A 144179-nucleotide genomic window follows, 5' to 3' on the forward strand; every position below is an offset into this window, starting at 1 on the left:
CAGTTGGCTTTATTGATTTGCATTTCTAATTCACCTATTGCATTGGTTTTCTTTTGAAGAGGTTTTTAACTCCCACGACAAAAAGAGTTTGATGTTGAGAGACAGGGATGCTACATGTGGCATCTAAATAGTGCATTCTTCACAAAATATTAGGAAGGCAGGTAATGAAAAATTAATGCTTTTATATCTGTGTAATTACACTGACATGTGTAGGCCTTGGAAACAACCATTAAGGAAAAGTCTTTTTCTTTACTTAAATTTGTTGCTAATAAATGTGTCTGCAAAATTGTTCATAGATTTTCATACCAAAGGGCTCAACTTTACCCCATCTGTAGTGCAGTTGTATAGTCAAGTCAAGTTGTTGCTAAGCAACAGGAGGTGATAATGAGCAGTGACACAAGCCTACCTTTTGCCACAATTTACTATTAAATGGAAAGCTGTTTTAAAATACTGCTCAAAGTTATATTTTGTTGTATAAAAAATACTGGTGTTCTGTAGATTGTAATACTGACTTTGTTACAATCACTCCTATGTTTTTTGGCAGTCTGTTTAATTTTTAGTAAAGTAGATTTCCAACAATATTTTGCATGTGTTGAGTGCCTTTATTATGACGTTGCTTTTGGTTTAAAATAAAATGCTCACTTGATTTTAAAAAACAAATTATGAGCTGTGGCTTTGGTGGCAGTGTGTGGTCAGATATAGTATGTGGTTATGCTGCTTCAGCTGTTAAAGTGAGCTAAGATTAACCAAATCTGTTCTATTTGAGTACTCCCAACGGGCTGTAAGTAGTCACTATTTAGGTAATTATTGAAGGTCAGTAGCTTTTTATATATCCTTCATGAAAAATATTTGTTTGCCTATTTGCTTTTAAGAATTAGAACACACTGACTCATTGCAGGTGGAGAGTTCTATGATGTCCAAGTGCCATTTGTAAGACCAGGTTGCCAGTACTGGCCCATTTATTGCTACATTTAACCCAACATGATTCTCCAGCTCAGAAAATTGGATCATTTGTGGAGGTGGACTGACTTATCTCTTTCCAGGCTAAAGCTTCGCTTCTAGTCTCTTAACATTTAGGTTTTTGCTTTTTAACTCACAAGTTGGTAGAACTACATTTTAGGATGTGAATTTTTAAAACACATACAAAACATTAAAGCGTGTGCAGAGTATCTTCGTTCTCTCATTGAATGTGAGTACAATGGGCAAGACCAGTAATTAATTTCCACCCCCTAATGACACTCAAGATGAGCTGTTGTGTAAAGATTGGTCCAAATTATTAGTTTGCAGAGTCATATTAGCAGACAATGATAAATTAAACACGGTTTTCTCTTTCTGGGGTCACATACAGCTCAGACTTGGTGACAAAATCATTTTGCAGAATGCACCTTCACTGAAGCTCTCACGCAAGTACGAAGCATAGATGGCTGATAGGCAGGTGGTGAAGGGCGGAAATAGCTGCCGGTGACTGGTGTTCAGCAGGGGTCGGTGTTGGGACTGCTTCTTTTCACATTACGTGTCGTTGATTCGGGTGACAGAATTGTTGACTTTGTGGCTAAGTTTGCAGACGATACACATATTGATGAAGGGGCAGGTGGTGTTGAGGAAGCAGGGAGTCTGCAGAAGGAGTTGGATGAAGAGAATGGAAAGATATGGCAAGTGGAGTATAGTGTAAGGAAGGGTATGGTTAATACACTTTGTAGAAAGAATAAAAGCACAGATATTCTAAATGGGGTGAAAATTCAGAAATCAGAGCTGCAAAGGATCTGCGGAGTAATCAAGCAGGGTTAACTTGCAGGTTGAGTCAGTGGTAAGGTAGGCAAATGCAATCTTAGCATTTATTTTGACAAGATTAGAAAATGAAAATGAGGAAGTAATGCTGAGGCTTTGGAGCATTGTAATCTGTTTTGAGCCCTTTACCTGAGAAAAGATGTGCTAGCATTGGAGAGGGTCCAAAAGCAGGTGCACTACAATGATTCTGGCTGTGAAAGGGTTATCATATGAGGAGAGTTTGATAGCTCTGGGCCTGTACTAACTGGAGTTCGAAAGAATGAGGTGAGATCTCATTAAAACCTATTGAGTATTGAAAGACCTAGATATAGTGGATGTGGAGAGGTTGTTTCCTATCACAGCCTCCAAATAGAGGGTTGTTCCTTTAGAACAGAAATGAGGCATTTCTTTAGCTAGAGGATAGTGAATCTGTAGAATTCATTGCCAGAGATGGCTGTAGAGGCCAAATCATTGGTTATATGATTTAAGGGAAGTAGATAGATTCTTCGTTTGTCATGGTGTCAAAGGTGGCTGGGAGAATGGGTTTGAGAGGGATAGTAAATCAGTCGTGATGGAATGACAGAGCAGACTGGATGGGCTGAATGGCCTAATTCTGCTAAGTCTGATGGGATATCTGCAACTGAATGCTGCTGATGTGGGGTATATTGTCAGGGACTTGTTGAATTTTGGTGCAGCCACTGCAACAGCTCTGGGGGGAAAGACCACGGACTATGGTCCTGGCTGAATGCAGAGGGGCTGTGTCCGTGTAATAATCTCATAGGTTATGCTGACTGAATGCTTGGAGATGAGACATTAGTGACACTAACACATCAGATTGCTCAGTACAGTGAATAAAGTTGATAATGTACTGATCATCTGACTGCATATTTTGGGCACATGGAATAAAACAATTCACCCTAGGCTAGATGAGAATTGCAGATCTCTCCCAAAATACACATTAGATAACCAAATAAATTCACTGGACATTTTTTCCCCATGCATCATTTCCAAGATTAGATTTTTAAGTCCCAATACAGTATATTTAATTAACTAAATTCAAAGTTCCAGACTGTCATGCTGGGACTTAAACATCTCTGGATTCTTATAACTTAACAGGGTTGCTTCATTAACAAAGTGGACAACTTGCTTTTGAATCACCATTGTCGTAGCCAATCATTGAACACAGGTTGACAATATATGTCAGAATTGAATGTAAGATCGTGGGAGGGAGGTGTAAGATTTAAAGTTATTTATTACAGTTCCATGAAAAGGTTTTGAGGCTTTATTTAAAGAATATACCATGCCTTCCAGGTTTTGACATGTACTAGGGGGGCTCCAATCATCCTTGTCCACAACACGTAGCACCTTGGTCACACATCGATGAATCTGGTAGTCAGCAGAGGGAAGAGTACTGCGTGCCAACATATGGGATGACCCGTACTGGGCTCATTTTACAGATTCAATCATAAAGAAAGTGTGCCAGTGTCTATTTTCTTAAGAACTTCCGCTTATCATTGGACCCAAACAAACTTCCATAAATAGATGAACTAGTTGGCTGGTATGGCAATTTGAAGGTCAGGAATGTACTGTAAAAGGCAGCAAAGAGCGGTGTGGTGGACTCTGCTTAATAAATCATGGGCACATCCCTCCCCACCACTGGTAACAGGCTGGAGGCACTGCCTCAGGAGGGTGGCATCTATTGTCAGTGATCTTCAGCAAATTATGACTGCCATCAGTGTAACCTGAAGTCCCCCACCACCAGTTCAAGAACAGCTAATTCCCTTCAGCTATTCAGTTCTTGAATTAACTGCCAAAAATGTAATGATTGCAGTTGAAGAACACTGTGATCATTTTGACCACTTTGCCCAAAATAGGCTTAATTTTTTGTTTTAATTATGTTCTCTTGTAAAATTTGTGTATAATTTATGTTTAGTTTATGATTTGTTTCTTCTGAATGCTGCTTACAAATGCTAAGCAACACACACAGAATGCTGGAGGAACTCAACAAGTCAGGCAGCATCTATTGGAAATGAATAAAGAGTCGCTGTTTCCAGCCGAGACCTTCCTTTGGGACAGTTTCTGACAAAAGTGAAGGTGGTGAGAATGGGAACCATTCGGGGAGGGGTGAATTTCAGTGGAACCAGATGGGAGGTGAGGGAGAAACGTGTATGATGTGTGTGGATGGACAAATTTGAGTTGTTTTATTTGGAGAGCCGCAGATTGAGGTGTAGGAGCGAGGGGATCTCAAAGGTGTTCGTAAAATTATGAGAGGCATAGATAGTGTAGGCAGCCATTATCTTTTCCCCAGTGTTAAACCGGTATATGCAGGCAGAAGATATTAGATGTCATTAACATTACTAGTTCAGCACAACATTGTGGCCCGAAGAGTTTGTTCCTGTGCTTTAATGGTCTATATCCTATGTATTCTATATACTGTATGCTAAAATATATATTCTTTGACCATATCTTCCCAGTTGTATTTTATGAGATTTGTGACAGCATGTAGCAAGAGAACCTTTTGTGCTTCATTGTTGTCTATCAGAGTTAGTACATCACATATAAAGTCTATGAACCGAGTGCCGATCATTAACAAATGCTCATTTCTTGTCTCCTAATCATTCCTTGATCTTCCTAATGCCCGTTCGCGGGGAAGGTATAGTTAGCTTGCACACAGAGGTGGACGCAATGTCATCACTGCACCAGGACCCTGTACTATTATTTCCACTGTGATGACTGGTTGTCTGTTTTAAATTAGGTTGTGCATTAGGCAGAACGGTTCTTGCAGCCCCGCATTCTAAAACCCCAAATCGTGTTCAGCTTCCAGCGGAAACTTCAGAATATCTGATCTGATGTATTTCCCCTCAGTTTCTTCTAGATTCGACTTCTGTTCTAACATTCAAGTCATTACGTGACAATTTCCAAAAGATTTCAGCTATTATTATTATCAAGAGCAAATTTGGACATGCTTTACTTATTCATAAATTATATTTAAAATACATCAAATTCTGTTTTCCACGAGGACAGTTGATTGACAGTTGATTGAAAGATCAGGTTTTTACCGTGAAGATTCTGTGTGCAATACACTTTCTCTGTGGTTATTGCATTCCGGTCTATTCTGTTGTTATTTTACCTTTACTCCCTCAGAGCACCGTGTGATTATTTGACCTGTTTGAACAGTACGCAAAACAAGATTTTCAAAGTACCTCGGTGCATGTGACAATGATAAACCAATTCTACCTCCAATTTCAAAGAAATAATTTTCTTTCATGTAATTGTGTACAGCCTTCTGCTCTGCAGTATTCTGAAGTGCTTTTATTCTTTGCGAACATTTCTGCCACTGTCTACCACAAGCAAATGGGATTTTTAGTGTATATTATTATCCTTTGAAAGGCCCTTGTAACAGGTTCCTTAAGGTTGTTATAGCCGGGGGTGGTAATGGGGACAAGCTCCCACTACCTATTGAATATTTCCAATGGCATGCACCTCAAATAGCCTCTGACAACCAAGTCCAGCTCCTGGCCTTCATGTGTGGCTTAGCTACTAATGTCGATGGAACCATTTCTACTGACAGGAGAAGGGGCAAAGGCAGGTTACTGGCGTCTTAATATCAGTTGCTTTAGTCAGGTGGGGCTCGTCAGCCGTGGCTGGCTTCTCAACAGGGAGAAGGAAAACTCTGATCGCAAACCTCCGCAGCCATGTGGCCATGCCCGCTTGTGGGGATGGCTTTGGGAGTAAACCCCAAGGGGAAAAAATCTGGAGCTGCAGTCCCTAAGGCAATCCTATGTTAAGATTTGGTGATTCCTGTGATGCTGCTGGTGCCAAGCGCCACTGGTCTCTGCCGTTCCTGGGGAGGGGCAGCTTGCTCTCCATAGTGCCCAGGCTTTCATATCCAGACAGCTTGGACACAACATCCATTGTCAAGCCTGACCTTACGGAAACCCTGTAACGTTCTTAAGACAAAGTAAATGAAATGGCACCTCTAAGTGATTGGCAGATATTGGCTTTGAAGTACTGTAGTTTTAAGGGCTTTTTATTAGTTGAAATTGCCCTACATCTTAGGTCTGCTGCCAAACGGTGTTAATTTTTTTTCTGAATGTTGATTTACATTTAAGGTGGTCTATTGAGTTTGCCTGTTATTCTGAATTGAAGTAATATCCATGAAAATTGCCGCATTTTCTGCCTGATGATGATGCTTGAGCTGCCACTAGTATTGCCCATAATCCCACATCGTCCAGTGCCTACTGTATTTGAATGGAAAATTAGCCACTCTAGATGATATTGTAATGGGATGCTAAATTTCTAATAAAACCAAATGAAGATTAGGCAGGGAGTCCCCGTGTCAGCTACAACTGCTTAAAATGAGCAGTTTTGCACTACGGTGTAAGGACTTCTGGTTAGAAACTGCCACCTTTCTGCCAAGACCTTGTTGCCAACTGGTGCTGAAGTCAGATCCCCAGGGTTCAACCAATGGGAGCATGGTCTTCAGAGCTAATAAATCCGTCCACAGTAACTGGGAGCTCTTGTGAATACAGGGCCAAATCTCCAGGTTCTCACACAATGCTGCCTCTGTACCAGGATACAGACCAGGCTTAGTCCTGGTCCTCTTCTAGATCTGGACCCAGAGGCTTTACAGTACCAGCAACCTGAGTTCAATTCCTGCCGCTGGCTGTAAGGAGTTTGTACGTTCTCCCCGTGATCATATGGGTTTACTCTGGGTGCTCCAGTTTCCTCCCACAGTCCAAAGAAGTACTGGTTTGTGGGTTAATTGATCATTGTAAGTTGTCCGATGATTAGGCTGGGGTTAAATCAGGGGTTGCTGAGTGGCCAGAAAGTCCTATTCCACGCTGTATCTCAATAAATAAACTTGATGAGAGTGTGTAATAATAAACAGCAGAGCCTTATGGAAATGAGCCCATACTCATTTCATATTGGAGTGACACAGTAGCATAGTGGTTAGCACAATGCTGTACAGCATCAGCCACCCAGGTTCAATTCCGGCACTGCCCGTAAGGAGTTTGTACGTTCTCCCCGTAACCGCGTGGGTTTCCTCCGGGTGCTCCCACAGTCCAAAGACAGAATCCGTTAGTAGGTCGATTGGTCATTGTAAATCACCCGTGATTAGGGCAGGGTTAAATCAGGGGTGGCTTGGGGCGGGCATGGTGTGGAGGGCCTGTTTCGTCCGCACTGTATCTCAGTAAATAAAGGTCTGTCATGCATGAATATATGATGAGCAAGTTGGTGCGATGTCATTGAATGAGCCACACCGAGACCAGAGCTGTTAATGTAAAAAGTCTTCATTTCCGAACAACAACAGACTCTGTAGAGACATGGGGGAAGAAAATACATAGTGGTATAACTCTCTTTGTCACAACCTAGCAGCAGGTGATTGAATGCATTAAGGTGTTGTAATTATATATCTTACTCCAATATCTCTGGGAGGAGAGAAAGACTATTACATATTAACAATGGGAGCCTACCCCAATTGACAAAAACTCCTCTGAATATTCAGATATCATTGTTTGGAAGCTGGACACACACCCAAAACAAGCCTCTTTTAAAGCATTGCTTTAATAATGGTTCTTTGCAAACAATGGCATCTATTTGACTAACACCAATAATTTAATTGAATATCACTTTTTGGAAAACTGCTTCTTGTTTCCAATAATGAGCTTACTGATGGCGGTACATCTCCCTCACCATGGTGCCAGACTTCCTGAGCTTAGAGAGATAGATAGATAGATATACTTTATTGATCCCGAGGGAAATTGGGTTTCGTTACAGCCGCACCAACCAAGAATAGAGCATAAATATAGCAATACAAAAACCATAAACAAACAACAAAATGCAAACTATGCCAGACGGAAAATGAGTCCAGGACCAGTCTATTGGTTCAGGGTGTCTGACCCTCCACGGGAGGAGCTGCAAGTTCGATGGCCACAGGCAGGAACGACCTCCCGTGCCGCCCAGTCTTGTATCTCGGTGGAATATGGCCAAAGTCCACCAGTAAAAAGTTCAATATCCGGTCTACAAACATGTTCCTCGATCGTAATATGACTCGGATTACACCATCTGTTGTTAACCAGAACAGTAAGCACTCAACTCCTTTACACTTACCACTCTCAGTGCACTTCCGGTCAGCCCGAACGGTCTGGAAGCCGTCCATGGAAAGGATTTGATCAGGTATGTCCTCGTGCAGCCCCGTTCCAGTGAAACACATCACACTGCACTCCCGAAATGTTCTCTGACGCCTGGCTAGCGCCGAGAACTCGTCCATTTTATTACCCACCGAACTCCTCTTCTCCATAAGTCTCTGTTGTCTCGACCCGGTCCTCTTTCCTCGACTTTGTGATCCCCCTCTGCATCCTCTGTGTGTTTTCCTCCAGATTTCAGCAGGGGTGTCCACCGCTCTGCTCGCTAAACCAGCCGACATTAGCGCAAGCAGCTAATCCCTGGAATAAACAATGCGACCATGCTTCTGCCCCACTAATGAGATGTGTCGGAATGTAACTATTTCAGCACTAAAAACCCAAATAAAACTCTCTCTACCAGCATGTTAGAGAGCGTGCAGCTTCAACGTGTTACCATGAAAAAAAAATACAAAAAATAACATAACGTAAATCATTGTTTGGAAGCCGGACACACACCCAAAACAGCCTCTTTTAAAGCATTGCTTTCATAATGGCTCTTTGCAAACAATGGCATCTATTTGATTAACACCAATAATTTAATTGAATATCACTTTTTGGAAAACTGCTTCTTGTTTCCAATAATGAGCTTACTGATGGCGGTCTTCTTCCTCACCATGGCACCAGACTTCCTGAGCCTGGGGGCTGTGTGTGTTTGCATACTCCGTCTATTTCCTCCAGCTGCTCTGTTTTCTTTCCATATCCCAATGGCAACATGTTAGATGAATTGGCTACTGAAAATTGTCCCTTAATATAGCTAAATGATAAAAGAATCAACAGGGGGAGCCGGTGAGCATATGAGAGAATGAATTGCAGGGAATAATTCACTAAGAAATGGGACTGATAGGACCATTCTGCTGAGAGCCGCCCTACTGTTGGTCTGGATGCTGGGGATTTGGTTCGGAGGGGCCGAGGCATGCAACAAGAACTGGCAGGAGTGGACTGCCAAGGTGAAACAGAAACCGGGACGGTGGGGAGGGTGCTCCCTGTCGATAACGGGCAAGAACTTGGTCACCAGGTGTGAGGTGCTCTCAGGGCTGCTGTACTTGGTGCAGGTGTGGCCCGTCCCCTGCCCCTACAGCTCGGAAATCACCCAAGCTGTCTTCAGATTCATCTGGGGATCCAAGATGGAGCGGGTCAGACGGACCGTCATGCACAAGTCCCTGGACAATGCGGGCAAGAACGTCCCCAGTGTCGCCCTCACCCTGATGGCCAGCTTTGTGTGTGGCTGCATCAGGCTGTGCGTGGATCCCAGATACGTGGGCACAAAGTACCACTATGTGCCCAGGTTCTACTTGTCGCCCTGGCTACGAAGGATGGGTCTGGCCCCTTTCCTGTGCAACACCCCTGTCAGCTGGTCGTTGCCTCCATACCTGTCCTTCATAGAAAAGTTCTTCCAGGCCAACGCCTTTGACCACAAGGCAATTAGACAGCGGTTGGCATGTAATGTCCTGCAGGAGAAGGATGAGATGGATTCAATGGGGTGGTTCCCTGAGCAGTATATCTGGCAGGAGGAGACAGAAGCAGCGCACCGTGTGTGCACAGCCCTCCGGTGAAAAATGATATCGTATCTGTAAAATAGGGGCCGTGGACAATCCTGATTTGATGGAGAATGGACGTGAAAGCACAGAGGAACATCTGGAAAAATTTCTGAAACGCTCGTTCGCTGCTGTCGTTACTGCGCGGTCAGGAATCTTTCGGAGGGAAGGTCTCAAAATCTCCGGCTTTGCCTACTGTTGGCGACCGAGATGGAGGTCGAATCGTTCGGATAGAGATGGCGCTCAGTACTCGGTGTCTGAGAGCTGATCAGAGCTTGAAGTTTTCGGACAACTCAGAGTTGGACAGTGGTCGGGTATGGCAGGGAGAGTTTTTCCACCTTCTCCCGTCTGCGTGAGATGTGGGACATTTGAGAGACTTTGAACTCTTTACTGTGCTCATGGACTTTTCTTCATCAAGTTATGGTATTGTTGCACTGTTGTAACTATATGTTATAATTATGTCGTTTTGTTAGTTTTTTTTCAGTCTTGGCCTGTCCTGTGTTTTGTGATATCACACCGGAGGAAATATTGTATCATTTCTTAGTGCATGCATTACTAAATGACAATAAAAGAGGACTGCGTGTCTTCATAATCTAAATTGCCTCATCGCCAGACCTCACAAACAGGCACAAAGACCTCGCCTGGCTGGCGGTGTGAGGCGCCCTCCCAGTCAGATCCCTCCTGTACGCCCAGAACGTCATCTCCACACCCCATTGCCCGCGGGAGGACTGTAATGGGGTGGAGTGAGTGACTCACCTCTTTGTACGCTGTGGGTTCGCGAAGAAGGTGTGGAGGAGGATGGAAGGGACGGTGTTAAGATTCATGCCCAGCAGCTGCATTACTGAGGACTCCGTAATCTACGGGCTGTTCCTGGGGACACACACGGAGACAAACATCCGATGTTGCTGGCAGATCATCAATTCGGTGAAAGATGCTCTTTGGTCTGCCCGAAACTTGTTGGTCTACCAGCACATGGAGATGTCTGTGACTGAATGCTGCCGACTGGCTCATTTTTGCCTGCAGGAGTACGTGTTGACGGATGCACTCAAACTTGGTGCAGTCACCGCAAAGGCCCAGTGGGGAAGGACCACAGTTTAAGGTTCGTTACCCGTGGGAGTGGGAGGGGTTGGGTGGGGAGGAGAACACCCCTCATCAGTGGTGTGGATAGATGAATCAACATGGTGCCCCAGGAGTGGCTGGAATTGTCACTTTGGAAAAGGAATTAGAGCCAACACTGTTTTTTTTATTGTTAATAATTTTATTGTAAATAAGTCTTAATTCTTGACTAAGGTTTGAGAGTCAACGAACGATCTATTGTAAACATCTTTCATTTGAATATGGACTGAGAGTCAACGCATAATTTTATTGTAAATAACTTTATTTATTGAAAAAGGACTGAGAGTCAACAAATGTTTTTTTATGTAAATAACTTTATTTTGTAATATTTCTGAATAAAGTATTTTTAGAGAAAGAAAATCAGTACAGCATGCCCACAACTTAGTAACCCACATGCCATTTGGGATGTGGGAGGACACTGGTGCACCCGGAGGAAACCTACGCAGTCACAGGGAGGACATAGAAACTCTGTACAGAAGGCAGCAAGAACTGAACCGTGATCTTCCGATCACTGGCATTATAAAGTGCAACCCTAACTGCTAAATCACCATGCTGCCCACTAAGTTAGTTAAGACTAGCCATTACAAAATGAGACTCTAAAATACTTAATTTAATAACTTAAATAGTGACAATAAATCTTTCTGTGCTGTACTGTTCTATGGTCTGTTGAAGGATGTTGGGCCTCAAATATTAACTATGTTCCTAGGCGCTGCCCGACCCGCTCAGTGTCTCCAGCAGTTTGATGCGCTAGGGGCCGCTGCGCCTGGATGTCATTCCCGCGCTCGGCTGCTGCAATGTGCCCTCCCGTGCTGCCGGCGGCGCTGCAGGGCGGCAGTCCGCCCGCCGGGTTCTGAGCGTCGTGTCTATCTGGCGCTGCAGCGCGCTGGCGGCCCCTGCTGCCCGGAGGTCCGCCGAGCGCCGAGCACCGAGCTACTGCGGCCTGAAGAAGCGTTCAGCTCGGTCCGGCTCGGCTTGGGGCGCCTCCCGCTCCTCGTCTCCAGTATGGCGATGCATAACAAGGCGCAGGCACCGCAGATCCCGGACACCCGGCGGGAGCTGGCCGAGCTGGTGAAGAGGAAGCAGGAATTGGCGGTGAGCGCGGTGCAGAGGCGTTAGATGCGAAACAAAACAAAACCCTCTCCGTTAATAAGCAGGGAGCCGGCGCGAAGCTTCGAGAAAGAGGCGGGACCTTGCGTCGTGGCGGTAGCCGGTTTAGAGGAGGGAAGGCGGGTACAGGCCGGGCCAGGCCAGACGGCGGGAGCTAGGCCTGAGAGGCGGAGCTGCCAGTACGGGAGCCCGCGGAGAGTTATCGGTGAAGCGGGGCTCCGGTTAAAGGGAAGCTTCGGGCTGTGTTGCCGGGCGAGGGGAAGTTCGCAGTCCTGACTGGCACCCTCCCTCCATCCAGCATCCGCCCCCTTTCCCTGGTTGCTTTGCCGCCTCTCGCCGGCGCTGCTCCCATCGGCACGCCCTGCAGACATGGACCGACAGTGTGCATCCAACAGAGGTAGTCACTACATCTTATTGTCTAGAATGACCACACAGCGGTCACTACATTTTAATGTCCACCAAATAGTCTCTGCATTTCATGCCCTCAATGGCCACTGCACCTAAGTATCCACAATGTTCACTCAACCATCACTACACCTTAATGTCCACCAAATTGTCACTGCATTTCATGTTCACAACGTTCACCCAATGGTCACTGCATATTATGTCCACAACCTTCACTGCACCTTGATGTCCATCCAATGGTCACTGCACCTTAACGTCCATAATGTTCACCCAGTGGCCACTGCATTTTATGTCCACAATGTTCACCCAAGCATCACTGCACCTAAATGTCCTCAACATTCACCCAAGCATCACTTCACCTTAACGTCCACAATGTTCACCCAACAGTCACTGCATTTTATGTCCACAATGTTCACCCAAGCATCAATGCACCTAAATGTCCTCAACATTCACCCAAGCATCACTACACCTTAATGTCCACAATGTTCACCCAACAGTCACCATACCTTAATGTCCACCAAATGGTCACTGCATTTCAAGTCTACAACGTTCACCCAATGGTCACTGCATATTACGTCCACAACCTTCACTGCACCTTGATGTCCATCCAATGGTCACTGCACCTTAACGTCCACAATGTTCACCCAGTGGCCACTGCATTTTATGTCCACAATGTTCACCCAAGCATCACTGCACCTAAATGTCCTCAACATTCACCCAAGCATCACTACACCTTAACGTCCACAATGTTCACCCAACAGTCACTGCATTTTACGTCCACAATGTTCACCCAAGCATCACTGCACCTAAATGTCCTCAACATTCACCCAAGCATCACTACACCTTAATGTCCACAATGTTCACCCAACAGTCACCATACCTTAATGTCCACCAAATGGTCACTGCATTTCAAGTCTACAACGTTCACCCAATGGTCACTGCACCTAAGTGTCCACAATGACCACCCAACAATCACTACACCTTAATGTCCGCAACATTCACCCAACAATCACTACACCTTAATGTCCACCAAGTGGTCATTGCATTTTATGTTCACAACGTTCACCCAATGGCCACTGCATTTTATTGCCACAATGTTCACCCAATGGTCATTGCATTTTATGTCCACAATGTTCACTGCACCTTAATGTCCATCCAGTGGTCACTGCACCTTAACGTCCAGAATGTTCACCCAATAGTCACTACACCTAAATGCCCTCAACGTTCACCCAACCATCACTACACCTTAATGTCCGCAATGTTCACCCAATAGTTACCATACCTTAGTGTCCAACAAATGGTCTCCGCATTTCGTGTCCACAACGTCCACCCAATGGTCACTTCACCTTAATGCCCACATCTGCCCAATGGTCACTGCACCTTAACGTCCACAACATCCACCCAATGGTCACTGCACCTTAACGTCCACAACGTCCACCCAATGGTCACTGCACTTTAATGTCCACAACGTCCACCCAAGACTCACTGCAGCTTAATGACCACAATGTTCACCCAATGGACACTGCACCTTAACGTCCACAATGTCCACCCTATAGTCCCTGCATGTTAATGTTCACGACGTCCACCCAGCCACACTGTACCTACAGGCTAACAGCATTCAACCAATGGCCACTGCGTCTTTGGAACATTAATATGCATCCAACAGGCACTGCATCTCTAGTCTAGTAACATTGGACCAATAGCCACTGGGTCTGTGGGTTAACAGCATGCAATTGCTCTTAGCCTGGTAGGGTTTGTTTTTGTAGGTTTTCTTGTACAGAATGAGATTAATTCAGACTCTATGCTTTGAATTGGATTTCAGGTGAATCAGAATGGAAAATTAATTATCAGTAATGCTTTGCAGTTCTTCACAACCATCAGCTTAAATTATTGAAACTGTGTTCTGCAGTTAACTGTATTCAGAATTTTCATTCCCATTATCGTAACTGTGAATCACCTAATTGCATATTTTCCTGCTTATTTTGTCACTCAGCCTGAATGAAAGTATTTCTCATATTTCCTTAAGACAGGAGGTTGCTTGGTTTTATCAAATCTCTGCTTGCTCTTGGATCAATTCTATTCCCCGTTTATTTCCTTGAAACCTATTCTTTCATACGTGGCTATTCACACCTTCCTGATTCTCCCACCTGTGTTTACGTTTACGGTAGCTTAACCTAACAGCTAGCAGCACTGGGGTGTGAGGGGAAAACTGGAACACCTGATCTGAGGTGGGGAAGTTCGCAATTGGATATAGGGCAAACGTGCAGTCTCCATCCACACAATGCAGCGCTGCAGGACAGGCTGCTGGAGCTGTGGGGAAGTGTAACCAGTTGCAGTGTCGGTGTTTCAGTCAAAACTAATGACCACTTGAAAGGCCTCGCTGGAGTGGATGTGAAGAGGATGCTTCCAATAGTGGGGAAAATCTAGAGCCAGAAGGCACAGCCTCAGAATAGGAGCGCATCCCATTAGAACAGAAATGAGAAGGAATTTCTCTGGCCAGATTGTTGTGAATCTGTGGAATTCATTGACGCCAAGTCATTGGGTATAATTAAATTGGAGGTTGATGGTTTCTTGGTTTATAAGGGCATCAAAGATTATAGGAGGAAGACAGGAGAATAAAGTTGAGGGGAAATTAAATCAAGTGGCAGAGCAGACTTGATGGGCCAAATGGTTTAATTCTGTTCATATGTTTTACGGCCATAAAGTAATCAAAAGACAAAGTTATACAATTGCAAGCAAAGGTTTGTGAACCCTTTGCAATTACCTGGTTTTCTGCATGAATTACTCATAAAATGTGGTCTGATCTTCATCTACAAACCCCATTTCCAGAAAAGTTAGGATATTTTCCAAAATGCAATAAAAACAAAAATCAGTGATATGTTACTTCACATGAAACTTTATTTAACTGACAAAAGTACAAAGAAAAGATTTTCAATAGTTTAACTGACCAACTTAATTGTATTTTGTAAACATACACAAATTTAGAATTTGATGGCTGCAACACACTCAACAAAAGTTGGGACAGAGGCATGTTTACCATTGTGTTGCATTATCTTTCCTTTTAATAACACATTTTAATCATTTTGGAACTGAGGATACTAATTGTAGTAGATTTGCAATTGGAAATTTTGTCCATTCTTGCTTGATACAAGACTTCAGCTGCTCAACAGTCCGTGGTCTCCGTTGTCTGATTCTCCTCTTCATGATGCGCCATACATTTTCAATAGGAGATAGATCTGGACTGGCAGCAGGCCAGTCAAGCACACACACTCTGTGTCTACAAAGCCACACTGTTGTAACCCGTGCAGAATGTGGTCTGGCATTGTCCTGGTGAAATAAGCATGGTCATCCCGGGAAGAGACGTCGCCTTGATGGCAACATATGTCTCTCTAAAATCCTAATATACGCCTCAGAGTCAATGGTACCTTCACATACATGCAACTCACCCATGCAGTGGGCACTGATGCACCCCCATACCATCACAGATGCTGGCTTTTGCACCTTTCGCTGATAACAATCTGGATGGTCGTTTTCATCTTTGGCACGGAGAACTCAACACCCGTTTTTTCCGAAAACTACCTGAAATGTGGACTCATCTGACCACAGCACACGGTTCCACAGTCTCTCGGTCCATCTGAAATGAGCTGGGGCCCAGAGAACTCGCCGGCATTTCTGCATAGAGTTGATGTATGGCTTCGTCCTTGCATAATACAGTTCCAAGTTGCATTTCTGGATGCAGCGACGGACTGTGTTGAGTGACAATGGTTTTCCGAAGTACTCCCGAGCCCAGGTGGCTATAATTGTCACAGTAGCATGACAGTTTCTTAGGCAGTGCCGCCTGAGGGCTCGAAGATCACGCACATTCAACAGTGGTTTCCGACCTTGCCCTTTGCGCACTGAGATGTCTCTGAATTCTCTGAATCTTTTCATAATATTATGTACTGTAGATGTTGAAAGACCTAAATTCTCTGCAATCTTGCGTTGAGAAATGTTCCTTTTGAACTGACTAACAATTCTCTCACGAATTTTGGCACAAAGGGGTGAGCCACAACCCATCCTTGCTTGCAAAGACTGAGCCTTTGATAGACGCTACTTTTATACCCAGTCATGATACTTCACCTGCTACCGATTAGTCTGCTTAATGTGGAGTCTTCCAAACCGGTGTTACTTGAATATTCTGTGCACTTTTCAATCTTATTTTAACTCTGTCCCAACTTTTGTTGAGTGTGTTGCAGCTATCAAATTCTAAATTTGCGTATATTTACAAAATACAATTAAGTTGGTCAGTAAAACTATCGAAGATCTTTTCTTTGTACTTTTGTCAGTTAAATAAAGGTTCACGTGAATTAACATATCACAGATTTTTGTTTTTATTACATTTTGGAAAATATCCCAACTTTTCTGGAAATGGGGTTTGTAAGTCACAATGATAGACCAACACTATTTGCCTAAACTAATAACACTTCTCATCAATACTGGGTACACCATTTAAACAATCACAGACTAGGTTCAAAAATGTATGTGAACCTCTGGGGTAACGCCTTCTACAGAAACTATTTGGAGTCCAGTGTTCCAATGAATGAGATAAGATTGGGGGTATGGATTGTAACGGTGCCCTACCCTATAAAAAAGAAATACAAAGTCAAGTTACTGAGAGAGCCTACTCTTCTCAAGAAAGATCTGGTTGTGTGCACCATGTTTCAATCAAAGCAACTTTCAGAGGACTTTAGAAGAAGAATTATAGAGATGCATGAAGCTGGAAAAGGCTACAAGAGCATTTCTAAAGACCCGAGTGTTTATCAGTCCACAGTGAGAGAAATTGTCTCCAAATGGAGGAAATTCAGTACTGTTGCTACTCGTCCTGTGAGTGGGCATCCTGCAAAGATCACACCTGGAGCTCAATGTGCAGTGCTGAAGGAGGTGAAAAAGAACCCAAGGGTAACAGCTAAAGACCTGCAGAAATCTGTAGAACTTGCTAAAGTCTCCATTCATGTGTCCACTAGAAGAAAAACACTGAACAAGAATGGTGTTCATGGAAAGACACCACAGAGGAAACCACTGCTCTAAAAAAAAGCATTGCTGCACCTCTCAAGTTTGCAAAAGACCTCCTGGATGTTCCCTGATGCTTCTGGGACAATGTTTGCATGGATGAACTGCAACAAATGTTCATCCCAGTTTGGCAAAAGAATAAATCAAGGAAGGTAGTGCACCCGTGGCTGACAAGAGAAATTAGGGATAGTATCAATTCCAAAGAAGAAGCATACAAATTAGCCAGAGAAAGTGGCTCACCTGAGGACTGGGAGAAATTCAGAGTTCAGCAGAGGAGGACAAAGGGCTTAATTAGGAAGGGGAAAAAAGATTATGAGAGAAAACTGGCAGGATACATAAAAACGGACTGTAAAAGCTTTTATAGATATGTAAAAAGGAAAAGACTGGTAAAGACAAATGTAGGTCCCCTGCAGACAGAAACAGGTGAATTGATTGTGGGGAGCAAGGACATGGCAGACCAATTGAATAATTACTTTGGTTCTGTCTTCACTAAGGAGGACATAAATAATCTTCCAGAAATAGTAGGGGACAGAGGATCCAGTGAGATGGAGGAACTGAGCGAAATACATGTTAGTAGGGAAGTGGTGTTAGGTAAATTGAAGGGATTGAAGGCAGATAAATCCCCAGGGCCAGATGGTCTGCATCCCAGGGTGCTTAAGGAAGTAGCCCAAGAAATAGTGGATGCATTAGTGATAATTTTTCAAAACTCGTTAGATTCTGGACTAGTTCCTGAGGATTGGAGGGTGGCTAATGTAACTCCACTTTTTAAAAAAGGAGGGAGAGAGAAACCGGGGAATTATAGACCGGTTAGCCTAACGTCGGTGGTGGGGAAACTGCTGGAGTCAGTTATCAAGGATGTGATAACAGCACATTTGGAAAGCGGTGAAATGATCGGACAAAGTCAGCATGGATTTGTGAAAGGAAAATCATGTTTGACGAATCTCACAGAATTTTTTGAGGATGTAACTAGTAGAGTGGATAGGGGAGAACCAGTGGATGTGGTATATTTGGATTTTCAGAAGGCTTTTGACAAGGTCCCACACAGGAGATTAGTGTGCAAACTTAAAGCACACGGTATTGGGGGTAAGATATTGGTGTGGGTGGAGAGTTGGTTAGCAGACGGGAAGCAAAGAGTGGGAATAAACAGGACCTTTTCAGAATGGCAGGCGGTGACTAGTGGGGTACCGCAAGGCTCAGTGCTGGGACCCCAGTTTACAATATATATTAATGACTTGGATGAGGGAATTAAATGCAGCATCTCCAAGTTTGCGGATGACACGAAGCTGGGTGGCAGTGTTAGCTGTGAGGAGGATGCAGGGTGACTTGGATAGGTTGGGTGAGTGGGCAAATTCATGGCAGATGCAATTTAATGTGGATAAATGTGAAGTTATCCACTTTGGTGGCAAAAATAGGAAAACAGATTATTATCTGAATCGTGGCCGATTAGGAAAAGGGGAGGTGCAACGAGACCTGGGTGTCATTATAAACCAGTCATTGAAAGTGGGCATGCAGGTACAGCAGGCGGTGAAAAAGGCGAATGGTATGCTGGCATTTATAGCGAGAGGATTCGAGTACAGGAGCAGGGAGGTACTACTGCAGTTGTACAAGGCCTTGGTGGGACCACACCTGGAGAATTGTGTGCAGTTTTGGTCCCCTAATCTGAGGAAAGACATCCTTGCCATAGAGGGAGTACAGAGAAGGTTCACCAGATTGATTCCTGGGATGGTAGGACTTTCATACGAAGAAAGACTGGATGAACTGGGCTTGTACTCGTTGGAATTTAGAAGATTGAGGGGGGATCTGATTGAAACGTATAAGATCCTAAAGGGGTTGGACAGGCTAGATGCAGGAAGATTGTTCCCGATGTTGGGGAAGTCCAGAACGAGGGGTCACAGTTTGAGGATAGAGGGGAAGCCTTTTAGGACCGAGATTAGGAAAAACTTCTTCACACAGAGAGTGGTGAATCTGTGGAATTCTCTGCCACAGGAAACAGTTGAGGCCAGTTCATTGGCTATATTTAAGAGGGAGTTAGATATGGCCCTTGTGGCTACGGGGGTCAGGGCGTATGGAGGGAAGGCTGGGGTGGAGTTCTGAGTTGGATGATCAGCCATGATCATAATAAATGGCGGTGCAGGCTCGAAGGGCCGAATGGCCTACACCTGCACCTATATTCTATGCTTCTATGTTCTGTGGACAGGTGAGACAAAAATTGAACTTATTGGCAGAAATGCTCACGTCTGGAGGGAAAAGGGCCCTGCACACCAACACCAAAACCTCTTCCCAACTGTGAAGCGTGGAGGAAGGAGTACCATCCTGCATTGAAGACTACTAGGGCCCCACTTATGACATCAGACACAGTATAAACACACACAGTACTCAGGTAAGTAACACCTGTAGCAAAGCTGAGACTGTTTGCTGCTGTGGTTCAAAATGCTTTCCAAGAAAAGAAAAGTTGACAACGAAGGTCGGATATTCAACAATAATTGGAAAGATCGTTTTTTCTTCTGTGAAGTCAACGGCAAACTTGAGTGTCTGATATGTTCGCAAACAAGTGGCTGTGGCAAAAGAGTACAATATCAAATGACACTATGAGACGTCACACGGAGAAAAATATGACAAGTACGCAGGACGATTCAGAACGGCAATCAGTGTTCACCAAAAGTTGACAGACTCATGATGGAGCTGTCAAGTCCAGCTATATTATTGCCAACAAAATAGCTGCTGCGTCGAAGCCATACTCAGAGGGGGAGTTCATCAAAGCATGCATGCTGACTGCGGCTGAGCTGGTGTGCCCTGAGAAGAGACAGGCTTTTGGTAATGTCAGCTTGTCAAGAAATACTGTAGCAGAGAGAGTTGGGGACCTTGCAGGAGATTTGAACGGTCAACTAAAAGATAAAGTGAAGTCATTTATTGCCTTCTCTATTGCAATTGATGAGAGCACTGACGTGATTGATGTAACTCAATTGGGAATATTTATTCGTGGTGTTGATGTATCTTTGACAGTAACCGAGGAGTTTGTGGAGATGGTGCCCATGACAAACACCACAATGGTGAATGACGTTTTCTCCAGCCTCGTTGAGGCCTAGGGTTGACTGGAGTCACGCTGTCAGCGTGGCAACAGATGGCGCACCGTCCATGGTCGGGAAAAAGGCAGGAGTTGTTGTGAAACTCAGAGAGAAAGTTCAGACAGGGAATCCAGAGCAGGAGTTTTCGTTGTATTGTACAGCAAGAGGCGTTATGTAGCAGGAGCCTGAAAATGGACAATGTCCTGGATGGAGTAATCAAAACGTTTAATTTTATTAGAGCTAAGGGACTCAATCATTGGCAATTTGACACTCTTTTGTCTGAAAGTAATATTGGACACGGCCTACCCTACCACACTGAAGTCTGCTGGTTGAGCAGTGGGGTTGTGATCAAACGTTTTTTTCAATTACGTGCGGAAATTGGACTTCATGAACGAGAAAGGGAAGCCAGTGGCAGAGTTGGATGACCCAGACTGGCCTCATGATCTTGCATTTTTGGTGGATATAACAGAGCACTTAAATGTGCTTAATGTTAACATGCAAGGCCGCAATAAACTTGTTACAGAATACTACAACGGCACTCGTGCCTTTCAAATTAAATTAGGCCTGTGGGAGATGCAACTATCCCGGAGTAACCCAGCTTATTTCCCCTCTTTACAGTCTGTGCGTGTCGCTCATGGGAATGTCGCTGTAGGCTATGGTTACCTTATAAGGTAACTGGAGAATGCACCCCAACAGGTGTATGTAACAAGCAAGTGACAACATGAACAGGTACAAGGACAAAATATCACTGCTGAAAAGTGAGTTTCAGAATCGTTTCCAAGTCTTCACTCAGCTCGAGAAGGAATTCTCACTATTTTGCTTGCCATTTGCCATCAACGCAGCATCAGATGTGCCAGATGAACTCCAAATTGAACTAATTGAAATTCAATGTAACTCAGCTTTGAAATATAAAGTTGAGACTGTGGGTCTGGATTCATTCTATCAATACCTGGGACAGGTGTCTGGAAGCAGCAAGTGAAAAATGAGTTGACACTATTCGATGCACTGCGACATGTAAGCAAAATGCATTATGAAATATTGAGTGTCATAATATTGTGATTCATTCATTTTCTGACTATTCTATTATTGTAAATGTGATCACTTCAATAAAAAATTAGGGGCTAACTGTTCATTGTCTGGGTTTGATTGCTGGAAGCAGGCTAATAAAATATAGGTGCAGTTGTGTAGCCTACACTTACAATTTGTTTTGTTAGGTCTACATTTGTGTCTGCTAATGTTGGATTTCAAATGGTTTATTAATGGAAAGGGTGTGTCTCCCAAAACAATCTTAGCCGAAATAGCATCGCTTTTTCTCTCTCTCATCACAACTTTCTTGTAGCCTATGACTGTAAGTTAATACCAATCATAAAAATAATGCTTGCTAGGCAATTTTCATAAGAAACGAAATTCGTAAAGTGGAACACTTTGTAGTTATAGCAGAGACTGAGACACATGAGAGCAGGTTGAAAAAATGAAGGCAACAAAAGCTGTTGGAGCACGCTCACGTGTGTTCACGTGTGCACAACCGATCCGGCAGCATGAAGTCGCATTTTGCCCAATCCGGCCGGTGACCTAAAATGAGGTTGACACCCCTATCCTAGATGCTACCTGGCCTGCTGACTTTCTCCAGCATTTTGTGTGTGTTGCTCAGATTTCTAGCATCTGCAGATTTTCTCTTGTTTGTGAATGGTCAGTACTCAAGTCTGTTTTATTTGTTGCCCCCTGCTAACACTTACAGCAGCAGTTTTTCCTTATTGCAGTTTCCTCAGCATTGCCATAACAGCCTGACATAAAAGACAGAGGAACAAGGATAAGTTGTTCAGTCACTGTAGAATAAATGGCCTTTCACTGAACTCCTGAGCAACCGGAATTCTGTTTCCTTTGATGTCCATGCTTACAAAATTTTTATAACTACTTTTGGCAGAATCAATTAAAAGCAGTCTGGTAAGTGATTACAGATCTCTGATATGCAGAAGGATCCAGGTGTCCTCGTACACAGTCTCAGAAGGCAAGTGTGCAGCTATTACAGATAAGCGGGAAAGGTAATGAATATTATTGTTTACCTGTAAGGGAATTGAATACAAAAGTCAGAAAGTCATGTCTCAGTTAGGGTGTTAGTGAGACCATGTTTAGAATACTATATACAGCATTGATTTCTGATGTAGGGAATGGCAGAAATACATTGTAAGTAGTTCAGGAGTTTACCAGGTTGATAAGTGAATCGGGCGGGTTGACTTGTGAGAAAATGTTGAATAAGGTGGTTTTGTAAAGAAAAGTCAGAGAGAACTGATTAACATAAGTTCCTGAGATGTTTTGAAAGGGTGAGGAGGATGTTTCTTCTCAAGCGAGAAGCTAAGACCAGAGGTGATATTAAAAAAAAATGAAGATAGAGATGGTGAATGTTTTTCCGATAGGGTCTTGAACCTCTAGCTTGTTTCAGGCAGAGGATAGATTCTTTCCAAGGATGTAATAGTTTGTGCTGGACAAATGGGAATGCAGAGTGGAGCTTGCAGACAGCCATGATATTAGTGCAGAGGAAACCTAGAGAATGTCCTGATCCTAATTCATACGTTTGCATCTCTTGAAATTTCTTTGTTGTAGTATCCATTGCCTTTTGGCAAAGACAGTTTTGCGTTTTGGGAAACCCATGTATACAATTGGAATTCCTGATTTCACCCTTAAATGGTTAATCTCCAGTTTGAAGCATGTTCAAGATTGCACCAGTTAAAATATTTTTTCTCTATATCCAATTAAATTCCATGTTTTTAAGCAATTGGAACAGGTTAGCCCTGTTTATTTGGGAATATCCATTTGGGAATGACCGCTTTGCTGAACACCTACGCTCTGTCCGCCAGAGAAAACAGGATCTCCCAGTGGCCACACATTTTAATTCCACATCCCATTCCCATTCTGACATGTCTATCCACGGCCTCCTCTACTGTAAAGATGAAGCCACACTCAGGTTGGAGGAACAACACCTTATATTCCGTCTGGGTAGCCTCCAACCTGCTGGCATGAACATCGACTTCTCTAACTTCCGCTAATGCCCCACCTCCCCCTCGTACCCCATCTGTTACTTATTTTTATACACACATTCTTTTTCTCACTCTCATTTTTCTCCCTCTGTCCCTCTGAATATACCCCTTGCCCATCCTTTGGGTCCCCCCCAACCCTTGTCTTTCTTCCCGGACCTCCTGTCCCGTGCTCGTCTCGTATCCCTTTTGCCAATCACCTGTCCAGCTCTTGGCTCCATCCCTCCCCCTCCTGTCTTCTCCTATCATTTTGGATCTCCCCCCTCCCCATCCAACTTTCAAACCCCTTACTCACTCTTCCTTCAGTTAGTCCTGACGAAAGGTCTCGGCCTGAAACATCGACTGCACCTCTTCCTAGAGATGCTGCCTGGCCTGCTGCATTCACCAGCAACTTTTATGTGTGTTGCTTGAATTTCCAGCATCTGCAGAATTCCTGTTGTTTCTAGTCTGTCCTTATTTCTTCTGGTACAGCAATGGTGTTTTGGTAAACCTGTGTTGATCAGCTGCATGACTAGTATAAAATTCCTGAATTGTGTAAAGTGTTAAATTATATTCTCCATATCCAAGTGCATACTTTTGATTACTAGAATCTAGATCTTAATTAGAAGTTTTATAGCTAAGATGTATGCCTACAATGAGACTAATTTCCATTCAGAATTTTCAATAATTGATCTTTATATTCCTTTTCTGTACCTTTGTAAAGTCATGCATTAGGTATTTGTATAAGGTTTAATCAGAAGATGTAGAGAATATGAAGCATTTAATTTTCTATCCCATTTCTGAAATTTACCCGTGCTCACTGCATTACATTGCAAAACAAGAGAATTTTTGTTCTCCCACAGTTTTAACAGTTAATTTATTCTTTTTATAGGAGACTTTGGCAAACCTTGAACGGCAGATCTATGCCTTTGAGGGAAGCTATTTGGAAGATACTCAGATGTATGGGAATATCATTCGAGGATGGGATCGTTATTTAACCAATCAGAAGTATGTTTACCAGGAAGAGCTTTTCAATAGTACTCTTAAATCATTGACAATTTTTTATTATTCTGAGGTTTCCATATATTCTGCAGTGATGAATTTTCTTGGCTTTTAAAAAAATTTAATCTGTTCCAGATGTATTATAGCTACTGTGAATTTCCCAAATTAAAAAAATGTAAAGTTTATATTGTTTGGGCCTTAAAAGAATCTTGTATCATGTCCATAGACCATATACATTCAGTGTCCACGTTATTAGATATCTCCTGTACCTAATAAAGTGGCCCCTGAATGTATGTTTGTAGTCTTCTGGGGCTGTACCCCATGTACTTTGAGATTCAACATTGTGCGATCAGAGATACTCTACTATGTACCACTGTTGTAATGCCTGGTTATTTCAGTTACTATCAGCTTGAACCAGTCTGACCATTCTCCTTTAACTTCTCTCAGTAATAAGGCACTTTTGCACATAAATCTGGATTTTTTTTTTGTTGTTTTCGCACTGTTTCTGCAAATTCTAGAGACTGTTGTGTGGGAAAAAAAAAACCCAAGAGGTCAGCAGTTTCTGAGATATTGAAAATACCCTGTCTTGTAGCAGTGGTCAAAGTCACTTGGATTACATTTCTTCCCCATTCTGATGTTTGGTCTGAACAACAACAACTGAACCTTTTGACCATGTCTGCATTAAGTTTCTGCCACATAATTGGCTGATTAGATATTTACATTAATGAGCAGATGTACCTTATAAAGTGAGTGTATGTTCCATTTTTAAGATTTGCTTATTCTGAGTGAAGACTGTAATGAGTGTACAAAGAAACTCCAAATGAATGTCTTGAATAAGACTCTACATAGTAACAAACTGGTATGAAATAGAGCCATGAGGTATCTTGGGTTCAACCCATACAGGGTAGTACTTGGATAAGTAATCTTGATCTCAGGACTATTGGACCACAGTTTAGGGAATTGTACAGCTGGACTTGTGTTCTCAATCACCCTGCTGTTGAATAGAACTAGGCTCTACTGCTATTCCCGTAATGAAAAGTTTACTAATATTTGAATGCTTGAGTTGATAGAACATGGAAGATTATGGCACAGTACCAGGCCTTCGGTGTTGTGTCAACCTTTTAACATGCTCTGAGAGAAATTTAACCCTCTGCTCCTACATAAACCTTGCATTTTTCTATTATCCATGTGCTGATTTCAGTGTTTCTTAAATGCTGTTTATGTACCTGCCTCTACAACCACCCCTGACCACTCACTCACCACTCTGTGTAAAGAACTTACCTCTGACATCCCTCCTATGTGTTCCTCCAGTCACCTTAAAATTATGCCCCTTGTATAAGCTATTTCTACCCTGAGAGAAAGTCCTTGGCTATCTACTCTATCTGTGCACCTTATATTGTACACCTCAATCAAATCACCTCTCATCCTCCTTCACTCCAGCTCACTCTATCTTCATAAGACATGTCCTCTAGTTCAGGCAGCATCCTGGTAAATCTCTGCACCCCCTCTAAAGCTTACACATCCTTCCTATAATGAGGCAACAAGATCAGAACACAGTTGTGGGAAGAATCACCATTGAAAGGTATAGGTGGATTCTAGGGCCTGAGGAATCATACCCAGATAAAATTCAGTGTGTTCAGCTGAGGAGTGCAGATTGATACAAGATGAAATAGATTCCTTTTGAGGCTTGAAGTTCTCAGAACTATAACTTAATCCAGTATGAAATTGTATTGAAGTTATGTAGCAAGTTATTAACTAATGGCAGCACCTTGCGGGAAAGCCAGTTTTAACCACACCTGCAGCATTCATTTGTGGATCAACAATCCCAATTGTTCAAATAAGTGTCAGGATACATCTCGTAGTTCAAAATTACAAAGGTCAAAAGTAAAAATGTCTACTAAAGGCAAATACATCTTTTTCTCCTTTATTCATCTCTGAGTTACTTCATCCTGTGCAGCATGTAAAGTGGATCGCTTATTTTGGGAGCATAATCAATAGTTGTGTAAACCAGCTATTTAGGTGAAGGAGGGTAACTTGTTTTCATTTTATTTTTCCCTTTCCCTGTATGCACTCTTTTTTAAAATCTTATAATCAGGGTACCTGCGTAAATAATGCGTAAACAATGTACTTAAGGTTCTGAATGGCAATTATCTTGGGTGCTTTACCTACGGAGAGCTGTTTTCTGTTTCAGAAACACCAACAGTAAGAATGATCGAAGGAACAGGAAGTTTAAAGAAGCGGAGCGTCTCTTTAGCAAGTCCTCTGTTACCTCAGTAGCAGTGCGTAAAACAGTTTTTTTTTCAAATACTAATTATAATATGCTTAAAATTTGCAGATATATTTTGTATTGTCTATTTAGTATTATTGTTCGATCCCTCTCTTGTTGTAGGCAGTCAGTGCTTTGACTGGTGTCCAGGACCAACTGGTGGAAAAACGTAAGTCTAAAACCATGCTTAATCTATTAGCAGAAATTGACCTGTAGCAGGCAATTTTTCTCAGATGTTTTGAGTAGTTGTTGGAAATGAGGCAGGGAAGGTTGGTTCAGTAGAAGAGTGATTATATTGATGTCATCAAGCTTTGAACAAGTCTTCTAAATTCATTGCAATTCTGACACCTGCTTATTTTATTAATTTCTGCTAACCTGGAGATGTTTATGGTTTTATTTGCTTTTTAATCTATCATGGCGGGGAAACGAGGACCAATGGTGTCAACACTATGATATAACTTTTCATGGTTCACCATGTATACTGTGAACGTTTTGTCTGCAGTATTTGATTGTACCATTAGAAACTGAAGAGCTCTTGCAACAATTTCTAATACTTAAAATTTGATGACATTTTCTAAGGTTGATCATTGTATTCTTTGTGCTGATGTGCTTTGAAGAATGTAGTTATCAAAGGTAGAACTAACATATGTTTTTTTAAAATCTCTTACATTTTCTGTGTGAAATATGTTAGGTGAACCAGGCAGTGGGACAGAAAGTGACAATTCACCAGACTTCCAGAACCAGGAGAATGAACCCAACCAGGAGGACACTGAGGAATTGGATGGGTCACACCTGCAGGGCGTGAAACCTCAGAAAGCAGCCTCCTCTACGTCATCCAGCAGTCACCATGGGAGTCACAAGAAAAGGAAAAATAAAAACCGTCACAGGTAATTATTTGAGGTTCATGAGATTCTCAGATGTGTGGGCTAGAGTGGATGAGTTTTGTGCAACTATTTCTGGGATTGTAGGGAACAAAATATGATGTGACATGGGATTTCCTTTGGTAATTTTTATAATAAATGAATAGCAGCTTATTGGAAATAATCAGTTTTACAAATTAAATTTAACGTATTAGATGTAATGCTTTTGTTTTAGTGTCTGTTTGTTGCAAGGACTCTTCTCACTGACCCATCAACTCTTTTGCCTTTACATTAAATGGATTAGACAGAATTAACGCTCTTACTGTTCTATGCAATAAGTTTTTGTTTTAAATCCTCTGATTTTTTTTCTATGGGTTTATAAATGTTGAATGGAAAACATTTTTGGATATATTTGTTTCTCCAGTAAATTTATCAAAATACCAGTAGTCTCTTGCCTTTTTGCTAAAAATTGTATATTTAAAAAAGGTTGAGACTCTGGTTTGGATAATTGATATGTTAACGTGTTGCTTTCTTTCCTCCTTTATGCTACCATCAAGCCCATCTGGCATGTTTGATTATGACTTTGAGTAAGTTTGCTTTCTGTCAGTATATGTGCTGTCTCTTTTCCAGTATTCCCCTTTACTGTGATGTGTAGACTGTAGACATTTATGGAAGTATCTTTGCCAGTAGTTTTAGGATTGAATACTCACTGATATATAATTGTATATAGATTACCAAACACTAAATTCTTCTTGTGTTCAGGATATATTCTGTGCATAAGGATGATGATATAATACTGAGTGAACTTTGTATTAAATCTCCTAATAAATGGTTGTCAGTCATTGAGACTTTTGAGCAAGTGTAGGAACCTCTGCTGGTGAGCAGAATGTGTGTTTGCACTCCACAGTTGTTTCATCTCACTAGTGATGCATGTATTTTAGCATTGATCAATGTATTTTTCATAATTCTGCAGCTTTGGAAAAATACCATAAATACCCTTCAGTAAGTTAAGTAAGAATATCTTTATAGAAAAAGACAGATAAGCACCTTAATGCAAGTTACAAAGCAAGCAGGACTGTGGATATTAATAATTTCCCACAAATCCTTAAGTTAGGTCTTTTTCATCTTTATTTGAACTTGAATGATACTGATTGCAAATAAAATCCTTGGGTATAAAATGGTTTATTGAAGAATTTTGTTTCTAGTGTGTGTCATTTTGATATTTAACATTGCATAGCAAGTATATAAATATTAGAACCTGTGTCTAAATATGTGAGCATGTATAAAGTTATATTTTATCGTTTTGCATTTCAAGTTGACGTTGATCAGCATGATTTTCTGTGGCTGTTTCAGTGTATTGGTTGGATGTCTTAATACTTTGCCCTGGAAAAGAGCACCTTAATAAATAGCCATTTTGAGATGAATTAAATTTTTAGTGCCTCTACAAGTTTTGCTATTTTAGACTCTTGAGTCAGATACAGCTGCTATTAATGAGATCCAAATAACCCTTATGCATCCGCAAAATGATTGAGTTTTATTCATTTTCTGGTGAATGTACAGTATGTCCACTACTCATAATTTGACCGTGAACCAGATTAGCCAAGTTGTAGTGTAAGATCCAAAATGAGTTCAAATAGGAAAATTTTAGTCTATGATTCCAACCTCCAGCAATGGCCAGATGACATTAAGTTCCCTTTCTTCCTCTCCTATGTGCTACTTTTTGAACTCTTTGGCTTTAGTCCTGTCAGTTTCGGAAAATGTAAAACATAACAATAACTTTCAGCCCTAACTATACATTTGATCTATATAATTGACAGAATTTATCATGTTCCGTTCTTTCAACATTGTGACCCAACTTTCGATTTAGAAAGGTGACAATGAAATAACTTTAAACGTTAGTTTGTGCAAGATGCTGTTTTAGTTACGGGGCTGGTAAGAGGCCAAGAAATAAACTGAAATAGAATAACCATTTAAGGAGAAACAAGTTATAAACTGAAATAAATGGTTTGATGTTCTGGTTGTTGCTGTTGATATCAATGGATGGTAAGTGTGATTTTTCAAGTAACAATGTCAAATATTCTGATTTTAATTATAGGATTGATATCAAGCTGAATAAAAAGCCAAGAAGTGTAAGTACAACTTGTATTATTTATCTTGCCAAGTTTTAGAATGTTGTGGAGTATCTCTGTGATCTAAAATGAGGGAGTGAATTGATTTCAGATGGAAGTAGCTGAAGGTGAAGTATGTTACCTAGTTTATAATCTTAACAATCGGAGATAACAATGCTTTCTCTGTACCCCAGTAGTGAATAGTGGTGGATAATTAAGTACCTCAGAAGTGGACAGATTTCAAAGGTAGCAGAACACCCCAGCTTTGTTGCAGAAGACCAGGATGGAGAAGTATGTGAAACTGCCCTTAGCAAGGAGAACTGATCAATTCACCTCTGTTGTTCCTGAATTTCCGCTGTATTTCACAGCTGGTCTTTTGCCAAATTCAGTTCAGTCCATGATATCGAAAAACAACTAAAAGCAGTGGATACCCCAGAACTAGTTACAGTTATAGCCACATTACAGCAGAACAATTATATTTATGATATGAAATGATGCCCAAGTATGTCCCGTCCAGAAAACCAGAAAATCAAATCCAGTTAATTATTGTCCCATTGGCAAAGGTATCATCAACATTGTTGTCTGCCACCATTTTCTCACTAACAGATCTAACTAACACTATCTGGTGTGCCAGCATCATTTATTCCAGGCTATGATGCAAAGGAACTTAATTCCAGAGGTAAAGTAAGATGTCCGTGGTATTTTGGCGTAATCCAATTGAGTGGCATGAAGGAGTCCAAGTAAAACTGGAGACATTTGAAACCTAGGGGAAAACTCCCTACTGTCTAGCATTGTATCTGGCACATAGGACAATAGCTCAATAGTTCTGTTTAATATCAGAGAATTGTATACAATATGCATCCTGAAATTCTTGTTCTTCGCAGACATCCATGAAAACAGAGGAGTGCCCCAAAGAATGAATGATAGTAAAAACGTTAGAATCCCGAAACCTCTCTCTCCTCCCCAACAATTGTTGTAGCAGTTGAAATAGATCATTTCATTGTTAATGTTATTTCTATCAGAAAGAGACTATTCAGTCCATGCTGGTTTTTATAGCAATGCTGGTTGTTAACTCCTCTTCTCCACCCATTTCTCTGCAATGTACTCAACACCCTATTGGCTCACCTGCCCTGACTTACTTGCACAAGGGTCTGTTAGCTAGGTGGCCAAGCAATCAGCAGGTCTTTGTTATGCAGAAGGAAACAGGAGCTCATGTAGGTATTTCATGTGGTAACAGAACAATGTGCAAACTCACCCAGAGTCAGAAATCAGGACCAAGAAATAATCATAACACCTTGTGCCAGAGAATGAGCAATATCAGCAAGGCAGAATCTATCAAACTCTTCAATGACTTACCATCATCAAATCTTCCATCATCAAGGGTTCTTAGGGTTGCCAATAACCAGAAGCTTAATTGGATGAGCTTACATAAAGTCTGACCCTGCAAGGGAAGTTCAGTGACTGGGTATTTTGCAGAGTATGGCTCCCACAAAGCACAAGCCAGGAGTATGATGGCATACTCTCCAGTTTTCTAAATGAGTGCAACAGGATGAAGAAACTGCAACCATCCAGAACAAAGCAGCGCATGATAGGCTGCCATTCCACCATCCCTGACTCTACCAAAGCAAGCTTCCATTTTACATATTGGATCTTGAACAATATACCTCAAATCTATTGTCTGATTGATTCTAGAATAAAGACATCAGCCGTAAAGGAATGTCAAAGTTTGAGTGTTATCCTCCGAACTGGGAAATATATTGCACTTTTGTCATTAGGTGTAAATACTGGAAACTCTAATCCAGTAGCACTCAAGGACCATCAATACCACATGGATAGCATTAAGAAATACTAATTATGCATTTTAGGTTAATTTTGTGAACTAAAAATACAGTGGCATGCAAAAGTTTGGGCACCCCTGGTCAAAATTTCTGTTACTGTGAATAGCTAAGTGAGTAAAAGATGACCTGATTTCCAAAAGGCATAAGGTTAAAGATGACACATTTCTTTAATGTTTTAAGGAATATTACTTTTTTATTTCCATCTTTTACAGTTTCAAAATAACAAAAAAGGAAAAGGGCACGAAGCTATGGCTTGTTGACAGTCATCGTTAGGAAAGGTCAGGTTATGCAAATTTCAAAACTTTATAAGTACTCTGACTCCTCAAACCTTGTCCCAACAATCAGCAGCCATGGGCTCCTCTAAGCAGCTGCCTAGCACTCTGAAAATTAGAATAATTGATGCCCACAAAGCAGGAGAAAGCTATAAGAAGATAGCAAAGCGTTTTCAGGTAGCCGTTTCCTCAGTTTGTAATGTAATTAAGAAATGGCAGTTAACAGGAATGGTGGGGGTCAGATTGAGGTCTGGAGGTCCAAGAAAACTTTCCAAGAGAGCTGCTCATAGGATTGCTAAAAAGGCAAATCAAAACCCCCATTTGACTGCAAAAGACCTTCAGGAAAATTTAGCAGACTCTGGAGTGGTGGTGTACTGTTCTACTGTGCAGCGACACCTGCACAAATATGACCTTCATGGAAGAGTCATCAAAAGAAAACCTTTCCTGCGTCCTCACCACAAAATTCAGCGTCAGAAGTTTGCAAAGGAACATCTAAACAAGCCTGATGCATTTTGGAAACAAGTCCTGTGGACTGATGAAGTTAAAATAGAACATTTTGGCCGCAATGAGCAAAGGTATGTTTGGAGAAAAAAGGGAGCAGAATTTCATGAAAAGAACACCTCTCCAACTGTTAAGCACGGGGGTGGATCGATCATGCTTTGGGCTTGTGTTGCAGCCAGTGGCACGGGAAACATTTCACTGGTAGAGGGAAGAATGAATTCAAATACCAGCATATTCTGGAAGCAAACATCACACCATCTGTAAAAAAGCTGAAGATGAAAAGAGGATGGCTTCTACAACAGGATAATAATCCTAAACACATCTCAAAATCCACAATGGACTACCTCAAGAGGCGCAAGCTGAAGGTTTTGCCATGGCCCTCACAGTCCCCCAACCTAAACATCATCGAGAATCTGTGGATAGACCTCAAAAGAGCAGTGCATGCAAGACAGCCCAAGAATCTCACAGAACTAGAAATCTTTTGCAAGGAAGAATGGGTGAAAATCCCCCAAACAAGAATTGAAAGACTCTTAGCTGGCTACAGAAAGTGTTTACAAACTGTGATACTTGCCAAAAGGGGTGTTACTAAGTACTGACCATGCAGGGTCAGTATGGTCAGTATTTAGTCCTAACAAGCTAATTAAGGTCTGAGACCTTGGCAAAAGTTACCTGAGAGCTCAAATCTCTTGGGGTGCCCAAACATTTGCATGGTGCTCCTTTCCTTTTTTTCATTCTAAAATTGTACAAAACAAAAATAATACTCCAATCTTGCTTAAAATGTTGAAAAGAATGTTTCATCTTTAACTATGACTTTTGGAGATCAGTTCATCTTTTACTCACTTAACTATTCACAGTAATAGAAATTTTGACCAGGGGCGCCCAAACCTTTGCATGCCACTGGTATATTTTTACACTAACAATGAAACATAAATTAAGTCAGGGTGGAAAGAATTATTTTGGAACCATTTTTTAAATAATTAGATGTGCTGTTAAATTGATCTTTCACTGATTACTGCAAGTCACTATTTAACATTCAAAGTGAATCTCCAAGCTTCAGTAGTAGTTCAATGTAAAATTGTTCTGTCTTTCACTCTTAGGTCATTTTATCTGATCTAGATAATATGCTTAGTTGTGAAAATATGTTGGGTATTTTGATTCTTGATGTAATTTTTAAAAATTTATCATTTACATAGGATTACTAAAGGACCTTTGCCAGTTGCAGATGCCAAGATCAAAGTTTAAGGAACATGGACATAAAACAAAACATTAAAATCGAGTTGCTTCAGGCATTTGCCATGATTTTAACTGATCTCTACTATATGAAGGCAGCCTTGCCTCCTCCTGGTGTTCGAGGCCACACATTGCGTCTTTATCAGCTACATCTGATTTGTGTTCATTTGGACGTCACTGTTTGATTACAGCCCATTTGTTTGTTATTTGTACAAGTAAGGCATCCATTGGGTTTTATAACCAATTTAAATTGTCATGGGGTGAGGGGAAACTGGGGAATTAATTGGTCGATTTTATGTCTGTTGTGACTCAGTTTAACTATTTGATGTTACCTGTGACATTTATGTGAGATTGTATTCTACATAAAGTGTTGTGTTTCATTTGGTAAAATTCAAATTTTAAATCTCTTATTGGAAGTTCCTGTTTCACTTTGAGTACAAATGGTGGTTTATTTTACTTTGTCCTGAAATTAATTTGAAATAATTTCTTCTGTGCTGGATTGTGCCTTTACAGATTTTGTATGCAGGCACATTGTTCTCATTTTGGGGTCAAAGCCTTGTGTAGCTGTGAGTGTGAGAAAAGCACAGAAGGCCATAATCTCCAGATATTTCTAAATGGACTCAATGGAGTTAGATTTAATAGCAACATGTGGTTTTATTTTTTTGAACCCATTATATTTTTTGTGCTTTGGATATTGTATGTATAAATATTACCTTTTTAATTTGTACAATTATGACATTTTTTGGACACATGGCTTTATTATTTTTTTTAAAGAAGGAAAATGGATTTGTGACCATTTTGTATTAAAGAAGTTAAATATAATTTGTTGTTTATTCGGTTATTGATTGGTTTTCACCCCAAAAACTGATGGGAAATACTTGACCTAGCTGATAAGTATAAACTTATGTCAAAGGATAGCCGGCCGGTGGTGGAGTGGCATCCGCATTGGAGGTCAAGGTGAGTGATCCCGGATTTGAATCTGGCTGGCTCCTTACACGCTTTCCATCTCTGTTGGGTTGAGCGTTGAGCTAGCAACTTGGCCTTGTAGAAAATAGGCAAAAATGCAAAAGAAACGGCAAGCTTGCCACCCGATGCACCACAAGGCACGGAAAGGAACAGCAGCAGTGTCAAAGGATGACACGAGCTTCAGTAGTGGGTGTGGTTTGCTTGAATAATTGGATATGTACAATAGTTCCCTGGCCACTTGAGTAAGATGACATGTCATTCTACCTCTTAAATGCCTAATCTTAGGTGATTCTTTATTACATACTGATGAGCATTGAAGTGCAGAAAATGTATTATCTGGGGATAGATTTTGGGGTCTTCTGGGGTCTTGTTATTCAGCTCAATGTAAAAGATAACATTGCATTGTTTAAAAAATTAAGCATGCAATTTCTCCCAAAGTAGTTAACACTATTTATTCTAGAATAGTTCAACCTCTTAGACTGAATAATTTTTCTCATTGCTGGTTTTGAGTTTTGCCATAAGTAGGTTGTCCATCATGTTTGGCTCTGTGGTGGTAACTGCATTCAGAGATTTAAGATAGATATAAAAGAAAAATTATATTGAAAGCATTGTTTTGGATTTGACAGTATCATCACTGTAGAATTAAGAATAGGGTTAGTGGCTTTTCTCTGTTAAAGGCTTCGTGTGAAATGAACTTTCAAAATTGCAACTACGTTACCCTACATTACACACTTAACTGAGTTTTTTGATTGTACACTAAAATATTTAAAATAGCATGGAAGTTGGAATATCTTAAACAAAGTAACCTGCAACAGCTTCAACCTCAAATGAAACATCTTCCATGGCAGTGGAAAACATATGTGAATATTCAATTTTAGTAAACCATAGTTACAGGAGTTATGTGCTTGACGAAGTCCATTTTGAAGACCTCCACACTATCTCTGATGTGGTAGCCCTGGACGCCAGCCTGTTAGGATTAATGTTCCCATCACTCCTGATCAGTAAGAAACAGAAAAGGCCATATCCTTTTTTTTTTAAAAAAAACAAGACCCTTAGAGCCAACAATTTGCCTGAGAATTTCTAAAACTTGGGTGGTAAAGAGCAGAAGTCACAAATCCTCATTGTCCACATCTTAGAAGGGAACAATAAATCATTGCTGGAGATGGAACTTCTGACTGTTGATTAAAGAGGCCCCTTTGCTGTTAAATAGAAGGGAAGTCATTGCCAGGGTCTTCCTCAACTATCTTCCAGTAGCCAAGGAGCAGCTCCTTGAATCACAGTGCAAATTCCATCCATGTAAAGAAATGGCAGATCTGCACTTCCCTGAGTTACAGATCCAGGAGAAGCGCAGGAAGCAGTAGTAATCATTGTTTATATCCCTTTTAAGCCTCATTAATGTCTTTGATTCCAATTGGAAAATATGTTGGAACACTACCTTCTAATTAGATACATTACCCACAGAAATTTGTACCTTTTCATTTTGATGGTATGCAAAATGTAATCCTAATCAACATGCCTGTGACAGCAATCAAAATGAAGACCAGCGTCAAACAAAGCAGCATTATCCACCTCCCCCCAAGTCTTACGTCAATGCTGCATCTTTCCTTTAAACATCTTGCAGGAAAAAAGCTGATCTTCAGATCTAATTGAAAAAACTCAGTTTATGGCACCACATTCCAGAGCCAAGATTACTCCAACCACAGTGTCAAGCTACAGTATTATGTGTATGTGCATTCTGTATCTGCAAATCAAAAGGTCAATCTACCAAACTGGCCCTGATCTACAATATTGCTTTCCAAACAAAAAAAAAAGTTTATGAACACGAGCAAATCTGCAGAAAAGTTCATGATCTGGATTACTTCTACACTCAGTGGCCACTTTATTCCATTCACTTGTACACCTCGTTAATGGAAATATCTAATCAGCCAATTGTGGCAGCAATTCAATTCATAAAAGCATGCAGAATATGATCTGGGATTCCCCATATGGGGTCCACGGACCCTTTGCTTAATGGTATTGGCCCATGGCATAAAGAAGTTTAGTTGTTCAAACCTTGCATCAGAGTGGGGAAGAAATGTGATTTTGACCCATGGAATGAACGTTGGTGCCAGATAGGGTGGTTTGAATATCTCAGAAACTGCTGATGTGGGACTTTAAGACACAGCGGTCTCTATAGAGTTTACAGAGAATGATGCGAAAAACAAACTATTCAGTGAGCAGCGGTTCTGTGGGTGAAAACACGTTGTTAATGGGAGAGGTCAGAGGGGAAAGGCCAGACCGGTTCAAGCTGACAGGAAGGTGACAACAGCTCAAATAACCATAGTAGTGTGCAGAAGAACATCTCTGAACACACCACACGTTGAAGTGGATGGGATGTGTTGTGTTCGTCCATCGTCGACGTTGATAAGGACCTCAACACCATTTGATGGTGTCGAGACTAGCACGTGACTTGGATTTAAGTGAGGGAGAGTTGTGCGGCGTCAGCCTCACTCTCTGTTCCCAATTTCCACCTGGATCCAGTGGCAAGACAGAGTCGAGACGGCTGGAGATGGGACTAGGTGCAATGGATGACCAGGACATCTTCTGTGTCTTGTCCTGCTCTACACGTTCCACGACGCTTGCAGAGACCGCCTTCTTGACCGTTGGACCTTCCATTGATCTCGTCCGCTCAATCCGCCAGAGTCTGTTGTTGCATACTGGGATAGACAACTCCCTATCTCACCGAGGGTTTGAGACTCATCGGCTACCCTCACCTGGTTTACCCGGCTTGTCGAAGCCGTTGCCTGGGGTGTGGCCGCTGTTGCATGTATACAGCTACGGGGAGCCACAGGTGAGAGCTGAGTGCTAGGTGGGGACCAAAGGTGGACTAACCGCCCTGAAAAGGACGTGACATGTTCCCCCACCAGAGGTGCTACCCCTCCCTGACACGCCATACACCCCAGTGGATGGGATACAGCTGCAGAAAGCCACAAACATACAGCCAGCGGCCACTTTATTAGGTACAGCACAGTACTCCAGCACAGCCTTTGAGGAAAAGGATGTTTGACAATCAAGACCTAGGTCTAAGCTAGTGGTCGGCAGGCCAACAGTAATCCATCTCCTGTATGCTTTGTATTACCTGTTACAACAATGGAAAATCCGGTTTAATGAATTTAAAGGTTAACTTTACTTATCACATGTACATCGAAAAAAATAAAATCTGTCATTTTGCTTCAACGGCCAACACAATCCAAGGACGGGGCTGTGCTCAGTCCAACAAAACATGCCCTCAACTTACTAACCCTAACCGTACATCTTTAGTATGTGGGAGGAAACCAGAGCACTAGGAAGAAATTGATGCGGTCAGAGGAAAACGTGCAAGCTCCTTACAGACGGCAGTGGGAATCAAACAGCTTTCAGTAATCGCCAGTGCTGTAAAGCAATTAGGCTAGCTGCTACACTACTGCGCCTCACTTTGATGATGTGAGCTAATGTCAGTGTAATGTCTCAGGCCAACATAGAACATAGAATAGTACAGCACAGTACAGGCCCTTTGGCCCATAATGTTGTGCTGACCCTCAAACCCTGCCTCCCATATAACCCCCCACCTTAAATTCCTCCATATACCTGTCTATTAGTCTCTTAAACCTCACTAGTATATCTGCCTCCAGCACTGACTCAGGCAGTGCATTCCACGTACCAAACACTCTGAGTAAAAAACCTTCCTCTAATATCCCCCCTTAAACTTCCCACCCCTTACCTTAAAGCCATGTCCTCTTATATTGAGCAGTGGTGCCCTGGGGAAGAGGCACTGGCTATCTACCCTATCTATTCTCCTTATTATCTTGTACACCTCTATCATGTCTCCTCTCATCCTCCTTCTCTCCAAAGAGTAAAGCCCTAGCTCACTTAATCTCTGATCATAATCCATACTCTCTAAACCAGGCAGCATCCTGGTAAATCTCCTCTGTACCCTTTCCAATGCTTCCACATCCTTCCTATCCAACCAGAAATGGACACAGTACTCCAAGTGTGGCCTAACCAGAGTTTTATAGAGCTGCATCATTACATCGCGACCCTTAAACTCTGTCCCTCAACTTATGAAAGCTAACACCCCATAAGCTTTCTTAACCACCCTATCTACCTGGGAGGCAACTTTCAGGGATCTGTGGCCATGTACCCCCAGATCCCTCTGCTCCTCCACACTACCAAGTATCCTGCCATTTACTTTGTACTCTGCCTTGGAGTTTGTCCTTCCAAAGTGTATCACCTCACACTTCTCCGGGTTGAACTCCATCTGCCACTTCTCAGCCCACTTCTGCATCCTATCAATGTCTCTCTGCAATCTTCGACAATCCTCTACACTATCTACAACACCACCAACCTTTCTGTCGTCTGCAAACTTGCCAGCCCAGCCTTCTACACCCACACCCAGGTCGTTAATAAAAACCACGAAAAGTAGAGGTCCCAGAACAGATCCTTATGACACCACCAGTTACAATCCTCCAATCTGAATGTACTCCCTCCACCACGACCGTCTGCCTCTGCAGGCAAGCCAATTCTGAATCCACCTGGCCAAACTTCCCTGGATCCCTTGCCTTCTGACTTTCTGAATAAGCCTACCATGTGGAACCCTGTCAAATGCCTTATTAAAATCCATATAGATCACATCCACTGCACTACCCTCATCTATATGCCTGGTCACCTCCTCAAAGAACTCTATCAGGCTTGTTAGACACGATCTGCCCTTCACAAAGCCATGCTGACTGTCCCTGATCAGACCATGATTCTCTAAATGCCCATAGATCCTATTTCTAAGAATCTTTTCCAACAGCTTTCCCACCACAGACGTAAGGCTCACTGGTGTATAATTATCTGGACTAACCCTACTACCATTTTTGAACAAGGGGACAACATTCGCCTCCCTCCAATCCTCCGGTACCATTCCTGTGGACAACGAGGACATAAAGATCCTAGCCAGAGGCTCAGCAATCTCTTCTCTCGCCTTGTGGAGCAGCCTGGGGAATATTCTGTCAGGCCCCGGGGACTTATCTGTCCTAATGTATTTTAACAACTCCAACACCTCCTCTCCCTTAATATCAACATGCTCCAGAACATCAGCCTCACACATATTGTCCTCACCATCATCAAGTTCCCTCTCATTGGTGAATACCAAAGAGAAGTATTCATTGAGGACCTCGCTCACTTCCACAGCCTCCAGGCACATCTTCTCACCTTTATCTCTAATCAGTCCTACCTTCACTCCTGTCTTCCTTTTTTTCTTCACATAATTGAAGAATGCCTTGGGGTTTTCCTTTACCCTACTCGCCAAGGCCTTCTCATGCCCCCTTCTTGTTCTCCTCAGCCCCTTCTTAAGCTCCTTTCTTGCTTCCCTATATTCCTCAATAGACCCATCTGATCCTCGCTTCCTAAACCTCATGTATGCTGCCTTCTTCCACCTGACTAGATTTTCCACCTCACTTGTCACCCATGGTTCCTTCACCCTACCATTCTTTATTTTCCTCACCGGGACAAATTTATCCCTAACATCCTGCAAGAGATCTCTAAACATCGACCACATGTCCATAGTACATTTCCCTACAAAAACATCTTCCCAATTCACACCCACAAGTTCTAGCCTTATAGCCTCATAATTTGCCTTTCCCCAATTAAAAATTTTCCTGTCCTCTCTGATTCTATCCTTTTCCATGATAATGCTAAAGGCCAGGGAGCAGTGGTCACTGTCCCCCAGCTGCTCACCCACTGAGAGATCTGTGACCTGACCCGGTTCATTACCTAGTACTAGATCTAGTATGGCATTCCCCCTAGTTGGCCTGTCCACATACTGTGACAGGAATCCGTCCTGGACACACTTAACAAACTCTGCCCCATCTAAACCCTTGGAACTAATCAGGTGCCAGTCAATATTAGGGAAGTTAAGGTCACCAATGATAACAACTCTGTTATTCTTGCACCTTTCCAAAATCTGTCTCCCAATCTGCTCCTCTGTATCTCTGCTGCTACCAAGAGGCCTATAGAATACCCCCAATAGAGTACCTGCTTCCTTCCTGTTCCTGACTTCCACCCATACTGACTCAGAAGAGGATCCTGCTACATTACCCACCCTTTCTGTAGCTGTAATAGTATCCTTGAACAGTAATGCCACCCCTCCTCCCCTTTTTCCGCCCTCTCTATCCCTTTTAAGGCACTGAAATCCAGGAATATTGAGAACCCATTCCTGCCCTGGTGCCAGACAAGTCTCTATAATGGCCACTACATCATAATTCCATGTATGTATCCAAGCTCTCAGTTCATCACCCTTGCTCCTGATGCTTCTTGCATTGTGGTACACACACTTCAGCCCTTCTACCTTACTGTCTTTACGCCATTTATTCTGCTTCAAAGCCTCTCTATATGTTCGATCTAGCTTTACTCCATGCACTTCTTTCACTGCTCTATCGCTCCGGGTCCCATCCCCCTCGCAAATTAGTTTAGACCCTCCCGAACCGTGCTAGCAAACCTACCTGCAAGGATATTGCTCCCTCTCGAGTTCTGGTGCAACCCATCCAATCTGTGCAGCTGTGCAGCAGTGAGGTTTTATTGCAGTCCATCAGTTCTAACAGGCAGGCAAATTTGTTTGCATACCCAACACCAAAATATCAAAACAGGCATACTAAGTCTAGTTATGTCACAGTAAGAGATTACGAGGAATATATAGAAAAGGCTTCAAGGGTGTACTCAAAGCGTCATGGAACATATAAGAGAACAGCACAGGAAAATACCCTTCAGTTTATGATGCTGTGCCAAGCTAATTAAGTGCTAAACTAATCTCTTCTGCCGACACAATGCCCCTCCATTCTCTTCATATTTGTGTATTTTAGAGCCTCTTAAATGCGTCTATCATATTTGCCCCCACTACCATTCCAGGCAGTGTATTCACATTTCGACTCTGTGAGAAAGAAACTGGTTGTCTGTGCTTCTCATAATTTTGTAAGTTCCGTTAGGTCTCCTCCACAGCTTCTGTTGCTCCAAAGAAAACGTTAAAGAAATGCCCCCTTAAAGAAAATATAACTTCCATGTCAACTTAAAAATCCCTGGGCATTGACCAATCAAAATGGAGAGGAATCATCCACAAAAACATGAGAACATCAGGAGAATGTAAAAACCCTGCTCAAGTGGCTGAAGGAACAACTACCTCACAAACTGACCATTGGCAAAAAAAAATACCAGATTAACCAAGTAAGTATCCTCCACCTTTTACAAAACAAAGAAGGGAGGGTATCTTTGACCTTTGACAAGCAGAGCCTGCAGAACTCCAAAAGGCATGTTTGACTGCTGTGAATCCGCTAAAACTTCCGTGCCAAATTGAAGGAAACACCTTATCATGCCTGCAGCAGGAGCTCTTTCTTCAAAGGGGTACAGTTCCAATGATGAGGATACAATTGGCCAAGAAGATTATACCCCATTTTCCTTTCCAGTGAATCTTCCCTCACTGGAAGGAAAGATGGTTCCACCATCTTCAAGGTGTGCAAAGTCTATTCACTGCTGCCTTTTTCATCCATTAGAATATTGGCTGCTGAATGGATATATCTATTTTAATTAGTACATATGCAATATTATTTGTAACAAGTTAACTTATCTTTGCAATTTACAACTAACAACAAAAGTAGTAAAACAGCACACGAATTTGGACTCCAAGATGAGTTTAAGGTTGAGTGTGTTTTTCTTGTACGCACGTTTCAATTAACACGTTAATTATGGGGATGTATAGCTTTAAAAGGTGGAGCTGTTTACTGTCAAATTAAAGCTCTTAAATGTATTTGAATTAGACAAAGCTACTGAACAATGAACAAAGTTACTTGAGACCTAGCAATATTTTAGAATCAGAATAAAAGGGAGTATTTAAATTTTAAAAGGATTAGACTGGTAAAATTGACAGAGTTCCAAGATTTATTTGGTCAACAAGGCAGTATTTTCATGAAACGGATTAAAATAACGTTTACATGTCAAGAACTGGATTACAATCTGTTTCCCCTTGCGTTTGTTTACACATCAGATCGGCTGTGCAGTTACTAAGAGAGACATGGCAACATTAGGTGGTATGTGTACACAGTTGGAAGTCTCATAGTGTTAACAGATTGAGAACTGGACTACTGCTGATCAGAATGATCATGTACTCCGGCAAAAAGTGAGTTTGCAGTAGCCTGCATGGGATTCTGATATGAAAGAATAAACAAGATTTGCTCACAAGTTTCCATTTTTGTTCAACTAAAATTGAAAGGTAGGAATTCTTACTTTGTTTTAGGAGATTGCACATCTTCATTCTGCCTGGATGAGGATTGAAGTTACCGGTAGAAATGTGGTATTGGTGACTTTCTTGTCTTTTGTCGTAGCTTTATATTCTATTCTCATCAGCATCTCCCTCGTAAAACACCAGCACTTTATTGTATTACAGATTGTATCAATTGATAGATGATTGATAATTGATAGATAAATGAGATAGCTCACTGCTTAGTTAAGCTCGAAAATACAATAAGTTTTTTTTGCTAGTATCCCACCTGAAAACATGAAGCAGTGGAATTAAATGCTATGATAAATAAAGTACAAATACTGTAATATCAAATATTCTGCATGTATTGCTTTAGTCAAAGTGCTTATTTTTTTCAATATAGCAGTTAAGATCTTACCATCGACATAAGTTTAGCATTAGATTAATTAACAAATGGAAATGATCAGATAAGATACTCCTTTCTTTGAGATGTAAACAATAAGTTTTTGCTAATACAGCATATCTGTAAGTGAACATGTTCAGGACATCAGAAGAAGATAAATAGGAATTCAGGGCTACATGAAGCATGTTAAATTGTGTACTGGTTTGTAATTGTCGTGTGCACCAAGATTCAGTGAAGAAGGTTTATTTGGGTGCTAAGCAAACAGATCATGCCCCACATAAGCACATCAAGATAGTGATAAAAAACTGAACGCCAAATATGATGTTGCAGCTTCAGAGAAAGTTCAATTCAGGTAAATGCATAAAGTGCAAGGGCCGTTATGAGGTAGATTGAAAAATTAAGAAATCATCTTTAGCATTTGAGAGGTTCATTCAAGAATCTGATAACAGCTGTTCTCAAGTCTGGTGATGTCTGCTTTGATCAAATAAGCTTTATTTAGAATTTTACATTTAATTTTTCCTTGTGAAGAAGTGATATGTGTAAATATAAATTTTATTCTTTTTAGTTAAATCATATTTGTCATATTTTTTGTTACCTTCTGATTGAAAATTTATTTTTAAGAGGAAATCTGAAAGTGTGATGAGGGGGGTAGGGGCTTGGGGAGTCTGGTAGGTGTGAAAAGAGGCAAATAAAACAGGAGCATTATGATGAAATCATTGTGTGGATGTTTAAAGTTGGACCTTTGCTAATATATATTCTTGTGCTAAACCTAACACTTTTCCACTTGCCTCCTACCCAATGTCTCAACAATTATTTAATTTGTCATAAAATATAAGGTGGCTATAAAATACAGATAATCCTAATTGGAGAAACCCAATTAATTTTACAAATCTTTGAAAGCAATGCAAAGCATGTTAAGAGTTAAATGTAAGAGCTGCCAGCACAGTCAAGAACAAGAGAAATTTTGTTTTCAGTTCATTGAAATATAACTAAAATGAGTTACAATAGCAGAACACCAAATTGCTGTTGATTTAACTCGTCCAAGTCAACAGAGAGTGGAAAATAACTTGTGTGCACTTGTGTTTTACTAACAACACCAACTTAGTCCAACTTGTTTCTGCACGTCCCATTTCTGCATCATATCTAAAACTCTTCCCTTTGGCAAGACCTTTCTGTAAAGGCGTCAACCTTATTGCATCAAACTTGTGGCACTCTTGTATATTATATCCATAAATGGAATTTTTATGAAACATTTGAAATATACCATGTTGGAAAATAAGCATGAAATTACAGTCGGAAAGTTGAAAGCATACCAAAAGGCTAAATTCTCATATGAATGGGTCAGACACCCAGAAACATTGGCTGCACTTCAGCAGGTAAAAACAGTGGAATGAGGCCTAGTCCCATTGGAGATGGCCTGTTTTGGTTATGGAGTAGCGTACCGAGCCATGCACTGTAAGCGGCATGGTAGTGTAGTGGTTAGTGCAATGCTTTCCAATTCTGGCGATCACCAGTCAGGGTTCAATTCCCACCACTCTCTGTAAGGAGTTTGTAAGTTCTCTCCATGACTACGTGGGCTTGTTGTGGGTGCACTGGTTTCCCCCCACCTTCCAAAGACACACAGTTAGGGATAGTGAGTTGTAGCCTGCTATGTTGCCGCCAGAAGTGTGGTGACGCTTGTGGGCTGTCCCCAGCACAGTCTTTGGATCGTGCGGTCATTGCTGAAACACATTTCATTGTCCTTCAATGTTTTGATGTACATGGGATAAATAAAGCTAATCTTTTAAAAACTATCAGCAATTAATCAGCCATAAGTAGCAAAAAAAAAAGCAAAATAGAAATCCAACTTACTTATCAGGAATTATATTAGCCCTTGATTTCTCTTTACTAAAAATAAGTGTAAGGACTTACATAGGTCAACAGTTTTATGCCTTACTGCAGGGGATCCCCAACCTTTTTTGCACTGTGGACCGGTTTAATATTGACAATATTCTTGCGGACGGGCCGACCCGGGGGCGGGGGTGGGTAGGGTTGCCAGCGGACAAGAGTAGCACTCAAATACGTTGTGTTTACCCAGAGAAAGACTACAATGACCATGACGTCTTGCGTGGGCACCAGTGCGTATGCGTGTACCTGCCGATTTTTTTTCTGCCATTCGTTTTGGCGATTCTGTTCGGGTTGGGGGGTGCTAATCACGACCGGAATATAGGTGATAAGTGGCTAATACACTCAATTTTATTTCTAAAAGGGTTTATCTAACGAATTTAATATTAAACACACAGCGCATATTTTCCTCGCATGAATATAGTGATAAGTTAATTATCAGGGGAGGACAGGGGAGCTTGAAGTAAGTATTGAACGAACTTCCAGTAGAAGTGGTAGAAGCAGGTTCGATATTATCATTTAAAGAAAAATTGGATAGGTATATGGACAGGAAAGGAATGGAGGGTTATGGGCTGAGTGCAGGTTGGTGGGACTAGGTGAGAGTAGCGTTCGGCACGGACTAGAAGGGCAGAGATGGCCTGTTTCCTTGCTGTAATTGTTATATGGTTATATAAGTCAATAGCATCATAACATTTTAAGTAACGTTTGGATATTAAACACACAGCACATATTTTCCCCGTATGAACATATAAAATCATTGCAACACACCAATATCGCTGAATCAGTGGGAGCCCTGGGCTTGTTTCCCTGAATCAAGACGGTCCTATCAAAGGGCGATGGGAGACAGCGATACTCGAACGTGGTTCCTTATGTCCAGTCTATTCCGCAATTTAGTTTTCGTTGCATTCATTGCAGAGATATGTTGGAAATTAAAGCAATGTTTTGAGTGCTTTCATGGCTGTCTCAGGATATTTAGCCTTGACTTTGATCCGGAATGCCGGCAGAGGTGTTATGTCAAACATACTTTTCAGCCCGCCATCATTTGCAAGCTCAAGGAGTTGATCTTCTTACCGCACTGACATGGATGACGCGCGGGTAATGACCTTGTGTGTGTTCAAGTTCAACAGTGGGCGTGACAGGGAATGAGGAAAGGTGCAGCTGGCTCATATCGCCAAATCATATCGTTTCCTCACAGCCCGGTAGCACATGCTTTGTGGCCTGGTACCGGTCCACGGCCCGGTGGTTGGGGACCGCTGCCTTACTGAATACGCTTTACTGGACTTTGCAGCAGTAGAGTTTTCCTTCCCCACCAAGCCAAAATCCATTTTAGACTGTGTAGGGATATGGTGAATGGGCTTGAATCTACACCACTGCAAGATACCTGCTAAGTCGCAACTGGTTCTTTCATTCTTTTGTTTTTTTATTATTGTGGTGTTTAGTCTTTGCTGGCTAGGGCAAGATTTAATATCCAACCCAAGTGCCCTTAAGGCGATGAGGAATTCTGAAGAGTCAGATAGATCACTCGCCATAGGTTATCTAATTTCTTATGCCAGTTATTGCCAAAATATTTATACTCCAGCTATATTGCTAATCAATAGTGACTCCCAGGATCTTAGCAATAGGGATTTGGCAAGGTTAATACCATTGACTATTTAAGAAAGTAGAGTTTCCCTTAAAGGGTATAATTATTTTCTGCCATTTGTGTGGCATCAACATTGGCCAAAACTGCTACATGCAGTCATTGACTGCCTCATTTACTGAGGAACTGCAAGTGGAATTAGCATTGTTGGATCATCAGCAAATATCAATGATAGAAGGAAACTCACCGATGAAGCAGCTCTAGATAGTTGGACCAAGGGCACACTCTTGGAGGACACCTGCTGGAATATCCTTTGGCTGAGATGCTTGACCCTGAACAACTACATCATCGTCCTTTGAGCAAGGGATGATCCTAATCATTGGAGAGTTTTTACACATAATTCCCATTGACTCTAGTTTTACCAGTCTCCAAGATGTCACACTTACTTGAATGTTATCTTTATGTTAAGGAAGTTTCACCCAGAACCCCCTCTACTCTGGAATTCAGCAATCTATCCATGTCTTGTCTTAGGTTATGAGGAAACATGGAGTTCAGTGGTCCTAACAAAGTCCAAAGTGGTCATCAGTAAACAGGTAATCTATGAATCATAGCACGATAGACGACACATTCCTTAATTTTTCAGATGATGGAAAACAGACTGATTGGGTTTAATAGCTGGAATGGGCAGCGTAGTGGTGTAGTGGTTAGCACACCGCTTTATAGTACAGGTGACCCGTGTTCCATGTCCACCACTGCCTCTAAGGAGTTTGTATGTTCTCCCTGTGACTGCATAGATTACCTCCAGGTTCTCTGGTTTCCTCCCACAGTCCAAACATGTACCAGTTAGTAGGTTAATTGATCATTGTAAATTGTCCTATGATTTAGCTATAAATAAATCGAGGGATTGCTGGGCAGCATGGCTTGAAGGGCTGGAAGAGTCTATTTTGTTCTGTACTTAATAAATAAATTAATAAATAAATCCTGCCTTTTCATGACAAAGACATACCTGGGTATGTATTGAGTTATTGCAAGTTATTATAACAGTACTGGAACAGTGTGATTGTAGACATGTCTAGTTCCAGAATGTAAATTATCAGGACTCTGATGTTGTCCAGTCACTGAGGCTTTGCTCAATCCAGCGTTCTATATCATTTCTTGCTGCCACATGGAATAAATTGCATTGCCTGAAAATTACTTTTGTAATGGTGGAGTTCTGGAGATGAATCTGAGATGACTCATTTATGGTTCTTCTGGATAAAGTTGGTGCAAATTTCGGCCATGTATTTGGCATGTACCAGGTGAGTTACCTTGAAACCATGGAGTTTCCCGAAGTTTTCTCTTAGCTTCTAATTGTCCACTGTCATGCTGAGAGAATGCATTGGCTGTGGGATTGCCAAGCTCTATTAGACCTTGCTTTTGTAAATGAAGGTATATACAATATTTAGTTGTGTCTCTACTAGACTGGTATGTCTCACTATTACTTTCATTAGCTTTAGTATGCAGAGTAACTTCTCATATGGTACTTACCAAGGTCTCCTGATGTAACTTCATGTGGCTTCTTCAAAGTGACATACCACTACTTTAGTGGGGTGAGGGAAGTCTAGTCTTCAGAAGCCATTTTGATCCAGACTTTCCTTGAGCTACATCAATTTGGATACTAAAATATATTTTTTAATGTAAGTGACATTGATAATTTTACTTTTTCTAACCTTCCCTTTTTTAGCATGTTAGAGTGGAAGAGGAGGTTTTCAGCTGTCTTCCTCCTGTAAGTTCATATAGATGTGTTGAAAGTTGCTTCCCCTAGATCATCCATATCATTAAGCGACATTCCATTCATAGTTTTGCCTCTAATCCTATTAATCATGACTGTAAGAGTTTATGGGGAGATGGAAGTGAAGTGTTCCTGTACCACTTTAGTTACTTGGTAATTGGTAACTACAACAGTGAAGTGATAGACATCCAGCAGGGTGAGCTATGCTCAAATTCAATTCTCCAGTGGCAGGCACACAATAGCTCACTTACAAACAAAATTTTTGTGTCTAATAGCCAGGATTTGGTCCAAATGTGAAAAATGTTGATTCCACAAATAAAACCAGAGACCCAAAGGGTTGGCTAAAACTAGGGAAAAACAAAGTAGAGCAAAAACTTTTGTCCTCTGTTTAAATGGAACTGAATTTCAGAATTTCAACTTGCATGTACTACTTAGATTCTCACAATATACACAACGTGCTGGAGGAGCTCAGCAGGTCAGGCAGCGTCTGTGGACGGGAATAAACAGTCAACATGTTGGGCCGAGACCCTTCATCAGGACTGGGAAGAAAGAGGAAAGAAGTCGGAATAAGAAGGTGGGTGGAGGGGAGGAAGAAACACCAAGGCGGCAGGTGATAGGTGCACCTGGGAGAGGGGGACGGGGTGAAGTAAAGAGCTGGGAAATTAATTGGTGGAAGAGATAAAGGACTGGAGAAGGGGAAATTTGATAGGAGAGGACAGAAGACCATGGAAGTAAAGAAAGGGGGAAGAGCACCAGAGAGAGATGATGGACAGGTAAGAAGAGAAGGTGTAAGATGGAGACAGGAATGGAGAATGGTGAAGGGGGGGCTGTTACCAGAGGTTCAAGGAATCAACGTTCATGCCATCAGGTTGGAGGCCACCCAAATGGAATATCATCTCCAACCTGCCACCTTGTACTTCCTCCTCCCCTCCCTCCACCTTCTTATTCTGACTTCTTCCCCCTTCCTTTCCAGTCCAGATGAAGGGTCTCAGCCTAAAATGCCAACTGTTTATTCCCATCCATAGATGCTGCCTGACCCGCTAAGCCCCTCCAGCACGTTGTGTGGATTGCTCTAGATTTCCAGCATCGGCACTACCTCTTGCTTCTTACAATCTCACATTTTGCAAATACAACAGAAAAAGAATTTCCAGACTTCTACAGTTTTCTAGTTGAGAGCAAGACACGGTGTCAGTGTCCAAGACTTTAATGGCTAATTTGGGCTTTCTGACATCCTGAGGAAAAATGTTACACTGTTTCTTTCCCATGTGGTCTCGTACACCATCTTCCACTGGAAGCCCAGCTCCAGCACTTCAGCTTGGCTGAGTGCAGCATAGGGTCTAGATGTAAGATAACCCCATAGCACTACTTTTGGAAGAGCAGCCGGAATTTCTATTCAATTTTAATCCTTCACTAAACAGGTAATCTGACCATGATCACAATTCTTTTTGCGGGGGACTTGCGGTGTGCAAATCAACAGCTTCATTTCTTACGTTGCATTTTTCAAATAATTTCTTACTGAAGACAAGAAAAACAGCAGATGTTGGAATCTGGAACGAAAACAACACTCTAGAAGAACTCAGCAGGTCAGCTGTGGAGGCAAAAATTGTAAGTCAACATTTCAGGTCAAGAGCCTGCATCAGGACTGGGAGTAAGAGGCAGTGTGTAGCAGAACGAGGTAGCAGTGGGGCTGGGATAATGGCTTGTAGGTGCCAGGTAGAACCAAATGACCAAATGGAGATGGGATGATGAGCAGATGGAAATGGAGGGGGTAGGGGTGTGAAACTGGTAGGTGATGGGTGGGATCAGATGGGGGTGGAGATAGCAGATAGATGGAACCAGGTTGGGTGAGGGAAATGGGAGAGGTGAACAAAAGGAGAAGAAGAGTAGGTGTTTGTGAGTTATCCGCAATGGAAATTTCAATGTTAATGCTATTTAGCTTGTAAGCTACCCAACAGACTATGAGATGGTATTCTTTCAATTCATATTTGGCCTCTCTGTAGACAGACAGGTTGGTAGGGGAGTGGGAAGGAGAATTAAAATGATATGCAACCAGAAGCTTGAGATGATTGGTACAGGACCCACTAACTGTGAAATACATTGGGATATCCCAAGAATGTGAAGGACAAATCTGCTTTTGTTCATTTGCACTTCATTAAGGAACTGAGAAGCTACCCAGCATAATTGTTACATAATTATAAACCTGGATGACCATGTTTATCTTACAATTTGAATTAGCATTACTTAATACTGGACTTTATGTTTACCTTTCTTTCAGCCTCAGATCCCCCATTGTGAAAACGGTACTGCTGACATTTATCAGTCTGGAAGTAGGCACACGATTGAGACAACAGATGCCCAACAGACATGGTTCTCCACTCCACGTGGTCTGCCTTATGGAAGATTCTCAACAGGGTCTTAAACTGGTGGAGACTGATGCTGGTGGTACTGATTTCCTTTATCTTTCTAAATTTCAGTTTTTAATGTGGCTGTAAAATATTTTACTAAAATACAAAAGTAATCCGGGAAATTGTAGGCTGGTAAGTTTGACGTTGGTAGTAGGTATATTATTGGAAGGAGTACTGAGAGATAGGATCTACAAGTATTCGGACAGACAGGGACTTATTAGGGAGACTCAACATGGCTTTGTGCGTGGTAGGTCATGTTCAACCAATCTATTAGAGCTTTTCGAGGAGGTTACCAGGAAAGTGGATGAAGGGAAGGCAGTGGATGTTGTCTACATGGACTTCAGTAAAGCCTTTGACAAGGTCCCACATGGGAGATTAGTTAGGAAGATTCAGTCGCTAGGTATACATGGAGAGGTGGTAAATTGGATTAGACATTGGCTCAATGGAAGAAGCCAGAGAGTGGTAGTGGAGGATTGCTTCTCTGAATGGAGGCCTGTGACTAGTGGTGTGCCACAGGGGTCAGTGCTGGGTCCATTATTATTTGTTATCTATATCAATGATCTGGATGATAATGTGGTAAATTCGATCAGCAAATTTGCTGATGATACAAAGATTGGAGGTATAGTGGACAGTGAGGAGATTTTCAAAGCTTGCAGAGGGATTTAGACCAGCCGGAAAAATGGGCTGAAAAATGGCAGAAGTAGTTTAATACAGACAAGTGTGAGGTATTGCACTTTGGAAGGACAAATCAAGGTAGGACATACAAGGGAATTGGTAGGGCACTGAGGAGTGCAATAGAACAGAGGGATCTGGGAATACAGATACAAAATTCCTTAAAAGTGGCGGCACAGGAATACAGGGTCGTAAAGAGAGCTTTTGGTACATTGGCCTTTATAATCAAAGTATTGAGTATAAGAGCTGGAATGTTACGGTGAGGTAGTATAAGGCATTGGTGAGGCCGAATCTGGAGTATTGTGTCCAGTTTTGGTCATCAAGTTACAGGAAAGTTATTAATAAGGTTGAAAGAGTGCAGAGAAGGTTTACAAGGATGTTGCCGGGACTTGAGAAACTCAGTTACAGAGAAAGGTTGAATAAGTTAGGACTTCATTCTCTGGAGCGTAGAAGAATGAGGGGAGATTTGATAGAGGTATATAAAATTATGATGGGTATAGATAGAGCGAATGCAAGCAGGCTTTTTCCACTTAGCCTAGGAGAGAAAAAGAAACAGAGGACATGGGTTAAGGGTGAAGGGGGAGATGTTTAAAGGGAACATTAGGGGGGGCTTCTTCACACAGAGAGTGGTGGGAGTGTGGAATGAGCTGCTAGATGAAGTGATAAATGCGGGCTCACTTTTAACATTTAAGAAAAACTTGGACAGGTACATGGGTGAGAGGTGTATGGAGGGATATGATCCAGGTGCAGGTCAGTGGGACTAGGCAGAAAAATGGTTCGGCACAGCCAAGAAGGGCCAAAAGGCCTGTTTCTGTGCTGTAATGTTCTTATGGTTCTTACACCTTTTCTTTTTACATCTTTTTATGTTCCTATGTCCTGTTTAGATAGTTGATCATTTCTTTATTTACAAAAACTTTGAGAAAAGAAACAGGGTTCACTTATTCAGCCCTTCAATCTTGCTCCACCATCAAGACGTGCTATCACTGAAATTCAGTGCTCGAACCCAGGGATTTCTAACCTGTGGTCGGTGGACCCCTCAGTTAATGATAGGGGTCCATAGCATAAAAACAGTTGGGAATCCTTGCTCTAATCCAGCTTTCTCCCCCTAAACCTTCATCTCTCTGTGGCCCTATGAACGCTAACCGACTTTATCTTGAGTACGTCCAAAGATAAGGCTAATAATTGTTTTCTGTGGTAGAAAATTTCCACAAGTTCAGCATTTTCTCAGAGGAGAACTGTTTCCTCATCTCAGCTTTCTGATTTATCCCTTAACCTTAACTATGACCCCTGGTTCAGGACTCTATAGCCATCCGGAGCATCTATTTCTTTCAGCCGTAATAGAATTTTTTTAGATTTCTATGTGATCCCCTTTTGTTCTTCTCAACTCTAGTGGTGATTACATACTTAATTGACCCAATCGTTCTTCATACATCACATACAAATATGTCTTGTCAAATGTCTTTATTGATGCAGAAAGCAGGTATGTTAACAAAACAAAATTATTGAGATTAATTAATGAAGCTTGGATTTCTTCTATTGAACAGTGCATTTATAACATCATTTCTGCTGATTATCTACAGCAGGCTTATACGGACTGAATGTTCCTCAGAGATGTATAGTGGCTCAGGTATTATGCTGCATTTGATGGTAATGTGGTTAGATCTCACCTGAATTACTGCATTCAGTTCCAAACACTGTAACTCAAAGATGTTGAAAATCCATAAGTCGCAAATGCTTGAAATCTGAAATTAAATCTTCAGAATTACTCAGCAGGTCAGGCAGCATTCCAGCATCTTCCAGTTATAAATGAAGGGCATATTGACATGCTTTGTAGATAGATCAAAATAATATCTGGTCTGAAACTTAATATCCAAGGATGGAATTTGGACTTTGGATTTTGGATTCTGGTCGGAGGACCACTGCAGTGCATTGCACTGTCACTTTAGTTCAGCAACATGACGGAATCTGACTGTATTCTCCTGATTTCAGAAGTTTAACAGTTAATCCAATTCTTGCACTTAAAATGTCAAAAGAGTTGTAGAATATATGGAAGGATTTTATTTGCTCTGATGGCTAAACTAAAATCAAGGAAGCATCAAGCATACTTAGGAATGACCTCAGGAAACATTGCAAATCTGGAGCTTCTCATTCGAAAGTGTTCATGCGTGAGATACTTGAGCATCTTCTAAACATATTATTTTTGTTGGGGGGGCATGGATTGGAATGGTGTTGAACGTTATCGAACCTAGGCAAAGTCAAGGTCATAATTTAACTAGCAGAACAAGATCATGAAGTTGAGTGGGCTACAATGATCCTCTGAACTTTATAAATGTCAGTATTCTTTTACCACCTTCACAGCCCAAACTGAAACCGAAGATCGAGCCTTTCTCCTACTGGACAACTAAAGTAAGTACTTCTTATTTTTAATGGTGCTGGTTCAAATGAATGGGTAGGAAATAACATGGGGAACTTTGCATTTATTGTTAAATTTGGTGGTCATGATTTAAAAAGGAGTGGACATCTCCTGGTTTTAGCTCATGATATGACCCATGATCATATCTACTAGTTTACTCAGTCTGAGTTGCCTGTCAGATCTGAAGCCAACTGGACTTCAATAAGGATTTTCTGAGGATAGTATGTGTGTGCTGGAATAGATGGTCAAATACTTAAAGATAGCTACACACAAAATGCTGGAGGAACTCAGCAGGCCAGGCAGCATCTATGGAAAAGAGTAAGCAGTCGATATTTTGGGCTGAGACCCTTCATCAGGACTGGAAAGGAAGGGAAGAAGCCAGAGTAAGAAGGTGTGGGGAGGGGAGGAAGAAGTTCCAGTAATTGCCTCCCTCCCCCTTCACCATTCCCCATTCCTGTTTCCTTCTTTCACCTTATCTCCTTACCTGCCCATCACCTCCCTCTGGTGCTCCTCCCCCTTCCCTTTCTCCCACGGTCTTCTACCTTCTCCTATCTGATTCCCGTTTCTCCAGCCCTTTATCTCTTCCACCGATCAACTTCCCAGCCCTTTCCTTCACCACTCCCCCCTCCCTGTTTCACTTGTCACCTGCCACCTTGGTACTTCCTCCTCCCCTCCCCCCACCTTCTTACTCTGACTTCTCCCCTCCTTTTTCGATCCTGAAGAAGGACCTCAGCCTGAAATTTCGACGGTTTACTCTTTTCCATAGATGCTGCCTGACCTGCTGAGTCCCTCCAGGGTTTTGTGTGTGTTGCTTTGGATTTGCAGCATCTGCCGATTTTCTTGTTTTTATTAAATAGCTTCGGCATGTGTGCAAATGGTCAAGTGTATATTGAGTGATATGATATTTTGCTGTTGTGTGGCATTGGATGAAAAATGCTGGTGATAACTACAGAACGGTGTTGGCAAGGGTCAGCAATATTTAGGAAAGGAAGGATAAAATAAAGGTGTTGATGGTGAATGAGAACTGGAGAAAGGGAGAAAGTGTAAATCAAAGAGAAAAAGATTATAAATTGAAAAGATTAATGTAAACTGTGCAACTACATCTGTTTGATTTCACTGTTTTCATCTAGCTTACTGATGTCTATATTGATGGGAATAAAGGCACTTTCTGTTTCCATGTTAATGAAATATAGTATGTGTCATAAAGATAAAGATTTAAGTTTTCCACAGACAGATAATTCAGGATGGATTAAATTTAAAGAAAGATTAGCACAACAAAAATAGTGGTTAAAATGTCAAAAACGATAAAAGGGCAGAGTAGATGAAGGGAATTTTTCTTTACGGTAATTGAGGAGAGTCAAACAGGAGACCAGGTATAGAACCAAGACATCTTAAGAACAAAGAGGAAAGAATTTATGTCTACAGAAATTTATGACGAGTCAGTGGTTGAGCCAGAAATTTGTCCATGTTTGGAATTTGATTGAATAGGTGGATGCTGTTTTGTTTTGTCAGAATGTGATCTTAGATCAGGTAAGTGTGATTAAAAATTGCACAGTTAGCTAAATAGCTAACTGTACGTGCGTACGTGCAGTAATAGCTCGCCCTGAGCGTCAGCCAACCACATATGCAAAGCCTACGTGATATCCATCACTTCACAATTCAACTACGTTCAATCTGACTTTCAAAGAGGGTGAAAGTGAGATATAGTAGCATATAACAATCCAGAACACTTGTTACCGAAAGTGTTGTGATTTAGATTTTGGTAAAATGTTTTATTAAGAATATTTTTATTGCTTGGTCTAAATGTGAAACTTCAATAGTGTACAAAAAGATGCCAGATTAAAACAGTTGGAACAGAAGTAGTGAATACAATCCCTTTTGAGACTGTCTAAACATTTAAGTAGAAGTTACTTTGAAACTTGTGGAATGAACATTGTACGAGAGTGTTAAAATCAGATATTTGAAGTCACTATTTCATAAGACCATACGATACAGGAGCAGAATTAGGCCATTTGGCCCATTAAGTCTGTTCCACCATTTCATCATGGCTGATCCATTTTCCCTCTCAGCCACAATCTCCTACCTTCTCCACATATCCTTTCGTGCCTTGACCAATCAAGAATCTATCGACCTCTACCTTAAGTATACCCAACAGAACATCTGTAAATAATTGCTAAACAGGAAGCTTTCCCTCAACCTGCCTCTCACTGGAGTAAATTCAGTGAAATGTAACATTTCACAGGATATTAAGCCAATGTTGCACCTACTCAGTGAATTTCCTGTCCAGAGATTTAGACTACAATTAAATCTCATTTGAATATTTGATTTTGCAGTAAAATTATTTCACTCTCTTTACTTAGAAAGTCTAGATTCTAGCCTTGATTAGACATTAACTTTCTTGGTTTATTGCCACTAGGCACTTCAAAGTTCACTTATTATCAAAGAATGTATAAATTATACAACATTGAGATTTGTTTGCTTACAGGCAGCCACAAAGCAAGAAACCAGAAACAACCCAATTTTAAAAATAATAAAATAAAGACCAACACCCGATGCGCAGAAAAAGGGGGAAAAAGGCAAATCATGCAAACAATAGAAGCAAGCAACAATAACGTTCTAAACCAAAATTAGTCCTTAGATCCAAAACCCAGAGCAGCCTGGAGCAGACCCAAAGCCTCAGTTTCAGTTCATCATATTAGTGGGCAAGGAGCATATCAACTGGACGGTCTTTGTAGCCTTATCGCCATGGAGAGAGAAGTGAATATAATGGGAGAGCGAGCGAAATAGGCTCTCGCCTCTGATCCTGACACCCTGTCTTTCCAGTCTATCTGGGCAGGCATTTAAATTGTCCAAACAGCGTATTATACCTCGCACTATGACCCAGGCACCACTGCAGTGAAAGGCTCTGAGCCTAGAGCATGCTGCCCAGTGACTTGCTCCAGGCCCAGATTTCACTGCCCAGCCTGAAGCTGCTCTTGATTTCCCCAAATCAGCTCGGTGCCCAGAGTAATCCAACCTTGCATTTGGGCCGGATGTACAGGTATCAGAACTCCTCTGCATCGACTTCTCCTCTCCAAATGGCTCGCTCCATCTGTGTTGACTCTGCACCATAACAGCACGGTTCATCTCTCGAATTCGCTCACCTCTTCATTGTTTGCGGTGATAATTTACCACAATTTACTTCAGAAAACGTATTATTAAGAATGTTTTCAGTTGATTTCTTGCCTTTTGAACTACCAGTGAAATGTTGCAGGCGTTTGGTAGCAGCATCTTATACTTGAACTCGTTAGGTAAAAGTGCAGTCCATTACAACAGGAATGTAATTGTAATGTTACCTCTCTTACTGAAGTTGTATCAGAGCTATAATCCTTATTTATTAATGTCTGATAGATCTTTAGCAGAATGGTTCCATCACTTCTGCTGACTAAACACGAAGCACATCTGTGTATTTTCACTTCATTGTTACGTTCAAAAGGAGATTAGTTTTTGACAACCACATATCCAACAGGTTCCTAGTGTTCCTTGAGCAACAAACGCAAAATGCTGGACGCACTCAGTAGGTCAGGCAGCATCTACAGAGGGAATTAAAGAATTGAGAATTTGGGCCTAGACCCAATGTCAGCTGTTTATTTCCCTCCGTAAGTGTTGCCTGACGTACTGAATTCCTTCGGCATTTTGTGTGTTGCTCAAGATTTCCAAAATCAACAGAATCTCTTGTGCACTGGTGCTTCTTGGCTGTCACCATGTACTCCTTCTCACCTCAGTACCGTGACCTATTCAGTGCTAATTGCCAAACTCATGAACCACAAGGCAAGTAGCTGTACAGGTGATTCAGGCTTCAGATGAGGTGCTTCAGTCTACTTTTTCCGCTTCTGTGAATGGTTTCAGAGATGACTAGCTGGGAATGTGCCCTGAGGGTATCTTCGGTTAGAGTCAGTATTACACTGCGGTGAGTGGGTGATGTTTGTGTGATCATGCATTTGACTGTGTGTAAGTGAATGAGCAACAAAACAAATATTAGAAAGTGAATGGCACTCACCTTGAAATGTTCAGATATCTCATATACTGTCGCTTTTTAACGCTCTTAGATTGAATGGAATATAAAAAAGGACGCATATTAAGTTCAATGGAATTTGAATATTATATTCAAATTGAATATTAAATGAAACATTTCACTGTATATTTGATGTACATGTGATGAATATATCTGAATCTGAAACATTGTGCTGGTTCCTTACTTATTACCCATAAATGCAGCTGGCATTTAGGGCAGCAATGGAAGTCCTCCATCTCCGGTGGTGCTCAGGGATTCCTTCATCATTTTAGTAGCTTCCCCTTGGTTTTCACTACTGTCATGCAAGTCCTGGGTGGAGACTCAGGAATACTGCCACACTCAGATGTGGAAACTGTTTCCGTAACAATTTTATTTTACCAGTCAGGGTTGTTAGCCCTGAGCTGAACCCCCGGCCCTGAAGGACTGGAGGACCACTCTTAGTCTGGCCTCTGCTCTTTAACTGGTTTGACGTGGGCAACCCTACCAAGAGCCAAGCATGAAGCCCTGGCTCCAGCCAACGTAGCTCTCCGGGTCATTGAGGAACACTAGCCTCCAAGCCGTGACAAGGTTGTGGTCCTCTTGGAGTTTGTGTAGGTTGCATTTGAACAAATGCCCAGTTTGAGTTCAAACAGTACAATGTGCTGTAAAATTCAAAGAATATTTGTAAATGAGTTGTATTGCAGCAGTTAATAGACAAAAATCTGAGACATACACATTTGGGTCATCTACATTGTAAGTCATTGCATTGGATAATTGTTCCTAGATAGCTTTCTGAATTGTGCTCTGCCCTGTGTTGCAATCAGAGGGGAAAAACAAGTCATGGCTGTTATCATCTGACTGATCTGGATGAACAGTCACCCACTGTGTAGCTTGTGACAAGAATACACATAGATGTTAGCTGTCCTGTGTGATCAGCAGTTGGTCTGCCACCTGTCCTAAGGGGAGGGAGAGATAAGGAACACAATGCAGCAGCATTTTGGAGATGTTAATGAAGGAGCCATCAGTCTGGGTATTGTCAAGATCGGCTCCCCCTTTGAACCCTGAACTGTTTGAAGTGATGGACAGGCGATTTGGAGATGTGTAATGAAAGGACGGAAGAGAGAGCTGTCTAGAGCGGCTCCCCCTTTGAACCCTGAACTGTTTGAAGTGATGGACAGGCGATACCCCAGCAGGGGGATAAAAAGGGACAGGTTCGCTGAGGCAGGACACGCACGACACCCCGAGGTAACGAGACCCTGGAAGCGGTGCGCCTCTCACAAGGTGGTGGGAAGCTCTTGGACGGCTGATCGCGGGATCAGTCTTAGACGCACAGGGTGGAAAGGTACGATCAGCGGGAACCCGGTGTGTGTCCGCCCTTGCTTGGGTGCCGGGTTCACTGCAGAGGATCGACTGCATCTGGAGGAGAGGTCACAGCCGGTGACCTCAGATGACATCCCAAAGGTTCGCCCGAAAGCTGCTTATGAGCAATATCGCAGGTCTGTGTGTGGAAGCCGTTTTGAATGATCATTCGTTCTTGTTCTCTCTCTCCTTCCCCCCACATTGTCCATCGCCATGGCAACGATTACTGTGAACTGAACTAAATTGAACTGGACTTTGTGTCACTTTGAAATTGGTCATTTACCCCTAGACAACGATAGAGCTTGGTTGATCCTGTTATCTTAATTTTGTGCACATGTGTGTTTATCATTGCTGAACTGTTGCATTTATTATCCTTTTGATTACTGTGTTGCTTCTTTCTTTAATAAAACTTTCTTAGTTCTAGTAATCCAGACTCCAACTGGGTGATCCATTTCTGCTGGTTTGGCAACCCAGTTACGGGGTACGTAACAAGCTGCAAACAGGATAACTCTTCAGCACCAGCCATTTTATGAGTCCTCAGAATAGAGATATATTGTGTTCTTCCTCAACTCCTTCTGTTCCTATAGCTAGCTGAGCAAATTATTTTTGCCTTTAGAAAACGCTTGAAGAGTGAAAAATAAACCTTAAGGCATTGCATTAGCTGAAATCATATATAGCCTATGTATAATTACTTACCCTCAAATTACAATATCTCTGTAAATTATAAATAGAAAAAAACGAAAATGCTGGAATTCTGAGGGAAAGAATATTTATTTATTTGTTGAGGTAGGGTACCTTCGGGCCTTTTGAGCTGTGCCACCCAGCAACCCGCGATTTAACCTTAGCCTAATCACGGGACAATTTACAACAACCAATTAACCTAACAACCAGTACGTCTTTGGACCTTGTGGGGGGTGAAATCGGAGCACGTTGAGCAAACCAATGCATTCTCAGTGGAAACATTCAAACTCTTTACAGGCTGTGGTGAGAAATGAACCCGGGCTGCAGGTACTGTAAAGCATTGTGCTAACCTCTATGCTACCATGAATACAAAGTGCTAGGAAAATCTCAGAAGCTCAAGTAGGAGAAATAAAGTTAATATTTCAGGTCCAAGACCCCTTGCCAGAACTGAGAAGTAAGAATCATGTTAATCTAAGTAGAACAAGTTAGCCTAAGTAGTGGAGAGGGTGGAGGAGGTCAATGGATGGAACAAAAGGGATGTCCTCAACAGGGTGTACCAATCAGCAGCAGTTAATATTAGATTAAGTTAACTTGTCCATGTAATGTGTTGCTAGGCTGGCTGGTGGCGCAGTGACATCAGTGCCGGACTCCGGAGCGAAGGTTCCCGAGTTCGAACCCAGTTGGGTCGCTCCCGGACACGCTTTCCATCCATGCCGGGTTGAGCGCCAAGCTCGTAACTCGGCCTTGTAAAATAAAACTGCACTGTGAGAAGGACGTGGGGGACCACTCACAGAATGTTTCCTCCAAGACAACCACTTGGAAAAAAAAAGTGGTCGCCGAGGCTCTGGCAGAGTATGGCACACAAAAAAAAATGTGTTGATAACGCTGTAGTCTGGCCTACTGGGATATACTCGTCAGGGCAGATTATACAAAAAAGAAGAAAAAAAGTGGTAGGCGAATACAGCCAATATTTGAGTACACTGAAAGAAAGAGTAAATTATCTAGAGAAGGATGATATGATATTGGGTACTGCAGCCTATAAGGTGTTGTTCCTTGAGCCTGCATTTTAGCAATAGAAGATGGCATACACACTGAGGTCCAGGGAACGGATGTCCCTGTGCTCACCCATATCATGGCAATCCAAGGTCACAGGCACTTCTCCAGGATGAAAAATACACAAGGGAAGAGAGCATCCACGTGCCTCTGATGATGAAATCAAGGGCACAAGAGCAATTTTTGGTCATTAAAGCATTTAGCATTTCATTCAGGAAAAGATCAATTGCAACAGCTTCATCAAACTGGTTAAGATGAGCAACAGCTTTCTGGTAGTCAAAAAACTAAGAAATGCGGCTAAAAACATCACTAAAAATACTTCTCTGAGGTAAATTGTGTTAAATTATCACTGCAAATGAGTGAAGGGGGCGAGTGATGGTGAGGCGAGTTCGGGGGATAAGCTGAGCTTGTGTGTTGCAGATGGATTCTGATGCCCATTCAGCTGGCCCAGGAGTGAGGTTGGGTCACTCTGGGTGCCAAAAGGAGAAGTCAGGGCTTTTGCAGAGGAGATTCGATGCCCATACAACTAGTCCGAACTGATTGAAGAGCTCGAGAGCGGCTTCGGGCTGGGCGATGAAATCTGGGGCTGGAGCAAATCGTTAGGTGGTGTAGTCTAGGTTTGGAGCCTTTCGCAGGAGTGGTACCTGTGTCTTAGTGCAAGGTATGATACACCATTTAGACAATTTAAATGCCGACCCAGATTGGAGGTGAGGGCTGATTTCACTCGCTCTCCAGGGCACTGGGGCCTTTTGCTCTTTCATTGCTTGGTCAATTTAAATGCCGGCTGAGATAGACTGACAAAGACAGGGTGTTGGTTGGGACGAAAGCCAGCTTTGCTCGTTCTCTGCGATGGTCATCTCCAAGGCGCTGTGGCTATAAAGACTGCCCGGCTGCTGTGCTTTGCACCTGAACTGACGAACTGATAACCGAGGCTTTGGGCCTACTGCAGGCTGCTCCAGAGTTTGTATTTGAGGATTCAGTTTTGGTTCAGAATGCTATTGTTTGCATGATTTATATTTTTTCTTTCTCTTACACATCGAGTGTTGGTCTTTTATTTTTATTCTTTATTTTTCTTTAATTGGTTTCTTTTGGGTTTCTTGCTTTGTGTTTACCTGTGAGCAAGCAAATTTCAAGGTTGTATAATTTGTCCATTCTTTGATAATAAATGTACTTGAATCTTGAATAACTGGACAGAAAAATTCACAATGCCTGGTAATTAAGACTTTGTTGTTCAGGATGATAAGGAAAATTCAGAGACTTCTTCAGCAATGCCAGATGATTAGCAGATTAATACCTTGGAATTTAAAAATCGGAGCCTGGCTTGACGTGATTGGTGGATGTATTCGGAACAAACAATTAGATCTATGAAGGTTCTCAATCATCCAGGTCATTGTGTAACAAGTAGTTGTAAATCAAGACAACGGGGGCTAATACCTCAGCTGTATATCTACACCTAAAGGACAAGGGACCCTCCTTTGATGATATCAACGTACACATTTTAGACAGGGAGGGACAGGTGGTTTGAAAGAAGGGTTAAAGAAGCCACCTTTGTCAAACTGAAAAACCCATCCCTGGACAGAGGGGATGGAGTACGACATTGCCTATCAGCTACTTGCAATGCAGTCCTAACATCTTTACCCTGACGTCTCCTCAGCAGTTCACACCTGCATTCATGCAAAGATAAGAGTAATGACCCTCTCATTACCTCTATGTCTCTTAATGACCCTCATGTGAGTGCTGTACCTTTAAACAACTCACAGAGTTTATAAGCCGGAAAACTGCCTTCCATGGATCAGAACTGAAGATGCCCCTCGGATGAGTGGCGAAACATCTTCTAGACAACACAGCAAAAGAGAAAATCCGTGGATGCCAGAAACCCGAGCAAAACACACAAGATGCTGGAGGAACTCAGCAGGTCAGGCATCATCCATGGAAAAGTGTATAGTCAATGTTTTGGGCCAAAGCCCTTCAGAAGGACTGGCGAAAAATTGCTGAGGAGTAGATTTAAAAGGTGGGGGGAATGGGAGAGAGAAACACAAGGTAATGGGTGAAACCTGGAGGGGGAGGGATGAAGTAAAGAGCTTGGAGGCAGATGGTCATGGAAGAAAGAAAAGGGGGGAGGAGCACCAGAGGGAGGTGATGGGTGGGCAGGGATATAAGGTGAGAGAGGGAAAAGGGGATGGGAAATTGTGAAGAAAGGGGGAGGTGTGGTGGGGCATTACCAGTAGTTTGAGAAATTGATGTTCATGCCATCAAGTTGGAGGCTACCCAGACGGAATATAAGGTGTTGTTCCTCCAACTTAAGTGTGGCCTCATCACGACAGTGGAGGAGGCTATGGATGGACATATGGGAATGGGAAGTGGAGTTAAAACGCAAGTCCAGTTGCTTTGATTTTACTGCTGCTTGATAAACAATTAAGCAACTGAGAGGTGGATCAAAGGCCTGTAATAAAGACCAATCACTCCATAGAACATGACTAAAATGATAAGAATCTGATTCTTAAAAGCTCAGAATGAACAAAGTGCAGGAAGTAGGTTTATAATGTCTGCCTATTTCCAATTCAAATTCATTAATATTGTGTACCCATTTCCACTAAACACCATACAAGCAAGATTAAAAGCGGATTTCTTGTCTCAGTCTAATTCACCAGTAGTTGCACCTTGCACTATTTTGTTTCCAAATATAATAATGTATCATTTTGTGTAATTATATTGGTTTTTATACATTACTTTACAACTTTATATTCTGGTTTACAGTAATTTACTGTCATAACCTTGAAATGACAAGGAAATCTTTATGGATTGCTTTTAAGTATCGCATTTAGCAAGAATAGACTGGCCATACAATTATATACAATCTAAATACAGTCCAGCACTCAAATGAAGTTTACGTTCTGATGTTGCTATGCTGCTGGGGTATGGAATAAAGATATGACAGAAAATGCTATCAGGTATTTTGTGTCTCTCTTCATCAGATGACGGCACAAAAATCCACCTGGAAATAGCAACAACAACCATTTAGAATTAGTGATGAACTTAAAGAAATTGGTATTAGCATAAAGTATATCAGAGGATGTTCTGGCCTCTAGAGGTGCAGGTTATATGAACATCACTTCCTGTATGTAGGTTGTTTTTTTTTGGCGTGTGCCTGCGTGTGTGTGAGTCTGTGCGTGTGCGGCTGTGTGTGTGTGTGCGTGCATCTGTGATGACGTCTTTTTCATGGCTTTTACAAGGCGCGGAGCGAGAGAGAGAGAGAGAGAGAGAGAGAGAGAGAGACTGTGTGGCGCACCACTCCTCACACAGACATTTTCGCAGTATTTTTCCCTTTATTTTACGAGGTCGAGTTGCGATCTCGACACTCAACCCAACATGGATGGAAAGCGTACTCGGGAGCGGACCCGACTGGTTTCAAAGCCAGGCACCTCCACTCCCGGGTCTGGCGCCAATGTCATTGCGCCACCAGTCAGCCTATGTAAGCTGTTTTTTTTTTATCATCTCCTGTGTGGGTTGATTTGGATTCAACTTGAAGCACACAATGGGAAGACATCTATCTCCATCCTCTCTTTATTTGTCCTCAAAACAACAATATAATTTCACAATTAAAAATGCTGAAAGAAGATTCTATCTTGGGATGATTTTTGAGAAGCTGTTTAACTCACTGCATAGCTTTGTACATATGTACTGCGAGGGCAGTAGAGAGGAGTTAATGAGATTTGAGTTAGTGCAGGAAAGTTATACTGTTCTTATTGTTACTAATGGAGCAGGCATGATGGGCTATTTCTTGCAAATGGTAAAATGTAGGCAGATGCAAGAAAGGTCAAATACATAATAACAAAGAATATTACAAATCCATTTATAAGTGGCAATTTTGCAACCTAAAAGGGATATAGTGCAGATGCTGGAAATCTGAAAGATAACAACACCAAGATGATGGAAATGTATGAAATGCATCTGAAGAGAAAGAAACGAGGTTATTGCTTCATGCTGATGACCTTTCATTAGAAATAATTCCTTCCAGAAATTATTTTGAAGGAAAAATATTTATTACTTCTTTCCGGTCTATAATGAATCTGCAGGGGTCTCAATCGATGAAATTACACAGTATATTACATCGCTTATTAATTACTGATACATGTTGGTGAATGACGTTACTCATAATTTGCAGTCAGGATACCTGATGAACTTTTTTGTCTTTCAGGTTCAGTTTCAGGAACCAATTCCAATCTCAACAAATGGAAAATTGTATGCAAGCCTCACCATCCCCTCAGAGACTGGCCACAGCCAGACAGGTGTGAATTTTATGATAAAAATGCAAACACTAGCTGATCAATGAAACTACTTTAGGAAAATGGTCTTTTTCTACTCTTTGAAATTGGGCGAGAACTTATTACAGGATTATCAATTTGCAATGTCTTGAATATAACTTTTGCTTCTAACAATCTGAAAGATTTAAGTACTCATCTCAGGTTTAAGGTGCAGAATAGCGTGGACTCTTAATTTTTCATTATAAATAGAAAATGCAGGAAATGCATAGCAAGCTAGATAGCATATTTCAATGGAGGAAGTGGATTCACGTTTCAGACCATGGGCCTTTAATCATGACGAGATCTAAAATATTCACTTTGCTTATCTCTTTACATTAATTTCTGATATGCTGAGTATTTTCAGCATTTTTGCACATACATGTGAGGTTTGATCAGTAATCACTCCCTGTCTCCAGTTGAGGAATTTAAGTGCATTCCCTGTTTAATTCCTTCCACTGACAAAATCATAATATTTTTAAAAGAGATTGGCTGTATTTGTCACATGTACATTGAAACATCGAAACATACAACCAAATGTGTTGTTTTGTCAATAACCAACACAGTCCAAGAGTGATACTCGTGATGTTCACACCAAGGAACTTGAAGCTCTCAGCCTCAGCACTGTTGACGTAGACAGAGAGGTGTATACCGCCCATTCTCCTAATGAAGTCAATAACCAGATCTTGGGCTTGGCTGACATGGAGGAAAGATTGTTGTCAAGATACCATGTTACTAAGCGCTTCATTTCCTTCCTGTAATCTGATTGTCATTTGAGATACAGCCCACAACGTTACTTGTAGATCAAGTTTGAGCAGCTTCTGCTCTAAGGTATTACCACATTGCAATGGATAACCTATTTTTGTATTTTAGGTCATATGTAATAAATAGTCATGGAAGGTACCTGTTATGATAATGTTGCGCTCCCTTGTGCCAATTAAACCTGTAGAGCTACTTTCAAAGTGTTGTTTTCTTAAATGTATAAATTGAATAATGAGCTCAGTCTTGTGCATATATAGTTTATTCAGAACAATATTGTTGTTTCTATCTGGAAATTTAAGTCACTTGTGCTTGTTTAACATAACTGCAGATCAGATTATTCAGAAGTTCATTAGACTGCAAGAAGAAAGCAAAGAATCAACAAAGAGAATTATTATGATTGAAAATGACATTGAGTCTATTAAATTAGAAATAGCCAAGATTCAGACAGAATGGCAATACAGACAACAAGAAATACCAACAGAATGCAGTAGAACCAAGGGTCAGGTAAATAGAATATTTAAACTTTCTCTTCTTTAAAGTGTCTCGATGTTTCACTTTTTCAATTAAGATCTAAATCTACCTGCTGAAAGCTATCAGTAACAATTGTACAGCAAAGCACAGATACTTTTAGTGAGATGTGGTTTATGCAAGTTAAAACCAAACTATGGGCTAGAATGCCAACCATCCCTCCCCACAGGTATAAACACACACACTTGGAAGTGTACATCAAACACATAACCCAATTGTGACCAGGACTAAATGACCGGACCTTTAAAGTAAAGACTCATTGATTATGCATTTTTATGATGAATTGTGTTAGCAACCAATTTTGAACTGACATGATTCAAAGTTTTGAACAATTATGTTCAATAATTTTCAGACTGAAGTAACTGTACAGTACTGTGCAAAAGTCTGAGGCACATATATATGGCTGGGTTGCCTTAGACTTTGCTCAGCACTGTATTTGTCAACGCGGAATGGGGAGAAAGTCTGTAAAGCTGGCAAGAGCAAAGGATGTAGGAACAGTGAGGGTGGAGTGCCGTGGGAAGGGTGTGGGACAGGTGGCAGAGAAAGAGTGCCAGGGGCAGGGGATGCTGCGGTGCAGACACACCCAGCCCTGAGACACCAGGCAAGATCCTTTGATTCCAAACAATTGGATTATTATTCATTGCAGGATTTCTCTCTGGTTCTTCCCGCTCCCTCCCCTCTTCCCTTTACCTTTTCCCAATCATGATTCCCCTCTCCCTGCCCCCTTCCCACTCTCAGCCCACTATAGAGACCCATGTCAGAATCAGGTTAATCATCACTCACATATGTCATGAAATTTGTTTTTTTTTGTGACAGCAGTACAGTGCAATGTATAAAATTAAAACAGCATTGTGCAAAAGTCTTGGGCACCCTAGCTATATATATGTACCTGACTTTTGCACAGTACTGTAGATTTGAAAATACAAATTAATATTGAAACCATACAAAATTTAGATCAGTCTATACTAAAAGAAAAACACAATGAACATTTCCAGTGAGAATCTTTATCATAGCATCTCAACCAATGCGTTAACCAATCTTTCCCTTTCAAGTAGTGGCTGGCTTCTAATGTTGCTCTGCTTTCATTAATAATGATATTAAGTTATTATTCAGTCAAGTTCAGGAGTAAAGGGCAGTTGATTAGGTACTTGGAAATAACTCAATAGAGGTAACAGAAAGTTAACAGATTCCTTTCATTAATTGTTTCTTTCAGTCTTATGTTGAGTGCAACGATCAGAGAATGAGGACCAGGGATGTGGATCTGCATTGGGCGTACAAGATGCCGAAAGAAACCCAGGCTCAAAACTTCACATGTCGACAGAGGAGAGATTACTCCATGAATGATGAAGTGGACTACCCCTGCAGTGAGTTACGTAGACCTGGGATTATTATTTCAAAGAACTAAGGACTAAGTTGGATAGAATCAGAATCAGGTTTATTATCACAAGCACGTATCGTGAAATTTGATAACTTAACAGCAGCAGTTCAATCCAATACATAATATAGAAGACAAATAATAATAATAAATAAATAAATAAACCAATTATAATATATGTATATTGAGTAGATTAAAAATTGTGTTCAAGGGTTCAATGTCTATTTAAGAATTGGATGACAGAGGGGAAGAAACTGTTCTTGAATCACTGAGTGTGTGCCTTCAGGCTTCTGTACTTCCTACCTGATGGTAACAGTGAGAAAAGGGCATTTCCTGGGTGCTGGAGGTCCTTAATAATGGATGCTGCCTTTCTGAGACACCGCTCCTTGAAGATGTCCTGGGTACTTTGTACGCTGGTACCCAAGATAGAGCAGACTAAATTTGTAACCCTCTGCAGCTTCTTTTGGTCCCGTGCAGTAGCCCTCCTCCCGCCCCCCCACCCAAACTAGACAAGTGATGGAGGCTGTCAGAATGCTGTACATCTATAGAAGTTTTTGAGTGTATTTGTTGACATACCAAATCTCTTCAAACTCCAAAGAAGTACAGTCGCTGTCTTGCCTTCTTTATAACTGCAGCCGTCCCTTTGTCACTATCTGAGATTCTACCAGCAATGGTTGTATCATCAGCAAATTTATAGATGGTATTTGAGCTATGCCTAGCCACACAGTCATAGGTATAGAGAGAGTAGAGCAGTGGGCTAAGCACACACACCTGAGGTGCACCAGTGTTGATCGTCAGATTGGGAGAGTATGTGCTGCTCACTAATCAATAGGACTGCATGCCAGGTTTTGTGTAATAAAACTTGCCCAGCATATCTCCTTTGAACTTGCCCCCTCTTCTGCATGTCCTCTAGTATTAGACATTTCAACTCTGGGAAACAGATATTGACTGTTGGCTCTATCAGTGCCTCTCAACAGGCAAAAACAATGGACAACGAGAGTCCTTTCCTCTTTCTCCTCTTTCTCACATGTCGCTTTCTGCACATCTCTGAATCTCCTCTGATTTTGGAAGTTGCAGACGGTATTGGAGCCTCACTTTCTATTCCTCTCCCTATCACAAAGCCCAATACCTGTGCTTTCTCTGAGGGAGCCGGAAACTGCCACCTGACCAGGCAGAGGCAACAGAACAACAGTGTAGGAGCAAGAAGACACTGATAACAAAGGAACGTTTCATACCTATAATACAGTGAAACTACAGATAGTAGAGAAGATAGCTTAGGGGGTTGTATCTGCATATGTTGAGTCATAACACGGAAATATCAAGCAGGGTGGGGATCTTCATTAGGACACTTCTGGGCCTAACCCAGATACATAATGAAGATTGATATCTCAGCGTTTGCTCTAACACAAGCAGATGCCACTCATTGGGATAAATCATACCCCTCAGGCCCACCGCTCATGCTTGTCTAACTCAACATAATTGTGTATAGTGTGATCTGTTGTTGTGATCACCGTCTACCTGCATTGCACTTTTTCGGTAGCTGGTGCACTTTATTCTGTAATTGGTCAACAGCTAGAGCTTTATTGTCATTGCCGAGGACAAAAAGTTGACAGTGCTATTCCATTCACTGCAAAACAGCTTACGGTCAAGTCAATTACTAAAAACTCAATGACTAAATCTAAAATAATGTCTGAGTTATTTAGAATGACATCTAAGTTACAACTGAATTAAAAACAGCCAACTCTAAAATGAAAAGGAACAGTGTCAGTTCTGTTATTGTTTTACCTTGTTCTCCCTCAAAGCACCGTGGAATGATTTGATCTGCATAAACAGTATGCAAGACAAGCTTATCATGATGTCTTGGTATACGTGACAATAATCAGAATCGTGTTTAATGTCACCGGTGTATGTCGTGAAATTTATTGCCTTTGCGGCAGTAGTACAATGCAATACATAATAATAGGCAAAAATGTGAATTGCTGTGAATATATACTGCACCTATATTAACTAATTAAATTAATTAAGTAGCACAAAAACTGAAATTAAAAAGTAGTGAAGTAGTGTTCATAGATTCAATCCCCCTTCAGGAATCGAAGGGCCAAGGGGAAGAAGCTGTACCTGAATTACTGAGTGTGTGCCTTCAGGCTCTTGTAGCCCCCCTTCCTGATAGTAGCAATGAGAACGAAGCATGATGTGGGTGATGGGGGTCCTTAATGATGGATGCTGCCTTTTTGAGGCATCGCTCCTTGAAAAAAAACCTAGATGCTATAGAGGCCAGCGCCCCAATGGAGCTGAGTAAGTTTACAACTCTCGGCAGCTTATTTCGATCTTGTGCAGTAACCCTCCCCGTACCAGATGGTGATGCAGCCAGTTAGAATGCTCTCCATGGGACACCTGTAGAAATTTGCGAGTGTCTCTGGTGACGTATCGAATCTCCTCAAACACCTAATGAAATATAACTGCTGTCGTGCCTTCTTTGTCGTTGCATCAATATGTTGGATCCAGGATAGTTCCTCAGAGACTGGAACCTGAAACTGCTCACTCTTTCCACTTCTGACCCTCCATGAGGACTGGTGTATGTTCCCTTATCTTATCCTTTCTGAAGACCGATTCCAAATCCAAAAACAAAAGCTTTTCACTGTAGCTTGGTACATGTGCCAATAATAGACCAATATGCACCTGTGTAATATGACCAGAATGTCCACCATCATGATTTATGGCCCTGTGGTTTCCAGAAACTTGGTGACTCAGCTGCCACAACCACCACATGAAATGGGGCAGTCTGAGATTACTGAGCACAAACTGAGGCTGTCCCTGTGGATCACGCAGACGACCTCTGACGGCTCCTACTTGAAATGTCTCTGATGATCAGAAACGCATGGGACCAGCTGAAGTGAGTTTAACCAATGCAAGAAAGTAAAAATCACATAAACATGTTATTAACGTACGTAAATGATTTAAAATGTGCGTGTAGATTAACAAAATATCAAGTAATTGAAACAACACACATAAAAGTTGCTGGTGAACGCAGCAGGCCAGGCAGCATCTCTAGGAAGAGGTGCAGTCGACGTTTCAGGCCGAGACTCTTCGTTAGGACTAACTGAAGGAAGAGTGAGTAAGGGATTTGAAAGTTGGAGGGAGAGGGGGAGATCCAAAATGATAGGAGAAGACAAGAGGGGGAGGGATGGAGCCAAGAGCTGGACAGGTGATAGGCAAAAGGGATACGAGAGGATCATGGGACAGGAGGTCCGGGAAGAAAGACAAGGGGGGGGGACCCAGAGGATGGGCAAGGGGCATATTCAGAGGGACAGAGGGAGAAAAAGGAGAGTGAGAGAAAGAATGTGTGTATAAAAATAAGTAACAGATGGGGTACGAGGGGGAGGTGGGGCATTAGCGGAAGTTTGAAAAGTCAGTGTTCATGCCATCAGGTTGGAGGCTACCCAGACGGAATATAAGGTGTTGTTCCTCCAACCTGAGTGTGGCTTCATCTTTAAAGTAGAGGAGGCTGTGGATGGACATGTCAGAGTAGGAATGGGATGTGGAATTAAAATGTGTGGCCACTGGGAGATCCTGCTTTCTCTGGCGGACAGAGCGTAGGTGTTCAGCAAAGCGGTCTCCCAGTCTGCGTCGCGTCTCGCCAATAAATAAAAGGCCACATCGGGAGCACCGGACGCAGTCTATCACCCCAGCCGACTCACAGGTGAAGTGTTGCCTCACCTGGAAGGACTGTTTGGGGCCCTGAAGGGTGGTAAGGGAGGAAGTGTAAGGGCATGTGTAGCACTTGTTCCGCTTACACGGATAAGTGCCAGGAGGGAGATCAGTGGGGAGGGATGGGGGGGGGATGAATGGACAAGGGAGTTGCGTAGGGAGCGATCCCTGCGGAATGCAGAGAGAGGGGGGGAGGGAAAGATGTGCTTAGTGGTGGGATCCTGTTGGAGGTGGCGGAAGTTACGGAGAATAATATGTTGGACCCGGAGGCTGGTGGGGTGGTAGGTGAGGACCGGGGGAACCCTATTCCTAGTGGGGTGGTGGGAGGATGGAGTGAGAGCAGATGTACGGGAAATGGGGGAGATGCGTTTAAGAGCAGAGTTGATAGTGGAGGAAGGGAAGCCCCTTTCTTTAAAAAAGGAAGACATCTCCCTCGTCCTAGAATGAAAAGCCTCATCCTCAGAGCAGATGCTCCCCCACCCTCTGCAAAATCAAAGCAACTGGACTTGCGTTTTAACTCCACTTCCCATTCCCATATGTCCATCCATAGCCTCCTCCACTGTCGTGATGAGGCCACACTTAGGTTGGAGGAACAACACCTTATATTCCGTCTGGGTAGCCTCCAACCTGATGGCATGAACATCGACTTCTCTAACTTCCGCTAAGGCCCCACCTCCCCCTCGTACCTCATCTGTTACTTATTTTTATACACACATTCTTTCTCTCACTCTCCTTTTTCTCCCTCTGTCCCTCTGAATATACCCCTTGCCCATCCTCCGGGTTCCCCCCCCCTTGTCTTTCTTCCTGGACCTCCTGTCCCATGATCCTCTCGTATCCCTTTTGCCTATCACCTGTCCAGCTCTTGGCCCTATCCCTCCCCCTCCTGTCTTCTCCTATCATTTTGGATCTCCCCCTCCCCCTCCAACTTTCAAATCCCTTACTCACTCTTCCTTCAGTTAGTCCTGACGAAGGGTCTCGGCCTGAAACGTCGACTGCACCTCTTCCTAGAGATGCTGCCTGGCCTGCTGCGTTCACCAGCAACTTTTATGTGTGTTGCTTGAATTTCCAGCATCTGCAGAAATCCTGTTGTTTGAGTAATTGAAACACATCGCTTGGATTACCATACCTTTACGATGTAGATCATGGTCATGTTCATATCAATGGGGACATGAGATATACCAGCCATTTCTAGTATAAAGCTGAGGAGGTAGCTGCAAGGTAAATCTGGTGCCACAGCCCAGTGTGATTAAGAACAGCCCTTGGATTTTGTAGTGGGTCCAGGGTACAATGGAAGGACAGACTGAAAGGATCCTGAAAAACTGTACAGCCCAGGTAACTGAAGTGCTGACGGATATATTCAACATCCTTCTGGAACAATCCATCGTCCCCTTGGTTTACAAGGTGGTAACCATCATTCCAGTGCCAAAGAAAGCGACACTCACCTGCCTAAATGACTATCGTCCTGTGACATGAACATCAGCCATTGATGGTTTGAGTGGCTGGTCATGAAGCACATTCTCCTGGCTACACTGGACCCTTTCCTGTTCACTTATCACTTCAATCAATCCACTGATGTTGCAATACTCTCTGCCCTCCACTCTATCCTGTCCGACCTGGAACATAGGGTCTCATATGCCAGACTGCTGTTTATAGACTTCAGTTCAGCATTCAACATCATCATACCCCAGAAACTGGCGGGGAAACTGTCCTCACTGCTTATCAACACCTCCCTCTGCAATTGGATACTGGACTTCTTAAAAGTAAGGCCACAGTCAGTCCTTCTGGGCAGCAACGTCTCTAGTCTCGTTATGCTAAGTACTGGTGCTCTCCAAAGCTATGTGCTCAGCCCACTGCTGTTCACACTGATGACGCACGACTGTGTCCCAGGATCCAGCTCAAAGTGTGCCATCATGTTTGCCTTATCAAGAACGATGATGAGACGGAGTATAGAGAGGAAGTGGAGCGGCTGGTGGATTAGTGTGAGAAGAACAACCTAAGCCCATACATGGAGAAAACAAGGGAAATCATTGTGGACTTCAGGAAGGTGCAGATAAACATGCCCCTCTGCGAATACATGGCTCCTCCCTGGAGAGAGTTAAATGCTACAGTTTCTGGGATTTCACATCATGGATGACCTCACCTGTTCCCTTAATATCACCTCCCTGAACAAGAACAGCACAGCAGCACCTCAGCTTCTGAAGAAGATTGAGGCAAACAAGGCTCCGCCCTCCCATCTTAACTGCATTTTACAGGAGCATCATTGAGAGCATCCTGATAAGTTGCACCTTCACCTGGTATGGGAGCAGTTGAGCGTCAGACCAGAAGTCCTTACAAAGGACGATGAGAACAGCTGAGAGGATCATTGGAGTCTCTCTACCACCCATCGAGGTCATTTATCAGGAGCACAGCATATGCAGGGCCTTCAGTATTATTAAAGGTCCCAGCCATCCATCCAGCATCCTGTTTGACTTTCTACCATCAGGCAGGAGACTACGATGCATAAAAATAAGAACAGTCAGGATGAGAAACAGTTTCTTCCCTCAGGCCATCAGGCTTCCGAATACCCTGCCATATCGCATTCAAAATGTCACTGATTAATCTGTTCCGTACCTTACAATATTTAATATTAATGCACTTTAGCTTGTTATTTATGTGTGATTTAGCTGAAGATTTTATCCTTACCTTCATAAGTGTGTTATGTGTTCTACTGTGCTTTACAGCATCATTTCTATATACATTATATGGTTATATACGTTATATACAAGTATATAGTTAAATGACAATAAACTTGACTTGAGATGCAGGGGCAACCGATCTCCAGTATGTTCTGAACTTCAGTGTTACCAGGCACAGGTGGGTGAACCTGGACTGTGCTGAGGGGCTATGGTTAACCAGCGGCTTTGATGCAGCAGCCTCCTATCAGCACAGTCAGGCTCCAGACCTGGGTGTACGGTGCGAGCTCAGACTTCCATCAGCAGGGTTCAGTTCATTGTCATGCAAGTTGAGACTGCTACTGTTACAGCTCACCCTGAGCCACTGAAGCCATCATGCAGAGGGCTTGCAGGGTGTTGCATTGTGCCACACTGATTTTTCACAAATTAGTAGGATTAACGAGATGCCGCTCTCGTAGTGGCTCCAAGGAGCATAAAGATCTTGCTTCTTTCAACACTTGTCCCCTCACCACTCTCACACCACCTGTGGCCTTGTCGTTGTCCACCAGGCAGCGGAAGACAATGCAGTCTAAAGCCTGTCTGTTTGTTGCTGCTGAAACAGAAAGCTGAAGATTTTAAAGATAAAAATGTTAACAAAGATAAAGATTAGCTTTACTTGTCAAACATACATTGAAACATACAGGGGAGTGGGTTGTTTGATTCATCGACCAATACAGACTACAAGTGTTGCCTCACTTATAGCAGTAACATAGCACGCTCACAACTCAGTAACCCTAACCTTAACTATACATACCATAACACAGGGAGAACATAGAAACTCCTTACAAATAGTGGCAGGTATCAAACCCTGATCAAAGGACAGTGGCATTGTGAAGCGCTGTGCGATCCACTATATAACTTAAGATCATGCTCCGAAACATTGTACAAGCTCAGTTACAACCAAAACTGCTGCAGCAACCAGGACATGTAAAGGTAGAGGAAGCTTAAATGATGTGAATCATAAATTTGTTTACTTTGTATTGATTTTTATTTAGTCACAGTCATAGTCATAGTCATACTTTATTGATCCCGGGGGAAATTGATTTTCGTTACAGTTGCACCATAAATAATAAATAGTAATAGAACCATAAATACTTAAATAGTAATATGTAAATTATGCCAGTAAATTATGAAATAAGTCCAGGACCAGCCTATTGGCTCAGGGTGTCTGACCCTCCAAGGGAGGAGTTGTAAAGTTTGATGGCCACAGGCAGGAATGACTTCCTATGACACTCTGTGCTGCATCTCGGTGGAATGAGTCTTTGGCTGAATGTACTCCTGTGCCCACCCATACATTATGTAGTGGATGGGAGGCATTGACCAAGATGGCATGCAACTTAGACAGCATCCTCTTTTCAGACACCACCGTCAGAGATTCCAGTTCCATCCCCACAACATCACTGGCCTTACGAATGAGTTTGTTGATTCTGTTGGTGTCTGCTACCCTCAGCCTGCTGCCCCAGCACACAACAGCAAACATGATCGCCCTGGCCACCACAGACTCGTAGAACATCCTCAGCATCATCCGGCAGATGTTAAAGGACTTCAGTCTCCTCAGGAAATAGAGACGGCTCTGACCCTTCTTGTAGACAGCCTCAAGGTTCTATTTTTGAATTGTGAGTGAAAATATACTATAATGGTCAGTAACAAGGGGGAGATAACCTGGAAGCTTGGCGAATAGGGAAGTGTGACTGCATTCAAACAATGCGTTATTCTGGCCAGAAAGAGGGATTCTAGCTTGCCTTCTCCCACCTCTTCCTGTTGCTCTTTGGTCATTGACTGTGTGACTGATGGTAATGCTGCATCCTTCACACTGTTAAGGCTGTGCGTCATGTAACACCCCATCATCAGGAAGAAACAGTGTCCATACAGTGCTAAACAGGTCTTATTATTTTATTTGTCGGTAGGTTTAAATGCATTTAGGATTTTTAATGCTTTGAATTTTTAGGACTTTAATTGTAATTTTAAAATACTTTAACTATTGATAGAGGTGTTTAAAATTATGAGGGGGATTGATAGAGTTGATGTGGATAGGGTTTTCCATTGAGAATGGGGGAGTTTCAAACAAGACGACATGAGTTGATAGTTAAAGGGCAAAAGTTTAGGGGTAACATGAGAGGGAACTTCTTTACTCAGAGAGTGGCTGTGTGGAATGAGCTTCCAGCAGAAGTGGTTGAGGCAGGTTTGATGTTGTCGTTTAAAGTAAATTTGGATAGATATATGGACAGGAAAGGAATGGAGGGTTATGGGCTGAGTGCAGGTTGGTGGGACTAGGTGAGAGTAAGAGCTTGGCATGGACTAGAAGGGCCGAGATGGCCTGTTTCCATGCTGTAATTGTTATATGGTTATATGGTTATATTAGCTTCAAAGTTTTTTTAATGCCTATGAACGTTAAAGGAAGCCGGTGCTCATTGTGTTAGCCAACAACTACAAACATCCTCCATTGCTTCCCAAATAGCCGGTGTGCAGGGCTAGATTTCAGCCCAGCCACCAGCATTTCGGTCTGATTTACCCCTGCAAAGAGATCCTGAAGCCCGGTGCAAGAGCTGGGCTGAAGTCAGCAGCATCATCGTCTGTCATGCCAGCTTGTGTGTGCCATCTGCCCTTGTACAGAACCTGTGGAGTCTTTATGGAGCGCATCAGGGTAGTGTAACTCTTTACTGACCTCTTCGTACCAAGGCTGGCAAACCTGCCCAGTGACCTTAGTGCAAGGATAATAATTCACTTGAAATCACCAGGAGGAGATGGCATCCATACATTGCTAATCAGATCTTATCATTTTATTTGTCGGTAGGTTTAAGTGCATTTAGGATACTTAATGCTTTGGCTTTTTAGCATTTTAATTGTAATTTTAAAATACTTTAACTATTAGCTTTATAACTTTTTTTCAATGCCTATGTATGTCAAAGGAAGCCATTGAGATTGTGTAATCTGCATCAAAGACATTCTATCAGAGCAGGTTTTCACTTATCTTGCACTGCGCTGGGCCACACTGATATGTGAGGGCCATAAGACCATAAGATGCAGGAGCAGAAGTAGGCCATTTGGCCCATTGAGTCTGCTCCACCATTTCATCATAGCTGATCCATTTCCATCTCAGTCCCAATCTCCTGCCTTCTCCCTGTATCCCTTCATGCCCTGACTAACCAAGAATCTATCAACCTCTGCCTTAAATATACCTAAAGACTGGCTTGGTTCTTTCTGAAGTCTTTTAATTTGCCATGAATTGTTGTTCCCAGATCCAAGCCATTTCCTCAAAACACAACGTGACTGGGAACATTACTGGAACACGTGCACCAAGTGCGCTCAGTGGACAATCCTTCTACATGAGTCGTATTGAGAAAATAATATGAACAATTTACAGTTCAGTCATGGCCTCCTCACTAAAATCTTCCATATAGTTCATTCACACCTTTATCTTCAGTGCAAGGTTAGTTTTGCCAGAGGCTATTAAGATATGTTTTATCAAAATATATTTTTCAGTAATAATAAATAATAAACAATAATTAATGGTAAGTAATAAATACAGTAAATATGACTGGACATACCATTCCCTACAATGGTTGTCCTATCAATTCAGTATATTCTCTTGCAATGCGTCATTGCCATATTTCCTCCGTAAAGCACGCATGAAGAAATTGAGAGTAGGTTGCACAGGATTCAGACTCCTGGTGTCCAGTGCCATACTCTGGACTGTGATCCTCTCTCACAGAGGCTTGGCAAAGACTGACTATAAAGATTACTGTGACATGAACTAAGCAGGTTCCTTCCAAGTTGGAGCCTGGAGATAGATTCAACACCTCACAGTCTGCTATGAAGATGGTCACAAACACTCTCTTTTCAAAAAGCAGCATCTCCGTGCCTTCCTTACCAGAGGACAGCAGGCAAAGTGACTACTTGACTTTACAGAGGTCACAGGCTATTCGATTGTGCAGAAAGGCTGTAGGTCCAAGAATGCAAGATGCTTGAAACCGTCCAGGATAAATTGGTCTGCTCGTTTGGCAGCCAGTCCTCGACCTAAACACTCACCATGGAAGAACCATGACAACAGTGTGAAGCAGCCACCAAAACAACTCTCTCCTCATCAACAGTTTGGGTAAAATTTCACCATGTGGAAAACAGAAGTTTAGGAAAACATTTCACCACCATCTTCTTTAGAATAATCCGAGGTGGCTAATAAATTCTGACCCTTCCGGAGATAACCACTTCCTAGAGGAAAAAAAATAAAGAATACCTCTGAGAGGACATGTTGCTTTGAGGGATCTGTATGTTATTATACATGCTGTGTACTGGAGCTGAGCGGTAATCCAGTGTCCCAATGTTTGTTAGTTTGTGACCATGCAGCACCAATCAAGCCAGTGTCTGGTATTCCTACAGCAGTTATGACACCTTCAATCTGAGTGGCCCACTGTACCATCTGCACCTGGCCCAGCAGGAGACCATGTGCAGCATGAGTTTTCAGTGAAGAACTCTTCCATCAAAATCATCATTTCTTTCCTGTTCAACTATTTATCTCCTTCCTTTTTGAAAGTTATAATTATATCTTCTCCTGATACACTTTCAGGCAGTACATTCCAGATCAGGCCAACTTACTAAATACTTTTTCTCCCCTTATGTTGTTTCCAACTAACTTCGTTCTATGCTCCTTGAACTTTCCGTTATTAGAAACAGTGCCTCAGAAATTCTTTTGAGACTCACACGTTTTGTCGAACTTCTTCAGGTACCGATAACTCACTTCTGGAATTTCACTCCGCATCCTCTGTGCACATGACGTCCATGAACAGAGTGGCTAAGATTAATAATGCATATAAACACAGCATTGATCATGAATAGTTGAAGCAAGTGTTAACCAGCAGAACTAGAAGTTCATTGACCGGGTAAAATAGCTCAACCCTACCTGGACTGCTGTTGGAACTCCCAAAACACATCACTTCTCAAATCAATACACACAAAATGCTGGCGGGACACAGCAGGCTGGGGAGCGTCTGTGGAAATGAACAAACAGTTGGCATTTTGGGCTGAGACCCTTCTTCAGGACTGGAAAGGAAGGGGGAAGAAGCCAGAATAAAAAGGTGCAAGGGAGGGGAAGGAGGATAGATAGAATGTGATAGATGAAGCCAGATGGGTGGGGAAGGACAAGGGCTGGAGAAGAAGGAATCTGATAGGGGAGGAGAGTGGACCATAGGAGAGACGAATGGAGGAGGGTATACAGGGGGAAGCGATAAGCAGGTGAGAAGATGTAAAAGGCCAGACTAGAAATTGAGGAAGAGGGGTGGAGAAGGGAAAAAAAAATTGTATATCAGAATGAGAAATCAACATTCATGTCATCAGGTTGGAGGCTGCTCAGATGGAATATAAAGGTGTTGCTCCTTCACCCTGAGGGTGGCCTCATCTTGGCACTTCTCATTTCTCTGGTTTAAACTCCATCTGCTATCTTGCAACCCATTTCACACACACTTCCATATCTCCCTGCAGCCTAACTCTGCCTTACTTACACACAACCTCTAACTCTGCTCATCTTCACATGTTCTGTGATCCTACTGATCGTGCCGTCCACATCCACATCTGAACCATTGGCGTATATTACAGACAGCAAGGGTCCCAGTACTGATCCTTGTGGGACATCATCAGTGGCAGGTGTCCAATCACAAAAGCAACCCCCTACCATCACCCTTTGTCTCCTATTGCCAAGCCAATTTTGGATCCAGTTTGTCAACGAGACCCGATGTAGATTGGGAGACTGCTTCACTGAGCACCTATGTTCTGTCTGCCAGAAGAAGTGCGATCTCCCAGTTTAATTCCATTTCCCATTTCCATTCCTCTACTGTCGCGATGAGGCCCCACTCAGGGTGGAGGAACAACACCTTATATTCCATCTGGGTAGCCTCCAACCTGATGGCATGAACATTGATTTCTCAAATTTACAGTAATGCTGCTTCACCATTCTCCATCTGCTTTTCTCTCTCTCACTTTATCTCTTTGCCTGCCCATTGCCTCCCTCTGGTGCTCCTCCCTCCTTTCCTTTCTTCCATGGCCTTCTGTCCTCCACTATCATACTCACCTTTCTCCAGCCCTGTATCTCTTTCACCAAACAACTTCCCAGCTCTTTACTTCATTCCTCCCCCTTCTAGTTTCACTTATCACCTTGTGTTTCTCTCTCCCATTCCCCCCACCTTTTAACTCTACTCCTCATCTTTTTTTTACTCTAGTCCTGCCGAAGGGTTTTGTCCTGAAATGTCGGCTGTACTTTTTTCCATAGATGCTGCCTGAGCTCCTCCAGCATTTTGTGTGTTTTGCTGTCAATTTTTATGACAAGTTTATATAAACAGATAACATTGCAAAAGTGGAACAGGACTTTATGCTGGAAATCTTGTGGAAAATAGAACACATGTGCCCTAAGATTTTTATGTTATTGTGGAATATTTATTAAAGTCTTTTGTTTTTTCATTGAGTATTTTTAGAGTTTGCTTTTGTAAAATCCTGCTTTCCTTGTATTTGTATTGACAGATTTCCTACCACAATCTAATAAAAGTAGCCAAACAGAGCTGATACCATTTACAGGCGGACTCCCTGACAAGCACTATATCACTGAGATGCCCCTTTGCAGCCTTCCATGTGAGTCCACCTGTCTCACTTCTGTGACAAGCTACCACTCCTACAGACATGGATCTCTGCTGTACAGGTAAGTTTGTCAAAGGAATGGAAACACAGGAAATGCTGGATGAATGTTCATTGAGTCTGCCTATTGTCACTGTCGTGAGTATGCCCACCCTGAAGAAGCTTAAATCTTCTCTTCGATGAGAGTTCAGTGAGCCCCGCTCTCTGTGATCCCTGCTGCCCTTCGACTCTTCGAACATGAGCTCACCCAGGCTTTTTCCACCTATCAGCTCCCAGCTTCTTACTTCATCCCCTCCCCCACCCACCTGGCAACACCTATCACCTTCTACCCTGTCCTCCTTCCCCTCCCACTACCATTTTATTCTGGCATCTTCCCACTTCTTTTCCAGCCCTGATGAAGGGACTCAGGCCGAAACACTAACTCTATATCCATTTCTGTAGATGCTGCCTGACCTGCTGAGTTCCTCCAGCATTTTGTCAATGTTGCTCTGGAGTTCCAGCATCTACAGAATCTCTTGAGTTTCAAAAGCAAACCTTTCTTTCTTTGGAAATCCAATTAAAATATTTCTGCCATTAAATGACAGGATAATGCACAAAGATTTTTGTTAAGGAAGCAGTGAATTTAGGTGGCATAGCCACTTGTACCTGCTCCGCCATTCAGTTAGATAATGGTTCGTCTTCATCTTTGTCCAATGTCCCGTTTCTAATATTTCTTGACTCCCTTTCTCTTCAAAAATCCAATAAGAGCATTAAAACTGTGAAATGCTTCGCAGAGTAGAACAACATACATCTCAGAGTAACGCTCACTTACTGAATAAAGTCAGGAAATTGATCTTTGCATGCTTCACTTGTGCAATTATTGTCACTCTGTTAGGACTCTACTTGAAGAGCAGATAGCAAGTCCAGCAATAAGAAATAGGTACAGTAGTTGACTTGAGCTTAGTACTAGATCTGCATAAATTAAATCCAGAAGTATTATTAACTCAACGTAATGCATTAAAAATTCTGCAGCAACTCCGTAGGTCAGGCAGCACCAATGCAGAGGAATAAACAGTCGCTATTTCAGGCCAAGACCCTCCCTCTTGAAAGATTTCAGAAACAGAATCAGGTTTAATATCACCGGCATGTGTTGTGAACTTTGTTAACTCTGTGGGAATACATGATAAATACAGAAATAAGCTGAATTACAGTAATTACAGAATTACAGTAATAATAATTAGTTAAATTAAGGAAAGTGGTGCATAAACAGAAATTTAAAAAAAATAGAGAGGTAGTGTTCATGGGTTCAATGTCTATATTGAAATTGGATGGCAGAGAGGAAGAAGCTGTTCCTGAATTGCTGAGTATGTGCCTTCAGGCTTCCGTACCTCCTTCCTGATGGTGACAATGAGAAGAGGGCAAGTCCTGGGTGGTGGGGGGCACTCGATGATGGAGGCACCACTCCTTGAGGATGTCTTGGATACAATGGAGGCTTGTACCCAAGATGGAAATAACTAACTCTACAACTCTCTGAAGCTTACTTCCATGCTGTATGGTGGTTTCTCCCACTGCATACCAGATGGTGATTCAGCCAGTCAGAATGCTCTTCATAGTGCATCTGTAGAAGTTTTCAAGTGTTTTCAGTGACAAACCAAATCTCCTCAAATTCCTGAATAAATATAGCCACTCACTGCCCTGCCCTCTTTGTAGCTGCATCGATATGCTGGGACCAGGTTAGATCCTCAGAGATATTGACACCCAGGAATATCAACCTGAAACTTACTTACTTACTTACTTACTGCCCATTATACCTCTGGCCTTCGGGACAGCAATGAAGGTCCTCCATCTCTGGAGATGTTCTGGGCTTCCTTCATCAGGTCAGTAGCTTCCACTTCTGTCAGTCATGCAAGTCCCAGGTGGAGATTCAGGAATACCGTTGCACTCAGATGTAGAAGGATTCTTCATTGCTGTTTTCGTAACAGTTTTGTTTTACCAGTCAGGGTAGTTAGCCCTAAGCTGAACCACCGAATCTGCAGAACTGGTGGACCGTCTGTCCTCTACTTTTTTGACCTGTTTGACATGGGTGACCCTACTAAGAGCCAATTCATAAAGCCCTGACTCCATCCAACATAGCTCTCTGGGTCATTGAGGAACACAAGCCTCCGAACCTCATGACAAGCTGTGGCCCTCCTGGAGGCTGGCCCGAAATGTCGACTGTTTATTCCTTTCCATAGATGCTGCCTGATCTGCTGAGTTCCTCCAGCATTTTTGTTATTTATATATTGAGATACAGCGTGGAATAGGCCCTTCCGGTCCTACGAGTCACACTGCCCAGCGATCCCCCATTTAATCTTTACCAGATCATGGGACAGTTTACAATGAACAATTAACCTACCAACTGGTATGTCTCTTGGACCATGGGAGGAAACTGGAGCACCCGGAGGAAATCCATGCGGCAGCAACAGTGGGAACTCTTTTGTATGTGTTGCTCTGGATTTCCAGCATCCGCAGAATCACTTGCAATTATTATTAGCTCAGTATTGTGTTTACTGAGGCAGAGGTGATAAATCTGGTATGATCAGATCCCTTCTGTGGTGTGATAATTTTGATGTATGTCAGAACTAAGAAGCAAAAACCAATCTCTTTCTCTCCTGATGCTACGTCCACACGAAACCGGATGATTTTGAAAATGCCGGTTCTGGATAAAAACAATAGGCCTACACACCAGGCGTTTTTGAAAATACCTCCGTCCACATTAAAACGGGTATTTGGGCGAATCTCCTCCTACTGGGCATGCACAGGACACATTTACAGAAAACAATTGAAGAGGAAACGGTATACTATTTCCGTTTCAGTGGCGGCATTGTGCTGTTTCCATTGGTCAAAAACTGGAGTACCTACAACAACAGCGAAAGAAAGTTTTCAACAATGTCTTCGAGGAATACAAAGAAAACCTCCACTGGAAAAAGCAGACCGGACTTCCTGGTTTGGACAGACGATGAAGGCGAGCTGCTTCTGCGAGTTACAAATGACTACAAACTCAGCAAAGCAGTGGAGAACGTAGACTGGGGGTCGTGCCAAACCAAATACAACAACATCCTCGACCGCTATAAAGAATGCTATATGCGTTCAAAAAAACAATGAAATGTCGTGCTGCCGCAACCATATGTTCCGGCACGTCATGACAGTGTTTTTAAAAAGCTCCGGTTACTCTGTACACACTGCAATGCCCAACCAGCGTTTTCAGATTTACACACTCTGGAGAAAGTTTTAGAAAAGCTCTGACTCTCTTGGCGGTGCCAGATGGAGTAGGTCATTTTTGGCTGGGCTCTGGACCTTTTTCAATTTTTCTATCATCCTTCTATTATATATATTAAAGTGTCTTTAATACCCTTATATATTTGAATTTTGAACTTTAATCGACGTAAATGTCTAGACTAAGAAAACATTAGCCGAAGGAAAAGAAACTGAAAATGGAAATGGGAAGAAGGAAGGTCAAACAACCTAAACAGCCTCAACTTACTTTGCAAGCTCTCTCGAATTTTTTGGATGAAAAACTCGACAAGAAATTCGTTACATTGGAAGCAATGTTGAAAGAGAATCAAAGTAAATTGATAGCACTTGGAAAAGAGAGCGAAAAAGAGCAACAACAAATTTCAGAGCTTAGTGAAGCAGGGAAACAGAGAGATTCCAGAATGAACTCTTTGGAAAAGAAATTAAATTTGACTACTCGTACATTAGAGCAGTATAAAGTCAAGATTATTGATTTGGAAAGTCGTAATCGCAGACAGAATGTGCGAATAATAGGACTCAGTGAAGACGTTGAGAGTGGGGACCTTACTAAATTTTTCTCTCAATTTTTAATTGAAGTCTTTGGATCAGAGGCCCGCTCTTCCTTTCCAGTACTTGATCGCACCCAACGATTATTAAAACAAAAACCCTCGAAAGAATTGCATTCGCATCCTGTAATTCTCCGGTTTCACCACATGAGTACTAAGGAGTACTTAACTTGAATTGCTCGTCGGAAAGGAATTATTGTTCATCAAAATCTTAAGTTTCGTTTGGTTGAAGATTATTGCCCTGAGGTATTCCAAGAAAGATTGCGTTTTAGATTGGTGATGTTGGAATTATATCAAAGGAACTTTCGCCCGGCGTTGTTATACTCCACTCGCTTAAGAGTTGTTTTACCCGATGATTCATTTAAATGGTTTAAAACCGTGGACGGCGCACAATAATTTTTTGAAGAACATTCCTTGAACTTGGATGTTTAATGAATTTTCTGTTCTTTTGAGTTTGTATACACCTGGTTTATTAGTTAATAATCAGCATATAGATTTGGACATTTTATGTTCGTAGAGCCTTGGCCTTGGGCTGAGTCTTCTGGTACTTTGTTTTTGCTCATGTCTGCTCTATATTAATATCCCTTTTCTTTTCCCTGATTATTTTAATTTTCTTTTATTTTTAAATGTCTGTTTTAGAAAATCATTAAGACTTTGACTTGGTGAACATTTGATTTTTCTTGAAATATTATTAAGATTGTACTCTGTTTTATTTCTTAAGACCAGGTCTTTTAAAATGGTCTGTAAAGGATCGATTTTTTTTTCACCTAACTGTTTTTGGCATTCCATTTGTAATGTTTAGACTATGGGTGGTTTTTATTTTATCTTTTATAATCAGTGATTTGCCGTCAGAGAGATGGGGATTGGATGGTTCTTAGTTAGTTTACTGGCTGCCTATTGGCCAGGGTTCAGGGCTTTCTGGGAGGGGGAGGGGATTAGTTTTACTTTAGTTTTTCTCACTTGGGCTGATTTGAAACTACAAAAATGTTAGTATTGTCATAACTTCCAGTTCCTCTTTAAACTTCTGTTCCTCTTCCAAATTTGTGAGTTTCCTGTGCAATTTGGTTAACCCTTTACTTACCATATGGTTTATTTAAGGAAAATGGATAATAATATTAACTTTGTTTCATGAAACACAAATGGTTTGAATAATCCAATTAAACGGAAGAAGATTTTTAAAGTTTTTCAGAGATTGAATGCTCAGATTATTTTTGCGCAGGAGACTCATGTGAGGAAGGAGGATAATCAGCGTTTTTTTTGGTTTTGGAAGAAATAACAGTTTCATTCAAACTCATCGAGCAAAGTGAAAGGTGTTTCTATTTTTATAGACTCTTTGATCTCATTTATTCGTTATGATATAATCTCAGACCAATATAGTAGATTTCTAATAATTACTGGTTTACTTTATAACCAAAAAGTAGTTTTGGTTAATGTTTATGCACCAAATATTATCCTGAATTCTTTAAACATTTATTTGTATCTCTTTCTAATTTAAATGAATATATGTTAATAATGGGAGGTGTTTTAATTGTTGTTTGATTCCTATGATGGATAGGTCTGTGCCCAATCAGGCACTTCCAAACAAATCTGCTATTTTTATTAATTCCTTTTTAGTTGACTCAGGAATTTTAGATGTTTGGAGGTTTTTATATCCTAATGATAAAGAGTTCTCTTTCTTTTCTCATGTATATCATAATTACTCCAGAATCGATTACTTATTCGTTGATTTTCGATTAGTTTCATTTGTCACTACCTGTGTGTATGATACAATCACCATTTCTGACCATGCACCTTTGAAATTATCAATTAAATTTAGGGATGCAACTTTTAGTACTAGACAATGGCGGTTCAATTCCATTTTGCTTCAAGATTTAAATTTTGATAATTTTATTAAAGAACAGATTGCATTTTTCTTTTCACCTAACTCAATGGAAGAAATTTCCAGTGGAATATTATGGGATACCTTTAAAGCATATATTCGTAGGCAAATTATTTCATACTCTGCTGGAGTGAAAAAATGTATTAATAGTGAAATACATACATTGGCTGTTTCGATTAAAGAAATTGATAAAAAATATTCCATTGCTTCTAATTTGGACCTTTATAAAGAGAGAGTTGAACTTCAGATGCAACACAATTTGTTATTAACAGCTCCGATTGAAAATCAATTACTTAAAACTAAGAGTCAATTTTACATACATGGTGATAAATTGGGCAAATTATTGGCTTATCAATTGAAATCTGCTTTGTCGAAACATCAGATTAATAAAGTTTGTAGGCAGGATGGTAAATTAACGATTGACCATGATGAAATTAATAAATCTTTTCAAGAATTTTATACCAATTTGTATCAATCAGATTTTCCTGATGATCCTACCATAATGCATGAATTTTTAAGGAAACTAAATATTCTGAAATTACCAGCTGATGAACGTTTTACATTAGGTGCACCCATTACCGAAGAGGAAATAAGGAAAGCAATTTTTTCGATGAATTCTGGTAAAGCACCTGGCCCGGATGGGTATACAGTTGAATTTTATAAATCTTTTTCAGATGTACTTTCTCCCTGGTTATATATAATTTTTAAAGATGCCTTATCTGTAGGTAAATTACCACAATCCTTTTATGAAGCATCCATCGCATTAATTCCTAAAAAAGATAAAGATCCCACTGAATGTGCATTATATAGAGCTATATCTTTGTTGAATGTGGATTCTAAAATTTTTTTCCAAAATATTAGCAATTAGAATAGAGAAGGTACTACCACAAATTATCTCCAAAGATCAGACAGGATTTATAAAAAATCGTTACTTTTCGTGCTTTTGTTAAAAATAGTGTTTTTCCTATTAAATATGCAAATTCCAATTTATGGACAATCACCATTTAGATTAGTTCTGATTATTTTACTTATTCGGGTGTTAAAATTACTAAGAAGCACAAGGATCTATTTAAAGTTAATTTTTTACCCTTAATTTATCATGTTAAACAACTGTTTACCAAATGGTCCCCTTTGTCCTTATCTTTGATTGGTCGAATTAATACTATTAAGATGATTATTTTACCTAAATTTTTGTATCTATTTCAAGCAGTATCAATTTTTATCCCTAAATCCTTTTTTGATATTATTGATTCTAAAATTTCTTCATATATGTGGCAGAATAGAAATCCCAGGTTAAGTAAGAAATATTTACAGAAATCAAAAGAGGAAGGTGGTTTGGCTTTGCCGAATCTTAGATTTTACTACTGGGCAATCAACATTCGGTCGTTAACATTTTGGACACAAGAATTGGATGAATCTTAATGTCCACGATGGATGAACCTCGAGCGAGAGTCTGTACAGGGTTTTTCGTTGACTTCTATTCTAAGAACTACGCTTCCCTTTGCACTTACTAAATTGAATAAACAAATGATAAATCCAATAATTAAGCACACAATACGAATATGGTTTCAATTTCGTAAATTCTTTGGATTGAACAAATTTATCCTGTCAAGTTCTATGATCTAATTTTTTCTTTCAACCATCTAGAATTGATTAAGCTTTTCTTTTATGGAAAACAAAGGGAATAACATGTTTTCGTGATTCCTTCATGGATGATTGTTTTATGTCTTTTGAACAGTTGTCTAATAAATATAATTTGCCTAGATCACACTTTTTCAGGTATTTACAGGTTAGAAACTTCTTGAACACTACTTTATCTACCTTTCTGATATCACATCAAATTGAAGTTACAAAAAAATTTTAGGTTTAAACCCCTATCAGAAGAGTTTAATAGCAATTATTTGTGATCTGATTATGAAAATACATCTAGGCACATCTGATAAAATTAAGTATGAGTGGGAAAGAGAACTTCAAATATCATTATCTACAGAGAAATGGGAAAAAAATTCTTCAATTAGTCAGTACTTCCTCAATGTGTGCCAGACACACCTTGATACAATTTAAGGTGGTTCACAGGGCTCATATGTCCAAGGATAAGTCAGCTTGTTTTTATTGTCACATAAAACATGTTTGTGATAGATGTAATTCTGAGGTAGCTTCCTTGACTTGTTCTGGTCTTGTCCTCTTCTAGAAAAATATTGGAAAGATATTTTTGATAATATTTCAGTAGTTATACGTATTGATTTACAACCTCATCCTATTACTGCAATTTTTGGACTACCAGTGATGGACTCTAGTCCTTTATCCTTGTCAGCTTGTCGTCTAATTGCATTTGTTACATTAATAGCCAGAAGCTCCATTTTATTTAAATGGAAAGATTCTAATCCCCCCACTACATTTCAATGGTTTTCCCAAATGATAGCGTGCCTAAACTTGGAAAAAATTAGGAGTGGTACTGTGGATCCTTCTATTAAATTTGAAGAAACTTGGAGGCCATTTATTCAATATTTTCATATGATGTAAGTTGACCCTTTCTGAATCCTTCATAGTAATTTTTTTGTTCATGTATAGAGGAGCAGAGTTAACGACAAATAATAATTTTAGCCGATGTAATATGACAGCCCAAGCTTTGTTTGTTTTTTTTTTAGTTTCGTTTTTCTTTAGGGGGTTTTCTTTTTTTCTCTTTATAAAATTTATTTTTCATGAACAGTTACTTGAGATTGGGAGGCTAAACTATATTTGTTACTTGGAATCTGTGCTTGTACATGTTAACTGTTATTATTGTAATCCCGATCTCTATGTATCATTACTATTATTGTTATGTTTAATTTTGAAACTTAATACAAAAGATTGAAAAAGAAAAAGAAAGAAAAACTCCGTTTTCGGGGGAGGAAAACGCCATTTCAGTGTGGACGGAGGGTCAAAACAAAGAGAGAAAGCTTTGGTTACGGATTTACCCGGTCTAGTGTGGACGTAGCCTGAGTTTCCCTGAGTTAACGTCATTCACATTCAGATGCCAAATGCCTATTAGCAAGTCACAGATTGATTCAGCAGTTTGGGAAGGATGGTTAGACTCCATAGCCCACATATGTTTTCTAAACATATTCATAATGGACCCAGTAACAGCACTGCATGTGCACAAAGTAGAATAGAATTTTAATAATATGGTTTTGATCAGCACTGCATTACGTGACTACAGTTGTAGGGCATGATATTTACTTAATGAGGTATGCATTGCTGTTGAAAGAAATGTTTTCTGTGCACTTTTCATTTAGTTTCTTGACAGGATTGACAAGAAAAATAGTGTACTTATTCAGAAAGCAGATTAACTAGTTTCATGGAATTCAGCTAAAGGAACTTCGCAAACATCTATAGAATAAAATTAATGTCAATGGATAATGGCGACCTTCTGCAGTTGTTATTGATCCCAAGGAAATTACAGTGTCACAATAGCACAGATACACAAATATTAGAAGAGAAGTATGAAAGAATTTTAAAAAGTTATCTTAAAAATAAGATGTACAAGATCTACAAGTCAAAGATTACAAGATTAACAAGTTCACACTGATAAGATGCTAGTGCAAAAATTACCATAATATTATACTGTAATGGGAGCACATTCATACTGTCCAGGTAAGAAGTGATGGTAGTACTGCACAGTATTGCACAGGGTGTCTGCGATAGCAGGGTGTGGTAAACAGAGCTTTGGTAAACCGAGGTTAATAATGGTCTAATAGGAGGGGGTCATCACTTCCCCAGCTATAGGTTAACTCATTGTAGAGCCAAATGGCCAAGGATAAGAATGATCTCATACAGTGCTCTTTGGAGCAGCATAGATGTCTTAGTCTACTCCTGAAAGTGCTCCTCTGTTCCCCCAAGGTGGCATGCCAGAGGGTGAGAAACATTGTCCAGAATTGCCAGGATTTTTCCGGAGAGTCCTTTGTTCCACCAGTATGTCCAGTATGACTCCAATGACAAGGCCAGCAATTCTAATCAGTTTATTGAGCCTGTTGGCATCACCCATGTTGATGCCAAGGCCCGGGCACACCACTACATAGAAGGTAGTATTGGCAACAACAGACTGCTAGGACATGTGAAGGAGAGGCCTACATACTTCAAAGGATCTTAGTCTCTTCAGGAATTTTGCACCAACTCTGGCTGTAAACTAGGGAAATGTATATTGTTGTTCTTTCATCATCACTGGCTGAAAATGCTGAAACTCCTTATATAACCAGAACTATCAAAATAATATAGGAAAGTAATGACTCTCTGTATGATAAGAAATTTTCATTTATGTATTTCATAAATTACAATTTTTCATAATGTATTTTTGAAATTTTCGTTATTTTTTTTCCAACGGCATTCTGAGAGGCGGGACTGCGCAGGTGTGTGACGTCGGGCAGTGCAGCGCGGCAGATTTAAAAGGAACAGAGCCTCATAGAGAGGGCAGCGGAGTTTGCGGGCTGCGGAGTGAGCCAGGAGCAGAGTGAAGACTTAAGGGCTTCGGCTCAACGGGCTTAGGCGGAAACAGGCGAGGCGTGGGAGGTTTGGCATTCATTTTCTGTTGTTATTTGAGGAGAGGGGCAGTATGAGTGTGAGGGCAGTTTGCTGTTCTCGGTGTCGGATGTGGGAGGCCCTGGAGTCTACAAGCCTCCCGGACGTCTACATCTGCGCCAAGTGCATCGAGATGCAGCTCCTAAGGGACCGCGTTATGGAACTGGAGCTGCAGCTCGATGACCTTCGTCTGGTCAGGGAGAGTGAGGAGGTGATAGAGAGGAGTTGCAGGCAGGTGGTCACGCCGGGGCCACGGGAGGCAGACAAGTGGGTCACGGTTAGGAGGGGGAAGGGGAAAGGTCAGGTAATAGGGAGTACCCCGGTGGCTGTGCCCCTTAACAACAGGTACTCCTGTTTGAGTACTGTTGGGGGGGACGGCTTACCCGGGGAAAGCGACAGTGGCCGTGCCTCCGGCACAGAGTCCGGCCCTGTAGCTCAGAAGGGTAGGGCAAGGAAGAGGAGGGCAGTTGTGATAGGGGACTCGATAGTAAGGGGGTCAGATAGGCGATTCTGTGGACGCAGTCCAGAGACCCGGATGGTAGTTTGCCTCCCTGGTGCCAGGGTCCGGGATATTTCTGATCGTGTCCAAGATATCCTGAAGTGGGAGGGTGAGGAGCCAGAGGTCGTGGTACATATAGGTACCAATGACATAGGTAGGAAAAAGGATGAGGTCCTGAAAGGAGAATATAGGGAGCTAGGAAGGGAGTTGAGAAAAAGGACCGCAAAGGTAGTAATCTCGGGATTACTGCCTGTGCCACGCGACAGTGAGAGTAGGAATGCGATGAGGTGGAGGATAAATGCGTGGCTGAGGGATTGGAGCAGGGGGCAGGGATTCAAGTTTTTGGATCATTGGGACCTCTTTTGGCGCAGGCGTGACCTGTACAAAAAGGACGGGTTGCACTTGAATCCTAGGGGGACCAATATCCTGGCAGGGAGATTAGCGGGGGCTACTGAGGTGACTTTAAACTAGAATGGTTGGGGGGTGGGAATCAAATTAAAGAGGCTAGGCGTGAGGAGGTTAGTTCACTACAGGGGGATGGGAACCAGTGCAGAAAGGCAGAGGGGTGTAAAGTGAGGGTAGAAACAAAAAGTACTATGGAGAAAAGTAAAAGTGGCAGGCCAACAAATCCAGGGCAAGCATTAAAAAGGGCCACTTTTCAGAATAATTGTATAAGGGCTAAGAGAGTTGTAAAAGCGCGCCTGAAGGCTTTGTGTACCAATGCAAGGAGCATTCGTAATAAGGTGGATGAATTGAAAGTGCAGATTGTTATTAATGATTATGATATAGTTGGGATCACAGAGACATGGCTCCAGGGTGACCAGGGATGGGAGCTCAACGTTCAGGAATATTCAATATTCAGGAGGGATAGACATGAAGGAAGGGGAGGTGGGGTGGCGTTGCTGGTCAAAGAAGAGATTAACACAATAGAAAGGAAGGACATAAGCCGGGAAGATGTGGAATCGATATGGGTAGAGCTGCGTAACACTAAGGGGCAGAAGACGCTGGTGGGAGTTGTGTACAGGCCACCTAACAGTAGTAGTGAGGTCAGAGATGGTATTAAACAGGAAATTAGAAATGTGTGCAATAAAGGAACAGCAGTTATAATGGGTGACTTCAATCTACATGTAGATTGGGTGAACCAAATCGGTAAAGGTGCTGAGGAAGAGGATTTCTTGGAATGTATGCGGGATGGTTTTTTGAACCAACATGTCGAGGAACCGACTAGAGAGCAGGCTATTCTGGACTGGGTTTTGAGCAATGAGGAAGGGTTAATTAGCAATCTTGTCGTGAGAGGCCCCTTGGGTAAGAGTGACCATAATATGGTGGAATTCTTCATTAAGATGGAGAGTGACATAGTTAATTCAGAAACAAAGGTTCTGAACTTAAAGAGGGGTAACTTTGAAGGTATGAGACGTGAATTAGCTAAGATAGACTGGCAAATGACACTTAAAGGATTGACTGTGGATATGCAATGGCAAGCATTTAAAGGTTGCATGGATGAACTGCAACAAATGTTCATCCCAGTTTGGCAAAAGAATAAATCAAGGAAGGTAGTGCACCCGTGGCTGACAAGAGAAATTAGGGATAGTATCAATTCCAAAGAAGAAGCATACAAATTAGCCAGAGAAAGTGGCTCACCTGAGGACTGGGAGAAATTCAGAGTTCAGCAGAGGAGGACAAAGGGCTTAATTAGGAAGGGGAAAAAAGATTATGAGAGAAAACTGGCAGGCAACATAAAAATGGACTGTAAAAGCTTTTATAGATATGTAAAAAGGAAAAGACTGGTAAAGACAAATGTAGGTCCCCTGCAGACAGAAACAGGTGAATTGATTATGGGGAGCAAGGACATGGCAGACCAATTGAATAATTACTTTGGTTCTGTCTTCACTAAGGAGGACATAAATAATCTTCCAGAAATAGTAGGGGACAGAGGGTCCAGTGAGATGGAGGAACTGAGCGAAATACATGTTAGTAGGGAAGTGGTGTTAGGTAAATTGAAGGGATTGAAGGCAGATAAATCCCCAGGGCCAGATGGTCTGCATCCCAGGGTGCTTAAGGAAGTAGCCCAAGAAATAGTGGATGCATTAGTGATAATTTTTCAAAACTCGTTAGATTCTGGACTAGTTCCTGAGGATTGGAGGGTGGCTAATGTAACTCCACTTTTTAAAAAAGGAGGGAGAGAGAAACCGGGGAATTATAGACCGGTTAGCCTAACGTTGGTGGTGGGGAAACTGCTGGAGTCAGTTATCAAGGATGTGATAACAGCACATTTGGAAAGCGGTGAAATGATCGGACAAAGTCAGCATGGATTTGTGAAAGGAAAATCATGTCTGACGAATCTCATAGAATTTTTTGAGGATGTAACTAGTAGAGTGGATAGGGGAGAACCAGTGGATGTGGTATATTTGGATTTTCAGAAGGCTTTTGACAAGGTCCCACACAGGAGATTAGTGTGCAAACTTAAAGCACACGGTATTGGGGGTAAGGTATTGGTGTGGGTGGAGAGTTGGTTAGCAGACAGGAAGCAAAGAGTGGGAATAAACGGGACCTTTTCAGAATGGCAGGCGGTGACTAGTGGGGTACCGCAAGGCTCAGTGCTGGGACCCCAGTTGTTTACAATATATATTAATGACTTGGATGAGGGAATTAAATGCAGCATCTCCAAGTTTGCGGATGACACGAAGCTGGGTGGCAGTGTTAACTGTGAGGAGGATGCTAAGAGGATGCAGGGTGACTTGGATAGGTTGGGTGAGTGGGCAAATTCATGGCAGATGCAATTTAATGTGGATAAATGTGAAGTTATCCACTTTGGTGGCAAAAATAGGAAAACAGATTATTATCTGAATGGTGGCCGATTAGGAAAAGGGGAGGTGCAACGAAACCTGGGTGTCATTATACACCAGTCATTGAAAGTGGGCATGCAGGTACAGCAGGCGGTGAAAAAGGCGAATGGTATGCTGGCATTTATAGCGAGAGGATTTGAGTACAGGAGCAGGGAGGTACTACTGCAGTTGTACAAGGCCTTAGTGAGACCACACCTGGAGTATTGTGTGCAGTTTTGGTCCCCTAATCTGAGGAAAGACATCCTTGCCATAGAGGGAGTACAGAGAAGGTTCACCAGATTGATTCCTGGGATGGCAGGACTTTCATATGAAGAAAGACTGGATGAACTGGGCTTGTACTCGTTGGAATTTAGAAGATTGAGGGGGGATCTGATTGAAACGTATAAGATCCTAAAGGGATTGGACAGGCTAGATGCAGGAAGATTATTCCCGATGTTGGGGAAGTCCAGAACGAGGGGTCACAGTTTGAGGATAGAGGGGAAGCCTTTTAGGACCGAGATTAGGAAAAACTTCTTCACACAGAGAGTGGTGAATCTGTGGAATTCTCTGCCACAGGAAACAGTTGAGGCCAGTTCATTGGCTATATTTAAGAGGGAGTTAGATATGGCCCTTGTGGCTACGGGGGTCAGGGGATATGGAGGGAAGGCTGGGGTGGAGTTCTGAGTTGGATGATCAGCCATGATCATAATAAATGGCGGTGCAAGCTCGAAGGGCCGAATGGCCTACTCCTGCACCTATTTTCTATGTTTCTATGTTTCTATAATTAGAGATGGGCAAAGGATGCTCCTTATTTACTTACTGTCTGTTCTGCTGCAGTCACTTAGGGCAGCAATGAAGGTTCTCCATCTCTGGCGATGTTTAGGGCTTTCTTCATCATGTTAGTAGCTTACTCTTCGTTTTCACTACTGTCAGTCATGCAAGTCCCGGGTGGACACTCAGGAATACTATCACACTCAGATGTAGAAGGATTCTTCATTGCTGTTTCCGTAACAATTTTGTTTTACAACTGAGTATTGTTAGCCCCGAGTTGAACCTCAGAACCTGCAGGACTGGTGGACTACTATTAGACTGGCCTCTGGCCTTTGACCTGTTTGGCATGGGTGACCTTACCAAGAGCCAATTCATCGAGCCCAGACTCCAGCCAACATAACTGTGCAGATCATTGAGGTACGCAAGCCCACAAACCCAGTGACAAGGTTGTGGCCCTCCTGGAGGTGAAGGCAAACAGGAACCTCTCTAATCTGTGTTCAGTGAACCCTCTGTTGAGTTGTGGATCTTATTATAATGTATGAATTGGGTGTTGTAATGATACTCCCCAAGATGTGTAGATGCAGGAATTTTAACCAGTCAAGTGCTAATATTTTTCCAACAGCTATAAATGGAGTCATGAGAAAGCCAATTCAGAAGACGCAGGCAGACAAAAGCTTAACTTACTGGGTCGATCATGATGATTAGACGCAATCCTATGATTTTAACCCTCTAAGAATGGGAAAGGCAGAAGGAATTAAAGAGATTCGCTAGCTGAAAAGTAGAGGAGAACGAGAGGGAGAGGATTTATGTTTGGTCTGGAGTGAAGTGAGTGGGAGGTGGTAAATGATAAATGACTCGAGGTGAGGGAGACCTGTATGTATGTTAAGGGGAGGTATCTTTATTGTCGCCAAACAATTGATACTAGAGTGTACAATCATCACAGCGATAATTGATTCTGCGCTTCGCGCTCCCTGGATGACAAATCAATAGTAAATATTAAAAATTTAATTTATAAATCATAAATAGAAAATAGAAAAGGGAAAGAAAGGTAGTATGAAAAAGGGAAAGAAAGGTAGTACGAAAAAAAAACGAAAGGCAGGTCTGGATATTTGGAGGGTACGGCCCAGATCCAGGTCAGGATCCGTTCAGCAGATGAAGTTCACAAGAGATGAAAATCACAAGAGATGTAAAGGGTTTACTGAATGGACTATCATGAGAATGTCTGATAGCCTACACCATTGTGAATTCTGACTCTCTACAGAGTATATCCTTTGTTTTTTTGAATAGGTTTGACCTCTGGTTATTACATGTGATTCTATTCTCTCTCCTAGATTTAACACTGCTCTCAGAAGTGTTCAACCCTTGAAAGCATATGCACCCCACTCTATCTTAGATTTAAAGATTGGGCACAGAGTGAAGATTATCTTGCCAATTGGCAAAATTGGCACAGGTGTGTTAAAGTATATGGGTATGTTGCCTGGTGCACCAGAAGTCTGTTTCGGAGTGGAACTGGAGTTTCCCGAAAATGGCCTACATAATGGGGAGTTTGCAGGGCACTGCTATTTCCACTGGTGAGTAAAGCAATCAGCGAACTTTGTAAATGTGAAAACGTTTTCTATTAGCTTATATTTTCTTCTCACTTTGTTTGCTTTGGCAAGTGTGTTGGCAAATTGTAGGATTATGCTTGTCTCAATCCAGTCTTGTTTTAGTCATTAGCTTCCTCGACTTTGTAATTCACTAACTGTATAGAGTAGCGATTGGAGCAAGGAAAGCTTTACGAATAAGACACTTTAAAGTCTCTTTTAAGTTCAAAGTCCAAAAGTTCTAAGTAAATTTATTATCAAAGTACATATACAATGGGTCACCATGTACAACCCTAGCATTCAATTTCTTATGGGCATTCACAGTAAAGTGCAAGAAACAAGTGCAAGTCCAAGAAATACAAGAAACGCAATAGAATCAATGAAAGACCGCACCCAACAGCACAGACAAACAACCAAGGTGCAAAAGACAAAAAACTGTGCAATTACCAAAAGAGAGAAATAAGTAATAATAATAATACAAATAAATGAGCAACAACAGTCGAGAATATGAGATGAAGAGTTGTTGAAACATAGGTTGAGGGAACAGTTTAGTGTTGGAGTGAGTGAAGCTGTCCCCTTTGGTTCAAGAACTTGATGGTTCACGGGTAATAGCTGTTCGTGAACCTGGTGATGTGTCTGTCCTGAGGCTCGCGTACCTCTGTCCTGATGGCAGCAGCAAGAAGAGAGCATGGCTTGGATGTTGGGGGTCCTTGACGATGCGTGCTGCTATCCTGTGACAGCTCTCTATGTAGATGTGCTCATTGGTGGGGAGGGCTTTACCTGTGATGTGCTGGGTTGTAACTACTACCTTTTGGAGGCTTACCCACTTGAGGACATTGGTGTTTCCATACCAGGCGGTAATGCACCAATGAATATACTCCGCACAACACACCTACAGGAGTTTGTCAAAGTTTTAGACAACATGCTAAATCTTTGCAAACTTCTCAGAAATTAGAGGGGCTAATGCGCGTTCTTCGTTATGGCACTTACGTGCTGGACCCAGGACAGATCTTTTGAAGTGATCACACCAACGAAATTGAAGTTGCTGATGGTCTCCACCTCTGATTCCCTGACGAGGACTGGCTCACGAACCTTTGGTTTCCTCTTTTTGAAGTCAATAATCAGCTCCTTGGTCTTGCTGACATTGAGTATACATTATTAAGAGAATACATAGGGAGTCTAAACTGGCTTTGAGTAGGAGTAATATAGAAAGGACTAGAATATAAAATCAAGGATGTTACGTTGAGATGTTTTAAAGCACTGGTGAGGCCTCACTTGAAGTATTGTGAGCAGTTTTGGGCCCCTTATATCAGAAAGAATGTGCTGAAACCGGAGAGGGTTCAAAGGAGGTTCATGAAAGTAATTCCAGGATTGGATGTCTTGTCATATGAAGAGTGTCTGATGGCTCTGGGCCTGTATTCACTAGAATTCAGAAGAATAAGGGGTGACCTCATTGAAACCTATCAAATGGGGAAAGGCTGTGATAGAGTGGATGTGGAGAGGATGTTTCCCATGGTGGGCGAGTCTAAGACCAGAGGACACAGCCTCAGAATAGAGGGGCATCCCTTTAGAATGGAGATGAGGAAGAATTTCTTTAGCCTGGGAATGGTGAATCTGTGAAATTCTTTGCCACAGGCGGCTGTGGAGGCCAAATCCTTATGTATATTTAAGGCAGAGGCTGATAGATTCTTGATTGGTCAGGGCATGAAGGGATACAGGGAGCGGGGGAGACAGGAAAAATGGATCAGCCATGATGAAATGGCAGAGCAGATGGCCTAATTCTGCTCCTATATCTTATGGCCGTATGGTGTAGGAGGAAGAGGAGTAGTAGGAAGGGTACAAAGGTTGCAATGCCAGATATCTTAGCATATCTCTTTTGTGTTGTACCTAAAGAGTCTATGACTGGTTCACTTCGTAAGCTCTGGGAGAGCGTTGCAACTTATTTTAGGAGATCTGCAAGTGTCATAAATAAATACCAGGAAATTGTCATCTAGCCACAGCTTTGTTGTCAAAGTGATCAAGAAACATCAACTAGATTAATTAAGCTGGTATATTTATGTAAATGTTTAATGTGGTATTATTTATACATTTATTGAGATACGGAAAGGCCCTTCAAGCCATGCTGTCCCAATTGAAAATGAGTATGGGTGAATGTATGTAAGACTCTGTAGTTTATTATTACACACTGTCATCATGTTCTGTGTGTCAGGACAGTTCAGTTAATTGCATTTGAGATAGGAAGAAAGAATGTAAAGTCCTGTTGTTAACTAATATTATTATGTTGACTGTAAAACATGAATGTTCAATTAATGGATGACTAAGGGTACTGGTTTGCATATGCTGTAGTAGCTTTGATCTTGCATTTTTTGCCAGTTTATGTCAGAAACAAGTACAAAACACTGCCTTCTCAAAGCAAGATGTTTCCAATATTCCTGATACAACTGATACCGTTGGAAAATGCAACATTTTGAAATAAGAACATTATAAGGGAACTCTCCTCGTCATTTGAACTAAAATCTAATGTATCAGTGGCATGCTGAAGGGAGGTAAAATAAATTATCTTGAGAAATGAGGAGATAATTTCAGACTCTGAGATGGTATAATATGGACATGAAGAGGACGCACACAAAATGCTGGAGGAGCTCAGCAGGCCAGGCAGCATCAATGGAGAAGAGTAAACATTCTGTTTCAGGCTGAGACCCTTCAGCAGGACTGGAGAAGAGAGATGAGAAGTCAGAGTAAGACGGTAGGGGGAGGGGAGGAAGAAGTACAACGTGGTAGGTGATTGGTGAAACTGGGAAGGGGAAGGGTGAAGTAAATAGCTGGGGAGTTGATTGGTGGAAGAGATACAGGATGGGAGAAGGGGGAATCTGATAGGAAAGGACAGAAGGCCATGGAAGAAGGGGAAGGGGGAGGAGCACCAGAGGGAAGTGATGGGCAAGTAAGGAGATAAATTGAGAGAGGGAAATGGGAATGAGGAATGGTGAGGGGGGTGCCAGGAGGGAGATCAGTGGGAAGGGACAAATCCACTGCCACCAACCTCATAGTTCCCTCACCCTGCACCTCCCGTTCCTACTACCCCACCAGCCTCCACATCCAGCATATACTATAATTCTCCGTAACTACCCCCCTCTCCAATGGGATCCCACCGTCAAGCACATCTTTCCCTCCTCCCACTTTCTGCTTTCTGCAGGGATCGCTCCCTACATGACTCCCTTGTCCATTTATGCCTTCCCACTGATCTCCCTCCTGGCACTTACCCTTGAAAGCGGAACGAGTGCTACACCTGCCCCCACACCTCCTCCCGCACTACCATTCAGGGCCCCAAACAATTCTTCCAGGTGAGGAACACCTTATATTCTGTCTGGGTAGCCTCCAACCTGATGGTATGAACATCAATTTCTTGAACTTCAGGTAATGGCTCACCCCTCTCCCCTTGCCTTTGGCCCATTGAGTCTCTGCCAATCATTTAGCACCTATTTGTATTAATCCTACTCAAAGCCACCTTATACTCCCCACATTCTCATCAGCTCTCCTCAGTTTTTACACTCACCCAAAAGCAAACTACAGTGGCTAATTAATGCACCAAACTGCGTGTCCTTGGGATGTGGACTGCAACAAGAACAACTAGAGGAAGCCCACAAGGTCACCAGGAGAATGTGCAAACTCCACAGAGACAGCATCTATGATCAGAAATAAACATAGTCCGCTTGGTCAGTGAGGCAGCAGCTCTACTAAATGTGCCTCTATGTTGCCATATCTGGATCGGAACGCCTGTGTTAACTTTGTTGTCTAGATTGTCCTCCAGGATAACACTTACAATAAGAAAGCTTGAAGAATTATCTGCCTCAGGCTCAACGTTTATGGGTTGAAACCCTGCATCAGTACTCCTGAAGCCAGGATTCTCCTGACCCACTGATCTCCTCCTGCTTATTGTTGTTCCATATTCCAGCATGTGCAGAGTCTCCTGTGTCTGCAGATCAAACACAGAGTAGTCATTCAGTCATTTTGTTTAAAGATTCATATTTCTACATCTGATAAAAACTGCGCCTTTGTGTCTTTGCTTACGCTTGAGTGCTCAGTGGTGGGTACGGATGCTTTTTTTTGCCGGTGGGGGGAAGGGGGATCGTTGCTTGCTGTCGCTTATGAACGGGAGGGAGGGGAGCTGGGGGGGGGGTGGTACTTTGGGGTTCTAACATTTAACTGTCATTCATTCTTTGGGGGCACTCTTCTGTTTTCATGGATGGTTGTGAAGAAAAAGCATTTCAGGATGTATATTGTATACATTTCTCTGACAGTAAATGTACCTTTGAAAGCTTTGAAACTTACTTAGCTTTATTCTGGTGTTAGACATAATTTCCCATTGGGCCAAAATCTGATGGTTTGTTGGTTTTTGGTAATACTGGAGATAGACTGTGCAAATTAATTGGATTTCTTTTCTCCTTCCTCTCATTTTAGTTGCTCCTCTTGTGGTCTATATGTTTGTCTTTCAGTTAGTGAGGTGAATTTTGTGGTGTATTGCACACTCCCCAAGAAACCTTAAAGTCACAGTAGATATTTTTTTTGAAAGAATGGGATGCTCCCAGAACAATTTTGTTGCTCAGATGCACTTAATAAGATGTACTGGGCTCATGAAAGCATATCCACCCCATTGATTCTTGACAATTTCTAGCATTTCCATTCCTCTTCTTAATTTTGTCTTTATTTTGTGTTGAAGATATTTACTTAATCTGAAAATACCAGTAGGTCAGGCAGGACCTTCAAAGAGAAATAGGATTCAAACTCATGATCAATTGCCTTTCTTCGGAACTGGCAAAATGCGAAAAAAAGGCATGTTTGAAATTACAGAAAACGGAAGTGGTGGAGAGAGCTGGGAAAATCTGTATAGGGTAGAGACAAAATTGTTCAAAGCAACACAAAAGGTGTTGATGTGTCTAAAAGAGGATGATTATTAATCACCAGTGATCTGTTTAATGCAAAATAAAGTGGCATGAATGGGATTACTTTCAATTTCTCATCTTTACAATAGAGAAAAAGTTCCATTGAACAGAAATGGAATCCTGTTCTCAAGATTGTTTGGTGAGAATTCTGAGCCTCACCCAGAAATGAAATGCTTATCATTATTGCATTGTACAGTAATTATCGTGGATTCCAGTTAATCGGGACACACCGGGACCAGTATATTTTGGCTTAATTAAGCAGCTGCCCCAAATTAGCCAAAGTTTCCTGGAAATAGTTCAAAAGATATAAAAAAGACAAACTGCCATTTAACTGAGTAACAGATTTTGTATTTAAATGAAATACAGAATAAATTATAACATTACCAAAACTACCACACTACTATAAAACTATGTATTAGTTTCTAATAGTTATCAACAGAGGAATTCATTCTTTTTTAGCTGACATGTTCTTTTGATTGGCTGTACATGAACAAAATCAGTGCAGACACCTCGTGCTGGTAGAGGATTGCTTTCAAACCTTGCTTTTGAGGGTTGCAGCCCCCTAATCTTCATTTTAATTGTAAGATTCAAGATGATTCTCGATACATTTAAAATTCTTCATATTACTACACCCAGCTGTCGCTGGCATCTCGAAGCTGAATGGTTGGAACCAGAGTGAATAAAACAGCTCTGAATTGTCTTACTGTTTATCACTTGCCAACTAGCAATGACAAAAAGCATTGCTTATTGATCATAGACAGGCAAGTGATGCTATTTAGCAAGCATGGTGTTGTGTCTAATAGCCATATGACATGCATGTGATGGACGCTAGTTAGAAAAAGTTCAGCAACAGTCTCCTGCCCCAATTAAGCGGCATAGTGTCCCAAATAAACAAAGGGAATCCTGGCTATTTTCTCAATTTTTTTCGTTCTTTTAGAATTGGCCCAAATAAGCGACTGCCCTAAATAACTCATAGCCCAATTAACCAGAATCGGTCCTTCCAATGTAAAAAAGAACCTTTTGAATTTCCTTCGTTACTGTCGGGTCTAAAATTGAAAAGCATTTCATTAGTTTTAAAGTGTTTAGGTAGATCTTGAAGCTATGTTGGTACTATAACATTGGAATATTTTCCTTTCTCTTTTTCTCTTTCTCTCTTACTCTTCCTATGTTATTCCTATCCTTACATTTCCTTCCTCTCACAATTTAGCACTATTTTATTTCTCTTTAGATAGTTACTGTGGTTTGTTTTTGTTTGACCTTTTACTGTTGCAGAACTTCCCAGGATTGCCAGTCCTTAGCCAATTATAGAATACAAGGGTAGGGTGGTTGGACCTCAGTGAAGAGCTCTATAGTAATCTCCGTTCTCACTGTGGATTATCATTAAAAGATCATATGCACTGATATACCCTTAGAAAATATATAAATATGCTCATTGAAATGATAGTGCCCGCAGGACTTCACCATTCTGCCTGACTCTTTTACTAAGGTGCACAGCAAACCAAATCAAAATGCCTCCCTGATCAATCTTGCTAAATAAGACAGTACCTTGAGTACCACATTTAAGCAAAAGGTAGCACCCAACTCAGAGTATAAATTTGACGAGTGCATGTAATTCCATCATTAAGATCTACCTCAATGGCTGAATGATAGGGTGATGCAGTTGTGGGAAGACCAGGTCTGCACTAATGTTGGAGGAACCCTTAAGTTGAAGGCCACCGAGTATTGCACGTGGGCAGTTAGACGTGTGTGCGATAGGGTTAGAGGCTGAGCAGCTTGACAATCAAAATCAGTTGCTTAATGGTGGTCCCTACCTGCTGGAGCTCCCTACCTACTGCTGCAACAATGATGCGAAGGGTGGAGAACTGCTGGTAGCAATGGTCTCATGAGAAACTAGTTCAAGGAACCCAGGGCATGATCAGCATGTACCGTTTTGGTCATGTGATTTACTTGTGGGGATTTTCATAGTGTATGCTCCTAGGCAGCAAGCAGGGTATCAGCTCAACAGAGATTTTAACCTCTGCTCTTGTTAGATGGCAATTTGGGTAAAGTACTGAAGATGTAATAAAATGGCAGCTCTTGTGGCTAAAGAGAGGACCTAGCATTAAAGAGCAGAACGGATGGATGAAATACGTAACTGCTTTGCGAGGAATTATCACACCAGGATCTATCATCTTTGAGAACTTAAAAATTCAACAGAGCCTTTCTCATGGAGAAATTAATTGTATATTGCATAGAAATGGTAACACAGAAGTTGGTTGCTTGTATTTATCTTCTGCAGGAGCAGTTGTCCAAATCCCTTGGAGAGTTCTTTTTTTACATCCCTTTATCAGTTCAATCAGATTTATTCTTCATATTAGGGGTTTTGGTGAGTAGGGATGTAGAGAAAACCAAAAATTAGTGAAATGTTCATGCATTCGCCCACCTGGAACCCCACTGTGTTCATTTAGCACTCCTTTTTAATATTACTTCTCTTCAGAATTCAAAGAAAGGTCCTTGGGTTGTTTTCAGGTTTTGATAAATATAGATGTGCTGTAATGTTTCACTCCTGCCCTTTCTTTTGTCGAACAGAGTATTATTCAATAACTGGATTTCAAAATATTCTTCCTGCAACTGAAACTGTCTGTCATTTGCTCAGAATCCACTGTGCCAGGAACTTCATTCACAACAATGAACTACAGGATAGTAGTTCATAGCTTCAAGACTTAACAAAATCTATATCCAGTAAAGTGCTTTTGAACTTTAGGTATTCAAAACGGGTTAAGTTTGTTACTCAGAGAGTGGTGGATTCCTGGAATGCACTGCCTGGTGTGGTGGTAGGGGCAAATACATTATGGGCTTTTAAGAACACTTAGATAGACACATGGATGTCAGAAAGATGGGGGGGTGGGTACTTTGACATTGTGTAGGGTTTCGGCACAAAACGTCAACTGTAATTTTTTCTATAGATGCTGCCTGGCCTGCTGAGTTCCTCCAGCATTTTGTGTGTCCAGCATCTGCAGATTTTCTCTTGTTTGTGTAGGTAGGGTTTTTTTTTGATTTTCTTTTTGGTTGGTTTGGCACAACATTTTAGGCCGAAGGGCCTGTTACTGTGCTGTACTGTTTTATGTTCTATATTCTTATACTGCTTTAATAGAAGAGGGTCAGCTGTTAATTTGTGAGTAGACTTACTGCAATGAGCTAAAAAAAATCTCATAGGATCATAACAATGGGAAATAAAATAAATAAGATGCTTTCATAGATATGCCATCATCTTCCATTTTGTTTCCAATACTACTTGGGGCAACTCACTGAGGTGAGGACAAAGCCATGGTCCTCTGTTTAGGAGCAATGTGGCTCTGATTCCTTTGCTTAAGGTTTTGTAACTATTATATTTTTAACAAAATAAAAATAAAGCAGTGGATTAAAGAAACAAATCATACTTTTAGCAAAACAGACCACTCCAGAAAAATGCAGTGAAACTTAAGGTCATATGATGAGTTCATGAATCTGAAATGCAGCTCCGTTTGTATGTTCCTGAAAAAATACATTCACATCATCAAAAGGCACTTGCAAAAATAATTGGCACCTTACATATAGCCACACCAAAGAGAAACTAACATGGTGAGTATATACCATTTTTGGAATTATTCTTGAGAAAACATTATCAGAATGCAGAAAACCATTGGATACAGCCTCAGAATGGAGGGACATCCCTATACAATAGAGATAGGGAGGAATTTCTGAACCCAGGGGGTAATGAATCTGTGGAATTCATTGCCACAGACTGCTGTCATTAAGTATATTTAAAACAAAGGTTGGTAGATTCTTGATTAGTAGTAGTAGAGCTACTAGGAAGGTTACGGGGAAGAGACAGGAAAATGCTGTTGAGAGGCATAATAAATCAGCTATGGTAGAATGGTAGACCAGGGTTGATGGACTGAATGGCCTAGTTCTGCTCCTATGTCTATGTATATCTATGGCCTCATAGTGTAAAACCCCTTTGGTTCAGGGACCAATCCTGTCTATATCCTGTGGACAAAGATTTTTTAAAGATATGATCTAAAGGAAACCTAAACTTTTGCCTAAATATTTCTTAAAAGTACATAAGAAATTTTTACCTTCTGCTGACATTGAGAAGCAAACGAGTATACCCATAGCCCTGCTATTAGCACCATGGGCAAAGAAGCATAATCTGCCTCTAACTACCACTAACAGTCAGAACTATTCCATTTTGTTCCACCCATCCCTCCCACACTTTTTCCATGGTTGAAAATTAATTTTTTCTCTCTCTCCCATTTCTGATGACGGGTCTCGGACCTGAGGGGTGAACCCCTGTTTCTCTTTCCACAGATGTTGCCTGGCCTGTTGCATGCTTCCAACATTTTCTGTTTTAAGTCAAGCTCTTGCTGCTGGTAGTGGGCTTTCTCTTCATGTTGGTAGGTAATGATCTCCCTGTGCCAGAACAACATCCAGCAAGGAATTTTAAGTGAGCAGCACCAAACTTGGCATGTTTACTGTCAGCCTTGTTTGCAGTCCTTCAGCTCTCCAGGCAACACCTAGTTAGTGCCTAGAGAGTACTTTTCAATACCCAGAACTGTCACTGACTTCATGAGTGTTATCATCATCTCTGTCTAGAGCTTGAGTCAACTTGGCCTTTTCTCCTTGGAGCGACGGGGGATGAGAGGTGACCAGATGGAGGTGTATAAGATGATGAGGAGCATTGATCGTGTGGATAGTCAGGGGCTTTTTCCCAGGGCTGAAATGGCTAACACGAGGGGTCATAGTTTCAAGGTGCCTGGAAATGGGTACAGAGGGGATGTCAGGGGTAAGTTTTTCACACAGAGCGTGTGGGTGCGTGGAATGCACTGCCGATGGAGGTGGTGGAGGCAGATACAATAGGGTCTTTTAAGGGACACTTAGTGCATGGAGCTTAGAAAAATAGAAGGCTATGCGGTAGGGAAATTCTAGGCAGTTTCCAAAGCAGGTTACATGGTCGGCACAACATTGTGGGCCGAAGGGCCTTCAATGTGTTGTAGATTTCTATGTTCTAATCTCTTAATGAATAAATTAAATATGCTGCTAAAAAAATCATGATTACATAAGGGACTGCAGATAGAACATAGAACATTGAACATTACAGTACAGTGCAGGTCCCTCTGCCCATGACATTGCGCTGGCCTTAAAACCTACTCCAGGACCAACCTAACCCTTCCCTCTCCCATAGCCTTCTATCATTCATGCGTCTATCGAAGAGTCTCTTAAATATCCCTAATGTATTTGCCTCTACCAGTAACCCTGGCAGCACGTTCCACGCACCCACCACTCTCTGCGTGAAAATCATTGGCTCTTGCCTTCCTCCGATCACCTTAAAATTATGCCTTGTCATCTTAGCCATTTCTGCTCAAGGAAGAAGTCCCCAGAAGTGCCTCTTATCATCTCGTGCACACAAGATAGAATGTGAACTTGTTATAGAGTCAGATAGGACTGATGTAGGCCCTTCAGTACACAAAGTCCATGTTGAACATCAAACATTCATCCCCACTAATCCTCCACTATTCCACTTTACTGTCCCTGCAACTCCATCAATGACCTCCAGATACTACCAGTCACCTACACAATAGGAGCAATTAGGGTTCCAACCTGCATGTCTCCTCCCACAATCCAAAGATGTACTGGTTAGCAGGCTAATTGGTCATTGTAAATTGTCCTGTAATTAGGCTAGTGTTAAAATAGGTGGGCTGCGGGGCAAAAAGGAATTGCTCCTCGCTGTATCGCTAAATAAATAAATAAATAAACATGTCTTTGCAATGTGGGAGGAATCAGAGGACCCAGAAAAAGCCCATACAGTCATGGGGAAAGTGTGAAATCTCGTTACTGGTAATACTGGTGGTCAGCATTGAACCAAGATCACTGGAACTGTAAGACAGAAAATCTACTAAATGATGCTGCTTTTTGTGTTAAGAAATTTCTCCCTCCTGCCTTTTCAGTTCATGGTAGCTCAAGCTGAATCAGCATCTTATCTTCTCATATTTTATTATCGAAAAAAATGATTAATGGACTTTAGGTCTGCAAAAACAGATTAAGAAAACCAATTCTGCCATGTACACACCCTGTTAATTGCAATTCTTTTTTCTTATACTGAAATGAATGATTTATATATTCTGACCAATTCCTTTGTTTTGTTTTGTCCAAGCAGCAAGCCCAGCCAAGGCATTTTTGTCAACTTTAGCAAAATATTGATGATCCTCGAGTGAAGATGGTTAATTAAAAGGAAAAGGATTCTACCTATTTAGGTATCAGAAGGAACATTACATCAGTAACGATAAAAAGAATCCAGCCACTGTCCAATTCAAGTGATGAGATGTGGTGACCAACTCTGCAAAGTGCTCCTGAACCATTTTTCATATTGGTTCCATGAATTCCAACTTCCTTTATAACAGGGGACGTATCTGTTTGTACTTGTTTTTAAAAATCAACTCTGGTATGTTGCCTCCACTGTTAACGAGTGTGTAGCTTCTAAGTTGATAGTACTGTCTACTTCTGACTTTTCCTTTGGAATGTATCTTAGTTCAAAATCTTATGCATAGTACACAGTGTGGGATTGCGACTTCATCTCACACATAAGGGCTCAGCACTGCTTTGTCAGAATACACTTTAATTTGACCAGATTGACAGTATTTCCAGCTTCTGCAGACTTTCTTGTGTTTTTTTTTGTCTGTTTTTAATACTTTATTCTCAAAAAACAATAAAATCAACAAGAACATACAAGCTCAGACGTGTAAAAATAAAATAAGCAAACAAAAAAGAAAAAAGGGGACATAACATTAGAGGGATGTCTGTTGTACAGAGTGCTCAAAAATGCTAAGCATTAAGTCTTGAATGAGGGCTGTGAGAGATTAGCTGGGGGAAATTGTTCATCTGCCCCTGGCTTCGTCTAGGTAGGCAAGAAATGGATCCCAGATAGCCAGAAATTTTATAATTGAATTGGTTCAATTCTTGAGAACTCAGATTGGTTCTCAAGAATCTGAGTCTCTCCATCTGTATGACTGAGATCATGTCAGCCATCCACCTCCGGAAGGAAGAGGGAGAGGGTGATTTCCATTCCCTCAAAATAAGTCTTTTGTTTTGGTGACAATCATCCCCAGTATCAGAGACTGTTGTACGGCTGCAGGAAAGCATAAAGTGGACTGTGACGTTTCTTCAAAGGAAGCCTACCCTGAAGAAGCTTAAATCTTCCTTTCGATGGGAGTTCAGTGAGACCCTCTCTCACTGCTCCCCCTCTGTGATGTCTGCTGCCCTCCGACTCTTCAACCATGTGCTCACTCAGACTCACTATGACAGCCATGTCCCTTTCTCCTATGGTCCACTCTCCTCTCCTATCAGATTCTTTCTTCCCCAGCCCTTAATCTTTCCCACCCACCTGGCTTCGAACTAGCCTCTTTCCCCCAGCTTTTTATTCTGGCATCCCATTTCCATCTCAGTCCCGAAGAAGGGTCTCAGCCTGAAATGTCTACTGTTTATTCTTTTCCATAAATACTGTCTGCTCTGCTGAGTTCCTTCAGTGTTCTGTGTGTGTTGCTTTGGAGTATGGTGACTTTAGTGACAGGATAAAGTGAATGGTGGTTTTGTAGTGTAGATCCAACTGATGGATGAAGTTACCAGCCTGGTGCATCAGAAGAATTTCATAGAGTGAACCAAAGTTATCTTGCAAGAGAAAATTTGCAAATAATATTTTCCTCTGTCTGCAAAGTGTTTCATAGTCAACAATTTATGTACATTTTGAATATTAATATTAATGTAGTTTTCCAGGAGGCTGTAACAATTCTCTGACATTTACTTCTCCCTCTTTTTGGTCCTAATTTATATTTCACGCGATATAGGCAGTTGCTCTAACTTCAGTCCTGTTAACCAAAAGTGATAGTCGTATTACGACAATAATGGGATGGGAACCTAAGAACAATGGAAGCAGGGGCACATGTGAACCGATTGGCCCCTGGAGTCTGCATCACCATCTAATAAAATCATGACCAACCTAATATCATTTACCCATTCTCCTCGATTCCCCAGTGAAGAAGAAATGCATCTCCAAAACTCGTGCAAAAACAATGCTAATTCAGCAGCATATAGAACAACCAGCCTAACCATTTCAATGCAGACAGTTGGGATGTTTGTGCAGCTCTGTGGAATAGCTACTTGCACTTCCTGTACAAACTTACCTGAGTCACTGGGGAAATTCATAGCCCGGAAGGGAAGCTGCGCGCAGTTGTTCCTTAAAGAATGTGAGAAGCTTGTAAAAGGGCAGATTCCACAGTGCTGCAGTCAGATCTGATGTGTGGAATTCATGGCACAGCAACCAGTTATTCAGGCTATTAAATTCCCCTCATTGTCTATGCTCAATGTAAAAGTATTTCCACCTCAGAATTCTCAAGCCTCAAATTTTACCAACATATTCTTGTTTTCTTATTCTTCCTTTTATATTTATTCTGCTGATTCTAGTACCATTCACAAGTTTGACATTCTAATCACTATGGACATATCTCCTGAATCCCATATTGATTTTTTATATATGTGGCCTTTAGTCTTATGCTACTACCTTGCACGCATGCGCTCTTCAATTTGCTATAGGTCTTATCAGGGTATGGCTTACTCACCTCTTGCTGGAAGAAATATTCCACTATTTGATCTTTTCAGATATGTGCAACTTTGTATTGATGCTATTATTCCAGTAATGTCTTGCACCAAATCATAGAACAGTATAGTACGGGAACAGGCCATTCGGTCCACAATGCTGTGCTGAACCAGCTAAAAAGCAAATCAAAATACCCAAACACTAATCCCTCCTACCTACACCATGTCCACATCCATCCAACTTCCTTACATCCATGTGCCTATCTAAATGTCTCTTAAAAAGCTTCCATATATTTGCCTCTACCATCATACCAGGCAGCAGATTCCAGGTATCCATAACTCTTGGAGTAAAAAAGTTATCCCTCACATCCCCTTTGAACCTATCCCCTCTCACCTTCAATGCATGCCCTCTGGTATTAGACATTTCAACCCTGGGAAACAGATACTCTCTGTCCACTCTTATTATGCCTCTCATAATTTTACAAACCTCTACCAGATCTCCCCTCAGCCTCCAACGCTCCAGAGAAAACAGCCAAGTTTATCCAGCCTCTTGTGATAGCTCATGCCTTCTAAACCGGACAGCATCTTGGAAAACGTCTTCTGCACCCTCTCCAAAGCCTCAACACCTTCCTATACATACAAATCCTTTATATATTATAGATAGATACTTTATTGATCGCAAAGGAAACTAGTGTCACAGTAGCATTAAGGTGTACAGATATGCAAATATTAGAAGAATTACAGTAAATCTACCCTTTATAGTTCTATAAGTATTCTTCAAATGAAGTGAATAGTATGGTTTGATTTTATTTTGAATCACTTTATTAAGTTCTGAAACAAATTTTAATGATTTTTGTCTGTACCCTTTGTTTCTCTATCCCCTTAAGATTTTATTGAGGATCTATGGCCTTTATTCTTCCTGTCAAATATATCAATATGCAGTATATAGTGAGACTTTATAGCTATGCAAAAGCAACTCTTAAAGGAAGTAGTGTGATATTTACAAGAAGTGCATGCTTCTTACTGGGAGTGTGTGCTCAGTGCAAGACTGATACACAATAAACATTTATACGTATTTGTTTTTAATGGCCCACTCTTTTCAAGGAAGTAGTGGATGCATGAAATCAAACGTCATGAGCCAAACTTCAGAGGAGTGCATGTCCCTTTGTGTGACAAAATATTTTATGACTGAGTTAACCAAGTTATATCAAATAACTTGTCAGCATTTAATAAAATTTAAAACGTTAGGTTTTGATTTCCATGAGGACAAATTTAATGACAGAGAATAAGAACAGTACATATTTAAAAATATATATCAAAAACTTATTATCAAAGTAACACTTTATACATTTTTACTTTTTCATCAGGTAGTAGCTTGCAAAAAACAGATTTTTAATGGACTTTAAGTGATTTATTTGACTTATGTAGTTCTATTTGACTTGGTTCTATTTGATACACTGCATGTTCTTCTGCAATAGATCATAAACATCCCATAAGGAAAGGACTTGCAAAAACTGAGACCTGATGAAGATTGTCCAAATATCCAGAAGCAGTTAGCATAGTGTAGGTTGTCCCATGAAGTAGGTGCAATATTCTTGTATGTTGGAGATCATTTTTACACATTACCATTAAGAGAAGAGGAGGTGGGATTCCCACTTGGGTGCTAGGTATCTATGAGTTGAAAAGTCATAAGAGGTAGATTGTAGAGATGATAAGGAACAACAGAGAAGTCTAACTAGAAGTCTTTAATAATTAATAAGACTTCTTTGGTCAATCTCATAAAGAGAGGACCTCAAAGCATGAGATAAGTCTAAGTAAAGTAACAGATGCCTTGTTATGGTAACTTGTTACTCTGTCATTTATTGAAGTACAGCAATAACACCACAGGGTGGAGTAAGAGGAAACAATTTTAATCCGTACTTCACACAGCTCTGGCGTGGAAGGCTCCCGCAGAATGTTGCCAGGGTCTTAAAAAAACATGTATTTCAGAGAGAAGTGGTGCTACACTGAAATTGTTCAGTGGTAGATTTTATGGTAATGAAATGTTATTGCTGTGTGATTGTATGATACCATTTCAGAAAGAATGCTGACCCTATACAGTCAACAGGGCCGTCAAACATTTTTTGCTAAAATAGGGTGGGACATGGTTGTTCCATTGGCAAGAAAAATTCCAGAAGTCCCTGGTGGGATGGTTCTCAGGTAAGGTTCAATTAATCTGAATAGCAATGAGAAACCAACGTCTGCAGCTGTTCACAAAATCTGGATTGTCTGTCTTTGTACATAACTGGCAGAGTCATTCAGCTAAGGACAAGTTGAGGGCTGTGCTACACTGCTACCATTATTCCAGTACACTTGCTCACTGCAGTGGTAAAAAGGTGAGCTGGGGGAAGAATCAGAGGTAGTAGTAAGAAGAAGGGTGAAAAGAACCAGTGGGGTGGTGAGTGTAGAGCACGATGTCCAAAGCAACATTGTTTTTCAATATTTATCCATATTTCAAGAGCTGGGCATGGCTGGTGAAGATGACACTTATCGCCCTAGAATGTAATGGCTTGCCACGTTATTCAGGAGTCAATCACATTGGTGGGACAAGGGTCATGTATTGGACAGCCAGGTAAGGATGAACAATTTTCTCTACCTAAGGAATTTTGAAAAGGAGGTGGATTTATATAACAATGCTACAGTTTTTTTTTGCCGTCATCATTACCACTGGCAGCATGGTAGTGTAGTGGTTAGTGTAATGATATTACAGTGCCAACAATCACTGATTGGGTTTCAATTCCCGCTACTGTCTGTAAGGAGTTTCTATATTCTCCCAAACACGAGGAAATCTGCAGATGCTGGAATTTCAAGCAACACACATCAAAGTTGCTGGTGAACGCAGCAGGCCAGGCAGCATCTCAAAGTGAAGGATAATCCAAAGAGCTTTTACAAGTATATTAAGAGCAAAAGGATTGTAAGGGATAAAATTGGTCCTCTTGAAGATCAGAGTGGTCGGCTTTGTGCGGAACCAAAGGAAATGGGGGAGATCTTAAATAGGTTTTTTGCGTCTGTATTTACTAAGGAAACTGGCATGAAATCTATGGAATTGAGGGAATCAAGTAGTGAGACCATGGAAACTGTACAGATTGAAAAGGAGGAGGTGCTTTCTGTCTTGAGGAAAGTTAAAGTGGATAAATCCCCGGGACCTGACAGAGTGTCCCCCCGGACCTTGAAGGAGACTAGTGTTGAAATTGCGGGGGCCCTGGCAGAAATATTTAAAATGTCGCTGTCTACGGGTGAAGTGCCGGAGGATTGGAGAGTGGCTCATGTTGTTCCATTGTTTAAAAAAGGATCGAAAAGTAATCCGGGAAATTATAGGCCAGTGAGTTTAACGTCAGTAGTAGGTAAGTTATTGGAGGGAGTACTAAGAGACAGAATCTACAAGCATTTGGATAGATAGAGGCTTATTAGGGAGAGTCAACATGGCTTTGTGCATGGTAGGTCATGTTTGACCAATCTGTTGGAGTTTTTCGAGGAGGTTACCAGGAAAGTGGATGAAGGGAAGGCAGTGGATATTGTCTACATGGACTTCAGTAAGGCCTTTGACAAGGTCCCGCATGGGAGGTTAGTTAGGAAAATTCAGTTGCTAGGTATACATGGAGAGGTGGTAAATTGGATTAGACATTGGCTCGATGGAAGGAGCCAGAGAGTGGTGGTAGAGAATTGCTTCTCTAGGTGGAGGCCTGTGACTAGTGGTGTGCCACAGGGATCAGTGCTGGGTCCATTGTTATTTGTCATCTATATCAAAGATCTGGATGATAATGTGGTAAATTGGATCAGCAAGTTTGCTGATGGTACAAAGATTGGAGGTGTAGTAGACAGTGAGGAAGGTTTTCAAAGCCTGCAGAGGGACTCAGACCAGCTGGAAAAATGGGCTGAAAAATGGCAGATGGAGTTTAATACTGACAAGTGTGAGGTATTGTACGTTGGAAGGACAAACCAAGGTAGAACATACAGGGTTAATGGTAAGGCACTGAGGAGTGCAGTGGAACAGAGGGATCTGGGGATACAGATACAAAATTCCCTAAAAGTATCGTCACAGGTAGATAGGGTCGTAAAGAGAGCTTTTGGTACATTGGCCTTTATTAATCGAAGTATTGAGTATAAGAGCTGGAATGTTATGATGAGGTTGTATAAGGCATTGGTGAGGCCGAATCTGGAGTATTGTGTTCAGTTTTGGTCACCAAATTACAGGAAGGATATAAATAAGGTTGAAAGAGTGCAGAGAATGTTTACAAGGATGTTGCCGGGACTTGAGAAACTCAGTTACAGAGAAAGGTTGAATAGGTTAGGACTTTATTCCCTGGAGCGTAGAAGAATGAGGGGAGATTTGATAGAGGTATATAAAATTATGATGGGTATAGATAGAGTGAATGCAAGCAGGATTTTTCCACTGAGGCAAGGGGAGAAAAAAACCAGAGGACATGGGTTAAGGGTGAGGGGGGAAAAGTTTAAAGGGAACATTGGGGGGCTTCTTCACGCAGAGAGTGGTGGGAGTACGGAATGAGCTGCCAGACGAGGTGGTAAATGTGGGTTCTTTTTTAACATTTAAGAATAAATTGGACAGATACATGGATGGGAGGTGTATGGAGGGATATGGTCTATGTGCAGGTCAGTGGGACTAGGCAGAAAATGGTTCAGCACAGCCAAGAAGGGCCAAAGGGCCTGCTTCTGTGCTGTAGTTTCTATGGTTCTATGGTTCTATCTCCAGGAAGAGGTACAGTCGACGTTTCAGGCCGAGACCCTTCGTCAGGACTAACTGAAGGAAGAGCTAGTAAGAGATTTGAAAGTGGGAGGGGGAGGGAGAGATCCGAAATGATAAGAGAAGACAGGAGGGAGAGGGATGGAGCCAAGAGCTGGACAGTTGATTGGCAAAAGGGATAAGCGATATGAGAGGATCATGGGATAGGAGACCTAGGGAGAAAGAAAGGGGGAAGGGGGAAGCCCAGAGGATGGGCAAGGGGTATACTGAGAGGGACAGAGGGAGAAAAAAGAGAGAGAGAAAAAGAATGTGTGTATATAAATAAATAACAGATGGGGTACAAGGGGGAGGTGGGGCATTAGTGGAAGTTTGAGAAGTCAATGTTCATGCCATCAGGTTGGAGGCTACCCAGACAGAATATAAGGTGTTGTTCCTCCAACCTGAGTGTGGCTTCATCTTTACAGCAGAGGAGGCCGTGGATAGACATATCAGAATGGGAATGGGACGTGGAATTAAAATGTGTGGCCACTGGGAGATCCTGCTTTCTCTGGCAGACAGAGCGTAGGTGTTCAGCAAAACGACCTCCCAGTCTGCGTCGGGTCTCGCCAATATATAGAAGGCCACATCGGGAGCACCGGACGCAGCATATCACCCCAGCCAACTCACAGGTGAAGTGTCGCCTCACATGGAAGGACTGTTTGGGGCCCTGAATGGTAGTGAGGGAGGAAGTGTAAGGACATGTGTAGCACTTGTTCCACTTACAAGGATAAGTGCCAGGAGGGAGATCGGTGGGGAGGGATGGGGGGACGAATGGACAAGGGAGTCGCATAGGGAGCGATCCCTGCGGAAAGCGGGGGGGGGGGTGTAGGGAAAGATGTGCTTAGTGGTGGGATCCTGTAGGAGGTGGCGGAAGTTACGGAGAATTATATGTTGGACCCGGAGGCTGGTGGGGTGGTAGTTGAGGACAAGGGGAACCCTATTCCTAGTGGGGTGGCGGGAGGATGGAGTGAGAGCAGATGTGTGTGAAATGGGGGAGATGCGTTTGAGAACAGAGTTGATGGTGGAGGAAGGGAAGCCCCTTTCTTTAAAAAAGGAGAACATCTCCTTTGTCCTGGAATGAAAAGCCTCATCCTGAGAGCAGATGCGGCCGAGATGGAGGAATTGCGAGAAGGGGATGGCATTTTTGCAAGAGACAGGGTGAGAAGAAGAATAGTCCAGATAGCTGTGAGAGTCAGTAGGCTTACAGTAGACATCAGTCGATAAGCTGTCTCCAGAGATAGAGACAGAAAGATCTAGAAAGGGGAGGGAAGTATTGGAAATGGACCAGGTAAACTTGAGGGCAGGGTGAAAGTTGAAGGCAAAGTTAATGAAGTCAACTTTTCCCTTACACTTCCTCCCTCACTACCATTCAGGTCCCCAGACAGTCCTTCCAGGTGAGGCGACACTGCGTCCGGTGCTCCCGATGTGGCCTTCTATATATTGGTGAGTCCCGACGCAGACTGGGAGATCGTTTCGCTGAACACCAATGCTCTGTCTGCCAGAGAAAGCAGGATCTTCCAGTGGCCACACCTTTTAATTCCATGTCCCATTCCCATTCTGATATGTCTATCCATGGCCTCCTGTACTGTCAAGATGAAGCCACTCTCAGGTTGGAGGAACAACACCTTATATTCCGTCTGGGTAGCCTCCAACCTGATGGCATGAACATTGACTCCTCAAACTTCTGCTAATGCCCCACCTCCCCCTTGTACCCCATCCATTATTTATTTATATACACACATTCTTTTTCTCTCTCCTTTTTCTCCCTCAGTCCCTCTCACTATACCCCTTGTCCATCCTCCGGTTTTCTCCCCTCCCCCTTTTCTTTCTCCCTAGGCCTCCTATCCCGTGATCCTCTCATATCCCTTTTGCCAATCAACTGTCCAGCTCTTGGCTCCATCCCTCCCCCTTCTGTCTTCTCCTATCATTTCGGATCTCCCCCACCCCTCCCATTTTCAAATCTCTTACTACCTCTTCTTTCAGTTAGTCCTGACGAACAGTCTCGGCCCGAAACGTCGACTGCACCTCTTCCTAGAGATGCCGCCTGGTTTGCTGTGTTCACCAGCAACTTTTATGTGTGTTGCTTGTATAATCTCCCCGTGGGTTTCCTCCCACATTCCAAAGATGTACAGTTAAGATCACTGATACTTACACAATCCTCACTGATTTGATTTTATGCAAACAACGTGTTTCCCTGCATGTGTCAGTATTTTGATTTTTCTGTACTGTACCTCCCACTGCAACTGGATCCTTAATCTCCTCATCAGTAGACCACAGGCAGTCTGATTGGAAATAACATCTTCTCCTTGCTGACAATCCCCACTGGTGCACCTCAAGGATGCGTGCTTAGCCCACTGCTCCATTCTCTCTATGCCTATGACTGTGTGGCTGGGCACAACCCAAACACCATCTATAAATTTGCCAATGACACAGCTATTGTTGTCAGAATCTCAGATGGTGACGAGGAGATGAACAGGAGTGAGATAGACCAGCTAGTTGGGTGGTGTCGTAATAGCAACGATGCATTCAGCATTAGTAAGACCAAGGAATTGATTACTGACTTCAGGAAGGGAGGTCAGGGAAACACACATCGGTCTTCTACATCTCTGAAGATCTATCGTGGGCCCAACATATTGATGCAATTACAAAGAAGGCAAGTTAGTGGCTATATTTCATTAGGAGTTTTGAGGAGATTTTGTATGTCACTAAAGACTGTAGCAAATTACTCCAGATGTACCGTGGAGAGCATTTTATATCCTAATGCAGTGGAATTTGGCAATAGGTTCAATAGGTACATTTACTGCCAGAGAAATGTATACAATATACTTCCTGAAATTCTTTTTCTTCGCAAACGTCCACGAAAACAGAGGAGTGACCCAAAGAATGAATGACAGTTAAAACATTAGAACCCCAAAGCTTACTGCCCCCAGCTCCCCCCTCCCATGCACAAGCAGCAGCAAGGCAATGACCCCCCTCCCCACCAGCAAAAAAAATCCATGCCCCCCACTGAACACTCAAGCATGCAGCAAAGCATCAATAAAGACATCGACTTGCAGTACCCCAAAGACTACTCATTCACCTGGTAATTTGACATACCACAGTCTCTCTTTCTCTCTCTCTCTCTCTCTCTCTCTCTCTCTCTCTCCCTCTCTCTCTCTCTCCTCCTAATAAAGGAAAAGGAGGTTTCACAATGAGAGGGGAGACATAACAAATTACTCGCTGATTTATGGTGGTAAAAGTCTGTTGCTTTGCTTTTTCTGAGCTCTGTGCCCAAAGAATTCAGGTCTCTGGACACACAGCCAGCAGCCAGCCCGTTGTTTCTGATGTTTCGTGTTCTCCTGCGATGCCTCAGTCGGTGGCACCAGCCTTGAATCAACCTGGCTCCAGACCCATGAAAATCTGGCACCCTGAAGGCGCGCTATTCTTCCAGGCCACGTTCTTGGCATATCAAAAAACAGCCGGCTGTGAAGCCCTGAGAGCGGGTCCCATTCTCGCAAAGAACCGAAGTCAGAGTGTAACTCCAGCTCAGGGTCTTCAAAAGAACCTTGAAAAGGTAAAAAAGAAATATCAAAGATAGAAGTAGAGGTGTTTCAGAAGATGCAAGAAAAGGAGTCGCCGTTTCGTGCCATCATGATGATGCTCTGCCCTCTGGATATATCCAATATAGCTGGTTCTTTTTTGAAGCCATAAATAGAAAGTATCTAAGGTAACACCATGATTGAATGCACAAAATATTGATAAAGCTTATGTTTTACATGGAGATATCAGAGACTACAGTTGCTGGAATCTGGAGCATCAATATCTGCTGGAGGAACTCAGTGTGTCGAGATGCTGCTTGACTCACTGAGTTTCTTCAGCAGGTTGCCGTTGCTCATATTTTACATGTATTATCAGTAGCGTTGCCATGTGTAAAGTGATCGCACTACTGATTCAAAATGAATGCTCATAATATTCTTTGGAGTTGGGCACTCGTAATCCCTGAGGACGAGCTACAACGCCAAAAACTATCTGGAACAGCCTCACTGCCTACTGTTTTTGCACACTTGCACATACCTAGGCCAGATGTGGAGGGCTGGCCAAAATCACTCTCCACCACTGGGAGTGGGGATGTGAGGCCTAACAGTTAGGCTTCAGCTACGATTATATGGAACAGGAACAGGCCTTTTGGCCATTCTTGTCCATGCTGACCAAGATGCCTTCCAAGAGCTAGTCCTATTTGCCTGCATTTGCCCAGTATCCCTGTGAATGTTTCCTATCCACGTACTGGTCCAAATGTTTTCGAGGATTGCGACTGCACTGGTCTCCACCATGTCCTCTGGCGTCTGGGCCAATAAATAAAAGCAACATGATTCCGTTTCTAGTCTGCACTGTCCACATGCTACCGATGGGTGACCTTGAAGAGCAGGGGCCCAGGATGAGTGACTTCCTCACTATTGTTGACTTGACTAATTCACTTCTACTATCCTTACTGGGTGTTTGGCTGAGTTCAATCAACCAGCTTAGTTCCAGCGCAGAACGAGGAACTGCTCATCCCACAGAATGTGGTTTAGTTTACACAGGAAGGTGAAGTTATGAACTCAAGCAAAGGGCAAGTCACAACACAAGTCCTGATTTTAAAAGATCTATTTTTTTCTCTTGTAAATGTGAAGATTCAACGTAAACGTAATGCAAATTCCCTGAAGGCTTCTAAATATTAATGTCATGAAATTGGACTTCACTAATGTGGAGAAACCCCAAAGAACTGTAAAGTGGCAAGGTCGTGAAGCAGTATGTGTGACGTTCTAACAGGAGTTTGTATGTTCTCCCTGTGGGTTTCCTCCAGGTGCTCTAGTTTCCTCCTACATTCCAAAGACATACTGTTTGGGTTAGTGATTTCTGGGCAGTTACGTGGTCATGTTATGTAACGCCTGAAACTACTCAAAAAAAAAGGAACATGGGATAACGTGTCTACGTAGTTTTGTTTCTTTAGTGTGGTGAACACATATGAAATGGTGGTGTAATGACGTACGCCATTCACGTACTTCTTAAATATAGCCTGTATTGAATTATGTGAAGAAAGAATGCCTATTCAAACAATATATTTACAGTATTACTCAAATATTGCTGAAATATTAAATACACTACACTCATCTCTGCTTAGCTATAAACTCCAACTCAATATAGAATGCATCTCAACTTAAATATGCTACATGTTGCTCTCTAGTTATCTTATATATGGTATACTCTCTAGTACAATTACTACATAGACATCCACAGCATAGTAAATTTTAAATTGTCCCATTCAGGCCTATGGAGGATTTCTCCATCTTGTGGGATAATGATGAGGCGAGGGGGGAGGGTTACTCTGCTAGGCTGGTGAGACTTGTGACTCTGAAACAATTATAGGTTCTGGAGCTTCCTATGTGGTGGTTGGAGGTGTCGACTCTGGGGTGTCAAGAAGTGGGTTCTGATAGCTGTGGACACCAACAACTGACTCTGCTTTCCTCAGCTGATCAATGTGTTGTTTCCAAATGGCATCAGAAGCAATCTGGACTGTGTAGAAGAGTGGCCCAGTTCTGTCCTTAATCTTTAAAGTTCTCATTTTTGATCCCTTGCCAGGACTGCTTGCCCAGGAGTAAAACATCAAAACTCCTTGTTTGAGGAGCCCTCAATTTGACTCAGTTGTTTGTCCTGTACATTCCTCAGATTGGGTTTGAGGAGATCCAAGCATGAGTGCAAGGGACAGGCCAACAACAGCATAGCTGGTGAGTTGTTGGTTGTGGTGTGTGCTATATTGTGATATGGAAGGAGGATGTTGGTAAGCTTCTGATTCAGTGTCAGTGTAGTGTGTACTGCCGACATTGTTCGTGGTGCGTACTTTAGTCTCTGGACAAACCTCTCTGCCGAGCTATTTGTAGCTGGGTTCTACAGTACAGATGTAATTTGTCTTATTCCTTTCATTTTCATTCACAATCTGCACCAAAGGCAACACCTGTCAAGGGCATGTTCATTCCAGCACCGGTAAAATAGAGGAACTGGAATTTCTGCTGAACATTCTAGCCATTTTGAGTGGCCATATAGGCCACAGTGTGGTGTCTTTACTGCTTTCCCTTTGGATCATCTCTGCTGCAACCGGGAGACTTTTGATTTGCGTTAGGCAGATTATGTTGAGAGGACTGTCGTCTTCTGTAAAATTTTCAGCTATTTCCTTTTCCAAAGGCAAACGGAACAATCCATCGGCATTTCCATGATTAGTTGTCCTCTTGAATTTGACCGTGTAATTGCGCCCTCCAAGAAACAGAGCCAATCTCGGCATTCCTGCTGCTGCTGTCAGAGGAACACACTTCTCATGAGGGTAAACACTCTTCTGTACAGGTAATGGTTGAAATGTTTTACACCCAAACCAGACTGAAGACATCTTTGTCAATCTTCACATATTCTTTTTACTGCATAGTTAAGGAAATGTAATGCACTTTCATCATTCACAACATGTGACATGCCTGCACCTATACCATAATGCAAGACATCACAGACCAGCTTCACTGGAAGATGTGAATCATAATGGGTGAGTACAGTGTATGATCTCACCATTTCTTTTACCTTTTGGAAAGCCACCTCACCCTGCTTTGTCTGTTGCCATGTCTTCCTGATCTGTAGTAATGAGTTCAAGGGTTGGAGCACAGTAGCCAGGTTTGGCAGAAACATGTTATAGTAATTAACAAATCCTAAAAAGAATCATGACTGTAATATGCTCTAATGCTTTGGGCGGTCTGCAACTGCTTGAATTTTCTCTGCATAGTGTGTAATTCTTGTGCATCAATGGAGTGACCACAGTAAGGGGTGCTTGGTTTAAAGAATTCACACTTGTTGCATTGTACTCTGAGTCCATAATCTTCCAATTTTTTTTTTAACACTGTCTTGGAGACGTTGGAGATGTTCATTTTTATCACCACTGGCAACAATGATGTCATCCAGGTAACACTGAGTGTCTGAGCAACCTTGTAGCACCTGGTCCTATGGGTTTCTGCCAGAATGCATGTGGAGATGCTACTCCAAAAATAAACCTATCATAGTGATAAAGCTCTTTGTAAGTGCTTATGGTGAGAAACTCTTTGTACTCTTCTTCCATTTCCATCTGTAGGTAGACCTCAGCTAAGTTCACTTTGCTGAAATGTTTCCCTCTAGAAAGGGTTAGCAAAGATATCCTCTGTCCAGAGCAGAGGTTATTTCTCTACTTTCAGTACTGGGTTGATGATGACCTTAAAATCATCACAAATCCTGAAAGACCCATCCTTCTTGGCTACTGGGAACACTGGCATTGCCCCTGGGCTCCACTCAGATGAATGGAATTATTTCAACTGGAAAGAATTCCTTTAGCCTCCATCTGATCTAGCTCACTGGCTACTTTACCATAGGTAGTACACGGAACTGGACAGGCTTTGTAAAAGTTGGGTGTGGCATTTTCATGAAACACCATTTTACCCTCGATATTACTGGGTTTTCCAGTTCCAAACTTGAATACAGCTGTGGCATAATCCAGTACCTTTCTTAATTCACTTTCTGTTGACTCTTACGCAGATCGTGGATGGATCTCCACTCAAGATGTAATTGTCTCAGCAAATCATAACCCTTTGATGCCAGCCCTCCTGTTTTCATTATATACAAGCCCAATGTGGCTCATTGATTGTTGTATTTCATTGTTACAAATATAATTCCCACAGGATTTATCTTCTCTCCAGTATAAATTCTTAGTTAACTATCTGCAGACTTCAGTTCAGTATCTTTGAAATGCTGTAAAAACTCATTTTGTGGAATGATTGAAACAGCTGAGTCGGTGTCCAATTCTATTTTAATTAATTTGCCATTCTCTTCTGATGTAAGCCATATTGCTTTTCTATTGTTGGTTTTCACATCGTAAATCTCAAGAATACCCAATCCTGTGTTACTATTATCATAATCAGATTTTTTAACAGCAGCATGCAGAGTAGTGCTCTTTTTGAAGCTGCAACTTGACTTTTTATCTTCTCTTCCATGTGCAGTACATTTATTTTTGTTTGCTCCACATGCTGTTTGCATATGTTCAAGTTTTTAGCATTTTCCGTAAGTTTCGCCTTTAAACCTGCATTGGACAGATGTATGTAAACCCCTGCTGCAATGGTAACACAATTTGTTTGGCCAGGCAGGTTTCTGTTTAGATGTTGTAATTTTGTTCACGCTCACTTTCATTCCTGACTGCAACTGATTTGTGTCTCTGGCCACTCTCCATTGTTACAGAACTTTTAACTTCACTTTTAAATGTGATTTGTGCTCCATTTAGGAGCTGTTTTTGAATTCTTTCTTGTAAGATTTCTCAATCAAAATGATCTCTCAGTGCATGATTAATTCTATCATGGAACTGACAATGCTCAGTTTCTTCACTTCAGCCACATATGCTGAAATGGATTCTCCTTCCTTCTGATTCCACTTATGAAACCTAAAGCAATCAACAATAGTTTCAATTCTAAATGTTCCTGTATTACTTTCATGATAACAACAAAGCTCATTTTGGCTGGCTTGGTTGGAGCAGTTAAACTAAGCAAACTGTATGCTTTTTCATCTATTACACCCAGTAACACTGGCACTTGCTTTTCATTGGTTATTCTATTTACTTTAAAATACTGCTCAATTCATTCAGTATACATCATCATGTTACCCGTTGTGCAATCGAACACGTCCACCTTTCTGATGTAGCCAGCTGGTTCTGCTTTTTTAAAATTTAAGATTATCGTCATCTGGTCTCACTGTTTATGAACCCATGAATTTCCTTCATTTTTTTTTACCTTTTTTTAAAGTCAACAGTCTCTGTCCCCTTCTGAAGAAACACAGGCTGCCCTATTTTTAAACTCAAATGTGTCTCTTCCCTTTCAAAGAAAAACATACTGCATTTCAACAGGTACAGCGTCATCTTGGGTTAGTTTTAAAACTATCTCATCACCACTGTTACGTTTTGCAAATCCAGAAACTAACCAAAAGAAAAGCAGGGGAGCCTGGTATAACATGTCTACTTAGTTTCTTTTCTTTAGTGAGATGCACACATATGATGTGGTGGCATTATGACATATGCCATTCACATATTTCTTACATATAACTTGTAATGAATTATGCAAAAAAAGGATGCTTAATCATAAGATCATAAGATACAGGAACAGAAGTAGGCCATTCAGCTCATCGAGTCCGCTCCACCATTCAATCATGTGCTGATCCAATTCTTCCAGTCATCCCCACTCCCCTGCTTTCTCCCCATACCCTTTGATGCCCTGGCTAATCAAGAACCTATCTATTTCTGCCCTAAATGCACCCAATGACTTGGACTCCACAGACACTCATGGCAACAAATTCCATAGATTTACCACCCTCTGACTGAAGTGATCTCTCCGCATCTCTGTCCTAAATGGACATCCTTCAATCCTGAAGTCGTGCCCTCTTGTCCCAGACTCCCCTACCATGGGAAATAACTTAGCCAGATCTAATCTGTTTAGGCCCTCTAACATTTGGAATGTTTCTAAGAGATGCCCCCTCATTCTCCTGAACTCCAGGGAATACAACCCAAGAGCTGTCAGACGTTTCTCATATGATAACCCTTCATTCCTGGAATCATTCTCGTGAATCTTCTCTGAACCCTCTCCAATGTCAGTATATCCTTTCTAAAATAAGGAGCCCAAAACTGCACACAATACTCCAAGTGTGGTCTCACGATTGCCTTATAGAGCCTCAACATCACATCCCTGCTCTTAGATTCTATACCTCTAGAAATGAATGCCAACATTACATTCGCCTTCTTCACCACCGACTCAACCTGAAGGTTAACCTTTAGGGTATCCTGCACAAGGGCTCCCAAGTCCCTTTGCATCTCTGCATTTTGAATTCTCTCCCCATTTAAATAATAGTCTGCCCATTTATTTCTTCCACCAAATTACATGACTATATACTTTCCAACATTGTATTTCATTTGCCACTTCTTTGCCCATTCCCCTAAACTATCTAAGTCTAGCTGCAGTCTCTCTGTTTCCTCAACACTACCTGCTCCTCCACCTGTCTTTGTATCATTGGCAAATTTAGCCACAAATCCATTAGTCCAAATCATTGACATACACTGTAAAAAGCAGTGGTCCCAACACTGACCCCTGCCGAACTCCGCTGGTAACTGGTAACTGGCAGCCAACTAGAATAGGATCCCTTTATTCCTACTCTCTGTTTTCTGATTGTCAACCAATGCTTCACCAATGCTAGTAACTCCCCTGTAATTCCATGGGCTCTTATCTTGCTAAGCAGCCTCATGTGTGGCACCTTGTCAAAGGCCTTCTGAAAATCCAAGTACACCACATCTACTGCATCTCCTTTGTCTATCCTGCTTGTAATTTCCTCAGAAAATTGCAGTAGGTTAGCCAGGCAGGATTTCTTTTCAGGAAAATATGCTGGCTTTGGCCTATCTTGTCATGAGTATTCCATATCTCAACCCAACAATTGATTCCAACAACTTCCCAACCACTGATGTCAGGCTAACAGGTCTATAGTTTCCTTTCTGCTGCCTATCACCCTTCTTAAATAGTGGAGTAACATTTGAAATTTTCCAGTCATCCAGTACAATGCCAGAATCTATTGATTCTTGAAAGATCATTGTTAATGCCTCCGCAGTCTCTCCAGCTTACTTCCTTCAGAACCCAAGGGTGCATTCCATCAGGTCCAGGAGACTTATCTACCCTCCCTCAGACCATTAAGCTTCCTGAGCACCTTCTCAGTCGTAATTTTCACTGCACACACTCCACTTCCCTGACACTCTTGAATTTCTGGTATACTGCAGATGTCTTCCACTGCGAAGACTGATGCAAAATACACATTCAGTTCCTCTGCCATCTCTGCATCTCTCATTATAATATCTCCAGTGTCATTTTAAGTTGATCCTATATCTACCTTCAACTCTCTTTACCCTTCATATACTTAAAAATCTTTTAAAATCTTCTTTGATATTAGTCACCAGCTTCCTTTCATAATTCATCTTTTCTTTCCTAATGATCTTCCTAGTTTCCTTCTGCAAGTTTTTAAAAGCTTCCCAATCCTCTATCTTTCCAATAGCTTTGGCTTCCTTGTATGCCCTCTCTTTTGCTTTTACTTTGGCTCTGACTTCACTTGTCAGCCACGGTAGTGTCCTTCTTCCATTCGAAAATTTCTTTTTATTTGGAATACACAGTGGCATGCAAAAGTTTTGGCACCCCTGGTCAAAATTTCTGTTACTGTGAACAGCTAAGCGAGTAAAAGATGACCTGATTTCCAAAAGGCATAAAGTTAAAGATGACACATTTCTTCAATATTTTAAGCAAGATTACTTTTTTATTTCCATCTTTTACAGTTTCAAAATAACAGAAAAAGGAAAACGTCCTGAAGCAAAAGTTTGGGCACCTTGCACGGTCAGTACTTAGTAATACCCCCTTTGGCAAGTATCATAGCTTGTAAATGCTTTCTGTAGCCAACTAAGAGTCTTTCAATTCTTGTTTGGGGAATTTTCACCCATTCTTCCTTGCAAAAGGTTTCTAGTTCTGTGAGATTCTTGGGCTGTCTTGCATGCACTGCTCTTTTGAGATCTATCCACAGATCTTTGATGATGTTTAGGTCGGGGGACTGTGAGGGCCATGGCAAGACCTTCAGCTTGTGCCTCTTGAGGTAGTCCATTGTGGATTTTGAGGTGTGTTTAGGATCATTATCCTGTTGTAGAAGCCATCCTCTTTTCATCTTCAGCTTTCTTACAGACGGTATGATGTCTGCTTCCAGAATTTGCTGGTATTTAATTGAATTCATTCTTCCCTCTAGCAGTAAATGTTTCCCGTGCCACTGGCTGCAACACAAGCCCAAAGCATGATCGATCCACCCCTGTGCTTAACAGTTGGAGAGGCGTTCTTTTCATGAAATTCTGCACCCTTTTTTCTCCAAACGTACCTTTGCTCATTGTGGCCAAAAAGTTCTATTTTAATTTCATCAGTCCACGGGACTTGTTTCCTGATGCATTTTGGAAACAAGTCCTGTGGACTGATGAAGTTTAGTGTGTGTAACCACCCTCTCTCCACCAGTAACCCTCCCACCTCTCCACGATCATCTTCAAAGAGTTGAAACTTAGTATTTTTGATTCATTATTCGGGCAGAGATAACACCTGCAGCGCATGGTTTTGAGTGAAGTGAATGTAGGGTGCGGCAATGATACAATGAATATCCATCCGGATGAAGATTTAAGCTGGCCAATGCAGACAACAATACAGAGAGACAAAAGATTCTGCTGATTCTAGAAATCTGGAGCAACACACAGAAGATGCTTCAGGATCTCAGTAGACTCATTGGAGGGAAATGAACAGTTTGTACTTTTGACCACTGATGAGGTCCTTCATCACGACTTTAAAGGAAGAAGGGTAGAAGTCAGAATAAAAAGTGTGTGGGGGGAGGAGAGTGAACATGAGCTGGTGTGTGATAAGTGAATCCAGTCGAGAGGTGGAAGACAAGAGGGTAGGGGCAGTGGGGGAACGGAATGATGTGAAAAACCGAGAGGTGATAGGTGGAAGAGATAAAAGCCTGGAGGAGAAAAAATTTGATAGGATAGCAGAGTAGACCATGGAATAAGGGGAAAGAGGTGGGGAATCAGAGGGATGAAAGTGTAGCTGATGGGCGTGTCATGAGAGCAAGGGCTGTAAAGAGAAAGAAGTAAAGGAGCCAGAAGGTTAAGTGGAAAAAAGAGGAGTGGGGGTGGGAGGGGAGAATAGAGGGAAGTGGTTACCTGATATTAGAAATGCCGATGCCAGTGACTTCAGGTTAGAGACCATAAAGGTGGAAGATGAGGTGCTGCTCCTTCATCTGCGTCTGAACTCAAAGTGGCAGCAGAGGAGGCTATAGACAGACGGGACTGCGTCGGAATGGGAAGTGAGCAGACCGGTTGGCCACCAGGAGGCGGAGGGAAGGTGCTCGACAGAGCGACTCTCCCCCCGCAATCTGCGATTGACGTCACCGATGTAGAAGAGTCTGCAACGGGAGCACTGGAAACACCAGTAACCCTAACCTCAGGAGGGAGAGAGGGAGAGTGAGGGGGAGAGAGGGGGAGAGCGGGGGAGAGGGGGAGGGGGAGAGAGAGGGGGAGAGAGAGAGAGAGAGAGAGAGAGAGAGAGAGAGAGAATGAGACTGTGACTCTGGACTGTGATATTCACCATTCTTTGGTGAAATGAGTATGGGTATATTGATTTCAGTCTGGAAGCTTTAGAAATATCAGTGGTCAAAAATAAATCAGTAATTTAAAAGCTCTCAGAAACTTGATGTGGAGAGGGTATTTATGAATGAATCTAGAACTAGGAACCGCTGCTTGAAACAAATTAGATTTTAGGTTAGATTTATTTATTAATCACATGTACATCAAAACATACAATGAAATTTGTGTTAACAACCAACATAATCTGTGGACGTGCTGGGAGCAGCCCGCATCTGTCAGCAACATAACACGCTCGCAACGCTCAGCGGAACAACACACAGGCCAACGTCAAATACGGATACGAGCAGAGCATTTTGCTTCCGAACAGTGTGAGTCAAAGTTAAGTGGGAAACAAGAACACAAGTATGCCATTGCAGGAGGGGGCTTGACAGAAGCTTGCCTCAGTACTTGATGCGATCGGAGGTGATCTATTCTGGCGTCAGCTCTCCTCCTGTTTCCGTTCCCCGCAATGCTCATTTCCACAGTCTTTGAAACATTATGCAAATAAAACAAACAAATTGCCGCATTGAATCCAATAAATTAATGTCATGTTGTTTACATAAGGCATTTTGTTGTACAGGGACCAGACTGTGAGGTTTACAAAGCTTTTGTTTTCTCCGCCCGTGACATGCAACCTCTTTGCGAATGTTTTTCTACTGTTTCTTGTTGTATGTTGTTCTGCTGAACCTGCTACATTGGTGCTGCAATGTGTGGCTACACTTGCAGGCTGTATCCAGCACATCCACGGGTTGTGATTGGCTGTTAACACAAATGCCACATTTCACTCTACTTTTCGATGCAGGTGCAATTAATAAATAAATCCAATCTGAAATCTAACCTAGTTCCACTGAAGCTGTTTTTTTCCATTTGAGACTTCATTAAAGTGAGATTTATAATCCCGTGGTAACAATTTGACCGTGTAGAAGTTAATTAAGAAGGATGTCTTTGCAACTTTAATAAAAAATTATATCACACAGCTGTCACAGATACCATACAGGAGAGTGATAATGAGTAAATCCTGTTTGTTCAGGTCAGAGTACAGGGAGAGGGAGTATATTAGACAGAAAAAACACTACAGATGCTCAGGGCAGTGGATGGATGGGGTTGCATGGGTGGATCTTATCCTAATGGTTAGATATCTCAGTTTTGAGAGGTTTAGAGTCAAGGAGAAGATCAATGTGGTTAGCCACTGGAAGTTGTGAGTAATTGGATCATCAGAAAACTGTGTATTTACAGCCTGTTACTCCACTGGCATTTAGGACAGCAATGAAGGTCCTCCATCTCTGGTGATGTTCAGGGCTTCCTTCATCATGTCAGTAGCTTCCTCACGGTTTTCACTACTGTCAGTCGGGCAAGTCCCAGGTGGTGACTCAGGAACACCGTGGCACTCAGATGTAGAAGGAGTCTTCATTGCTTTCTCTGTAACAATTTTGTTTTACTTGTCAGGATTGTTAGCCCCAAACCTAGAGGTCCAGTGGACCAGTCCTAGTCTGGCCTCTACCCTATGACCTGCTTGGCATGGGTGACTCTACCAAGAACCAAAGCAAAACGCCCTGACTCCGGCCTGCATAACTTTCTGCGTCATTGAGGCACGCAAGCCTCCAAACCACAACAAAGTTGTGGTCCTCTTGGAGGAGGAGCAAACTGTCTAAGCGAAGTTTAATGCATGGTATAGAGAGAGAGAGGAAGGGGAAAGGTTACCACATAAGGGATTCAATCTGGTTGTAATTACTAAAAATCCCTAGGCAGAACCTTTCTCCAGCTGTGGCCTGGATGGTATTGGCAGACATATTGGAGTGCCAAAATGTTAACACATTGTCACTTTGCGTATGCCTGTCAAGAAGTTATTAGCAAGAAACTAGCGGAGTCTAGTCTGTCTCAATCCCCGGAAGCTGATTCCATTCGGTCTTGGTGAGGACCCACAGTATTGCTTCTCCTCACCCAGATCTGTGCCTGAACATCCCTTGCCTCATGCTCTCTCTCACCAGTTACAGAAGTCCACTCAGAATGAGAAGTAAGAAAATATGAGGGACACGCAGCGGGTGACAGAACACAACAAAACATTAGAAGTTAGCCACCTGACTCCTCAACCCTACCCTGTCGTTCACTACGATCAGGTCTCATCTTTTCTGGGCCTCACCTTTTCTGAGACAGTTCCCCATAGCCCTCAATTCCATGATCTTCCAGAAGGTATCCCAATCATCTAGACTCTAAAACCTTCCAGGCTGGAAAATTCCCAAGATTCACCACTCTCTGTAGGAAGAGACACAGGGAAACCAAGAATCAGAAACATGGAAGAAATACAGGAAAAGAGCTCGAATGTGTCACTGTAGAGAGAAACAGGAAGTGAGTTAACTCTGCTGATTGGGAAATTTACAAAAGGAAATGTCAAAAAGAAGGCCTGTTATGGAATTGGGTTCCCTGTCCACAAAGACCTGCACTCAAAAGAGTATTTTAGGCACTATCCGATATAGATATCTACAAGTACCCTCACAATAGAGAGGTTATACTGTATCCCCCTGCTCTTCACGGACTAGCTCGCTTCCCAATCTAGTCTCTGTAGCTTGAGCAGTGGGCTCCTCCTCCCTACCAAGGAGGAAATAATTCCAGCTAATGACAGAGTTTAGATAGCTCAGTTTAATTTTAATGATATGCATTTAAATTTAGACCGAGTTCTTAACAAATATTTAATACTCAAAGAGGATTTCCAAATTGCAAAAGATTTACAAACTATGAAGAATTTCATAACTCTTCTTGAGGTTTAATTTATCCTTTCTTTTGTATGTTACAATCCCTTACTTTCAAGTTTTCTTTTGTAATGTTCTACAGTTTTTTGTTGTGAATTACATTACGGTTTTGGTAGTCGGCATTATACTTTCTTTTTTCCTATATATATTTACAGTTCTCTGGGGTTGAATGCGCCGATTAATATATATTTTTTCTTTTATATGCAGAAATGATTGGCCTGGGTTTTTTTTTCAGTGGGAGGTTGGTGTGGATACTAATTTTACATATTTCTATTTTGGGTGCTTTTTTTAATTGTTATGAATTATATATTGGATTTGTTTGTTTCACACTGTATAAATCTCCATTTTGTTGTTTATTTTCTGTAGTTTTATTGTAGAAATGCATAAAAAATTAATAATAAGAAAAGAATTTCCAAACACAGGCTCAATTCTTACCAACTAGATGACATACCAATGAGCTGCAGACAAATGAGTTTTCTGTCGCAGAAACTGAAAGCTGAGGAGTGAATTCTAATTCTTCTTTATGACACCCTGTCTTTCTGTCATTTTCCTTGTCATTCCTAACAATCCCTAATGCTTCTTAATAGTTATAATGCTGTCTACTAGATGACATCATCCGCATATGATGTTTCCCAGATACCTTGGACAGGACAAAGTAATCTACACAGATGGTCTGAAAACTTCTGAAGACAATGGTGCAGATAATTTACTGTCATTGCCTGCTTTAATGCAGGCCAATTAACATAGCTCCTTTGTTTTGTGTTTCGCTAATGCCGACAAGGAATCTCATGGTCACTTCACTTTGCAAATTATATCTCTTAGCCACTAACCCAGGTGTCCTTTTAACTTCAGACAGATCACTGCTTGTAATTTACACTATAACTTCTTGTTTACAACTAGAAGTTGAGCAAGGAATATTTGCTAAGCGTTTAACCTTGTCACAAACAACTCTGACCCTTTGGAAAGATCATGGCAGTGCAGTTGAAAGCTAAGGTTAACAACAAGCTTCTTGGGACCTGGAAAGTGAATGTCCATCACAAAGGAAAAGGACATTTGGACAGGTACTTGCTTAGATCAAATTGAAATCAAACAAAAATCATCATTCAACCATACATGAATACAGTCAAATGAAGCAGCATTCTTCTTGGGCCAACGTGGAAAGCATACACAGCACATTCAAAATAGTGAGCAAAAAAAACCATAGTCACACAAAAGAATTATATATATATATCCCAAGTCCCTGAGCGACGTCCCACAAATCGATGGTACAATTCCCGGCAGTGTGCAGAATTATGCAATCCAGCCGGTTATGCTACCGATCGAACACTGGTGGGCAGCACTGACAGCAGAGCCCAACCCCCAAGTGAGCACGGACGCCACGTTACTCCACCTCTGGCATCTCTGCTCCTGGACTGCAGCAGCAGGCAAGACCATGACTTGAGGGCTCGTCCTTACTACAGCCAAGGCCACGCAGCTTTCCCACCATCTAGTGCACCACCAAACAAGGGAAACAGGCTTGTGACATCTTACATTATCAATGTCCAACATGGTCTTGCTATCGCAAGAAAAATGTCTAAGACAATCACCCAAGGTTACACTGCTTTTGTGCACCAACTCTGATGCCTTCGAATCCTTCTGGTAGCAGGCTGCAACTGGGTTTGCACACAGTCCAGCACCTCCACTAACGAGCAGCTCGCTGGTGGGGTAGACCTGAACTACCCCTAAGTTCTTGGAGTCCAGCATTATCTTATAATCAGAACACGTTGCCATCTTGCCAGAAGCCATTGGGCATCTTGCTGACATAGATGAGCTAGACTGAGGGGTCAGTTTTCATGCTGCATTACCTTAGGACTTCATAGTTTTTGAATTTTTGCTGAGTCAGGTGAACACGTTTGTTTTTGAATTCATCTTCATTCAATAGCATGAAAAGGGCCAAACAGTTGTACTAGCACTTTGTACTTTTCCTTCAGAATTCATACATATATTCTGAAGCAAAATGAAAAATATTACCCTGGCTATGTAGCACACTTGGCATTATCAATTACGATGGATCTTTTGGAATTAAAATCCTTGGTATGTGATGCACTATCAATCACTCCAAAAGACTGGAAGTAGGGTAAATACTGAAAGGCTTTTATTTGCAGTAAAATGTGACCTCCAGCATGCTGAGTGTCTGCCCCTGGACCAACAGGAGGAGCCATGACCCAATCGCCTTTATTCAGGGGTCTGTAGGAGGAGCCACAGGGGCAGTCAGCAGAGGGGCGTGTCCAGACAGGTAACCCAGTTACAACATATGTATATATGGTTTACCACAATATTATACAAAGAACTTTGTTGTGTCCTGACTTAAATACTTACAGTATATATCTCATTTGTTGTTATATAATGGCAGTTATATTTATACAACGTGTCATGTCTGGTGCTTCAAGATTAACAAGCTTGTGAAATATATTGAAACATTTGCATTATGTGATAAGCCGCTGTATGAATTCATACCTTTTGTTTGTTAATTGTCAATGCTCTGTGTATAGAGACCAGAAAACAGGTTCTTTAAGTTTCTTTATTACGGAGCAATGTGTCCTCCACCAAGATCCCAGAGAGACGGCAACCCCTTTGGCAATTGGAAAATGGCATGGTCTAGTACTAAACACCTTATGCTATTGTTCCAACACAATGTATAATCGACTCTGCCAGTTCTTGAATTCAAATGACTGTAGTTCTGTTAAAGATTATGCAGTGCAAGGACTATAGGGTAAAGTTTGATATATACCTGTATTTATAAGCAAGGCCCTGTTATGATCTGGAAAGCAGCCTAATAAAATCAAAGTCAATAGGAAAGTACTCAAAAAGAAAATGATATAACATTTTGGGGGTTAGTTAGAGAGAATAATCAAAAAATTGTGACAAGCAAATTGGGTTTAAAGATGGTATTTTGTGGAATATTACTCCAAGATCTGACTGCCATCAAAATAAAGGTGAGAAACATTAAAAGAAATCTTTCAACATTTAAGGAATAAATTAAGCTCAAACCACCAGTAAGTAGAAATAAAATCCTGAAAGGCACTTCATAGGACTGATCACAAGCGAGAATTCCATACTGTGGTTAAAGTTGTTAATATACGTAATACTTGTTACTAACCAAATACGATGTGTGGTGTAATGATGACACCAATGAACGTTTAGCTCTAGGTACAAAAATGAAAAAGGAACTTTATTTAGGGAAGTTAGGAAATTCACATGATCGGAAGAGTGTTCTGCACTGAATGTTTGGGTGTTTCCAACATTTCCTGTGGTAACTTCAGATTTATAACAGATACTTTGCTTTTGTCTACATATTTCATAGAATGTAGGGACAGAATTATTGGGGCAGATTGTTGATTATTGCATATAGGTGTAGGGAGGTTATGCTTCAGTTGTCAAGACATTGATGAAACTACAAATGGATTCAATGTACTGTATTTGTCTCCTACTTAAGGAAGGATGTAAATGCTGGAATCATTTCGGTGAAGGTTACTAGACTAACAGCTGGAATGGGTGGGTTGTCATAAGAGGAAAGGTTGTATAAATAAGCTTTCTATCAACTGGAGGTTAGAACTGTGAGAGTTGGCTTGTTTGAAATAGGACAGAGAGATTTGATCAGGGTAGATGCAGAGAGAACAGTTCCTTTCGTATGTTGCCTATTTAAAAAAGATATAAGGTGAATTTTCTTTCTTCAAAAGATAATATCACTGGAATTCTTTCTCAAAGGACAGCAGAAACAGAGTCTTTAAATATTTTAAGACAGCGATAGACAGATTCCTCACAAGTGAATGTGTGTGCATATATGCATAGGTGTTTGTGGGTCTGAGAATTTACTGTGGCTGAACTGGTGAATGGCAGAGCAGGTCTGAGGTGCTGAATAACCTACACATGCTCTAACCTAGGGTGCCATGGTTGTGTCGGGGTTAGCACAATGCCACTACAGTTTGGTGTGTCAAAGTTTGGAATTCAATTCTGGTGTTGACTATGAGGAGTTTGTGCCTTCTCCCGTGACTGCATTTGAATGGAAAATGAGCTGCTCTAGATATGGGGTGCTAAATTTCTATTAGAACCAAATGAGGATTTGACAGGGAAGCCTACTGTCAGCCACAACTCTTTTAAAATGAGCAGTTTTGCACTACAGTATAAAGAATTTTGGTTAGAAGCTGCCCACCTTTCTGTCTAGACCTTGTGGCCAACTAGTGCTGAAGTCAGATCCCCAGGGTTCAACCAATGGGAGCATGGTCTTCAGAGCTAATAAATCTGTTCACAGTAATTGGGAGCTCTTGTGATATAGGGCCAAATCTCCAGGTTCTCACAGAATGCTGCCTCTGGGAGGGGAGGATAAGATGGTGGTGTGACGCAGCGCGCGCTGCCGCTCCGAATTGATATCGTATTTGTGAAGTAGGATGCCGTGCACAATCCTGATTTGATGGAGACAGCTGTGAGAAGCATGGAAGAGCATCTGGAGAAACTTCTGAAATGCCTGCTTTGTTGCTGCTGCTACTGTGCGATCGAGAATCTCCGGAGGGGAAGGCCCCAAATCCTTGGCTTTGCCTATTGTCTGTTGCCAGGGCCGGGGTCGAAGCGCTCGGCAGTGATGGTGCTCGGTGCTTGGTTTCAGAGGGCTGGTTGGAGGCTCAAAGTTTTTGGATGGACTCGGAGTCGGACTGTGGTTGGGTGTTTCCAGGATGCTGCATCGGCAAGTTTGCAGCGCTGGAAGCTCATGACAGGGAGAGAGTCTTCCTTCAACCATCTGCGTGAGATGATGGGACTTTCGAGAGACTTTGAGACTTTTTTTTACCGTGCCCATGGTCTGTTCTTCTATCAAATTATGGTATTGCTTTGTACTGTTCTAACTATATGCTATAATTATGTGGTTTTTGTCAGTTTTTTTTAGTCTTGGTTTGTCTTGTGTTTCTGTGATATCATTCTGGAGAACAAATTGTATCATTTCTTAATGCATGCATTACTAAATGACAATAAAAGAAGACTCTGTGTCCTCATAATCTAATCTAATCTATACCAGGATACAGACCAGGCTTAGGCCTGGTCCTCTTCTAGACCTGGATCCAGATTTGGGTTATATCTAGGTCTGGACCAGGGGTACAGTATTGATGAGGCAGCACAGTAGTGTAGTAGTGAGCATAACGCTTTACAGTATCAGCAACCTGAGTTCAATTCCCACCGATGCCTGCAAGGAGTTTGCATGCTCTCCCCGTGGCCGGGTGGGTTTCCTCTGGGTGCTCCAGTTCCCCCCACAGTCCAAAGACGTGCCACTTGGTTGGTTAATTGGTCATTGTAAATTGTCCTGTGATTAGGCTAGGCTTGGTTGCTGGGTGCTATCGTCTGTTAAGTTGGAAGAGCCTGTTCCATGCTGTGTCTTTAAGTAAATGAATTAAAAAAAAAACTGGCTGTCTATGTGTCAATACGCATTTTTGTGCCATTTCCTCTTTCCACTTCATTGACATTGATTGGCAGCTAAACAGAATTCACTTAGGATTCCCCACATGCCATGTGAGCAATTAGTAAGAACTTATAACCATATAAGCATATAGAAATTACAACACAGAAACAGGACATCTCGGCCCTTCTAGTCCATGCCGAACACTTACTCTCACCTAGTCCCACCGACCTGCACTCAGACCATAACCCTCCATTCCTTTCCTGTCCATATAGCTATCCAATTTTACCTTAAATGACACTATTGAACCTGCCTCTACCACTTCAACTGAAGAAACAAAGAAGAATTATATAACCACAGCCCCCCACCCGCCTCCAGGCCCCAGGTCACAAAAGAGTAGTAAATTCCACAAGCATTTGGAAATGCAATGATGACTTGTGCAATCACCCCCCAAGCAGTTATTCTTGTAACTATTCCAGGTGGAAAATACAGCTCAGGAACAAAGCCCCTTCACCCCATGATGTCTGTGCCAGTCATAAACAAATCTCATCTGACTGCACGCGGTCTGTATCCCTCCATCCCTGCTGTTGGTGTGTCTGTCGAGATGCCTCTTAAGCATTACTGTAACCCTCAAGTTCTGTGGGATGCGTAAGTCTAGGGAAGGCAACCTCTGACCCAGCCAAACAGGTGAGATTGAGATGAGAGTCCACCCTGAAAGGCCCCTGTTTCTGTGGATGCTGCGTGATTCGTTTCCTGTTACAAATCAGTACCACAAAACATCAGACAGTACAGCACATAGAGAGGCAGAAGAAGCGGAGCGGAATGAAGATGGCGTTAAACGGCAACTCCTTTACTTGCATCTTTGGAAACAGCTCTATTTCCATCTTTAATATCTTTACTTTTCCTTTTCAGGGTTCTTTGGAAGACCTTGACCTGGAGTTACATGCTGACTTTGGTTCTTTGTGGGAATGGGACCCGCTCTTGGGGTTTCATAACCGACTGTTGTTGTTCAGTATGCCAAGGGTTTGGATTTGGAAGCCTAGGACCTCGGGGCTCTGGAGAATGGGTGGGTCGAGGGTCAGTGTCACGGCAGGAGACCTGTGTGTCGTCGGGGGAAGTTGGGATATCTGCTGTGTGCCCGAAGACCTGAGATCTTCGAGATCTTCTGGCACGGAGCTCGAAAAAAGCGACGTAAAGGACTTCTAACATCGTAAACCAGCGAGTTGTTTGTTATGTCTCCCCGCTCACTGGGAAAATGGAGACAACTCCTTCTCCCTTATTAGGGAGAGAGACAGCCTGTAGTATGTCGTATACTGGGTGAAATACAAAGTCTTCCGCTAATGCCCCACCTCCCCCTCATACGCCATCTGTTATTTATTTATTTATATACACTCTTTTCCTCTCTCTCCATTTTCTCCCTCTGTCCCTCTCACTATACCCCTTGCCCATCCTCTGGGCTCCCCCCCCCCTTTTCTTTCTCCCTAGGCCTCCTGTCCCATGATCCTTTCATACCCCTTTTGCCAATCAACTATCCAGCTCTTGACTCCATCCCTCCCCCTCCTGTCTTCTCCTATCATTTCGGATCTCCCCCTCTCCCTCCCACTTTCAAAACTCTTACTAGCTCTTCTTTCAGTTAGTCCTGACGAAGGGTCTCGGCCTGAGACGTCGACTGTACCTCTTCCTAGAGATGCTGCCTGGCCTGCTGTGTTCACCAGCAACTTTTATGTGTGTTGCTTTGCTTGAAATTCCAGCATCTGCAGATTTCCTCGTCTTTGGGGTAACTACAAGTCTGTGTCTTTGCTTTTGCTTTGATCATGCTTGAGTGCTTGGTGGAGGGTGTCGTTGCTTTTTTTTTGCTGGTGGGGGGGAGGGGAGATTTTGCTTGTTGCTGCTTGCGTGCGGGAGAGAGGGGAGCTGGGGAAGAGTTTGGGGTTCTAACATTTATCTGTCATTCATTCTTCGGGGCACTTCTCTGTTTTCGTGGATGGTTGCGAAGAAAAAGCATTTCAGGATGTATATTGTGTACATTTCTCTGGCATGAAATTGGACCTTTGAACCTTTGAACGTACAATTAAACGATTCAGCTTTATAATTCTTAATTTGACTACAGGGTGAGTGAAGAAAAAACAAAGAAAGAAAAGGGCCCATTTTAATGGAACAGTCTAATGTGCACAAGTTGAAGCTCACGGTTTCCCCATCGCCGATCCTTCTTTGATCTCCCGGCCTTCGATGGGTCAGGGTTCTGCTTCGGCGTCTCCTCTCTTCATCTCCCATCGAACAAAAGACTCACATCACCCTGGTGTCAGGCACACAGCAGGAAAACACCCTCCCGTCATTGGACAGCTGACATTCTAAAGCACCCGTTATCTCTAATCATAACCCAAACACTGCTTCTACAGAAAGACCATTACATTAGCAGTGAAACCTTTCCCAGGGTGTTACATTACTATCATATCTGCTTTCACCACCTCCTCTGGCGGTGCATTCCAGGCACTGACCACTCCCTGTGCCAAAAACATTTGCCACAAAAACCTCTTCAAAACTTTTCCCCTCCCAACTTAAATCTATACCTTCCAGTATTTGACATTTCTACTTTGGGAAAGAAAGATTTTGACAATCTACCTTATCTATAACGCTTATAATTTCATATACTTTTATCAGATTGCCTCTCAGCCTCCGACACCCCAAGCAATCCAGTTTTATCCAACTTTACCTTATGGTTAATACATGCTAATCCAGGTGACATGCTCTTTTGCACCCTCTCCAAAGCCTCTACATAATGCAATGATCAGGCCTTCATACAATACTCAAACTAAAGTGGCCTAACCAAAGTTCACAGTTCAAAGTAAATTAACTATCGAGGTATGTATAGTTCATCATATACTATCCTGAGATTTATTTTCTTGCAGGCTTTCAGAGTAAAACAGTAAAGTTCAATAGAATCAATGAAAAACTATGCACAAAAACAAACACTGACAAACAGCCAATATACAAAAGAAGTCAAACCGTGGAAATTTATAGTGTGGCCTAACTAGCTGCAATAGAACGTGGGAATAATTTACAGGATCATTCTGTGTGAGGTGCAAGTTAGCAGGGCTTCTGCTCTTCAATGTCAGAGACCCAGGTTCAATCCAACAGGGTATTTCAATTTCCACCAGCATCCCAAAGATATGAGGGTCAGCAAGTTCATTGGCCACTGTAAGTTGCCTGTTGTCTGCAGGTCAGTGGTAGAATTGGCAGAATTTCAGATGGTGACAAGAGGGCATACATGAGCAAGATATACCAGCTGGTTGAGTGGTATTGCAGCAGCAACCTTGCACTCAACATCAGTAAGGCCAAAGAATGGATTGTGGACTTCAGGAAGGATAAGATGAGGGAACACATACTAGTCCTCATTGAGGGATCAGAAGTGGAAAGAATAAGCAATTTCAAGTTCCTGAGGATCTATCCTGGGCCCAACATAGTCACAAAGAAGACATGATAGCAGCTGCGTATCATTAGGAGCTTGAGGAGATTTGGTACGTCTCCAAAGACTCACAAGTTTCTACAGGTGTAGCATGGAGAGCATTCTAACTGGCTGCATCATCTGCTGGTATGGGGGGTGGGGAAGGAGATGCAACTGTAGAGGATCAAAATTAGCTGCAAAGTTGAATACTCAGTCACTCCATCATGGGCACGCACTAGTCTCCATAGTATCCAGGACATCTTGAAGGAGTGATGCCTCAAAAAGGTGGCATCCATCATTAAGGACCCCCATCACCCAAGACATCACAGGTAAAATCCTCCCTACCATTGAGCACATCTACGTGAAATGTTGCCACAGAAAAGTAGCATCCATCATCAAAGATCCTCACCACCCAGGCCATGCTCTTTTCTCTCTGCTGCCATCAGGGAGAAGGTAGAAGTGCCTCAGGACTCTCACCACCAGGTTCAGGAACAGTTACTACCCTTCAACCATCAAGCTCTTGAATAAAAGGGGATAGCTACACTCAATTAAGAACTCTGTTATATTGTTATTTCATGCTTGTTATTTATTGTTATTTATTTATATTTGTATTTACACAGTTTTGTTTGCAGTTAACAGTTCCTGATATTTACAGTTACTATCCTATAGATTTGCTAAGTATGCCCACAGAAAAAGAATCAGAAACAGTGTCCAATTCCATTTTAATTAGTTTATCGTTCACTTGCGATGTAAGCCAAATTGTTTGTCTTCTGTTAGTTTTCATCTTGGAAATCTTAAGGCTGCGCAGTCCTGTGCCTCTCTCATGATTATGAGACTTTTTATCAGCAGCATGCAGATTAGAGTCATAGAATTATAGAAGAGTACAGTGCAGAACCAGTCCCTTTTGTCCATGACGAACCATTTAAACTACCTACTCCCATCGACCAGCTCCAGGATCATAGCCCTCAAAACCCCTACTATCATTGTACCGAATCAAACTTCTCTTAACCATTGAAATCGAGCTCACATGTACCACTTGTGCTTGCAGCTCGTTCCACACTCTCATGACCCTCTGAGTGAAGAAGATTCTCCTCATGTTCCCCTTAAACTTTTCATCTTTCACCCTTAACTCATGACCTCTATTTGTAGTCCTACCCAAGCTCAGTGGAAAAAGCATGTTTGCATTTATTCAATCCATACCCTTCAGAATTTTGTATACCTCTATCAAATCTCTTCTTAATCTTCTACTGTACATTCCAAGGAATAAAGTCTTAACCAATTCAATCTTTCCATCTCACTCAGGTCCTCCAGACCTAACAATATCTTTGTAAGTTTCCTTTGTATTCTTTAAACCTTATTTACATTTTCCCTCTAGATAGGTGACCAAAAGTACACACAATGCTCCAAATTAGGCCTCACTAACGTTTTATACAACTTAAACATAACACCCCATCTGCTGCACTTTATACTTTGATATATGAAGGCCAAAGTGCCAAAACATTTCTTTACCACCCTATCTTCCTGTGATGCCACTTTCAATGAATTATGGACCAATATTCTCTGCTCCCTTTGTTCTACCGCATATGTGATCACTAGAAGCAAAGTATTCCCCTACACACACTTTAGTCACCTGCCCTGTTTCATTCCCTGATAACAGATCAAGTATCACACACTCTGTCATTGGGACTTCCATGTACTGATTAAAGAAACTGTCCTGAACACATCTGACAAACTCCATCCCATCGAGTACTCTTACAGTATGGGAGTTGCAGTCAGTATTTGGAAAGGTAACATCACCTACTATAACAACTTTACGTATCTTACAACAGTCTGTGATCTCTCTACAGATTTGTTCCTCTAAATCCCTTGAACTGTTGGGTGGTTTGTAGTATAGCTCTATTAACATGGTCATAACTTTCTTATTACTCAGTTCCACCCATAGTGCCTCATTAGATGAGTTCTCCAGTCTGTCCTGACTGAGCACTGCCATGACCATTTCCCTGACTAGTAAGTAATACCACCCCTCCTCCTTTAATCCCTCCCACCCTGTCTTGTCTAAAACAACAGAACCCTGGGCCACTGAGCTGCCAGTCCTGCCCCTCGTGCAACCGAGTATCACTAATGGCTCCACTATCAAAGGTTCAAAGCTTCATTTTATTGCCAAAGTATGCATGTACAATACAACTCTGATATTCATCTTCTCCAGATAGCCATGAAATACAGGAAAACCACAGCAGTTGTTGAAAGAAAAGATATCAACCACCCTCCCCACACGAAAAGGAAAAAGAAACAAAACTTGCAAACCCCAAACCCTCTGACGCGCAGAAAAACGGCGACAACATCAAACTCCCACTTCCCTCCCCCCACAAGCTAAAGAACAGCCACAATTACACCAAACCCCCAAACCACCCCTCCACAAACAAAAACCAACAGATTTCCCACACAAAAAAAACAGCAAGAACATCAGATCCCAACCCCTCCCTCGCACAAAAACAGCACATTGCTCACCGAGAACCCAATCCACCAATGAGCAACAAGAAAGAAACCACAGAAAACTGAAGGAGATAAATATAAACTACAATCTAATGATCACATAAATCCCTGAATTTCAAAAACATTCTCCTGCCAGAACAGAGGAGAGCAGCTGCTCAAACTCAGTCCTTCTGTGAAGAGCAACTGCCAAACTGCTCACCTGGCTATCATAATTCCAGGTGTTGATCCATGCCCTGAGTGCATCTGCCTTTCCGATGATACTTTGTGCATTGAAATATATGCAACTCAGGGCACTATGCTCAAACTTTTGATTTCTGACTTTGTCTGAGGTCTTACCAGCATCTGAACCCACAGCCTCTGTCTGGCACTTTGGTTGCCACCCGCTCCAACTCTACTTAAACCTCCTTCCACCCCCCACCGAGGCAGCTCCAGCGAACCTTTCTGCTAGGAAATTAGTGCCTCTTTTGAAACTGCAGCTTGACTTTTTATCTTTATCTCTTTCTTGTGCAGTTCATTTATGTTTATCTGTCCGACGTAGTTTTTGTATGTGTCCTACTTTACTACATTATCTGCATACTTAGCTGTTAAGCCTGCATTGGTCTTCTGAATGTAACCCTATGCCACAACGGTAACAAAATTGGTACGGTCAGGCTGGTTTCTGTTTAGACGTTACAAGTTTGTTCATGCTTAGTTTCATTCCTGAATGCAACTCAATTGCGTCTCTGTCTGCTGTTTCCAGTGACACAGCAATTTCAACTGCACTTCTCAATGTAAGTTGTGCTTCAGTTAGGAGTTAACTTTGAAAGCTTTCTTTTAAGATTTCACAATCTAAATGATTCTCTCAAAGCATCGTCTAGCCACCCATCACTGAACTGACAATGCTCAGACAACTTCTTCAATTCAGCCATATGGAACGGAAATGGACTACACTTTTTTTTTGATTCTGCTTATTACACCTAAATTGTTCTGTATTCAACAATGGTTTCGGTTCTAAATGTCCCATCATTACTTCCACAATATCAGCGGAGCTCGATTTGGTAGGTTTGGTTGAAACAATCAAACCTCTAAGCAAATTGTATACTTTTCCACCCAATGCTCTTAGAAAAACTGGCAGTCACTTCTCATTGCCCATTCCATTTGATTGAAAATACTGCTCAATTTGCTCTGTATACATGACCCAGTTATCTTTTCTTCAATCGAACATGTCTATCTTTAAAAAAAAATTACGATTATTATCACCTGATACTCACTGTTTATGAACCTGTGAATTTGTCCATTTTGTGCCTCCTTTCTTTTAACTCGATTATACTTCCTTTTCCAATGAAATGTGCTGTGATTTTTTTAAAACTCCAAAGTCTTGCTGCATTTTTTTTAAAAACTCAAACATCTCTTTACCCTATGTGCATAAAAATAATATGCTGCACCTATGGGTAGGTAGTCATCTTGGGTTTGTTTAAAACTTCCTCGTCACCACTGATATACTTCAAAACATAAAACTAATTGAAAGAAAAACATGGGAGCCAGGAGAACATGTCTTAGTTTTGTTTTATTTCTATGACATAGTAGTGTAACGACATATGCCATTCACATACGTTTACATACAACCTATAATTAATTATGTAAACAAGTAAACAACAAGGAATGCTTAATCAAACAATGTATTTACAATATTACACAAATAATACTGAAATATTAAATACACAATAAGATGGACCCTGAGAAAGTTGGAAAAGGTTGGCTTTCAGAGAGATGAGGATGGAGAGTGAATTGTCAAGCTGAAGGGAGGGAG

General features: G+C 41.8%; 3 protein-coding genes across 6 annotated transcripts in view; all 3 read left to right on the forward strand.

Moving 5' to 3' along the window:
* Positions 1-581, forward strand: part of snip1 (Smad nuclear interacting protein) — a 12610-nt gene extending 12029 nt beyond the window's left edge. Inside the window, exon 3 of the mRNA XM_072247231.1 lies at positions 1-581. This exon is cut by the window's left edge and continues 1990 nt beyond it. The gene's annotated coding sequence lies outside the window, so the exon portion shown is untranslated.
* A 10899-nt stretch (positions 582-11480) lies between these two features.
* On the forward strand, positions 11481-34142 carry meaf6 (MYST/Esa1-associated factor 6). Of its 2 annotated transcripts, XM_072247151.1 has the most exons (8): positions 11481-11698; positions 24136-24251; positions 26437-26524; positions 26635-26680; positions 27203-27398; positions 29467-29500; positions 31530-31595; positions 33284-34142. In XM_072247151.1, exons 1-7 carry the CDS (start codon positions 11609-11611, stop codon positions 31575-31577), a joined length of 618 nt encoding a protein of 205 aa, XP_072103252.1. In that variant the 5' UTR covers positions 11481-11608; the 3' UTR covers positions 31578-31595; positions 33284-34142. The 2 variants fall into 2 exon arrangements, with proteins under 2 accessions (XP_072103252.1, XP_072103253.1); XM_072247152.1 differs by lacking the exon at positions 31530-31595 and having other exon boundaries at positions 11483-11698.
* An 8256-nt stretch (positions 34143-42398) lies between these two features.
* LOC140190482 (uncharacterized) lies at positions 42399-109363 on the forward strand. Of its 3 annotated transcripts, none has more exons than XM_072247101.1 (10): positions 42399-42546; positions 46932-46993; positions 50447-50613; positions 53607-53654; positions 64986-65076; positions 66179-66354; positions 67592-67742; positions 80680-80854; positions 96468-96707; positions 107835-109363. In XM_072247101.1, exons 3-10 carry the CDS (start codon positions 50536-50538, stop codon positions 107890-107892), a joined length of 1017 nt encoding a protein of 338 aa, XP_072103202.1. In that variant the 5' UTR covers positions 42399-42546; positions 46932-46993; positions 50447-50535; the 3' UTR covers positions 107893-109363. The 3 variants fall into 3 exon arrangements, with proteins under 3 accessions (XP_072103202.1, XP_072103200.1, XP_072103201.1); XM_072247099.1 differs by lacking the exon at positions 46932-46993 and adding an exon at positions 49693-49776; XM_072247100.1 differs by lacking the exon at positions 46932-46993.
* The last annotated feature ends 34816 nt before the right edge of the window (positions 109364-144179 follow it).

Source organism: Mobula birostris, chromosome 30 (assembly GCF_030028105.1).
Source record: "Mobula birostris isolate sMobBir1 chromosome 30, sMobBir1.hap1, whole genome shotgun sequence".
Lineage (NCBI taxonomy): Eukaryota > Metazoa > Chordata > Chondrichthyes > Myliobatiformes > Myliobatidae > Mobula > Mobula birostris.

Bases quoted from the DNA above. Each gene is read 5' to 3' on its own strand.
- meaf6 (XM_072247151.1), top strand. From the start codon at position 11,609: ATGGCGATGCATAACAAGGCGCAGGCACCGCAGATCCCGGACACCCGG. The intron at 11,699-24,135 runs GTGAGCGCGGTG...TTCTTTTTATAG, and splicing joins AGAGGAAGCAGGAATTGGCG to GAGACTTTGGCAAACCTTGA. The intron at 27,399-29,466 runs GTAATTATTTGA...TTTTAATTATAG, and splicing joins AAAAATAAAAACCGTCACAG to GATTGATATCAAGCTGAATA.
- LOC140190482 (XM_072247101.1), top strand. From the start codon at position 50,536: ATGGTTCTCCACTCCACGTGGTCTGCCTTATGGAAGATTCTCAACAGG. The intron at 66,355-67,591 runs GTAAATAGAATA...TGTTTCTTTCAG, and splicing joins GCAGTAGAACCAAGGGTCAG to TCTTATGTTGAGTGCAACGA. The intron at 80,855-96,467 runs GTAAGTTTGTCA...TCTCTCTCCTAG, and splicing joins CATGGATCTCTGCTGTACAG to ATTTAACACTGCTCTCAGAA.